We start from the raw sequence: 144179 nt of genomic DNA on the forward strand, positions 1-144179 counted from the left end.
TTAGTGAGTGGCCACGTGTCTTATTGTATTCCCTTTCTCTGAATAGTTTGTTCCTTATGCTAGGGCCGCCAGTACAGTATTTGTACATTGATATCATATCCCCCCTTAATCGTCTCTTCTCCAGAGAGAATAAGTTCAGTGCTTGTAGTCTTTCCTCATAGCTGATGTCCTCCATTCCCCTAATTATTTTTCTTGCCCTTCTCTGGACTCTTTCCAGTTCCAACACATTCTTCCTGAGGACCGGTGCAAGAGAACTGGACAGCATACTCCAGATGTGGCCGGACCAGAATCTTGTAGAGAGGTAGAATAATCTCTTTTTAGCTACATACAATTGGGAAGTAACCTGAAGACCAACCTCCCAGTAGGTCTTTAGGGGGAAAAAAAGGGGAGGGGGAGGGGAACGGGAAATACATTTGTGGGACTTTACTGGTAAAGTATTTAGTCAGTAGTCAGGAATATATAAAATATAAAATTTCTTTATTACATATCAAATATTAAAACCAATCCAAACACATAAAGAACAGAACATACAATAAGCTATAGGCTACACAAGGCTGTGTTGGAGCCGATATACAATAGGTGAGCATACGACTACTTGGCGATCCAGAGAGGATGGATTTCCAAAACTCGAGGTATATCTACCTCAACATGTTTCGTGGCGAACCACTTCGTCAGGAGGATTTACTGTATGCAAGTAATGCTCATTCTAGTAATGACAAAACATTTGGTTAATATATCTATGTCAAAATCTTATACAGTCCATAGTCAATATACAAACAAACAAAATTGTACATATCAGTGTGGGAGGATTATTTTTACCTTATTGGCTAGGCTCACAGGGGTCACAGATCATGGCGTGCAACCATCAAATCCTCTCGCCGGCGAACATGGGCGACACTGGATTTAAAGGTTAGAATTGGCTCAAATTCAAATTTGAAGATTTGAAACATGGATAATTAAAGTGTGGGGGAATCAAGGTAGTGCATACCACACCCAGCTGAGTAAAATGGAGCAGGTAGGATAATACCTCCGAGAGTGCGGACATATGGGGCTCCCCAGGGCCGAAAGTAAGAAAAAGGTAGAAGGGGCCAAGGGGAGAAAGAGGACAAAGTAAAAAGGAGTAGGAGTTAAACCACCACAGAGAGTGAGGCAAATAGGAAAAAGAACTAAGTGCAGGGGGTTAAAGCCCAAGATGCCATGCAAAGCCGGAGGTGTGTTGTTTACCAGGTCCCGTTATTACATTCCTCATAGAGAAGTGGTAAGACACAAATATGTAAGGGTATCAGCCTTACCAAGGATTTATTGGTGGTTACTCGTAATGTGAAACTGATCCAGAAGGTGCCCCACCGGGAGATGTATCGTTGCTGGAAAACCAGCTTATCAGGGCCAGGAATAGTTGGAAACAGGGACAGGTTACATAGGAGCTCCTGGTTCGGAGAGGAGTCCCTACATATTGTTCCACAGACGGCTGAGTCGTGCGGTAGCAAACTAAAAAATGCAAGGGTAAATAAGAGGTAGAAAGTAATTAGGATCGTTTCCATGCTGGATATAATCCACATGAATGGAGAAAAAGAGGTGGAAACAGCTTACCGGCCGCTGGTGAGTGACACAGAGCCCGAATGGGGGGATCAGGATCAGATAGCGTTCGCCGCCATGACTGGCAGCGAACGCTATTTACGTGTCCGTCGAGCGGCGTGCGCCGTGACGCCACCCTCGGTGGGCGCGGCTGCACGCCGCCCAGACCCATCTTGACCGGCGGACATGTGACCTCTATGTTGTGGCAACGTCTGATGACGTTGTCAGGCTCTCCAGTAGTGGCTAAAGTCATCAGACGTTGCCACAACATAGAGGTCAAATGTCCGCCGGTCAAGATGGGTCGCACTTCCAGAGGAGTGACCGATATGAGCCCAGCCAAGGAAAAACAATAATAACAAAGCACAATATAGCGATTACAATAATAATAGAAAGCCCAATATATATATATATAGACAAAAGCAACAATATAGACATATCAAAAGTTTTTGAAAGTACTATAATCACAATATGAGGCAAAATTTAAACATTGTACAAAATGATTTAAACCATACTAGCTATCATATGATTACAGTTATACAAAACTACTAATGGGGAATTTTCTAGAATGGATATATTGAACAAGGGAAATAAGGGGGGGGGAAAGGGGGGAGAAAAAAAGTTGGAGAAAAAGAGAGAGAGAAAGGAGAAAAAAAGGGGGAGAACAAAAAGGAAGGGGAAGGGAAGAAAATGAAGAGGGAGGTAAAATTCACATGACATACCAATAGGTCATGGACACTGCACAGGAGATTGAATAAATCAAAAAAAAAATGAAAATATGAATGAAGACAGATACCGTCAAGCTTAGGTTATAGGAAGGGCTTATAGCTGTTCATTTCGTTAATACCCGGAGGGATGACTGCGTCTAATTTCTCAATCCAGAGGGTTTCGCGCTGTAAGAGGTCCCTATCCCAATTTCCACCCCTGGGGTTGGGGGGAACAACATCCAGGGCGAAAAACTTTACTACATCAGATTTGTATTTTTGGTATAGGCCAATATGTCTGCCTACCGCTGTAAGTTTGCCCGTATTGGAGCAATAAAGATGTTCCCCTATCCTTTGTCTTAACTCACGTCTGGTTTTGCCCACATAGCAGGCCTTGCATTCACATGTCATCAAATAAATGACTCCTTTGGTTTCACAAGTGGTATGTGTCCATGGTGAGAATGAATTCCCATTAGGGAGATGATATGTGGATCCTGCCAAAATCCAGGGACATCTAGGGCACCCCCCACATGGGAAAGTCCCCCTAATCCCTCTGCGGTGACGTTCATCGATCTCATAATGACTGTGTATCAAACTATCAAGTAGGGAAGTAGCCCTGCGAAATACCAATTCAGGGTCTTCTCGGACATATTTTTTTAGGATATGGTGTTCAGTTAGTGAATGCCAGTGGCGAGAGACAATGGTTCGTAGTGTGTGATGATGAACGGAAAATTTTGTAATTAATTTGACAGTATTTTGTACAGAGGGCTTAGGTGTGGGATGTAACGAGTGCCGATCCCTGGCTTTGGCTTTATTGAATGCCTTTTTAAGTGTTGTACGAGTATATCCTCTCTCCAAGAGGCGTTTCCGTAAGCCATCAGCCTGTGCAAGAAAATCTTCCTCACAGGAACAATTACGTCTTAAACGCAAAAATTGGGCATACGGGATGCTTCTCACTAAGGATGTGGGGTGTGAGCTTGTGGCGTGGAGAAGAGTATTGCCAGCCGATGGCTTACGGTAAAGATCCGTATACAGGAAGCCCTCTGGGGATTTTCTGATCATTAAATCCAGAAATGAGATCTGGAGATCACTGTATGTGTAGGTAAATCTCAGATTCCACTCATTTTTGTTGAGTTTGTCCAAAAACTCGCTAAGAAGTTGTTCAGTGCCTGTCCAGGCAAGGAACAAGTCATCTATAAATCTGTGCCAAAAAGGCACATACTGTAAATATGATGTGTACTCACCATTGGAGAAAATCATCCTCTCCCACCCCCCAGGTATAAGTTGGCATATGATGGTGCACATGTGGTCCCCATGGCCACGCCCTGTACCTGTAAATACATATCATTCAAAAAGGTAAAATGATTTCTGGTAAGGCTGAATTGTAAAAGTTTTAGAATGAATAGATTTACTGACCATGAAGAGCATCCTTGCTCCATCAAGAAGGTCCTTACCACCCCGATGCCCAGCTTGTGGGGGATGCTGGAATATAAAGCTTCCACATCTATAGCCACGAGCAGGGCACCGGGGGGGAGACGGACATCCTCGATGTGTGTCAAAAGGTCTGTAGTGTCTTTGATGTATGAAGGCAGGGCGTGGACATGGGGAGCAAGATGTGCATCAACAAATCGACTGGCATTATCGGTAAGGGATCCAATCCCAGAAACGATTGGTCTACCTGGGGGGGAGGAGAGGTTCTTATGGGTCTTGGGTAGGGTATAGAATGTAGGAATACGTGGGAATTTGGTATGTAGGAATTCGTATGTGTCCTTATCAATGACGCCTTGCCACCATGCTTCAGCGATTAATCGGTAAAACTCACATGTATATTGTTGTACGGTGGAAGCAGGTATTGCACGGTACCAGGCATCATTGCATAGGACATCATAGCACATCCTTTGGTATTGTTCATGAGTCATTACAACTGTGTTACCCCCCTTGTCAGAGGGTTTGATTATCACATCTTTGTTGGTGCGAAGTCTTTTGAAAGCTAATTTTTAGGACGGAGTTAAATTGGAACTGGTTTCATTCCATATTTGTTTTTTGAGGTCCCTCACTGTATTCTGTAGGAAAGAACAAATAATAGGACAAGTCATTAGGTCAGGGAAATTAGTGGAATGAGGTTTAAAGGTCTTTACTGATCGGGAGCTCAACAAGGTTTGGGCCTCAGATCCAGCATTAGATGGTGTCGATAGGTCCGCGCCTTCTTGCTGTGATTGATCCCCAATGGACCCCTCTTCATAGAGAAGCATCAGATCCTTTAGGGCCCTATATTCGGCAGTGGAAAAGTGCTTGGTGCATTCCACCAGCTCTTTTTCCAGTGGCAGATCTCTTTGACTTTTGTCAAATATGAACTTGAAGGTTAAATTGCTGGCAAAAAGGTATAAATCTTTTATTGTGTCGTGACGTCGATAGTGTCAGATGGGCAGAAACCCAAACCAAGCTGTAGGATTGAGATCTCATCAGGAGAAAGTGTATAAGGAGTGAGATTGATGATGTTCAATTTGGAGGAGGTGTTGGTGTTAGTGATGGAAGTAGATTGGGAGCTTTGAAAACGAAGGTGTCCAGATTGCTCTGGAGTCTTTTGTGGGCTGGTGGAGGTAGCCATAAAAAACCGCTTTGATTGGGCGGTAAAGTGGCATTAGGTGCTGTATTGATAGTGTTTAATACTTTAGGGATAACATCGTGTAAGGTGGCTGATGTTGTGTTGGGAGTGATTTGAGAAGTGTGGGGTTGGGTAATGGGGTGAGAAGTGGACGGTTTGTGAGGTCGTGGTGGTTTAGGTGTTTTGAAGTTCTTCTTACCTTTCTTATTTTCAATGGATGGGGTACTGCCTGCAAGGCGAGACCTCTTGCAAAGAGACCTCCTATTTATTGTTGCGCCAGGTTCAAAGTTGGCCTGTTGGGAAGAACTTGGAAATAGAGAAGGATTATTGTCATTCGTTGTAGGTTCAGTATATAAATCCTGGGTTCTGGGGCGTAGAGGTCCCTTTGTTCCCAAGGATGTTCCTGTAGGCAAACCCATCAGAGAACACCATTTTGTCTCTGATGAGCTTGCCTTGCTTGTTGGAAATAATTTCTTTGCTAAGTGTCTCTAAGCGATCCCGCATTTCTTTCCACTTTGTTGGAAAGCCAGGGAGTTCAGTCAGATGTTTATATTGGTCGCTAACTTTGTCAATGTCCCTTTCTAGGGCAATTAGATCTTCAATGTACTGGCCAATTAAAAGATTCATTAAATCCAAACTGCAGTCTGTCAGGCATTTCTCCCATGCCTGTTTGAAGCTGGCTGTGGGTTCTTTTACAGTGGGGAAGATTTGCACCCTCAGGCCTATGGGGCAAACCTCCTCCACCACATATTGTTTGAAATACTCAAGGTGCCAATGTAAATGTGACTTTCTTTTTAAGAGGCCATACATTTTATCAAAAAAACGTTTTAGGTCATCATCAGTCTGGCGATCCGCCAAACATGTATTTTGTATGTTGGACATGAAACCAGCCCATGCTGGGCCCAATACATCCATTTTGAGGTAAGTCAAATTTCAGGAGATCAAAAACAGCAAAAGGTAATAAAAGGTAATAAACACTTGCAGTGGTCCAAGAGAAAAGACTAAGCACCAACAAAGACGAAAAGAAGGGGGGAAAAAACAAATAGGAAGAGTAGGCAGGTGACAAGGAGAAAAGAAAAGGGGGTTGGCAAAGGGGTAGATAGGGCAAAGACAATTCTAGAATATAAATTCCCAATACTGTATAAAGGGGATAGAAGGCACTGGGTTGTGAGCCCACACCTATTAACAGTAATTATCAATTTTTAGAAACTTTTTTGCCAGGCTGGGAGATAAAGGGATGGGGCTAGTCTCCGTTGGGGTGTGTCACATCGAGACAAAATGTGCCGAAGTGGCAACTGCCCCAACCCAGAGGGGTGTGTTATCCACCCAATGAACAAATATAGATGGATGCATGGATAGATTTGTACTGGGTTACGGGGTACCTACATCCCTAAAGTTGTGTATACAATTGGGAAGTAACCTGAAGACCAACCTCCCAGTAGGTCTTTAGGGGGAAAAAAAAGGGGAGGGGGAGGGGAACTGGAAATAAATTTGTGGGACTTTACTGGTACAGTATTTAGTCAGTAGTCAGGAATATATAAAATATAAAATTTCTTTATTACATATCAAATATTAAAACCAATCCAAACACATAAAGAACAGAACATACAATAAGCTATAGGCTACACAAGGCTGAGTTGGAGCCGATATACAATAGGTGAGCATACGACTACTTGGCGATCCAGAGAGGATGGATTTCCAAAACTCGAGGTATATCTACCTCAACCTCAACATGTTTCGTGGCAAACCACTTCGTCAGGAGGATTTACTGTATGCAAGTAATGCTCATTCTAGTAATGACAAAACATTTGGTTAATATATCTATGTCAAAATCTTATACAGTCCATAGTCAATATACAAACAAACAAAATTGTACATATCAGTGTGGGAGGATTATTTTTACCTTATTGGCTAGGCTCACAGGGGTCACAGATCATGGCGTGCAACCATCAAATCCTCTCGCCGGCGAACATGGGCGACACTGGATTTAAAGGTTAGAATTGGCTCAAATTCAAATTTGAAGATTTGAAACATGGATAATTAAAGTGTGGGGGAATTAAGGTAGTGCATACCACACCCAGCTGAGTAAAATGGAGCAGGTAGGATAATACCTCCATGAGTGCGGACATATGGGGCTCCCCAGGGCCGAAAGAAAGAAAAAGGTAGAAGGGGCCAAGGGGAGAAAGAGGACAAAGTAAAAAGGAGTAGGAGTTGAAACCACCACAGAGAGTGAGGCAAATAGGAAAAAGAACTAAGTGCAGGGGGTTAAAGCCCAAGATGCCATGCAAAGCCGGAGGTGTGTTGTTTCCCAGGTCCCTATATTACATTCCTCATAGAGAAGGGGTAAGACACAAATATGTAAGGGTATCAGCCTTACCAAGGATTTATTGGTGGTTACTCGTAATGTGAAACTGATCCAGAAGGTGCCCCACCGGGAGATGTATCGTTGCTGGAAAACCAGCTTATCAGGGCCAGGAATAGTTGGAAACAGGGACAGGTTACATAGGAGCTCCTGGTCCGGAGAGGAGTCCCTACATATTGTTCCACAGACGGCTGAGTCGTGTGGTAGCAAACTAAAAAATGCAAGGGTAAATAAGAGGTAGAAAGTAATTAGGATTGTTTCCATGCTGGATATAATCCACATGAATTGAGAAAAAGAGGTGGAAACAGCTTACCGGCCGCTGGTGAGTGATAGAGCCCGGATGGGGGGATCAGGATCAGATAGCGTTCGCCGCCATGACTGGCAGCGAACGCTATTTACGTGTCCGCCGAGCGGCGTGCGCCGTGACGCCACTCTCGGTGGGCACGGCTGCACGCCGCCCAGACCTCAATGCCGCGCAGGCGCGAGTATTCGCGCATGCGCGAGTATTCGCGCATGCGCGACTGGAGTGCAAAGGTCAGGCACTCCAGTAGTGGCTAACATCATCAGACGTTTCCACAACATAGAGGTCACATGTCCGCCAGTCAAGATGGGTCGCACTTCCAGAGGAGTGACCAATATGAGCCCAGCCAAGGAAACTGGCAGGGACTGGCAGCGAACGCTATTTACGTGTCCGCCGAGCGGCGTGCGCCGTGACGCCACCCTCGGTGGGCGCGGCTGCACGCCGCCCAGACCTCAATGTTCCCCCTAACCCCAGGGGTAGAAATTGGGATAGGGACCTCTTACAGCGCAAAACCCTCTGGATTGAGAAATTAGACGCAGTCATCCCTCCGGGTATTAACGAAATGAACAGCTATAAGCCCTTCCTATAACCTAAGCTTGAATGGGACGGTATCTGTCTTCATTCATATTTTCATTTTTTTTTTTATTTATTCAATCTCCTGTGCAGTGTCCATGACCTATTGGTATGTCATGTGAATTTTACCTCCCTCTTCATTTTCTTCCCTTCCCCTTCCTTTTTGTTCTCCCCCTTTTTTTCTCCTTTCTCTCTCTCTTTTTCTCCAACTTTTTTTCTCCCCCCTCCCCCCCCCCTTGTTTCCCTTGTTCAATATATCCATTCTAGAAAATTCCCATTAGTAGTTTTGTATAACTGTAATCATATGATAGCTCGTATGGTTTAAATCATTTTGTACAATGTTTAAATTTTGCCTCATATTGTGATTATAGTACTTTCAAAAACTTTTGATATGTCTATATTGTTGCTTTTGTCTATATATATTGGGCTTTCTAATATTATCATAATCGCTATATTGTGCTTTGTTATTATTGTTTTTCCTTGGCTGGGCTCATATCGGTCACTCCTCTGGAAGTGCGACCCATCTTGACTGGCGGACATGTGACCTCTATGTTGTGGCAACGTCTGATGATGTTAGCCACTACTGGAGTGCCTGACCTTTGCACTCCAGTCGCGCATGCGCGAATACTCGCGCCTGCACGGCATTGAGGTCTGGGCGGCGTGCAGCCGTGCCCACCGAGGGTGGCGTCACGGCGCACGCCGCTCGGCGGACACGTAAATAGCGTTCGCTGCCAGTCATGGCGGCGAACGCTATCTGATCCTGATCCCCCCATCCGGGCTCTGTGTCACTCACCAACGGCTGGTAAGCTGTTTCCACCTCTTTTTCTCAATTCATGTGGATTATATCCAGCATGGAAACAATCCTAATTACTTTCTACCTCTTATTTACCCTTGCATTTTTTAGTTTGCTACCACACGACTCAGCCGTCTGTGGAACAATATGTAGGGACTCCTCTCCGGACCAGGAGCTCCTATGTAACCTGTCCCTGTTTCCAACTATTCCTGGCCCTGATAAGCTGGTTTTCAAGCAACGATACATCTCCCGGTGGGGCACCTTCTGGATCAGTTTCACATTACGAGTAACCACCAATAAATCCTTGGTAAGGCTGATACCCTTACATATTTGTGTCTTACCACTTCTCTATGAGGAATGCAATATAGGGACCTGGGAAACAACACACCTCCGGCTTTGCATGGCATCTTGGGCTTTAACCCCCTGCACTTAGTTCTTTTTCCTATTTGCCTCACTCTCTGTGGTGGTTTCAACTCCTACTCCTTTTTACTTTGTCCTCTTTCTCCCCTTGGCCCCTTCTACCTTTTTCTTACTTTCGGCCCTGGGGAGCCCCATATGTCCACACTCTCTGAGGTATTATCCTACCTGCTCCATTTTACTCAGCTGGGTGTGGTATGCACTACCTTGATCCCCCCACACTTTAATTATCCATGTTTCAAATCTTCAAATTTGAATTTGAGCCAATTCTAACCTTTAAATCCAGTGTCGCCCATGTTCGCCGGCGAGAGGATTTGATGGTTGCATGCCATGATCTGTGACCCCTGTGAGCCTAGCCAATAAGGTAAAAATAATCCTCCCACACTGATATGTACAATTTTGTTTGTTTGTATATTGACTATGGACTGTATAAGATTTTGAGATAGATATATTAACCAAATGTTTTGTCATTACTAGAATGAGCATTACTTGCAGTAAATCCTCCTGACGAAGTGGTTCGCCACGAAACATGTTGAGGTTGAGGTAGATATACCTCGAGTTTTGGAAATCCATCCTCTCTGGATCGCCAAGTAGTCGTATGCTCACCTATTGTATATCGGCTCCAACACAGCCTTGTGTAGCCTATAGCTTATTGTATGTTACATAGTTACATAGTAGGTGAGGTTGAATAAAGACAATAGTCCATCCAGTTCAACCTGTGTAGGTGTGTGACTGTAATCATCTAACATAGCCCTTAATCTCCTGATCCTTGAGATGTAAGTCTAAGAGTCTTTTGAAAGTCACCATACTTCCTGCAGAAACCACCTCTTGTAGCCCTAACAGTAAAGAACCCTCCTCGTTGCCTGAGGTTAAAACGCTTCTCCTCTAATCGCATTGTATGTCCTTGAGTCCTCATGCAATTCCATCGAATGAACAGCTTTTTTTCTAAGCTGAGATCCCCATTAAGATATTTATAAATTGCTATCATGTCCCCTCTCAGACGTCTCTTCTCCAGGGAAAATAAATCGAGCGATTGCAGCCGCTCTTCATAGTTAAGGTCCTCCAACCCCCTAATCAGTTTAGTTGCCCTTCTCTGGACCTTCTCCAGCTACAACACATCCCTCCTGAGGAATGGCGACCAGAACTGGACAGAATACTCCAGATGCGGTCGGACCAGAGTTTTATAAAGTGGAAGGATTATAGTCTTATCTCTGGAATACATCCCTTTCTTTATGCATGCTAATATTCTGTTGGCTTTGGAAGCCGCCGCTTGACATTGCATGCTGTTGCCTAATCTATCATCAACCAAGACTCCCAGATCTTTCTCCATTTTTGATTCCCCCAAGGGTTCCCCCCCTAACGTGTATTGTGTTTTTATGTTTTTAGTCCCCAAGTGCAGAACCTTAATGTGTTTGGATTGGTTTTAATATTTGATATGTAATAAAGAAATTTTATATTTTATATATTCCTGACTACTGACTAAATACTGTACCAGTAAAGTCCCGCAAATGTATTTCCCGTTCCCCTCCCCCTCCCCTTTTTTTCCCCCTAAAGACCTACTGGGTGGTTGGTCTTCAGGTTACTTCCCAATTGTATACACAACTTTAGGGATGTAGGTACCCCGTACCCCAGTACAAATCTATCCAGGCATCCATCTATATTTAGCTACATGTCTTTGACAAAAAAAATTCAATGAGCGTATTTTTATTGGTTTGCGCAAAAGTTATAGCGTCTACAAACTATGGTGTAAATACTGAAATTTACGCAGCTTTAATTTCTGACTGCCTATCTCATTTCATGAAGTGCTAAAATGGCAGGGCAGTACAAAACCCCCCCAAACTACCACTTTTTGGAAAGTAGACATCCTAAGGAATGTTCTGAGAGGCATGTTGAGCTCATTGAATATTTCATTTTTTTGTCACAGGTGTTTGAAAAATGACTAAAAAAAAAATGTTTTTCTTTTTGCACAAAGTTGTCATTGAAATTATATATTGCTCACACATGCCATGGGTACATGTGTAATTACACCCCAAAATATATTCTGCTGCTTCTCCTGAGTACAGGGATACCACATATGTGAGACTTTTTGGGAGCCTAGCAGTGTACGGGAGCCCGAAAACAAATCACCACCATCAGAATTTCAAAGGGCGTACATTTTTCATTGCATTTTCTCACTACCTATACCGGTTTAGGAGGCCCTGAAATGTCAAGATACCACAAAACCCCCCCAAATGACCCCATTTTGGAAAGTAGACACCCCAAGCTGTTTGCTGCGAGGCATGGTGAGTCCATTGAATATTTTATATTTTGCCACAAGTTTTGGGAAAATTACAATTTATTTTTTTACACAACGTTGTCACTAAAAGATAAATTTCTCACACATGACATGGGTATATGTGGAATTACACCCCAAAATACATTCTGCTGCTTCTCCTGAGTATGGGGATACCCCATGTGTGAGACTTTTTGGGAGCCTAGCTGTGTACGGGACCCCGAAAATCAATCACCATCTTCAGGTTTTCTAATGGCGTACATTTTTGATTTTACTCCTCACTACCCATCACAGTTTCGGAGGCCCTGAAATTTCAAGATAGCAAAAAACCCCCGCCAAATGACCCCATTTTGGAAAGTAGACACCCCAAGCTATTTGCTGAGAGGCATGGTGAGTCCATGGAATATTTTATATTTTGCTACAAATTTCGGGAAATTTACATTTTTATTTTATTTATTATTTTTATCACAAAGTTGTCACTAAATGATAAATTGCTCACACATGCCATGAGTATATGTGGAATGACACCCCAAAATACATTCTACTGCTTCCCTTGAGTACAGGGATACCCCATGTGTGAGACTTTTTGGGAGCCTAGCTGTGTACAGGACCGCGAAACCCAAACAACACTCTCAGGTTTTCTAATAGTGTAAATTGTGCATGTCACCTCTGCACTACCTGTCACAGTTTCGGAGGCCCTAAAATTTCAAAATAGCACAAAACTCCCCCAAATGACCCCATTTTGGAAAGTAGACACCCCAAGCTATTTTCTAAGAGGCATGGTGAGTCCATGAAATATTTTATATTTTGCCACAAGTTCCGCGAAATATATATTTTCTTTTTTACACAAAGTTGTCAGTAAATGATATATTGCTCACACATGCCAAGGGTATATGTGAAATGACACCCCAAAATACATTCTGCTGCTTCTCCTGAGTACAGGGATACCCCACATGTGAGACTTTTTTGCAATCTAGCCGAGTACAGGACCCTGAAAACCAATCCCCACTTTCAGGCTTTCCAAGGGCGTAAATTGTTGATTTCACTCCTGACTACCTATCACAGTTTCGGAGGCCATGAAATGCCAAGACAGCACAACCCCCCTGCCCCAAAATGACCCCTTTTTGAAAAGAAGACACCCTAAGCTATTTGCAGAGAGGCATGTTGAGTGTTTTGCAGATATCACTTTTTGTCACAATGTTTTGGAAATTGAAAAAAGAAGAAAAAAAATGCATTTTCCTGTTTTTTCTTAATTTTCCAAAAAAAATTAGAGCTGCAAAATACTCACCATGCCTCTCAGCAAATAGATTGGAGTTTCTACTTTGCAAAATGGGGCCATTTGGGGGGGGGGGGGGGGGTTTGTGCCATCTTGGCATTTCATGGACTTCAAAAGTGTGATAGGTAGTAAGGAGTGAGATCAACAATTTACGCCCTTAGAAAGCCAGAAGGTGAGGATTGGTTTCGGGGTCCTGTACGCGGCTAGACTGCCAAAAAGTCTCACAGATGGGGTATCCCTGTACTCAGAAGAAGTAGCAGAATGTATTTTGGGGTGTCATTTCACATATACCCATGGCATGCGTGAGCAATATATCATTTAGTGACAACTTTCTCTTAAAAAAAAAAAACAAAAAAAAAACAAATTGTCATCTTCTCGAAACTTAGGGCAAAATATAAAATACTCCATGGACTCAATATGCCTATCAGCAAATAGCTTTGGGGTTCTACTTTTCAAATAGGGGTCATTTGGGGGGTGTTTGAACTGTCCCGGCATTTTATGCTCAACACATCACCCACTCTTCTAACCACTTGAAAACCAAGCCTTTTCTGTGACTTTTTGTTTACATGAAAAAATATATTTTTTTTTTACTAGAAAATTACTTTGAACCCCCAAACATTATATATTTCTTTAAAGCAGAGGCCCTATAGAATAAAATGGTGGATGTTGCAAATTTTTTTGTCACACGGTATTTGCGCACAGATTTTCCAAACGCAATTTCTGCGAAAAAAAATATATTTTTTTTAATTTATTGCAGAAATACACTATATAATTCCAAGATGATCTTATGCCGAGTACATAGATACCAAACATGACATGCTTTAAAAATTGCGCACGCCTGTGCAGCGGCAACAAACTACGTACATTTTTAAAAGCCTTTAAAAGTCTTTACAGGTTACCACTTTAGACTTACAGAGGAGGTCTACTGCAAGAATTACTGGTTCGCGGCGATACCTCACATGCATGCTGCAATTGCCGTTTACATATGACACTAGACCAACACTTGCGTGCGCCATTGTGCGCAAGCACGGGGGGACAGGGGGGCTTGATTTTTTTATTTTTTTATTTTGCTTTTTTATGATATTTTGACACCTTTCCTTTCATTGTTTTTTTTTTTTAATCATTTTTATTGTTATCACAGTGAATTTAAATATCCCCTATGATAGCAATCTGTAGTGACAGGTACTCTTTTTAAAAAAAATTGGGGTCTTTTAGACTCTAGATCTCTCCTCTGACCTTAACGCATCTGACCACACCGAAATTGGTGTGATAAAATACTTTCCCAATTTCGCAATGGCCCTGTTTATTACTGGCGAAACAGAAGTCATGAAATGCTCGTAGCTTCCTGTATCTTAGGCCATAGAGATGATTGGAGCCTTTCTCATCTACAATTAGCTCTATGGTTAGATAATCGAACCACCGGCTGCACTCTCGGGTTAACCGGTGGGACAGGAGAGCCCGAGAAAAACCACGGAAGGCGGCGGTGGGGGTCGGGGTAGTCCCCTCCCACTGCATGTAAAAGCAGTCTAGCTGCCAATTACCTGCTAGGATTGCTTTTACATGTAAGCCGACCGCTGGCTGTAAAAAACGATTCCAAGATGATGCCTAAATCTGCAGGCATCATCCTGGTACAACCACTCAAAGTCCAGCAATGTACCAGTACATTGCTGGTCCTTGTTTGGCATATAGTGTAGTTTTTTTTTTTTTTTTCATGCAGCCTGTGGGCTGAACGAAAAAAAAGAGAACCTATCAGAAATCAGCACAGGAATAATGTGTAGTATTACCTATCATTAACCGCCCAAACATCCACCTACTTAATTTAATGATGGGTATACACGACACTATTCCACGTATACCAAAATAGGATTTTAACTGCAGTGCTGAAATCAGAAAATCGCCACAGCTGCTGCCAGCAAAGGTATCCATATATGTTGAGCGCAAACGCTGTTTGTGTCAGAATATATAAAATCAATGTGGCAGCCGATGAGTACCTGCAAGAGAAACAGGTCACAAAAGAATGAAAAACAAACAAAGTACAGTAAAAGTACAGTAGGAAGAGTAGAAGAACATATAAAATGACTGACACAACAACTGTTTTTGGATTCTTTTATTTTTCTAACTGTTGTTTCTCGATTTGCGACTGCGATTTTCCAGCTTGGGTCTCTCAAAATGTCGATAGCCATCCAACATCTTTCGAGACCATGTGTTTGTGTGCCCTACACTGTGTCGTGCTGTACCCTACACTAAAACTCCACTAGTGTATGGTAGCGCTCGAAACATTCCCCGATGCAGAGACCAGGTTGGTCAGGACATTTGGGACAATAATAGCGGGTGTCACGCCTAAATCCGCGCCTACTACAGAAACGACATCTTCTTTGGGGGTATCTTTGGGTAGGGGTACTCGGGAGGACATGTGAAAAATGCCTCTCATGCAGCCGGCTCACTGCATCTGGAAGGGGAAGTTGGGCAGGCATGCCTCCTGGGTACAGGTAGGCAAGGATGATCTCTTCGTGGAATTCCCGGAAGGATCCAGTTCGTCCTGACGCCCTGTATAGGACAAAGGCGTTCAGCATAGCCAATTGGAATAAATAAACAGACACTTTTTTGTACCAGCGTCTGGCTTTACGGGCAACTAAATACGGCACCAAAAGCTGGTTGTTAAGGTCCACCCCTCCCATATTAAGGTTATATTCGTGGACACAGAGGGGTTTCTCCATAACGCCAGTTGCTGTAGGAATTTGGATCGTCGTGTCTGGGTGAAGGGAGGACAGAACTAAAACATCCCGTGTATCCCTTCACTTCACCGCAAGCAATTTGTCCGTTTTCAAGCAGGCTCTCGCCCCCCGACTAAGACGGGATGTTACAGGCCGTTGGGGGAAGCCCCGGCGATTAGGTCGTACCGTGCCACATGCGCCAATTTGTAATTCGAGCAGGTGACTAAATAGTCGCACGCTTGTGTAAAAGTTGTCCACGCACAAATGGTACCCCTTTCCGGATAAGGGTGACACCAAGTCCCAAACAATCTTGCCGCTGCTCCCTATGTAGTCTGGGCAGTTGGGGGGCTCCACACAGCTATCTTTTCCCTCATAGACCCGGAAACGAACTGTATAGCCTGTGGCCCTGTCACACAGTTTATACAGCTTGACTCCGTACTTGGCACGCTTGCTGGGGAGGTACTGTTTCATAGCAAGGCGGTCAGTAAATTTAATTAGGGACTCGTCAACGCAGACAACTTGCTTGGGGGTGAACAAGGCTGCAAACTGCTGATTGAAGTGGTCTATGAGGGGCCGAATTTTGTGGAGCCGATCATATGCAGGGTCTCCCCGAGGACGACAGATTTCATTGTCGCTGAAATGCATAAATCGCAGAATTTGCTCATATCTCGCCCTGGACATGGAGGCAGAGTACATGCCCATATGGTGAAGTGGGCTAGTGGACCAATATAGCTGCAATTCACTCTGTTTGGTTATGCCCATGTTGAGGGAAAGGCCCAGAAAGATTTTAAATTCGGAAACCGTTATTGATTTCCAGCCGAATGGTCTGGCAAGGGGCGAATTTGGGTTTGCGGCGATAAATTGTTGTGCATATAAATTTGATTTATCCACAATAGATCTGAAAAGATCTTCTGTGAAGAACAGCTCAAAAAAGTTCAGGGGCGTAAAGCCAGCTGACTCCACATGGATTCCAGGTTGGGAGGGCACTATGGGCTCTACAGGCCTGTCTTTGAATACGCGGTGTCTGCGGGCCACTACTCGTACTAGCCACCGCACCAGCTTCAACTGCACTTATGGGACTCGCCACGTCACCAAGTGTTACTGCAGTGCTGGTTGTACTAGGTCCAGGGTGTACTAGGCCGCTGGCGCTTGCCATGTCACTAGAAGGATGAGCGGCACTAGTAACCACACTCTGCTCCATACGAGCACCCTGCGATTCCTGCATCTCAACAACTCCAGAATGGGGTCGGGAACGCCTGGGTCTAACAGGGACCCATCCGTCGTCGGGGCTATCTGTCAGGTAGCCTCTGCCGTCATCTGGTTCGTATACTGACCCTGATTCTGCCAGTGTAGCTTCCCCATCGCTATGATCTGACATGGCCAGTATACTATATACCTCTTCACCACTGTACCAACGTTTGGTCATTTTGGTAACTAAATTTACCAGTACAGTAGTGCAACTCACAGGTAATAAAAGCACCTAGTTGTCAAGGAATATTTCAAGCGCAACCAAAAAAAAATGCTAATGCTAGCAGGGATCAGGCCTGACTCTTCTAACCCAGAGGTTTTGTGTGTTGTGTTTTTTTGTAAGTGACAGTAATCTATTGATTACTACACTTGCTTGGGTGAAAGGGTTAAACACAGGTGCTGGCTGGAATCAGTGCTGATCGTGCAAACACTGCGTTTTGGGAACCCTAAACTATGGGGACGCTAGTATAGTTCTGATCAGATCAGATATTGATCTGTTCAAAGACTATACTAGTAATGGAAGTGTATGTGCGTGTGTGGTAATCAAGGGGTTATTTCTAACCATGCGCCGGGGATCTGCGCTTTTTTAGACTGACACTAACACTAGCTAATGTCACCTGTGTCACTAATAATAGTGATCAGAAAAAAACTGTACACTATAAAAGTGACACTGTGACAGGGCACGGAAGGGGTTAACTGGGGATGATCAGGGGGGGATCAGGGGGTTAAATCTTTATTGTGGGGGGTAGGCGGGGACCCTAAACCTCCTTTGGGATAGAAAATAACTTGCTAGCGCAAACTCAAGTCACAATCACACTAAAACAAAATACAGTAAAAACAGTATATTACTGTAATGTTCCGGTACCTTTGGTACCCTAAATTACTCTTTTCACAAGTGTATGCGCCCCACCATTCTCTTTTGGAAAGGTGCGCATACACCTTTAAGACTGAAGCTGTCATCACTCAGCGCCGGACTAGATGGCTATTTAAAGCGCCGGTTCTCACTCACATGTGTTCGTTCAAACACCCTTACCTGGATGCTAACTTGGCTTGAAGCTTTCGTGCTTGCAAGCATACCTCGCTGACGGAACCTCGCTGCGCTGATCCCTGCATCCCGCTTCCGGATCATCCGCTCCTCCTGAACCAACCTTCGGCTGTATTGCTATTAGTGCTAAGTACCCCGCAGGGGAACCCTCTATAAACTTATACTAAGCTTACACTATCTAGCTCTGCATAGTAAAGACTATTTATCACATCTGCATATCTAGATTGCTAGCTCTTAAGACTACTGCTACTTATTCCTGCACTGGGTTGATCACTCTTGTATGTCCACCTGCTACTCTGTCATCTGCTACCATACATGATTGCTAAACCTACCTGCATCCATCTGCTACTGTCTTACCTTCAAGTGTCTGTCACCTACCACCTCCACTCAACCTGTCTCTTAAATCTTCATCACTGTGTTACTACATACATAAAGTCACTCTAGGAACCAGCTTGTTGAGTGTGTGTATTTACTAGCTGAATTAAGACCTTCCACACATGATGAGTCATTGAGGTTGGGAATGGTATCTCAGCATCTCTCTTACATGACTACTGAAGTGGAATATTTCTGCAGCTGAAAATCCACACCATACATGAAACGCAGGAGCGTTACAGATTGAACGAACCTACAAATGGATTCAGCAGAAATAACCACTCAGGTGACACAATTAAAACAGCAAGTAACTGCGTTAATACACGCACTTGCTGAATTAAAAGAAGACAATCAGGCTCTGTCGCAGCAGGTAATTAGACTGACACAACTTACCTCTGCTCAGTCCCCTGAACCCAAGATAAATCCCCCTTTGGTATTTACAGGCGATCGCAAAAAATTTCGCGAATTTAAAAACGCATGTGAGTTACTTTTTTTGCTAAAACCTCGTACCTACCTTACTGATCACATTAAGGTTTGTACTATTATTTCTTACCTAACAGGCGATCCTCGAGCCTGGGCAGACTCTCTTTTTGAGAAAAACGACCAGCTTCTCAACTCCTATGCCTTGTTCCTAGCAGAACTCACTAGCCTATATGATGACCCCAATAGGCAGAGTACTGCTGATCTTCAATTAAGATCCTTGAAACAAGGAAGGAGGCCTGTAGAAGACTTTGTCGCGGAATTCAAGAGATGGACCCTTGATTCAGAATGGAATGATGCATCTCTGAAAACCCAATTTAGGCTTTGCCTATCAGAAGCCGTTAAGGACGAGCTCGCCCGAGCGGATCTACCAAAAACCCTGGATGCATTAATACAACTCAGTATTACCATAGATAGAAGACTACGAGAAAGAAAGGCTGAGAAAATGGAAATTCCATTATCCGTTTCCTCTCGGATTCCGGCCGTTAACCCCGTTCCTATGGAGGTAGGAACCATACGCCCACCGCTATCAACTATGGAAAAAGCCAAAAGACGATATGAAAATCTCTGCTTGTACTGTGCATCCCCGGATCACAAGATAAATGTCTGTCCCCTAGTCAAGAAAAAGAAGGGTGAGTGTTCACATGTCCTCCTAGGGGGATTGACAACTTCATTCACTAACCCTTACATTTTTGTTTGTTTGACATTACAGTGGGACCAGAACAGGATTACTACTAAGGCCATGATTGACACAGGATCTTGTGGAAATTATATTGATATATGTTTTGCTGCTTCAAATAAAATTCCTATTATTTCTAAACTTAAACCTGTCTCAGTAAGTCTTATTACCGGTGTTCCATTATCCTCTGGTCCAATCACCGATCAGACACAAGCACTTCTAGTCACTATTAACGAGTCTCATAGGGAGACTACTACCTTCGATTTAATACCTTCACCCCACTTTCCCATTGTGTTGGGACTTCCCTGGTTACACACACACCAACCAACCATAGATTGGAAGGAACGGTCCTTGGCCTTTCTCTCTTGCTATTGCGAGGATACGTGTAACCTCCCGTCTTCCGGGAAGATTCTGTCTATGGTGACAGATGAGATTGCACCACTATGTTATCAGGATCTTTCTGAGGTTTTTCTTGAGAAAAATGCTCAAGCATTACCTCCTCATCGAGACTATGATTGTAGCATTGATCTACTCCCAAATAGCAAATTGCCGTTCGGTCATGTTTATCCTCTTTCACAGGATGAACTTTCCCATCTCAAAACCTATTTGGATGAGAATTTGGAAAAAGGTTTTATTAGACCTTCCACTTCTTCCACAGCAGCAGGACTCTTTTTTGTTCGCAATAAGGACTCAAGTCTCAGACCTATCATCGACTACAGGAAATTGAATGCTATCACAATAAAAGATCGCTATCCTCTACCGCTTATCCCTGAGCTCATTGAGCAGGTGCGTGGAGCTACCTATTTTTCAAAATTGGACCTGAAAGGAGCAAACAATCTCATTCGAATCCGTGATGGAGACGAGTGGAAGACTGCATTCAGAACCAGATACGGATTGTTCGAATATCTTGTGATGCCATTCGGGCTATGCAACGCCCCTGCAGTTTTCCAACGATTTATAAACGATATTTTTAAAGACTTACTAGATGTCTGTGTTGTGGTATATCTGGACGATATACTTATATATTCACGATCCCTGTCTGAACACATAAGACATGTAAGACTTGTACTATCGAGATTGCTTGCACATAACCTTTATGTGAAACTGAAGAAATGCTTGTTTCATAAAGACGAGGTACTCTTTCTAGGCTACATCATATCCAAAACAGGAATCGAGATGGACATGAGTAAAATATCCTGCATTCAGGATTGGCCTACACCAACCACACGCAAGGCGCTACAGCGATTCCTGGGATTTTCAAATTTCTACAGGAAGTTCATTAAAAACTTTTCTGCTATTGTGAGACCCCTCACACAGCTCACTAGCATAAAAAAACCATTCAAATGGTCAGAAGAAGCCAGTAAAGCTTTTCACTTGTTAAAGACAAGGTTTACTTCCGCTCCCATATTACGCCATCCAGACCCATCCCTCCAATACATTCTGGAGGTAGATGCGTCAAACATGGCAGTAGGAGCAATACTCTCCCAACGACCAACCCACACTTCACCACTTCATCCAGTCGCCTTTTTTTCTAAATCCCTAAGCAGTCCCGAGATAAATTACCCCGTGGGTGAAAAGGAACTGCTTGCTATAAAATTGGCTCTGGAGAATTGGCGACATTTACTCAAAGGCACCCAATTACCAATAATTATATACACGGACCATAAAAACCTCCAATATCTTCAGACAAGCAAAACTCTCTCGCACCGACAGGTACGATGGTCACTATTCTTTCTAAGGTTTAACTTCCTAGTGACTTACACACCTGCAGATAAAAACAAAAAGGCGGATGCACTATCACGACTAACTGAAGAAAACTACTTTGAAATCCCTTCCGTTCCTATAATACCTCACAAACGCATTATTGGAGTTGTCCGTTTCTTGAAGGAAGAGGTTTTGCATGGTATAAGTTTGGATTCACCCCCACCACAACTAAATACTGATGCAGAAGGCTTCCTCTACTACAACGACAAACTTTACATACCACCTACCCTACGCACCAAGATCTTGGAATTATCTCATGATGTGCCTATGGCAGGACATATGGGTATGACAAAGACTCTTAATTTGATTTCCCGGCAATTCTGGTGGCCTGACATGAAAACATCTATACAAAAATTTGTCTCTTCATGCAATGTCTGTGCCAGGTCCAAAATTGACACTACGAGACCATCCGGTCTACTATGCAGTCTACCAATACCCCAAACTCCATGGGAAGTTTTGTCCTTGGACTTCATCGTAGAATTGCCTCTTTCCAAAGGATTTAATACCATCTTGGTGTCAGTGGACCATCTGACAAAGATGGCACATTTCATTGCTATTCGCAGACTACCTTCGTCCAAACAAACGGCAGAACTCCTGATGAAACATGTCTTTAGATTACATGGTATACCAAAAACTCTTCTGTCTGACCGTGGATCCCAATTTATTTCTAAGTTCTGGCAAGAACTATGTCACATACTACGGATCGAGCAGAAGCTCACTTCTCCTTACCATCCGCAGACCAACGGACAGACTGAAAGAGTCAACCAATGCATCGAGCAGTATTTACGTTGTTACACTTCTTACCAACAGGATGATTGGGTGGATCTTCTCCCTCTGGCAGAATTTGCCTACAACAACGCAACCCACAGTACAACCAAGCAGAGTCCGTTCTACTTGAACTATGGGTTTCATCCCTCTATTCTTCCACCACGCATCCTTCCTTCAAACAACCCAGTAGCCTCAGACTATCTTACCCAAATAAAGGATTCTCTGGGTTTATTAAATACTACCATTGCACACGCTCACAGTCAACAAAAGAAGTACTATGATCTTCGCAGAAGACCTTCTCCACAGTACACTATCGGGGACCTCGTTTGGCTCTCAACAAAAAATTTAAGACTGAAGATCCCTAGCAAAAAGCTTGGACCTCTGTTCTTGGGACCTTTCCCAATCAAAAAACTTATTGGAAAAGCTGCAGTACAGCTTACATTGCCAATAGACCTAAAAATCCATCCCATTTTCCATGTGTCGCTACTGAAGCCCCATGTTCCGGACCACGGAATAAGGCCTAATATTCCACCTCCGCCTCCTGTACAAGTTGAAGGTGGAGAAGAATACGAGATAAAAGAGATTCTGGATTCTCGTATCTACAGAAGAAGACTTCAGTACTTGGTTAGATGGAAGAACTATGGGCCCCAAGACGACACCTGGCTAAACACCTCTGAAATACATGCCCCTAGATTAATCCGCAATTTTCATGCGAGATACCCAGACAAACCAGCTCCAGAGGCCTTCAGGAGCCGGCCTTAAGGGGGGGGGGGTGTTGTAATGTTCCGGTACCTTTGGTACCCTAAATTACTCTTTTCACAAGTGTATGCGCCCCACCATTCTCTTTTGGAAAGGTGCGCATACACCTTTAAGACTGAAGCTGTCATCACTCAGCGCCGGACTAGATGGCTATTTAAAGCGCCTGTTCTCACTCACATGTGTTCGTTCAAACACCCTTACCTGGATGCTAACTTGGCTTGAAGCTTTCGTGCTTGCAAGCATACCTCACTGACGGAACCTCGCTGCGCTGATCCCTGCATCCCGCTTTCGGATCATCCGCTCCTCCTGAACCAACCTTCGGCTGTATTGCTATTAGTGCTAAGTACCCCGCAGGGGAACCCTCTATAAACTTATACTAAGCTTACACTATCTAGCTCTGCATAGTAAAGACTATTTATCACATCTGCATATCTAGATTGCTAGCTCTTAAGACTACTGCTACTTATTCCTGCACTGGGTTGATCACTCTTGTATGTCCACCTGCTACTCTGTCATCTGCTACCATACATGATTGCTAAACCTACCTGCATCCATCTGCTACTGTCTTACCTTCAAGTGTCTGTCACCTACCACCTCCACTCAACCTGTCTCTTAAATCTTCATCACTGTGTTACTACATACATAAAGTCACTCTAGGAACCAGCTTGTTGAGTGTGTGTATTTACTAGCTGAATTAAGACCTTCCACACATGATGAGTCATTGAGGTTGGGAATGGTATCTCAGCATCTCTCTTACATGACTACTGAAGTGGAATATTTCTGCAGCTGAAAATCCACACCATACATGAAACACAGGAGCGTTACAATTACATGTGTATTAGTGTGCAATGTGACAGGGGGGAAGGGGTTAACTGGATGTGATCAGGGGGGGGGGTCAGGGGGTTAAATCTTTATTGGGAGGGGGTGGCGGGTATCCTGAGGATAAAAGGAACAGTGGCAAGCACTAAACCTGGTCACAAGTCACACTTATACGGGTATATAGAAAATGCTATATACTGTATACAGTGTGTGTTGTGAAAGGGGGTGTAGGGGTGATCAGGGGGGGATCAGGGGGTTAAATCTTTATTGGAGCGGTGTCGGGGACCCTAAACCTCCTTTGGAACAGAAACTACCTCTATAGCGCTAATTCAGGTCACAAACACACTAATACAAAATACAGAAAAACAGTATATTACCTTTGTATTAGTGTGCAATGTGACAGGGGGGAAGGGGTTAACTGTGGGTGATCAGGGGGGGATCAGGGGGTTAAATCTTTATTGGGGGGGGTGATGGGTATTTTAATTGAAAAAGGGAGGGCCGCAAGCACTACACCTGGTCACAAATTACACTTATATGGGTATTTAGGAAAATGCTATATACTGTATACAGTGTGTGTTGTGACAGAGGGTGTAGGGGTGATCGGGGGGGGGATCAGGGGGTTAAATCTTTATTGGGGGGATGGCGGGGACCCTAAACCTCCTTTGGGACAGAAACAAAGTCGCTAGCGCTAATTCAGGTCACAAACACACCAATACAAAATACAAAAACACAATATATTACCTTTGTATTAGTGTGCAATGTGACAGGGGGGGAAGGGGTTAACTGGGGGTGATCAGGGGGGGGATCTGGAGGGATCAGGGGGTTAAATCTTTATTGGGGGGGTGGCGGGTATTTTAAGTGAAAAAGGGGGGGGGGGTCACAAGCGCTACACCTGGTCACAAATCACACTTATACAGGTATATAGGAAAATGCTATATGCTGTATACAGTGTGTGTTGTGACAGGGGGTCTAGGGGTTAACTTGGGGGCGATCGGGGGTTAAATGTGCCTATCTAAGTGTACAAGTGTGTGCTTGTGCAGTTACTCACAGTTAGATGTGCTCTCCTCTCACGCTGGATCCAAAAAGGATCATGGGAGGGGAGGACACATCTTTTCTGAGCTTGGGTTTACATTTCACAGGCTCAGTATGTAATCTGATTGGGCAGAACCAATCTACAGGTCCAGGCCGAAAATGATTGGCCTGGACCTGATGACTGATTGGTTCTGAACCCAATCAAGCCATCGGTGGTGGCGGGGGGGGGGGGGGGCGCGGGAGTGCGCACAGGACCGGCGGGAAGTGCCGTCGTAGACCTACGTTACTTTGCCTGGCCGGGGCTGACTGCCGACGTAGATTGTCGTGCGGCGGTCGGCAAGTGGTTAAAATGATCATCCTTCCAAAACTTCTATACCCTCACTTTAAGAATACCGGAAACCTTTTTTAAAACCCTAAATGAAGTTGAGCTTGCATGTGTGGCATGGCCGCAAACCAAGGTGCACTTATGAAACCATCACAAAACACAAAAATGTAGGAGGTATGAGCTTCCCTGACACAAAAGATTACTATATGGCAGTAATATTGGATCAAATCAGACACTGGGTCACACCTATATTTAACAAACAAAGGCAATCCATTGAGCAACTATTCCTACCAGAAGGGAACTTAAGCTCATTCCTACTAGCCCAATCAATCCTCACACAGTCGAGAAAACTAGAACACCCTAAAATCTCAGCTGTGGCAGAAGCTTGGAAATTCTTTTGATGCAATACATCTTTAGCGGATAACAACCAATGTATAACCACACTGTCAGAACTATTATGAAGAAATAGACATATTTTCATAAATTGCATATGGAGATTTAAGACTAAATAAGCCCCAAAACAGGTTTAAACCCAGGTCATTCACAAAGGTCTTAAGACAGAACATCCTCTGTTTTTGTCACCATCTTGAAGGGTTGTAAACTGGCTATGTGCTGAAATGAAAGATAAAAGCCAAGGACAGGTATATTCTATGGTCAAAAATAGATTGTAATTGAAGAGCCTTTAATGCAGGGGCGGATCCAGGGGGGGGGGGACAGGGAAATTGCCCCCCCACTGACATCCAAAAGAGCTGCCCTGTTTGCTCCACGCTGTCTGCAAATGGGGGCCCCGATAATGGCACCGCAGAGTCCACTAGGGACACACTGTATTAGCCAGAAGCCAGCAGCAGAGGGGGGCGGGGCAGGGCCCGAAGCTACACTGACAATCTGACCCCGCCCCTTGCAGCCTGTGCACTCAGTAAGGAGCTGTTGGAGTAGGAGCCGAGAGCCCCACCCGGACTTCTGCATTCCCCAGCCAGCAAAGAGGGGGCAGGGCCAGGAGCTCCAGTGATGCTCTGACCCCGCCCCATGCAGCCTGTGTACTCTGGATGGAGTAGAAGGAGAGGAGATTTGAGTGGATGCCCCGCCCCCGGACCTCTAAAGTTGCTTGATAGCCAGGCATTTCTTTCCCTCCATAGACAACATGACTACTATCCTGAAACCCTGAACTGTTCAAGTGCAAATCTGTGCATTTCTGAAAGGTCTTTGACTGTCTCCTGTACTGTGTCCGAAGTCCCTGACCATATCCTGTACAGTGTCCGCCATCTCTGGCCATCTCCTGTACTGTGTCCACTATCTCTTACTGTCTCCTGTACTGTGTCCGCCATCTCTGACCGTCTCCTGTACCATGTCTGCAGCCTCTGACCATCTCCTGAACTGTGTCCGCCATCTCTGACTGTCTCCTGTACTGTGTTCGCCTTCTCTGACCATCTCCTGTACTGTGTCCGCCGTCTCTAAGCATCTCCTGTACCGTGTCTGCAGCCTCTGACCATCTCCTGTACTGTGTCAGCTGTCTGACCATCTCCTGTACCATGTCTGCAGCCTCTGACCATCTCCTGTACTGCATCCGCCGTCTCTGACCGTCTCCTGTATTGCGTCTGCAGTCTCTGACCATCTCCTGTACTGTGTCCGCCGTCACTGACCATCTCCTGTACCGTGTCCGCTGTCTCTGACCGTCTCCTGTACTGTGTCCACCGTCTCTAAGAGTCTCTTGTACCATGTCTGGAGCCTCTGACAATCTCCTGTACTGTGTCCGCCATCCCAGATCGTCTCCTGTACTGTGTCCGCCGTCTCTGACCATGACCTGTACTAAGTCTGCAGTCTCTGACCATCTCCTGTACCATGTCTGCAGTCTCTGACCATCTCCTGTACTATGTGTGCTGTCTCTGACCGTCTCCTGTACTGTGTGCGCTGTCTCTGACCGTCTCCTGTACCGTGTCTGCAGTCTCTGACCATCTCCTGTACTATGTGTGCTCTCTGACTGTCTCCTGTACTGTGTCCACCGTCTCTGACCGTCTCCTGTACCATGTCCGCCGTCTCTGTCCGTCTCCTGTAGTGTGTCCGCCGTCTCTGACTGTCTCCTGTAATGTGTCCGCCGTCTCTGACCGTCTCCTGTACTACTGTATGTCCGCAGTCTCTGACCATCTCCTGTACCATTTCTGCAGTCTCTGACCGTCTCCTGTACTGTGTCCGCCATCTGACCGCCTCCTGTACAATGTCTGCAGCCTCTGACCATCTTGTGCACCGTGTCTGCCGTCTCTGACTGTCTCCTGTACTGTGTCTGCCTTCTCTGATCATCTCCTATACCATGTCTGCAGCCTCTGACCATCTCCTGTACTGTGTCTGCCATAAATGACCATCTCCTGTACTGTGTCTGCAGTCTCTGACCTTCTCCTGTACTGTGTTTGCTGTCTCTAACTATCTCCTGTACCATGTCTGCAGCCTCTGACCGTCTCCTGTACTGTGTCCACTGTCTCTGACTTTCTCCTGTACTATGTCTGCAGTCTCTGACCATCTCCTGTACTATGTCTGCAGTCACTGACGGTCTCCTGTACTTTGTCCGTCATCTGGCTGCCTCCTGTACCACGTCTGCAGCCTCTGACCGTCTCCTGTACCATGTCCGCAGTCACTGACCATCTCCTGTACTGTGTCCGCCGTCTCTGACCATCACCTTTACTAAGTCTGCAGTCTCTGATCATCTCCTTTACTATGTCTGCAGTCTCTGACCATCTCCTGTACTATGTGTGCCATCTCTGACTGTCTCCTTTACTGTGTCCGTAGCCTCTGACAGTCTCCTGTAGTGTGTCTGCAGCCTCTGACAGTGTCCTGTAGCGTGTCCGCAACTTCTGACAGTCTCCTGTAGTATGTCAACCATGTCAACCGTCTCTGACTGTCTCCTGTACTGTGTCTGCCGTCTCTGACCGCCCCCTGTACTGTGTCCGCAGTCTCTGACTATCTAATGTACTGTGTCCGCAGTCTCTGACCACCTCCTGTACTGTGTTCGCAGTCTCTGACCATCTAATGTACTGTGTCCGCAGTCTCTGACCATCTAATGTACTGTGTCCGCAGTCTCTGACCATCTCCTGTACTGTGTCCGCAGTCTCTGACCTCCTTTACAGTGTCCACTGTCTCTGACCGTCTCCTGTACTGTGTCTGCTGTCTCTTACGGTCTCCTGTACTGTGTCTGCCGTCTCTTACGGTCTCCTGTAGTGTGTCCGCTGTCTCTGACTTTCACCTGTACTACTGTATGTCCGCAGTCTCTGACCATCTCCTGTACCATTTCTGCAGTCTCTGACCGTCTCCTGTACTGTGTCCACCATCTCTGACCGTCTCCTGTACTGTGTCCACAGTCTCTGACCTTCTCATGTACTGTGTCTGCTGTCTCTGACCATCTCCTGTACCATTTCTGCAGTCTCTGACCGTCTCCTGTACTGTGTCCGCCATCTGACCACCTTCTGTACCATGTCGGCAGCCTCTTATCTCCTGCACCGTGTCCGCCGTCTCTGACCGTCTCCTGTACTGTGTCTGTTGTCTCTGACCATCTCCTGTATCATGTCTGCAGCCTCTGACCATCTCCTGTACTGTGTTCGCCATCTCTGACCGTCTCCTGTACTGTGCCCACAGTCTCTGACCTTCTCCTGTACTGTGTCCGCAGTCTCTGACCTTCTCCTATACTGTGTCCGCCGTTCTGACCATCTCCTGTACTGTGTCTGCCGTGTCTGACTGTCTCCTGTACCGTGTCCGCCGTCTCTAACCATCACCTGTACTATGTCTGCAGTCTCTGACCATCTCCTGTACTATGTCTGCAGTCTCTGACCATCTCCTGTACTATGTGTGCTGTCTCTGACTGTCTCCTGTACTGTGTCCGCCATCTCTGACCGTCTCCTGTAGTGTGTCTGCCGTCTCTGACTGTCTCCTGTAATGTGTCCGCAGTCTCTGACCATATCCTGTACCATTTCTGCAGTCTCTGACCGTCTCCTGTACTGTGTCCGCCATCTGACCGCCTCCTGTACCATGTCTGCAGCCTCTGACCATCTCCTGCACCATGTCTGCCGTCTCTGACTGTCTCCTGTACTGTGTCTGCCTTCTCTGATCATCTCCTATACCATGTCCGCAGCCTCTGACCATCTCCTGCACCGTGTCTGCCGTCTCTGACTGTCTCCTGTACTGTGTCTGCCTTCTCTGATCATCTCCTATACCATGTCCGCAGCCTCTGACCATCTCCTGTACTGTGTCCACCATATATGACCGTCTCCTTTACCATGTCTGCAGCCTCTGACCATCTCCTGTACCGTGTCTGCCGTCTCTGACTGTCTCCTGTACTGTGTCTGCCTTCTCTGATCATCTCCTATACCATGTCTGCTGTTATACCTGAAGGGTTTCACATGTACTGTCACTTTAAGGCTGGCTCCACCCAGGAGTGATGACAGGGGTCAAGGGGCAGAGTGGCCATCTTGGAGACATGTAGGAGATGTGTGGTTATGCAGAGCTGTCCTGTGATCCATGTTGTAGTGTACAGAGAGTCCTGAATAAACAACCGTTGTTCCAGACCAGAGTCCTGTGTCTCTCACAACACGGAGAATATAACAGTGGCGACGAGGATGGGATTTACAAGGTTACTATCCGTGTGAGAAAAGGAAAGGAGGAAAAAAAACCTGGTTTGTCAGCTGGATACAAACACCCACAGAGCTCAGCAGGAAAATGTCATTGATCGGGACATTAAGTGAATTTGATGGAGAACAGACATCGTGGAGTTCCTGGATTGAGAGACTAGAACAGTATTTTTATGCAAATGCCATCCCAGGCGACTGGCAAGTAGCAGTATTTCTGACACTGGTTGGTGCTAGGACATATGACACTCTTAGGGATCTCCTTTTCCCTGAAAAACCAGCAACTAAGACTTTGGCAGAGCTCCTGACACTGTTAGGGAATCACTTCCAGCCTAAACCACTAGAGATTGCAGAGAGATTCAGGTTCTATCAGCGGCAGCAGCAGCCGGGTGAAGATATTAAGGCTTATGTGCTCGCCCTTCGCAGACTAGCCTCATCCTGTTCTTTTGGGGAGTATTTACCGACTGAACTGAGGGATAAGTTTGTCATGGGACTAAATAGTGAGTCTCGCCAAAAGAGACTGTTAACAGAGGAAGACCTTACCCTTACAAAGGCAATTGAGATAGCTTCAGTGATGGAAATGGCTGTGAAAGATACAGAGGCATTGAACCCCCAGAGCAGAAGGGAAGAGGTTAAAGAGGAAGTTTTCAGAACAGCAGTCAAGCCAACTGCAGCTAACTGTAAATATAGACCCTCACCAACCCGGGATTTAGCTTGCTACCGTTGTGGGAATACAGACCATGATCACAAAGTCTGCCGGTTTAAGGATCAGCTCTGTCATAATTGTGTTAAGGTAGGCCATCTGAAACGAGTCTGCCGTAGTAAGAAGGTGCGAAATAAAAAACCTCTGAACACCAGGACAAAGGCATATATGGTGGGAAGATATACATCGTCATCGGAATCAGAGGATGAGGAAGTGCTCCACAGATTGGACATACATCATATGCATTCAGCACCCTCAGCAATGACTGTAGAGGTAACCGTGGAAGGAAAGAAACTCAGGATGGATGTAGACACAGGAGCAGCAGTTTCAGTTATCACCCAGAAACAATGGAGAAAACTTCTGATCCGAACAACTGTCCCTCCAACACCAATCAAACTGCAGACATACTCAAAGCAGATACTCCACCCACTGGGTTATGTGAAAGTACAGGTATCCTACAAGGGTCAGACAAAGAGAATGCCATTGCATATCCTAGAACATGGGGGACCCCCTCTCTTTGGGAGAGACTGGATTGCTCACTTTGGCATGCCAGACATTGCCATAAACCCCTGCAACACCGTGACCATCCCATCAAGAGATAACGAGGGATGGCTGGAATCCCTGAAACAGCGATTCCCACAAGTCTTTGATCACCATTTGGGAAAAATAAAGCATGACTGTGTGAGACTCAGGCTGAAACCCAATGCCCAGCCTAGGTTCTTCAAAGCTCGGACGGTACCTTTTGCACTCCGAGCAGGTGTGGAAGCTGAACTAAGCCGGCTGGAGGAACAAGGTGTCATCTCAAAGGTAGAGCATAGCGAGTGGGCATCACCAGTTGTACCAGTAAAGAAAGCGAATGGGGACTTACGCATTTGTTGCGATTTCCGCATTGGCACTAAATTCTCAACTGGAGATAGACCAGTATCCCCTACCCTGAGTAGATGAAATTTTTGCCTCTCTTGCAGGAGGTCAAGAGTTCACCAAGCTTGACCTCAGGCAAGCTTATTTACAGTTTGAGGTCCACCCTTCGTCCCGCAAGTTTCTAACCATCAACACTCACAAGGGACTGTATGAATACAATCGGAAGGTGTTTGGGGTAGCCTCCGCCCCAGCCATTTGGCAACGCAAAATGGATGAGATTTTGGCGGACATTCCTTTCACACAGTGCCTGTTAGATGACATGCTCATCACGGGCCTGACGGACAGGGAACACAAGCATAACGTGGAGCTTGTGTTGGCGAGACTCCAAGAGCAGGGTCTAAAAGTGAACTTAGCGAAATGCCAATTCATGGTACCTAAATTGGAGTTTTGTGGCCACCTTGTGGATGCAGAGGGTATACACACCACAGAAGCCAAAGTTGATGCTTTAGTAAAAGCTCCAGCCCCAACCAACGTCCAACAGCTGTGATCATACCTGGGCTTGTTGAACTATTACCACAAATTCCTGCCGGATCTAGCACACACTTTGTTTCCATTAAACAAGCTTTTGGAGAATGAAGAACAGCTCAAAAAAGTTCAGGGGCGTAAAGCCAGCTGACTCCACATGGATTCCAGGTTGGGCAGTGAATGGGGGAAGTACTGGCGCTGTAGAATCAGTGGGTTGCCAATTGGGATATGCCAGCGCATCAGGGAGGGCACTATGGGCTCTACAGGCCTGTCTTTGAATACGCGGTGTCTGCGGGCCACTACTCGTACTAGCCACCGCACCAGCTTCAACTGCAGTGCTGGTTGTACTAGGTCCAGGGTGTACTAGGCCGCTGGCGCTTGCCATGTCACTAGAAGGATGAGCGGCACTAGTAACCACACTCTGCTCCATACGAGCACCCTGCGATTCCTGCATCTCAACAACTCCAGAATGGGGTCGGGTACGCCTGGGTCTAACAGGGACCCATCCGTCATCAGGGCTATCTGTCAGGTAGCCTCTGCCGTCATCTGGTTCATATACTGACCCTGATTCTGCCAGTGTAGCTTCCCCATCGCTATGATCTGACATGGCCAGTATACTATATACCTCTTCACCACTGTACCAACGTTTGGTCATTTTGGTAACTAAATTTACCAGTACAGTAGTGCGACTCACAGGTAATAAAAGCACCTGGTTGTCAAGGAAAATTTCAAGCGCTACCAAAAAAAAATGCTAATGCTAGCAGGGATCAGGCCTGACTCTTCTAACCCAGCGGTTTTGTGTGTTGTGTTTTTTTGTAAGTGACAGTAATCTATTGATTACTACACTTGCTTGGGTGAAAGGGTTAAACGCAGGTGCTGGCTGGAATCAGTGCTGATCGTGCAAACACTGCGTTTTGGGAACCCTAAACTATGGGGACGCTAGTATAGTTCTGATCAGATCAGATATTGATCTGTTCAAAGACTATACTAGTAATGGAAGTGTATGTGCGTGTGTGGTAATCAAGGGGTTATTTCTAACTATGCGCCGGGGATCTGCGCTTTTTTAGACTGACACTAACACTAGCTAATGTCACCTGTGTCACTAATAATAGTGATCAGAAAAAAAACTGTACACTATAAAAGTGACACTGTGACAGGGCACGGAAGGGGTTAACTGGGGGTGATCAGGGGGGGATCAGGGGGTTAAATCTTTATTGTGGGGGGTAGGCGGGGACCCTAAACCTCCTTTGGGATAGAAACTAACTTGCTAGCGCAAACTCAAGTCACAATCACACTAAAACAAAATACAGTAAAAACAGTATATTACATGTGTATTAGTGTGCAATGTGACAGGGGGGAAGGGGTTAACTGGATGTGATCAGGGGGGGGGGGTCAGGGGGTTAAATCTTTATTGGGAGGGGGTGGCGGGTATCCTAAGGATAAAAGGAACAGTGGCAAGCGCTAAACCTGGTCACAAGTCACACTTATACGGGTATATAGAAAATGCTATATACTGTATACAGTGTGTGTTGTGAAAGGGGGTGTAGGGGTGATCAGGGGGGGATCAGGGGGTTAAATATTTATTGGAGCGGTGTCGGGGACCCTTAACCTCCTTTGGGACAGAAACTACCTCTATAGCGCTAATTCAGGTCACAAACACACTAATACAAAATACAGAAAAACAGTATATTACCTTTGTATTAGTTTGCAATGTGACAGGGGGGAACGGGTTAACTGTGGGTGATCAGGGTGGGATCAGGGGGTTAAATCTTTATTGGGGGGGGGGTGATGGGTATTTTAAGTGAAAAAGGGAGGGCCGCAAGCACTACACCTGGTCACAAATTACACTTATACGGGTATATAGGAAAATGCTATATACTGTATACAGTGTGTGTTGTGACAGAGGGTGTAGGGGTGATCGGGGGGGGGGATCAGGGGGTTAAATCTTTATTGGGGGGGTGGCGGGGACCCTAAACCTCCTTTGGGACAGAAACAAAGTCGCTAGCGCTAATTCAGGTCACAAACACACCAATACAAAATACAAAAACACAATATATTACCTTTGTATTAGTGTGCAATGTGACAGGGGGGAAGGGGTTAACTGGGGGTCATCAGGGGGGGGATCAGGAGGGATCAGGGGGTTAAATCTTTATTGGGGGGTGGCGGGTATTTTAAGTGAAAAAGGGGGGGGTCGCAAGCGCTACACCTGCCACAAATCACACTTATACAGGTATATAGGAAAATGCTATATGCTGTATACAGTGTGTGTTGTGACAGGGGGTCTAGGGGTTAACTTGGGGGGCGATCGGGGGTTAAATGTGCCTATCTAAGTGTACAAGTGTGTGCTTGTGCAGTTACTCACAGTTAGATGTGCTCTCCTCTCACGCTGGATCCAAAAAGGATCATGGGAGGGGAGGACACATCTTTTCTGAGCTTGGGTTTACATTTCACAGGCTCAGCATGTAATCTGATTGGGCAGAACCAATCTACAGGTCCAGGCCGAAAATGATTGGCCTGGACCTGATGACTGATTGGTTCTGAACCCAATCAAGCCATCGGCGGTGGCGGGGGGGGGGGGGGGGCGCGGGAGTGCGCACAGGACCGGCGGGAAGTGCCGTCGTAGACCTACGTTACTTTGCCTGGCCGGGGCTGACTGCCGACGTAGATTGTCGTGCGGCGGTCGGCAAGTGGTTAAAATGATCATCCTTCCAAAACTTCTATACCCTCACTTTAAGAATACCGGAAACCTTTTTTAAAACCCTAAATGAAGTTGAGCTTGCATGTGTGGCATGGCCGCAAACCAAGGTGCACTTATGAAACCATCACAAAACACAAAAATGTAGGAGGTATGAGCTTCCCTGACACAAAAGATTACTATATGGCAGTAATATTGGATCAAATCAGACACTGGGTCACACCTATATTTAACAAACAAAGGCAATCCATTGAGCAACTATTCCTACCAGAAGGGAACTTAAGCTCATTCCTACTAGCCCAATCAATCCTCACACAGTCGAGAAAACTAGAACACCCTACAATCTCAGCTGTGGCGGAAGCTTGGAAATTCTTTTGATGCAATACATCTTTAGCGGATAACAACCAATGTATAACCACACTGTCAGAACTATTATGAAGAAATAGACATATTTTCATAAATTGCATATGGAGATTTAAGACTAAATAAGCCCCAAAACAGGTTTAAACCCAGGTCATTCACAAAGGTCTTAAGACAGAACATCCTCTGTTTTTGTCACCATCTTGAAGGGTTGTAAACTGGCTATGTGCTGAAATGAAAGATAAAAGCCAAGGACAGGTATATTCTATGGTCAAAAATAGATTGTAATTGAAGAGCCTTTAATGCAGGGGCGGATCCAGGGGGGGGGGGACAGGGAAATTGCCCCCCCACTGACATCCAAAAGAGCTGCCCTGTTTGCTCCACGCTGTCTGCAAATGGGGGCCCCGATAATGGCACCGCAGAGTCCACTAGGGACACACTGTATTAGCCAGAAGCCAGCAGCAGAGGTGGGCGGGGCAGGGCCCGAAGCTACACTGACAATCTGACCCCGCCCCTTGCAGCCTGTGCACTCAGTAAGGAGCTGTTGGAGTAGGAGCCGAGAGCCCCACCCGGACTTCTGCATTCCCCAGCCAGCAAAGAGGGGGCAGGGCCAGGAGCTCCAGTGATGCTCTGACCCCGCCCCATGCAGCCTGTGTACTCTGGATGGAGTAGAAGGAGAGGAGATTTGAGTGGATGCCCCGCCCCCGAACCTCTAAAGTTGCCTGATGGCCAGGCATTTCTTTCCCTCCATAGACAACATGACTACTATCCTGAAACCCTGAGCTGTTCAAGTGCAAATCTGTGCATTTCTGAAAGGTCTTTGACTGTCTCCTGTACTGTGTCCGAAGTCCCTGACCATATCCTGTACAGTGTCTGCCATCTCTGGCCATCTCCTGTACTGTGTCCACTATCTCTTACTGTCTCCTGTACTGTGTCCGCCATCTCTGACCGTCTCCTGTACCATGTCTGCAGCCTCTGACCATCTCCTGAACTGTGCCCGCCATCTCTGACTGTCTCCTGTACTGTGTTCGCCTTCTCTGACCATCTCCTGTACTGTGTCCGCCGTCTCTAAGCATCTCCTGTACCGTGTCTGCAGCCTCTGACCATCTCCTGTACTGTGTCAGCTGTCTGACCATCTCCTGTACCATGTCTGCAGCCTCTGACCATCTCCTGTACTGCATCCGCCGTCTCTGACCGTCTCCTGTATTGCGTCTGCAGTCTCTGACCATCTCCTGTACTGTGTCCGCCGTCACTGACCATCTCCTGTACCGTGTCCGCTGTCTCTGACCATCTCCTGTACTGTGTCCACCATCTCTAAGAGTCTCTTGTACCATGTCTGGAGCCTCTGACAATCTCCTGTACTGTGTCCGCCATCCCAGATCGTCTCCTGTACTGTGTCCGCCGTCTCTGACCATGACCTGTACTAAGTCTGCAGTCTCTGACCATCTCCTGTACTATGTCTGCAGTCTCTGACCATCTCCTGTACTATGTGTGCTTTCTCTGACCGTCTCCTGTACTGTGTGCGCTGTCTCTGACTGTCTCCTGTAATGTGTCCGCCGTCTCTGACCGTCTCCTGTAGTGTGTCCGCCGTCTCTGACTGTCTCCTGTACTGTGTCCGCCATCTGACCGCCTCCTGTACCATGTCTGCAGCCTCTGACCATCTTGTGCACCGTGTCTGCCGTCTCTGACTGTCTCCTGTACTGTGTCTGCCTTCTCTGATCATCTCCTATACCATGTCTGCAGCCTCTGACCATCTCCTGTACTGTGTCTGCCATAAATGACCATCTCCTGTACTGTGTCTGCAGTCTCTGACCTTCTCCTGTACTGTGTTTGCTGTCTCTGACCATCTCCTGTACCATGTCTGCAGCCTCTGACCGTCTCCTGTACTGTGTCCACTGTCTCTGACTTTCTCCTGTACTAGGTCTGCAGTCTCTGACGGTCTCCTGTACTTTGTCCGTCGTCTGGCTGCCTCCTGTACCACATCTGCAGCCTCTGACCGTCTCCTGTACCTTGTCCGCCATCTCTGACCGTCTCCTGTACTGTGTCCGCCATCTCTGACTTTCTCCTGTACCATGTCCGCAGTCACTGACCATCTCCTGTACTGTGTCCTCCGTCTCTGACCATCACCTTTACTAAGTCTGCAGTCTCTGATCATCTCCTTTACTATGTCTTCAGTCTCTGACCATCTCCTGTACTATGTGTGCCGTCTCTGACTGTCTCCTTTACTGTGTCCGTAGCCTCTGACAGTCTCCTGTAGTGTGTCTGCAGCCTCTGACAGTGTCCTGTAGCGTGTCCTCAACTTCTGACAGTCTCCTGTAGTATGTCAACCATGTCAACCGTCTCTGACTGTCTCCTGTACTGTGTCTGCCGTCTCTGACCGCCCCCTGTACTGTGTCCGCAGTCTCTGACCATCTAATGTACTGTGTCCGCAGTCTCTGACCACCTCCTGTACTGTGTTCGCAGTCTCTGACCATCTAATGTACTGTGTCCGCAGTCTCTGACCATCTCCTGTACTGTGTCCGCAGTCTCTGACCATCTCCTGTACTGTGTCCGCAGTCTCTGACCTCCTTTACAGTGTCCACTGTCTCTGACCGTCTCCTGTACTGTGTCTGCCGTCTCTTACGGTCTCCTGTAGTGTGTCCGCTGTCTCTGATCATCTCCTGTACTGTGTCCACCGTCTCTGACTTTCACCTGTACTACTGTATGTCCGCAGTCTCTGACCATCTCCTGTAGCATTTCTGCAGTCTCTGACCGTCTCCTGTACGGTGTCCGCCATCTCTGACCGTCTCCTGTACTGTGCCCACAGTCTCTGACCTTCTCATGTACTGTGTCTGCTGTCTCTTACCATCTCCTGTACCATTTCTGCAGTCTCTGACCGTCTCCTGTACTGTGTCCGCCATCTGACCACCTTCTGTACCATGTCGGCAGCCTCTTATCTCCTGCACCGTGTCCGCCGTCTCTGACCGTCTCCTGTACTGTGTCTGTTGTCTCTGACCATCTCCTGTATCATGTCTGCAGCCTCTGACCATCTCCTGTACTGTGTTTGCCATCTCTGACCGTCTCCTGTACTGTGCCCACAGTCTCTGACCTTCTCCTGTACTGTGTCCGCAGTCTCTGACCTTCTCCTGTACTGTGTCCGCCGTTCTGACCATCTCCTGTACTGTGTCTGCCGTGTCTGACTGTCTCCTGTACCGTGTCCGCCGTCTCTAACCATCACCTGTACTAAGTCTGCAGTCTCTGACCATCTCCTGTACTATGTCTGCAGTCTCTGACCATCTCCTGTACTATGTGTGCTGTCTCTGACTGTCTCCTGTACTGTGTCCGCCATCTCTGACCGTCTCCTGTAGTGTGTCTGCCGTCTCTGACTGTCTCCTGTAATGTGTCCGCAGTCTCTGACCATATCCTGTACCATTTCTGCAGTCTCTGACCGTCTCCTGTACTGTGTCCGCCATCTGACCGCCTCCTGTACCATGTCTGCAGCCTCTGACCATCTCCTGCACCGTGTCTGCCGTCTCTGACTGTCTCCTGTACTGTGTCTGCCTTCTCTGATCATCTACTATACCATGTCCGCAGCCTCTGACCATCTCCTGTACTGTGTCCGCCATATATGACCGTCTCCTTTACCATGTCTGCAGCCTCTGACCATCTCCTGTACCGTGTCTGCCGTCTCTGACTGTCTCCTGTACTGTGTCTGCCTTCTCTGATCATCTCCTATACCATGTCTGCTGTTATACCTGAAGGGTTTCACATGTACTGTCACTTTAAGGCTGGCTCCACCCAGGAGTGATGACAGGGGTCAAGGGGCAGAGTGGCCATCTTGGAGACATGTAGGAGATGTGTGGTTATGCAGAGCTGTCCTGTGATCCATGTTGTAGTGTACAGAGAGTCCTGAATAAACAACCGTTGTTCCAGACCAGAGTCCTGTGTCTCTCACAACACGGAGAATATAACAGTGGCGACGAGGATGGGATTTACAAGGTTACTATCCGTGTGAGAAAAGGAAAGGAGGAAAAACACCCTGGATTGTCAGCTGGATACAAACACCCACAGAGCTCAGCAGGAAAATGTCATTGATCGGGACATTAAGTGAATTTGATGGAGAACAGACATCGTGGAGTTCCTGGATTGAGAGACTAGAACAGTATTTTTATGCAAATGCCATCCCAGGCGACAGGCAAGTAGCAGTATTTCTGACACTGGTTGGTGCTAGGACATATGACACTCTTAGGGATCTCCTTTTCCCTGAAAAACCAGCAACTAAGACTTTGGCAGAGCTCCTGACACTGTTAGGGAATCACTTCCAGCCTAAACCACTAGAGATTGCAGAGAGATTCAGGTTCTATCAGCGGCAGCAGCAGCCGGGTGAAGATATTAAGGCTTATGTGCTCGCCCTTTGCAGACTAGCCTCATCCTGTTCTTTTGGGGAGTATTTACCGACTGAACTGAGGGATAAGTTTGTCATGGGACTAAATAGTGAGTCTCGCCAAAAGAGACTGTTAACAGAGGAAGACCTTACCCTTACAAAGGCAATTGAGATAGCTTCAGTGATGGAAATGGCTGTGAAAGATACAGAGGCATTGAACCCCCAGAGCAGAAGGGAAGAGGTTAAAGAGGAAGTTTTCAGAACAGCAGTCAAGCCAACTGCAGCTAACTGTAAATATAGACCCTCACCAACCCGGGAGTCAGCTTGCTACCGTTGTGGGAATACAGACCATGATCACAAAGTCTGCCGGTTTAAGGATCAGCTCTGTCATAATTGTGGTAAGGCAGGCCATCTGAAACGAGTCTGCCGTAGTAAGAAGGTGCGAAATAAAAAACCTCTGAACACCAGGACAAAGGCATATATGGTGGGAAGATATACATCGTCATCGGAATCAGAGGATGAGGAAGTGCTCCACAGATTGGACATACATCATATGCATTCAGCACCCTCAGCAATGAAAGAAACTCAGGATGGATGTAGACACAGGAGCAGCAGTTTCAGTTATCACCCAGAAACAATGGAGAAAACTTCTGATCCGAACAACTGTCCGTCCAACACCAATCAAACTGCAGACATACTCAAAGCAGATACTCCACCCACTGGGTTATGTGAAAGTACAGGTATCCTACAAGGGTCAGACAAAGAGAATGCCATTGCATATCCTAGAACATGGGGGACCCCCTCTCTTTGGGAGAGACTGGATTTCTCACTTTGGCTTGCCAGACATCGCCATAAACCCCTGCAACACCGTGACCATCCCATCAAGAGATAACGAGGGATGGCTGGAATCCCTGAAACAGCGATTCCCACAAGTCTTTGATCACCATTTGGGAAAAATAAAGCATGACTGTGTGAGACTCAGGCTGAAACCCAATGCCCAGCCTAGGTTCTTCAAAGCTTGTACGGTACCTTTTGCACTCCGAGCAGGTGTGGAAGCTGAACTAAGCCGGCTGGAGGAACAAGGTGTCATCTCAAAGGTAGAGCATAGCGAGTGGGCATCACCAGTTGTACCAGTAAAGAAAGCGAATGGGGACTTACGCATTTGTTGCGATTTCCGCATTGGCACTAAATTCTCAACTGGAGATAGACCAGTATCCCCTACCCTGAGATGAAATTTTTGCCTCTCTTGCAGGAGGTCAAGAGTTCACCAAGCTTGACCTCAGGCAAGCTTATTTACAGTTTGAGGTCCACCCTTCGTCCCGCAAGTTTCTAACCATCAACACTCACAAGGGACTGTATGAATACAATCGGAAGGTGTTTGGAGTAGCCTCCGCCCCAGCCATTTGGCAACGCAAAATGGATGAGATTTTGGTGGACATTCCTTTCACACAGTGCCTGTTAGATGACATGCTCATCACGGGCCTGACGGACAAGAAACACAAGCATAACGTGGAGCTTGTGTTGGCGAGACTCCAAGAGCAGGGTCTAAAAGTGAACTTAGCGAAATGCCAATTCATGGTACCTAAATTGGAGTTTTGTGGCCACCTTGTGGATGCAGAGGGTATACACACCACAGAAGCCAAAGTTGATGCTTTAGTAAAAGCTCCAGCCCCAACCAACGTCCAACAGCTGCGATCATACCTGGGCTTGTTGAACTATTATCACAAATTCCTGCCGGATCTAGCACACACTTTGTTTCCATTAAACAAGCTTTTGGAGAATCACTCCAGATGGAACTGGTCGGCTGCATGCCAACGTGCTTTGAAGTTTCTAAGCGAAAGCTATTGGCGTCACGCATGCTCGTGCACTATGACATCCAAAGACCACTCACCTTGGCTTGTGATGCCTCACCCTATGGTCTAGGGGCTGTACTATCTCACGTTTTACTAGATGGGTCAGAGAAACCTGTGGCATTCGCCTCCAGGTCCTTGACAAAAGCAGAAAGCAATTACTCTCACATTGACAAAGAGGCTCTGGCGCTCATATGGGCAATTAAGAAGTTTCATCTTTACCTGTATGGTAGGGAATTCACCATACTGACTGATCATAAACCACTCCTTCAGATCTTTAGCCCTGACAAAGGCATCTCCCAGATGACTGCGGCCCATCTTCAATGCTATGCCCTATTCTTGGGAACATATAGCTACAAAATCCAGTATCGCAGCCATGATGCCAATGCTAATGCGGACGCCATGTCCCGTCTGACAAGGACATTAACAGACTCTTCTCCACCTGTCAAGAGTTGTCATTACACCAGCCTGTCCTTTCTGTCTTCTGGGGAGGTAGCAGCCCATACAGCCAAGGATACCTTCCTTAAGACAATACTCTCCTGGGTACGGTACAGTTGACCTGCAACTGTCACACAGGATTATGAACCTTACTTCCGTAGGCGTCTGGGATTAACTGTGGCTGGCAACTGTGTTTTATGGGGAGACCGAATGATCGTTCCACAGACCCTCCGGAGACACATTCTGGACTTGCTACATACTGGTCATCCCGGGGGCACACGTATAACACAAAAGGCCCGAGGCTATGTGTGGTGGCCGAACCTCGACTCCGATATCACGACATATGTGAATGCGTGTGCTGGATGTGCACAAACTGCAAGAGACCCTCCTCGAGGGTGCTCCAGCCCTGGACTTGGCCCACGGTTCCCTGGTTTCTCCTACACTTGGACTTTGCAGGCCCGATCAGAGGACACACCTTTTTGATCATTATTGATGCCCATTCAAAGTGGCCTGAGGTCATTCCGGCTACCCAGCCAACGACTAAGGCAACGATTTCCATACTGTTACATCTCGCTGCTACGTTTGGATACCCCAGAGAAATTGTCACAGACAATGGTGCACAATTCACAAGCCAGGAGTTTCAGAGTTTCATGACTGCCCACAACATCAAACACAAGTTGACCGCACCTTACCACCCGGCTACAAATGGTCAAGCAGAAAGGTTTGTACAGACCTTCAAACGCTATTTCAAAGTTACTATGGCTACAAGTAAACAACAGTTCCTGTCACCCCAGCAGCTGGACTCCTTCCTTTCTGCTTACAGAAACACACCACATGCAACCACTGGGAAAACTCCAGCTGAACTTCTTTTGGGTCGGCAGCCATGGACTGTTTTGGATGTGCTCCGCCCTCAAACGGTCCAGGAACATGGACGGCAGTCCCAAGACAAGAGGGTCGAACACGACGAGATTCCCCGGTTTACAGCCCAGCAAAAGGTATGGGCCCGATCTTATGGCGCTTCCAACACTCGTTGGCTTCCTGCTATCGTCGCAGAGACTTTGGGACCCAAAATGTATAGGGTCTGCCTGGAAGATGGTTCCATTTGCAGACGGCATGCTGACCAATTGCATCCTCGTTCTCAGCTGCCCGAATCCCTGACATCGGCTGCACCTCCAGTGTCTCAAGGAACTGCTCCTACCGGATCAGGAGGCATTGAGACTGATGCTTGGGAGGACTCTGAACTTTTGAACTCAGCTCCAACAGAGCCCTACAGCCCTGGTCCAGAGGTCTGTTCACCCTCTGAGCTAGGGGATCCCCTCTTGTCCCCGCCGGTGTCCATTCCGGCCAGCCCAGCTTCCTCCGCCCGAGTCGCTGGGTGCCCGTCCTCAACGACACTGTCGCCCTCCTGACCGGTTTCAAATGCAAGACCAGTTATGAGACTTTGGGCGGGCCTGCCGAAAGTGATCCACTGCAATGTTCTCCCTGTAGTGTCCCTGGAAGTTGTTCTCACATCCGGACGCGGAAGAAGCCATGTAAATCTCCTGAGTTGGATGACTGTATTGGACAATTATTAGTTACTGTTTTATGCCTGTTCTTGTTTTGTTGTGTTGTTTTTTTTTTAGTTTTTTTTTGTTGTTTTTTTTTAGGGATGGATGGAAGGTCTTATACCTGAAGGGTTTCACATGTACTGTCACTTTAAGGCTGGCTCCACCCAAGAATGATGACAAGGGTCAAGGGGCAGAGTGGCCATCTTAGAGACATGCAAGAGATGCATTGATATACAGAGCTGTCCTGTAATGCATGTTGGAGTGTACAGTGATTTCTGAATAAACATCCGTTGTTCCAGACCAGAGTCCTGTGTCTCTCACAGCACAGAGAATATAACACATCTTCTGTACCATGTCTTCAGCATCTGACCATCTCCTGTACCGCCATCTCTGACCGTCTCCTGTACTGCATCTGCAGTCTCTGACCATCTCCTGTACTGTGTCCGCCATCTTTGACCATCTCCTGTACCGTGTCTGCCGTCTCTGACCGTCTCCTGTACTGTGTCTGCCATCCCAGATCGTCTCCTGTACTGTGTCCGCCGTCTCTGACCATCACCTGTACTAAGTCGGCAGTCTCTGACCATCTCCTTTACTATGTCTGCAGTCTCTGACCATCTCCTGTACTATGTGTGCCATCTCTGACTGTCTCCTTTACTGTGTCCGTAGCCTCTGACAGTCTCCTGTAGTGTGTCCACAGCCTATGACAGTCTCCTGTAGTGTGCCTGCAGCCTCTGACCATCTCCTGTACTATGTCTGCAGTCTCTGACAGTCTCCTGAAGTGTGTCCGCAGCCTCTGATCAACTCCTGTACTAACTCGGCAGTCTCTGACAGTCTTCTGTAGTGTGTCTGCAGCCTCTGATCGTCTCCTGTACTGTGTCCGCAGTCTCTGACCATCTAATGTACTGTGTCCGCAGTCTCTGACCTTCTCCTGTACAGTGTCCACCATCTCTGACCATCTGCTGTACTGTTTCCGCCGTGTCTGACTGTCTCCTGTGCTGTGTCCGCTGTCTCTGACTTTCTCCTGTACTATGTCCGCAGTCTCTGACCGTCTCCTGTACTTTGACTGCTGTCTGACCACCTCCTGTACCATGTCTGCAGCCTCTGACCATCTCCTTCACTGTGTCCACTGTCTCTGACCGTCTCCTGTACTGTGTCTGCCGTCTCTGACCATCTCCTGTACTGTGTCCGCGATTTCTGACCATCTCCTGTACTGTGTTTGCAGTCTCTGACCTTCTACTGTACTGTGTCTGCCGTCTCTGACCATCACCTGTACGATGTCTGCATTCTCTGACCATCTCCTGTACTGTCTGCAGTCTCTGACCATCTCCTGTTCTATGTGTGCCGTCTCTGACTGTCTCCTTTAATGTGTCCGTAGCCTCTGACAGTCTCATGTGGCATGTCCACAGCCTCTTACAGTCTCCTGTAGCGTGTCCGCAGCTTCTGACAGTCTCCTGTAGTATGTTCGCAGCCTCTGACCATCTCCTATGCAGTGTCCGCTATCTCTGACCGTCCCCTGTACTGTGTCCGCAGTATCTGACCATCTCCTGTACTGTGTCCGCAGTCTTGAACCATCTCCTGTACTGTGTCTGCAGTCTCTGACCTTCTCCTGTACTGTGCCCACTGTCTCTGACTGTCTCCTGTACTGTGTACGCCGTCTCTGACTGTCTCCTGTACTGTGTCCGCCGTCTCTGACCATTTCCTGTACTGTGTCCTCCGTCTCTGACCATCTCCTGTACTGTGTCCGCCCTCTCTGACCGTCTCCTGTACAGTGTCCGCTGGCTCTGACCATCTCCTGTACTGTGTCTGCAGTCTCGAACCATCTCCTGTACTGTGTCTGCAGTCTCTGACCTTCTCCTGTACTGTGCCCACTGTCTCTGACTGTCTCCTGTACTGTGTACGCCATCTCTGACTGTCTCCTGTACTGTGTGCGCCGTCTCTGACCATCTCCTGTACTGTGTCCTCCGTCTCTGACCATCTCCTGTACTGTGTCCGCCCTCTCTGACCGTCTCCTGTACAGTGTCCGCTGGCTCTGACCCTCTCCTGTGCTGTGTCCGCAGTCTCTGACCTTCTCCTGTACTGTGTCCACTGTCTCTGACTGTCTCCTGTACTGTGTCCACCATCTCTGACCATTTCCTGTACTGTGCCTGCTGTCTCTGACTGTCTCCTGTACTGTGTCCACCATCTCTGACCGTTTCCTGTACTGAGCTTGCTGTCTCTGACCGTCTCCTATACAGTGTCCGCTGTCTCTGACCGACTCCCGTACTGTAAAAAAAACAAAAACAAAAAGGAGAAGCGCTCTAAGTGTAGACAGTTTAATAATACATAAGAAGCAATGTGTGTGGTAACTCACAAGACATAAGTGAAAGTCAGGCTGTGTAACATCATCAGATCTTTAAAACATCCTCTGGGGGGAGGGAGGTGGTGATGTCCAATCCAAAGCGCCGTCCGTGGCTGAGTAGATGTTTAATGGGAGGAAAAAAAGCCGGCAGCCTCCCGCCTCAGTGTACGATGAGCGGTCAGATGGAAGTGACCGACGGCTGCAAGGTTCCGTGGATGGATGGACGCTCTCCCGTCACCAGGGGTGGTGAGTTCAAACAGCAAAGGAACGGCAGGCACGACGCGTTTCTGAGCATGCGCGGGGTCGATGTACCCGGCGCGCTCTTTCTTCAGGTGCTGGAAAGCCGTGGACTCTACAAGGTTTATATCTAGCTCAGTTAATTAGTGATTCACCGCAGCTGGAACAAAAGGGGAATGCCTCGGGATAAAAAGGATTTGGAACCAGAGCTGAAAGCAACCAGTTCATGGAAGGACAACAACTTTAAAATCAATTATACTTGAATGTACAGCATTAAAAACATAAACAATTAAAAGCATATGTTAAAGGTGGATTGTACTCGATTGGCTGGCCACAAATTCACATGTATGGGGCTGAAACAATAATTTCTCATAAGAATCAGATATATACCAAAAATGGATGATAGGAGATAATCAGTGATAATATTCAAAGTTAGACAAAAGAGCATGAACTGATCATGACTCCTAAACATGATAATAAAGATAAAATTACAAATATATATGTACATGAAAAATCATGACTATAATGAAATTATGAATGTTTTAGAGGTGAAATACACTCTAAACCTATGGACACTAGGTATGTGGAAGGGGAAAAGGGGGACAAAAAAATTGTGATATTAATGTATTTATGACTAATAATCCAAGAAGACATCATGTAACATAATAAATTATTATGACATGATGGAACATGCATCAAGCAGCACAATACACAAAAAGTATCGTAAAGGATCTATATAAATCTATAACAACCTATAAATGTAAGGTATTAAAAAAAATATAAATATATAAAAATATATAAAAATATATATATATATAAAAATGTGAATACATACATCTATGAGAAAACTATCTGGTTGAAAGGGTATAAACGGCTCAAATTAAAAGATCCAAGTGTGTAGATGGATAAATGGAAAAAGAAAACTAATAAAGGCGACATATCATACAAGGGACCCAAGTCTGTATGTGATTGTTGACAAATAGATATGTCAAAATGGAAGATGTATATATATATAAGGTTATCAAAAAAAGGGGGGGGGGGAAAGAGAATAACCTATTGTGCTATTTGGGAAAAAAGAGGAAGAGGAGGAAGAAAGGAACCTCAATTATAGAATAGTGTGTATATCTAGTTCCTCGTTCAATCCTCGAGGGGCGAGAACGTCTAGCGTGTATATCCAAAAGGTTTCACGCATACATAATTTGGAAAAACGTTCTCCTTCTGGCAAATCTTTCGAAATGGATTCAATGACCCAAATTTCAAGTCCCTCAGTCGATTTTCATTGGACTTCTGAGAAGTGTCACGGGACACTATGAAGGTCACTCCCACCTTCAATGAGACGGCGGTGTTTTCCAAACCGCTGTCTTACCGGTCTGATGGTGCGACCCACATAAAGAAACTGACACGGGCATATTAAACAATAGACAACATACTCAGTAGAGCAGTTGTAGAAGTTATCCAAGACATAGGTTTTTCCATTATGTGTGAAGTCTTTTTGGCCATGTCTCACAAAGGTGCACATTTTGCATAGTTTTTTCTTGCATGCGTACATGCCTTTCAGAGGGATCATCCAGGGCAGGTGATTGGTAGCCTTGATGTTTTTCAATTTGCTTGGCGCAATCTTGTTTTTTAGAGTAGTGGCCCTCCTGTATGTCACTTTTGGTTTCTCTAAGATGACAGAATTGAGATGAGGGTCCTGTTTTAAAATGCCCCAATGTTTAGATAGAATTTTTTCCATTTTTTTTGTAATGGCAATGGAACCTAGTGATAAAACGAACCGGATGTTGCTCATCTCTGGCTTTGAAGCTGGGGGGTTTCCCTGGAAGATAAGCTTCATAAGCTGAATTAACCAAGTTGTCGGGGTAGCCTTTTTCAGAAATTTTTTTCTTTAGATGTTCGCTTTGGGCTACATAATCCAGGTCCCTAGTGCAGTTCTGTCTCAATCGACAGAACTGACCTTTGGGTATATTATTTGTCCATTGAGGGTGATGGCAACTATTGTAATGAAGATAGGAGTTTCCGCTGGTGGGTTTATTGTAGTTTTTGGCATATATATGATGTGACTCATGTCCAAGTTCCAAATCTAGAAACGGCATGGAGTCTGGATGCGAAACGGAGGTGAAGGAAAGGCCTTGGGTGTTATTGTTGCAGTGGGAGACAAAATCGTCAATTTGGGAGGCGGAGCCATCCCAAATGACGATAATATCGTCTATGTACCGCCCAAAGAAAACAATGTGCTGGGCAAAAGGGTTATTCCGCCAGATGTATCTTAACTCCCAGAGACCCATGGTCAGATTTGCATAAGACGGAGCAAAATTAGCTCCCATAGCTGTCCCGTTTATCTGTAAATAAAAAGTGTCCTCAAACTGAAAATAATTATGTGTTAAACAAAATTGTGTTGCTTCCAAAATAAAAGACACTTGATCATGATGTAAGGAGGAGTCTTGGAGAAGAAAATGTTGTATGGCTTGTAAGCCTATATTGTGGGGAATGGAGGTATATAATGAACTAACGTCCAACGATAGCCAGGTATAACTATTTTCCCATCTATACGGAATGATTTGTTCTAATAAGTGACCTGAATCACGTATATAAGATTGTAAATTTTGGGCCAAAGGTTGCAGGAAGACGTCAATGAACTGTGAGAGGCCGCTGGTCACACTGTCCATTGCTGCTACAATGGGTCTACCTGGGGGATGTAGAGGGTCTTTGTGGACCTTTGGTAAGTGATAAAAGTAAGGGGTGTTGTAATGGTCCTTTTTTAAGAAAGCTGCCTCATTTTTATTTATCACTTTATTCAGTAGCGCCGATTGTACCAATTGTTCAACCTCAATTTTGAACGCTGGTAATGGATCTTTATGGAGTCTCATGTATGTTTTGTTGTCATTTAGTAATCGACAGGCTTCGTTGATGTAATCGGTCTTGTTTAATAAAACAATACCACCTCCTTTGTCCGCGGATCTTATAATAAGATTGGGGTTGTCAGATAAACGCTTAAGGGCCTGAGATTCACCATGATTCAGATTAGAATGGGAGTATTTGATATGTTTGGACGTGTCTGCACACATGGTTTGAAGATCAGCAAAAACCGTCCTGTAAAAATACTCTAGATATGGGCCTTTTGAGCGGGTAGGGTAAAAAACAGATTTAGGACGTAGGTCAGTATGAACAAAGCGTGGCGACTCTGGGATATGCTGTGTGAATAGCAACATATCCGAATCAGAATCTTCACTCTCACCGGGGTCATAAGTGCTAAAGGGACTTCCAGGGATGGCTTCCTCTATGAAAGTGGATACATTATTTTCCACATTATCCATGAGGGGGGTATTGTCCACTTGTTTGGATTTGATATTAAAGTAGCGTTTTAATGTGAGGTTCCTTATGAATTTGTTCAGGTCTCAAAATAATTGAAAAGAATTGGGAAAGGAGGTAGGAGCAAAACTTAAGCCTTTACGTAGGAGAGATAGGTCATCTGGATTTAATGGGACAGAAGACAAATTAAAAATCTTTATAGTCTCCGCTGTTTGGTGTTTATGTTTGGTAATTCGCTTACCTCCTCTACATCCTCGTCTGATAGTTTTCTTTTTTTCTTTCTGATTTTGGTCAGTAGACTTGAGCCGTTTATACCTTTTCAACCCTTTCAACCAGATAGTTTTCTCATAGATGTATGTATTCACATTTTTATATATATATATATTTTTATATATTTTTATATATTTATATTTTTTTAATACCTTACATTTATAGGTTGTTATAGATTTATATAGATCCTTTACGATACTTTTTGTGTATTGTGCTGCTTGATGCATGTTCCATCATGTCATAATAATTTATTATGTTACATGATGTCTTCTTGGACTATTAGTCATAAATACATTAATATCACAATTTTTTTGTCCCCCTTTTCCCCTTCCACATACCTAGTGTCCATAGGTTTAGAGTGTATTTCACCTCTAAAACATTCATAATTTCATTATAGTCATGATTTTTCATGTACATATATATTTGTAATTTTATCTTTATTATCATGTTTAGGAGTCATGATCAGTTCATGCTCTTTTGTCTAACTTTGAATATTATCACTGATTATCTCCTATCATCCATTTTTGGTATATATCTGATTCTTATGAGAAATTATTGTTTCAGCCCCATACATGTGAATTTGTGGCCAGCCAATCGAGTACAATCCACCTTTAACATATGCTTTTAATTGTTTATGTTTTTAATGCTGTACATTCAAGTATAATTGATTTTAAAGTTGTTGTCCTTCCATGAACTGGTTGCTTTCAGCTCTGGTTCCAAATCCTTTTTATCCCGAGGCATTCCCCTTTTGTTCCAGCTGCGGTGAATCACTAATTAACTGAGCTAGATATAAACCTTGTAGAGTCCACGGCTTTCCAGCACCTGAAGAAAGAGCGCGCCGGGTACATCGACCCCGCGCATGCTCAGAAACGCGTCGTGCCTGCCGTTCCTTCGCTGTTTGAACTCACCACCCCTGGTGACGGGAGAGCGTCCATCCATCCACGGAACCTTGCAGCCGTCGGTCACTTCCATCTGACCGCTCATCGTACACTGAGGCGGGAGGCTGCCGGCTTTTTTTCCTCCCATTAAACATCTACTCAGCCACGGACGGCGCTTTGGATTGGACATCACCACCTCCCTCCCCCCAGAGGATGTTTTAAAGATCTGATGATGTTACACAGCCTGACTTTCACTTATGTCTTGTGAGTTACCACACACATTGCTTCTTATGTATTATTAAACTGTCTACACTTAGAGCGCTTCTCCTTTTTGTTTTTTTGCTCTAACAGAATCTCCTCTTGGTCTGTGGAAGAGCGGCTCAGTGTTTATGGACTACTCCTTTCTGACTACACGTCGATCCCATACAATACAGTAAATTTATTCCATCAGCTTTATTTAGTGTTTTGCTTTTGTCCCTTTCCCTCCCCCTCCCCCCCCCCTCCCTCCCCCTTCTCCTTGCTTTTTTAATTGACTCATCATACCCATCCCCTGTGTTGGAGGTTTTTAGCGCTCTGGTTTCACATATGTTACTTGACTCCCGTACTGTGTCCGCCGTCTCTGAGTGTCTCCTGTACCATGTCTGCAGCCTCTGACCATCTCCTGTACTGTGACCGCCATCTCAGATCGTCTCCTGTATGGTGTCCGCTGTCTCTGACCATCTTCTGTACCATGTCTGCAGTCTCTTACAGTCTCCTGTACTGTGTCCACCGTCCCTGACTGTTGTGGACATTTAATTGTGGACATTTTCTTTAGTTAAATAGTCATAATGTCTCCCAGTGTCGGTTTTTACCGATAATCGCTATTCACAGTGATTATTGCTTTGACTGTCATTGCAGGAAAGACTTGTTAGTGAAAACCTTCTATTGGATGAGATGGCACAATATTAGTAGCAAAGAGAGTCCATCGCACAGATCTATATCCGCAATTCGGGGCCCCGTACTGCTGAGTTATGTTTGTGATATGGAAATTCTTATCATTTTACCAAGATTAATAGATGGCATCTTTTAGTCCCATTCGATCCGTGTGACTAAAACTGCTACTATTGTCTTATGCAGATAAAGCCTCATCGACTGGAACAGTTAGAACGGTCACTATCAAATTTGGTTTATATATCAATCATGTTTGATGAGGTCCACTAACAGGTATGAGTCTATGTTTATGCATTGACATGGATGAACGATGGAAAGCCATGTGCTACAGTTGGGATTCCCTTTGTTCGGCCGTGTCCATTCATGGGCATCCACTCTACAGTTTCTATTGTACTTTTTGAATGTATACATGTTCTGTGATTGGTGGTTTTGGAGCCACTCCCTGTAACACCCTTTTGGTAAATAAACCTGCTGTGGCTTTGAGGGCTCAGTCACTCAGAGGAAACCCTCCAGATAGCATCGAATTGACTACAGCAAGCTTGTCTGTTCATTTTCTCTGCTGCCGAGCACTCGGATAACCTTATACAAAAGAGCTGTACATTTTAATTTTCAGTACAAGAGTTTAATGGTGTTTGGTGCATATTAATTTTGAGCGCACTGAGCGGGTTTCTATGCTCCAAGCCCTATTAATTTCCACGACAGTAATGGCGAGTCAGGCAGCTCTAACACATCGTTGCTAGCTTCACAGCGGAAAAAAGGAGGGAAGTGAGTCGAGTTTGCTGTAACAAAGGCCGGCCTTGTGGTAAGACACTTCATTTCAGTTTTTGAAAATTTGTTGCTTTAAACCAAGGCTTATTTTCTTTGTCCGCTGTGGAAGTTAGAAACACAGCTTAGCAAAAGAACCTTTTCATTTGCAGCGTTCGCTCTTTTGTGTAACGATGGGGTGTTTAGTAATAATATTTGTGGCTGGGGATCAGGTCTATTAATTGGGGGAAAAATCTGCATACAATTTTCCCAGTTAATACATCCTGGGGTTGTGATATATGTGTTAAATATTGCCTTGTAACATCTCTGTTGCAATATCAGTTTAGTTTGATGAGATAACAATATATTATCGATCAATGTTGGTTTGTGCTTGGATGGTGGCCATTTTGTAACATGTGGTTGTGATGCCATTTCCTTTGTGTGGCAGCCATTCCTTTTTGGACTCCCACATTACCATTTTGTTAAATGGTGTTAAAACCCATGTGGCTGAAATGCTATTTTGAGCTTTAACAAACATTTTTCCCTTTTTTGGTAGTTTTAAAGGGCAACTTTGTGATGTTATTTTTGTACTGTATTTCAGTTTAGAGTGATGTTTCTTCATTTTAATTGAAATTCAACATCTACGTTACAGGATCATTGCAGTTGTTTTTTCTAGCTAGCTTTGTTCATCTTTTTGTTCATATTTAGCATATACATATTAAACCCATCAGTTTTTGTTTTTTTGTGTTTTTATGTCTGTTTTCAGGGGTAACTATTATTGTTTTGTAAGTTTTTTGTTTAAGCGGTTTTTGTGGTGTATTTTGTCTCATTTTTGTTGTAACTACGTTTTTTTTCCAATGATAAGAGTACATTGTGGAGTGACTGATCCATTTTTTTTATTGGATTCAGTTTTCAGGTTTGTTTTGTGCTGAGTAGCGGTTGTTTCTCACAGAGGTAGTTTTCGGTACTGCAGGTTGGATTTTAGGTAGAGAGGTTATACCTTCCAGTGTGCAATCAGTAACCGGCATCTCAATTTAATTTTTAATGCAACATCAAGGAATAGACTGAAGCCAAAGTTTGTATAGGGAGGACTTTCATTGTGCTTTCGGGATTGTTTTGCTGCACGGGTTAGGTCGAAACGAACGTGTGTACTTTGGGCCGTCTACGTGAAATGGGTGATTGCGACACGCTCGTTTCAGCCTTCAACGTGTGAGGAGTAGATACCGAAACCCACCCCACATTTGGTCGTGTAAAATAATCAGAGCTTGGGGAGCGTGTGGGGGTTGATGAGCTGTATAGCCGTACGAAGCTACCGGGTTGAGGTCTTCTAGCTCAGTGTTTCTCAACTCCGGTCCTCAGGGCCCACTAACAGGCCAGATTTAAGTATTACCTTGGGGAGATGCAGACTAGAGTACTGCAATCACTGAGCAGCAAATTATATCACCTGGGATGTATTTCAGTTATCTTGAAAACCTGGCCTGTTAGTGGGCCCTGTAGGCCAGGGTTGAGGACCACTGTTCTAGCTGACCGGCGCAGGGCCATGTAAAATAATCGGGAGTCCGGAAACAGGCCAACACTGTCAAGTTGGCACCTGGCAGTGTTGCTCCTAACCAGGTGCAAGGAGCGATTCGAATCGTCATGGGTAATGGTTCATCCATGCAAGGGGGGAAACGCAGGCCCCTAAATTAGCCAAACAACTTTTGCGGCACATGAAGTCTGAGTTTGGGGTTTGGGCCATGAGACCCCTCAGGAAGGGGAATAACCAAGGGTAACAGTTGGTGCATCCCTTTGGAAGGTGTTTTTGATGTCTGGGGATGGGAGGAGTTCATTATTGAATTTAGAACTAGGCTCCAGGCAACAAAGATACTAAGTGTAGTGCAATTGTGGCTTCAGAGATCTATTATGGTCAATAAGCAAGGCGTGCATGAGGCGGTTTCAGTCCGGAAGAACCGCATTATGTACACTTGGCCTGATGAGATAGCCGAGCCCAGCAATCTGATGAGAGAAGTGGAGGAAGCTCTTCCTGGGCTAACTTTACCGAGATGAGCCAGATCCGCTGACACTGAACCTTTCACTGTCTCTCCTGATTCACAGCTTGTTATCGACTCTACTGTCTCTGATTTTAAATCTCCGTTTTCTTCAGCTCACAGTGCAGACCTCGATACTTGTAACACCCTCCCACCTCACAGTGTCTCTATCTCTCAACAGCCTGTCATAACAACTGAACCCTCTCCTTCTAACTCTGTGGCAAACTAGAAGTTCTTTTAACAGGTCTGCTATGGATGTGGAAAGTCAGGGTACATCAGGAATAATTGTCCGACTAACCCGGCTGGTCCGTGGGGTAAGTGGCAATTTATTCCGGAGGATCCGGAAATTTCAAAGGTAGGTATGGTCAGAAACGACTATGACTTATCATAGGGCGTTGGTAAACTGGTGTCAGCTCACATCCTAGAGGAATTAAAATAGCCCCTCCCTTGCCTCACTGACACAGATGCAGCCAAAACGGTTTTAAGATCTCAAGACCCTAGAGTCAAGGTTCCCCTTCCAGGGGAGAAAACTCCCACTGTAGGTCTCACGGGCCAGACAGTGTCAGTGACTGAACCTCTCTATTGCAGGCTAGGCCAGTTTTGAGACCCTGATGCTAGCTATCCCTTCTGATATGTTAAGAAACTGCAGTCCCAAGCGGAAGTGCAGGAAAAGTGGAGATGGATGGTTTTGGGGGCTACACAGGGTCCAGATGACATCTGGGGTCTTGATGGTAAATGGTGTTTACCCAGATCCCTTTTTCCAATGATGGCCCACTCGGCTCATTACCCTGGTCACCAGTCGAAGATGGTTATGTGTGCATAGGTGGAGGAGCATTGGATTGGCCCTGGCTTTACTACCGCAGCTGAAAACGGTAACGGTACCGAGAAGGCACTCACCCAAACAGGAATATCACTTTTAGCGCATTCAGATAGACTATATCACTTTGCCAGGGAACGAGCGTGTCTTGGTCTGTCCGGATATGTTTTCTGGGTGGCCAGAGGCTTGGCCCGTTCACAATGCCATTGCCACTGCTACCACGGAAAAGATCCTGTCTGAGATAGTTTGTCGCAAGGAGGCTGCCTGGAACAATCGAGTCAGATCGCGGATCACACTTCACTGGTTAGATCTTTGCAGAGGTATGTACGGCGCTTCAGGGATTAGCGGTAAGGTTGAACGGCTGAATAGAAAGAGCCACGGCTCAAATGTTTTTTTTATTGCTCTTTACCCCAACAGGAATGCCCCATGGGTTATCACCCTACAAGGTTTTGTTTGGGAGTCAACCAGAGCCTGGATTGTGCTTTCCTCAGCAGCTGTCATTTTTACATTCTCAGCTGACGGGGTGGGTGCAGTCCTGGCAAAGGGAGCTCCAAAAGGTCTATCATAGGGTTCGGGAGTCTCTGCCGGACCCTGACACGATAACCGGTGTACATTCTGTCCAACCAGGTGACTGAGTCGTTGTGAGGAAACGTCAAGGGACGGGATTGGAGCGGAGGTATTCTGAGGTATTACCAGGTTCAGCTGACAACGCCGACTTCCTTGAAGCTCTGGATCCATGCCAGCCACTGCAAAAAGCTGCTCAACTCTATCCAAGAATGATAATGAGGAGTATCGTTTTTATTTACATATTTAGCTTGGTGTATTTTAGAAAGTGTGTTTTAGCAAGGGTAATGCATTTTCAGCTGGCCAAGACAGCAAACGGGTCTAATGGCTGGGTGTGCTCCAAACTCCCACCTAGCTATTACACCCCAGCAATGGCAGACGTTCGTATCATCATGAAGACAACCAAGAGACACTTGTCCACAGAATTTAATGACACATTCCTAGAGGGTAACCTCAATTTTAGTTTTAATGTTAGCTCTGGCTCCTGTTCTTTTCTGGTCAATACAATTTGGGTATAAGGACAATCAGGTAGTCCACAGATGGGCTTTAACTTTAGCTTTGCCACTGGAACTAGATTCGTAGGATCTACAACCTGTGGGACAGGTATAGCAGTCATCTCACCAATGAAACTCTGGGTGTTTTTACTGTAGTATAAAATGGTACTAGATTTTCTTTTAGCTTCCAAGGGGGGTTTCTGTGAAAACATAGGGGAAGACTGCTGTACCTGGATAGCAGAAACCAGTGATAAGGTTCAGGCCCATATGGATAAGGTAACTTCATTGCAAGGCAGAACCAGAGCTATAGCTAGCGAGGGTTGGAATCCTTTTAAGGCTTTGGGAGGTTTCGGGGATTTTTTGTTCTCCATTGGATCTTGGTTGAAGGAAATAGCAGTATATATACTTATTTTTTTTTTCTATTCCTCTTACATGCCGTGGTAAAATTATCCTGTTGTCTGGTCGACCGAGTCACCAAAGCCCAAGCAGATGACCTCGTCCTGATTGCTGAGACAAGACACCCCAAAAACCTGCCCCTGCATCCAAAGCCAAGGACCCCAGCCCAACCGCTGATCAACACATCCCATCATCTCATGCACTCCGTCTGAAGTCATCTCCCGAAGAACGGAACCCAAGTGTCGTTTCCTCTTGATGGATTGTTTTTACTCGTTATCTTTTTTTCTTTTTATAAACCTTTTAAAATGGATTGTTTTTATCGCGAGAAGAACTGTTCTGTTTATTTGGAAGAAGAAGAAGATTCCTCAAGGGACAAATGGGAGCATATGACAAAGAGGAGGGGCTGTTGCGGAAATTTAATTGTGGACATTTTCTTTAGTTAAATAGTCATAATGTCTTCCAGTGTCAGTTTTTATCGCTATTCACAGTGATTATTGCTTTAACTGTCATTGCAGGAAAGACTTGTTAGTGAAAACCTTCCATTGGATGAGGTGGCACAATACTAGTAGCAAAGAGAGTCCATCTCACAGATCTACTGTATATCCGCAATTCGAGGCCCCGTACTGCTGAGTTATGTTTGTGATATGAAAATTCTTATCATTTTACCAAGATTAATAGATGGCATCTTTTAGTCCCATTCGATCCATGTGACTAAAACTGCTACTATTGTCTAATGCAGATAAAGCCTCATCGACTGGAACAGTTAGAATGGTCACTATCAAATTTGGTTTATATATCAATCATGTTTGATGAGGTCCACTAACAGGTATGAGTCTATGTTTATGGCTTGACATGGATGAACGGTGGGAAGCCATGTGCTACAGTTGGGATTCCCTTTGTTTGGCCGTGTCCATTCATGGGCATCCACTCTACAGTTTCTATTGTACTTTTTGAATGTATACATGTTCTGTGATTGGTGGTTTTGGAGCCACTCCCTGTAACACCCTTTTGGTAAATAAACCTGCTGTGGCTTTGAGGGCTCAGTCACTCGGAGGAAACCCTCCAGATAGCATCGAATTGACTACAGCAAGCTTGTCTGTTCATTTTCTTTGCTGCCGAGCGCTCGGATAACCTTATACAAAAAAGCTGTACATTGTACTTTTCAGTACAAGGGTTTAATGGTGTTTGGTGCGTATTAATTTTGAGCGCATTGATCGGGTTTCTATGTTCCAAGCCCTATTAATTTCCACGACACTGACCATCTCCTGTACTGTGTCCGCCAACTCTTACCTTCTCCTGTACTGTGTCCGTAGCCTCTGACAGTCTCCTGTAGTATGTACGCAGCCTCTGACTGTCTCCTGCAGTGTGTCCGCAGCCTCTGACCATCTCCTGTACTGTGTCCACAGCCTCTGACAGTCTCCTGTAGTGTGTCTGCAGCCTCTGACCATCTCCTGTACTGTGTCCACAGCCTCTGACAGTCTCCTGAAGTGTGTCTGCAGCCTCTGATCGTCTCTTGTACTGTTTCTGCAGTCCCTGACAGTCTCCTGTAGTATGTCTGCAGCCTCTGACAGTCTCCTGTAGTATGTCCGCAGCCTCTGACAGTCTCCTGTAGTATGTCCAAAGCCTCCGACAATCTCTTGTAGTATGTCCACAGCCTCTGACAGTCTCCTGTAGTATGTTCGCAGCCTCTGACAATCTCCTGTAGTGTGTCTGCAGTCTCTTACCATCTCCAGTAGTGTGTCCACAGCCTCTGACTGTCTCCTGTACTGTTTCTGCAGTCTCTGACAATCTGCTATAGTATGTCTGCAGTTTCTGACAGTCTCCTGTAGTGTGTCTGCAGCCTCTGACCATCTCCTGTACCGTGTCTGAAGCCTCTGACCGTCTCCTGTACTGTTTCCACAGCCTCTGACAGTCTCCTGTAGTGTGCCTGCAGCCTCTGACCATCTCCTGTACTATGTCTGCAGTATCTGACAGTCTTCTGTAGTATTTCTGCAGCCTCTGGCAGTCTTCTGTAGTAGGTCTTCAGCCTCTGACAGTCTCCTGTAGTATGTCCACAGCCTCTGACAGTCTCCTGTAGTATGTCCGCAGCCTCTGACAATCTCCTGTAGTGTGTCCACAGTCTCTTACCATCTCCTGTAGTGTGCCCTAAGCCTCTGACTGTCTCCTGTACTATGTCTGCAGTCTCTGACAATCTCCTGTAGTATATCTGCAGTCTCGGACAGTCTCTTGCAGTATGTCTGCAGCCTCTGACAGTCTCCTGTAGTATGTCCGCAGCCTCTGACCGTCTCCTGTACGGTGTCCCTAGCCCCTGACAGTCTCCTCTAGTATTTCTTCAGCCTCTGACAGTCTCCTGTAGTATGTCCACAGCCTCTGACAGTCTCTTGTAGTATGTCCGCAGCCTCTGACAGTCTCCTGTAGTATGTCCGCAGCCCCTGACAGTCTCCTCTAGTATTTCTTCAGCCTCTGACAGTCTTCTGTAGTAGGTCTTCAGCCTCTGACAGTCTCCTGTAGTATGTCCACAGCCTCTGACAATCTCCTGTAGTGTGTCCACAGTCTCTTACCATCTCCTGTAGTGTGTCCTAAGCCTCTGACTGTCTCCTGTACTATGTCTGCAGTCTCTGACAATCTCCTGTAGTATGTCTGCAGTCTCAGACAGTCTCTTGTAGTATGTCTGCAGCCTCTGACAGTCTCCTGTAGTATGTCCACAGCCTCTGACTGTCTCCTGTAGTATGTCCGCAGCCTCTGACAATCTCCTGTAGTGTGTCCACAGTCTCTTACCATCTCCTGTAGTGTGTCCTAAGCCTCTGACTGTCTCCTGTACTATGTCTGCAGTCTCTGACAATCTCCTGTAGTATGTCTGCAGTCTCGGACAGTCTCTTGTAGTATGTCTGCAGCCTCTGACAGTCTCCTGTAGTATGTCTGCAGCCTCTGACAGTCTCCTGTGGTATGTCTGCAGCCTCTTACAGTCTCCTGTAGTATGTCCACAGCCTCTGACCGTCTCCTGTACTGTGTCCCCAGCCCCTGACAGTCTCCTCTAGTATTTCTTCAGCCTCTGACAGTCTCCTGTAGTATGTCCGCAGCCTCTGACGATCTCCTGTAGTGTGTCCGCAGTTTTTTACCATCTCCAATAGTGTGTCCACTGCCTCTGTCTCCTGTACTGTTTCTTCAGTCTCTGACAATCTCCTATAGTATGTCTGCAGTTTCTGACAGTCTCCTGTAGTGTGTCCGTAGCCTCTGACCATCTCCTGTAGTGTGTCCACGACAAGAGGGAAGAAGCGCAGTGCCTTCTAAGTGCAGCAAGACATTTATTGAATAAGTATAGCAGTATCACACTCACATTTTTCAGGTGAATGAGAGGCAGTTTCAGCAAGATATATAGGTCATCTGGGGCATCACTGGAGTCCTGGTGGTGGAGGCAGTGGGTCCCGATGAGAGCGGCAGGGGGGTTCCTCCGTATGCGCAGGGGCGGCCTCGGTGGTGTCTTCCCTCTTGTCTCCCCCCAGAGATCTCTTCTGCTGGCAGCCGCTACAGTGGACAGCTACCCCCTGAACTTGGGACCCCCCGTTTCCCCCCCCCCCCCGGGTCCCCAGGACTAGCCCACACTGAGACCTCTTCTTGCGCCAATTTACCACTGAACAATTGTAGTGTGTCCACAGCCTCTTACAATCTCCTGTACTATGTCCGCAGCCTCTGACTGTCTCCTTTACTCTGTCTGCAGTCTCTGATCATCTCCTGTAGTATGTATATTAATGTGTCGCTTTACTTGCTCAATTATTTGGGATTGCTCAGTGAGCAGTAATGATGTGCTGTAACCGCTAGCAACCAATCAGTGAGCAGTAATGATGTGCTGTAACCTCTAGTAACCAATCAGTAAGCACTAATGATGTGCTGTAACCTCTAGCAACCAACCGGCAAGCAGAAATTATGTGTTGTAACCTTTAGCAGCCAGTGAGTGAGCGGTAATGGCAGGCTGTGACCTTTGACAACCAATTGCAATTACTGTTTGATCTGCTGCAGTAAACTAATTTTAAATCTACCTGCTATTTATTTTGTATGCCTCAAAATGGGGTGGGGGGGCCCTAAAAAAATGTGTGGCCACAGCCTCTGACCATCTCCTGTACTGTGTCCACAGCCTCGGACAGTCTCCTGTAGTGTGTCTGCAGCCTCTGACCATCTCCTGTACTATGTCTGCAGTCTCTGACAGTCTCCTGTAGTGTGTCTGCAGCCTCTAATAATCTTTTGTACTGTTTCTGCAGTTCCTGACAGTCTCCTGTAGTATGTCTGCAGCCTCTAACAGTCTCCTGTAGTATGTCCGCAGCCTCTGACAGTCTCCTGTAGTATGTCCACAGCCTCTGACAGTCTCCTGTAGTATGTCCACAGCCTCTGACAGTCTCCTGTAGTATGTCCACAGCCTCTGACAGTCTCTTGTAGTATGTCCACAGCCTCTGACAGTCTCCTGTAGTGTGACTACAGCCTCTGACCATCTCCTGTACTATGTCTGCAGTCTCTGACTGTCTCCTGTAGTATTTCTGCAGCCTCTGACAGTCTTCTGTAGTAGGTCTTCAGCCTCTGACAGTCTCCCGTTTTATGTCCACAGCCTCTGACAGTCTCTTGTAGTATGTACACAGCCTCTGACAGTCTCCTGTAGTATGTCCGCAGCCTCTGACAATCTCCTTTATTATGTATATTAATGTGCCGCTTTACTTGCTCAATTATTTGGGCTTGCTCAGTGAGCAGTAATAATGTGCTGTAGCCTCTAGTAACCAATCAGTAAGCGCTAATGATGTGCCGTAACCTCTAGCAACCAATCAGCATGCAGAAATTATGTGTTGTAACCTTTAGCAACCAGTGAGTGAGCGGTAATGGCAGGCTGTGACCTTTGACAACCAATTGCAATTACTGTTTGATCTGCTGCAGTAAACTGATTTTAAATCTACCTGCTATTTATTTTGTATGCCTCAAAATGGGGGGGGGCACAAAAAATTTTTTGCCCATGGTCCAATCACTATTATGGATGGCCCTGCCTCCGCCACCTCACCGCGGCGAAACCTAAGAAGGAAGGCTGTAGGGGCATGAGTCCTGGATGGTATAGCGGACACCCCGATGGAAAGAGGGGTTTCGCCGCTACAGATGTTCTCTTCCCCCTTAGTGTGAGGGATGCTGTAGTGTAGAGCAGGAACCGCTCTTACCAGAGCTAGTGATGGAGCAATCCAAGCAGAAGAGGGATAGAGCTGGTATAGCCTTCTCCCACAAACATGAGATGAAACTCTATGCTGTGAGTAAGCAAGAAGTGTTTATTAAATTCCAAGACATACAGTTTTACACACAGTTACGGGACACTCCCCTTAGCCTTGCCAAAGGGGGGAAGGGGACAAGGAACAACCAATGGAAACTGAACATTTGTACATTGAAACAGACTACAGATAACCTAATGAGCTTATGGTAGACAGGCAGTCTCTCAATACACACCCCCTGCGGAGAGATGTCTCCAGTCCAGACCATTGTCTATGTGTCATGAGTCCACACAATTAGACACAGAAACAGGAAGGGGGGGGATGGGGGGAGAAGGGCTGTAGCATTACATTACATTAACTCAATGCCATGAGTCATGCCATCTTCAGTTGTTCAGAACATGAATAAAGGGAACATAAAATGCAATAAAAGGCAATGTCACAAACTCATAGCAAAATGACACGAAGGGGTTTACAATCCAGGGACAGGGTGATCCGTCACACATAGTGACGGTTAGTACCGTCACAGATGAAGATGTGCGTTGCAGCTGTTCTACAGCAACACAGTTCTACATTCAGTTCTGTAAGCAACACCTTATTTTCTAGCAGTGCCCCTTCCGAGACTAGACTCTGGATCCGCCCCTGATTGAATTATAAAACTTTGGAAACACAGCCAACTCATATGCTTAGCCCAGGTGAGAGAACCTTGGGGGAAGGTTTACCTACAAGGTCGTTTTCTAACAGACTTCAAGGCGACAATATTAGTTATCCAATTACCAGACCATTGCCTCAACTCTGGGAAAATTAAACACAGAGCAAAAGAGTCCTCAATAGAAAGACCTATTTTTTTTCCATTTTCTTGTCAGAAATTCACACTAATTAGACATTATTTTAAAATATTTGGGAATATATGTACAACTTCCATGGTCCATAATATACCAAGAGAGGATATGGAAATTATGTTTATATGCTCAGGATAATGTTCTAGAATTGAGAATTACATACATATTTTTTATCTATCTAAAAGTGTATGATGATCAGAATATATTGCATATTTTATATCCAATACCAAGTGATAATTGCATTGTTTCCTGGCATAATAGTAGTAGGTAATATTTTGATTGGAAAAAAATGGAAAAGAATCTGCGCTCGGACAGCAAAAAATTATAATATTAATGAGGATCACTGAAGATATATGTGAAGGCAGCCAACTAAATGATAGATTACAAATCACATAATCATAGATAAAAAAGTGTAGTAGCGCCAAACACTAAACTGATAAAACTAGATTTGTCAATGTGGAGTGTCCACAGAAAGTCCCAACAGTCCAAGAAAGATGAAAGTAGTGGAGACCAATTCCCAGTTTCAGAGCCGTGAGGATGAAAAGAAACCAACACCCAAGCGTGGAGATATGCCAACTGCTTAACAGATGTTAGGTGGATATAGGCGATGAACTAAACTCAAATTGGGCCATCAATCACAGACAGTGCCAACGGATCAATATCATCAATTCCCAATGCCTCAGCAGATCATGGTAACAGGGCAATGAAGGCTCAAAACGTACCACCAGACTGAATATATGGTCCCAGCAATAATCAATTCACCTCAAAAGAAAGGGGCAGGACATAGTGTAGACTGTACAGACTCTAGTTTTAATGGATGTATAAAAACATACTCACACAACGGTGATGATGTCACTTCCTTGACGACACGCGTCAGGTGATCCGGATCGAGCAGCACGCCACCAATACAGCGGTTTTACTGTATTATGCTTGTATACATCCACCGTTGTGTGAGTATGTTTTTATACATCCATTAAAACTAGAGTCTGTACAGTCTACACTATGTCCTGCCCCTTTCTTTTGAGGTGAATTGATTATTGCTGGGACCATATATTCAGTCTGGTGGTACGTTTTTAGCCTTCATTGCCCTGTTACCATGATCTGCTGAGGCATTGGGAATTGATGATATTGATCCGTTGGCACTGTCTGTGATTGATGGCCCAATTTGAGTTTAGTTCATCGCCTATATCCACCTAACATCTGGTAAGCAGTTGGCATATCTCCACGCTTGGGTGTTGGCTTCTTTTCATCCACACGGCTCTGAAACTGGGAATTGGTCTCCACTACTTTCATCTTTCTTGGACTGTTGGGACTTTCTGTGGACACTCCACATTGAAAAATCTAGTTTTATCAGTTTAGTGTTTGGCGCTACTACACTTTTTTATCAATATTTTGATTGGAAATATCCCACATGTAGAAATGGATAACATATCTGCTTCTATTAAATGTGTAATTAATCAGAATATACAGTATATATGTAAATCATTTATTCCTGATCGATATAAATGCTTTATTAATAAGGTATACTCATTAGACGGCGTTACCAGATCTGAATCCTACAGAGATATATAATAGAAATATCAGATGGCCTCTCCTGTACCATGAGAAAATGGACATTTTTTACCACAAATGAATTAAAATAATTCAGACCACATATTTTTGCTCTAGGATACACATGGTGGTTAAAAGAGGTAAATGCCTGATCACACAAAAAGGTTATCTGCCTTAACCAATGGAAAGAAGTTCCACCTTCTGATCTAGGCTTATTATAATTTTTATGGCCTTTTTGTCCTAAAATGGTATATAGGTGAACCCAGACAAGACATATGGAGACAGAGACACACACACACACACACACACACACACACACAGGAACCCACATTTCTTCACCACATACACTTCATCCATCATACTTCATACATACTTCAAACCCTCATCATGATGCATCATACTCTGATACTGTAAGGACTAGAGTTGAGCGAACACCTGGATGTCCAGGTTTGGCGGGTCCGGCTGAACTTGAAAAAAAAAAGTCCGGGTTCGTTAACCCGAACTTTACCCCGATCCCGAACCCCATTGAAGTCAATGGAGACCCGAACTTTTGAGCACTAAAATGTCTCTAAAACAAAGATGGAAAGGGCTAGAGGGCTGCAAATGGCAGCAAAATCATCTTAAGAGCATGACAAGTGCTCTGCAACCAAATGTATATAGGGAAATAACTTAAAATAACATAAGAAACTGAAAAATAAAAATAATCATCTTGAATGATGTAGGAGGAGGACGAGGCCCATATGGAGTAGGAGGTGGAGGTGGCAGAGGATATGGCGGTGTAGGTGGAAGCAGCGGCGGCGGTGGAGGAGGAGGACGAGGCCCATATGGAGTAGGAGGTTGAGGTGGCGGTGGATGTGGCGGTGTAGGTAGAAGCGGCGGTGGAGGAGGACGAGGTAGCCAACACTGGTTTTTGTTTTTAATTTTATTTCTTTTTAAATTAGGGTACACCCCAAAAGAGTGAGAAAGATCAAAAATACAACAATGGCTGGGTAAGGCCAGTATACATGTCTATTCTGCACAAGGTACGGACATGTCCTGTGGGATCCATGCCTGGTTCATTTTAATGAACGTGAGCTTGTCCACATTGGCTCTGGACAGGCGGCTGCGCTTGTCTGTGATAACGCCCCAAAGCCGTGCTAAATACACATTCAGGTAATACAATGGCTGCAGGGGAGGCCAGCACCTCCAAGGCATAAAGGGCAAGCTCAGGCCATGTGCCCAATTTGGAGACCCAGAAGTTGAAGGGGGCAGACCCATCATTCAGTACGTGTATAGTACTTAAGGAACGGTAAGGCACTGTATATGGTATATGGTAAGGAACGGCTTTTTTCCCCCTTCTGGGTTGAGTCTGGCCTTGGAAAAGGTATGTGAAATCCCTGGTTGTGGGCCGGGCTCTCCTAAAGCTGTCAAAGTTCTGAGGCCTTCTGGTAGGGATGGGGCTGCACTGGTCTTGCCAGGCCCCTGGAGTGGCAGTCCAGGGGTGCCATAATTCACGGTGGATGGCAACACTGAATATGGCACTAAGGACACTGCACTTCATACACATGTTTTTCACACCTGCCTCTAGGGCTGGGCCTTTTGGTCAGGAGTCAGGACCAGAGGAGTTTTTTATTCCTGTCCGAAGGGTCTGCCATAGTATTGCAACGTGGCACTAACCTTGCACTTCTCCACTATCCCTTTCCCCACTTTTATGTGTTGTGTGTCTCACATTTTGTGTTTTTTACTGTGGTGGTACACTTTATTTTGCACAGCGTAATTAGTAGGGTGTAGGTCCTTGGGCCTGTCCCTGAAAGTCTTGGGAGGGGGTGGATATGGCCTTCTGGCTTAGTTCGCCCTCTCTCATGGGTTCTCTCTTCGGGAGAGCCCCACCTAGTACTTGGGGTGGTTTGTTTCAGCAGACCTCCTAAGGAACGGGGCTGCCTGGTTTTGGCCAGGTAAGCCAGTGTAATTACCCCAGTCCCTGTCAGGAGCCTTGCACCCCGGGGGATTAGGGACCATGTGTACTGTGTACACCCTGTGCACTTTTTGTGTTTCACTTTTTTGGTGTGCACCTTTTTATGCACCCACCGGGTGATAGTCTGAGGGTGTTCACACACCACGGGAATAAAAAAAAAAAAAAAACAGCTAGTGATCCTGGTTGTTGTGGCGTGCCGACAAAGCTTTTCCACATTTCATACATGCTAACCCTGCCTTATGAGGTGCTGGCGGTGCCCTGAATGCGTTGGCGACCTCCTCCTCCTCCTCTGCCTTCACCTTGTGCTTCCACTGTGCCCCCCCCCCCGCTGTCAGGTGGGAATTCCACCAGCATTGCTTCTCGACCTTTTGGCTAAGATCAAGTGTAGTATCTGTTATCAGTTATCTGGTGTGAACATGGTTCCTCCTCCTCCATCTCCTCCTCATCCTCCACCTCGTCATCTTCCAGAACTGTGCCCTTGCTGGACAATTGTGTACCTGGCGTTTGTGGGTGCAGGAACCCACCCTCGGAGACACTTGTGAATGACTGCCCTGAAAGCCTTGGAAATGATCACTACTCCGGATGCGGAGGCGGTAGAGGATGAGGAAACGGAGTAGGAGGAGTTAGCAACAGGAGACAAACTGAAACGCCCTGCAATCTTCGGTGGTGGAAGGAGATGCGCCAAACAAATTTAAAGGGTGTATCTCACAGTAACATAATCAGCAAACGCTGCAAAATTATTAATTTTACCCTAAATGGCTGTTTATTGAATAGCAGAATAGAACAACAGTATCCAAAGGGTGTATCTCACGTGTACAGATACACAATAAGCCGCAATTTAATATCTTCCTGCCCCTAAAATGGGTGTTTATTGAATAGCAGAATAGAACAACAGTATCCAAAGGGTGTATCTCACAGTAACAAATGCAGACTAGGCCGCAATTTAATATTTTTTCCCTATATGGGTGTTTATTGAATAGCGGAATAGAACAACAGTATACAAAGGGTGTATCTCACACGTACAGAGACAGACTAAGCTGCAATTTAATATCTTTCTTTCCCCTACATGGGTGTTTATTGAATAGCAGAATAGAACAACAGTATCTAAAAGGGTGTATCTCACACGTACAGATACAGACTAGGCCGCAATCTAATATTTTCCCCCTAAATGGGTGTTTATTAAATAGCGGAATTGAACAACAATATACAACGGGTGTATCTCACTCGTACAGATACAGACTAGGCCGCAATTTAATATTGTTTCCCTAAATGGGTGTTTATTGAATAGCGGAATAGAACAACAGTATACAATGGGTGAATCTCACACGTACAGATACAGACTAGGCCGCAATTTAATATTTTTTCCCTAAATGGGCGTTTATTGAATAGCGGAATAGAACAACAGTATCCAACGTGTGTATCTCACAGTAACATATGCAGACTAGGCCGCAATTTACTTTTTATCCCCTAAATGTGTTTTTATTGCAAAGCGGAATACAACAGTATGCAATGGGTGTATCTCACTATACCATATGCAGACTAGGCCGCAATTAACTTTTTTTTCCCCCTAAATGGGTTTTTATTGCAATGCGGAATTCAACAGCAGTATGCAATGGGTGTATCGGTCTGTAACGCATGAATGAAAATCTGAAAAATAATTGTCCCCTTAATTGGTGCTTGTTAAATAGCAGATTTGAAATGCAGTGTCTAAACACTAAAAGTCACAGTAAAATATGAAGGAAAAACGTTTTTTTCTTTTTTAAATGCAGATTAAGCAGACACATATGCATTCAGCTTGCATGAAATGGCCGCTACACACCGCACGCCTAACAAGTTGGATACTGTTGTTGTTCTATTCCACTATTGAATAAAAAAAAAAACTATTTGAATGAAAAACTGAAAAATAATTATTTTCCCCTAAATAATGAAAAATAATTATTTTCCCCTTACATTGGTGCTTTTTGAAGAGCAGGTTAGAAAAGCAGTGTCGGTCTAAACAATGTATGTCAAAGTAAAATATGAAGAAAAAAAAGTTTTTTTCTTTTTTAAATGCAGATTCAGCAGACACATATGCACTGAGCTTGCATTAAATGTGCAGCACCGCACGCCGCCCACCTAACAAACTGATAAAAGTTTTTTCTTTCTCCTTTCTCCTCCTCACTGGGCTCAGGTCAGGGCATAAAGATTGTGCACTGCACCCCCACACAATCAAATCAATGTAGATCGCTGTCTGATTAAAGAAGATTCTTTCTATTCTTTCCCTCAAAGCAATCTCCAGCCTGACCCTACAATAATCTCCCTATCTCTCCCTCAGCAGCATCAGGAACCTCTCCCTAGTATAGTTTGAGCAGAGTGACGCGTGGCACTATGTGACTCCAGCTTATATAGACTCTGGGTCACATGCTGCACTGGCCAATCACAGCCATGCCATTAGTAGGCATGGCTGTGATGGCTTCTAAGGGCACACTAGTTAAAGAGGAAGTAAACCCTCCTCTGCAACTTTTACTTTTCCGGATGCCGCGATCCCGGAAGACGGGCGACATGTTCATACAGGTAAGTGGGTGGCACGGCGGGGGCTCGTTCTAAGGTAAGTATTTCATAATGAGCTAGTATGTGATGCATATTAGCTCATTATGTGTTTCTCTTTCAGGTTGGAAAAAAAAATGTTTAATGAGTTTACAACCTCTTTAAACGCTTGCTGATTGGCTGCCTTGCACCTGTTGAAACCGCGCCATTAAAACCGCTCCAAAACATCAAATAACATTACCGAACAACAGACAGAACCCGAACATACAGTGAAATGTTCGGGTCCGTGTCCGGGTATCGAATACCCAAAAGTCCGGTACGATCCTGAACAATACAGTCCGGTTTTGCTCAACCCTAGTAAGAACGCAAGACGCAAGCTCCTCCTTAACCAGCCACCATTTTGGGAAAGGCAGCCATACCTGGAGTAGCGGAGTGCCCCTACAGGATCCTTATCCTTAGGACCTTAGGAGAACCCCACCCATAGGACCCCAGGAGTGAGAACCCCCTTCCAGAGAACAGACCGTACCAGGAGCCAGGAGAGGGACCCATCCCTGGAACCCTGCAGCTATTACCCACTTATAAGGCTATACACAAGAAAGTGACAGGTGAGAGGCCAACCACACAGTTAGGGGGTCCTCCACTGTCCATCACCTGCACTTTTGTTTGGAGACACCTGGTAACGCCCATTTGCATGCGTATCTTGTTTTGATGACCACCACCAGCACCCATCTTTTGGTTTAAACACAATTTATTATTATCATAAAGATCACATGTGAAGAAACTTGTGTTTTTTCCCCTTTCCCCAAGATCCCTGCACCATGCACTTCATCTAAACAAGTGGACTTACCGTCACTGCGTTTTTGGTATCAAGGCATATGTGACACGTTTTTTTTGGGACCATGTGCATTTAATATTATTTATTTATTTTACTATTCATTTTTTTAAGCCTAATAATATTTTGCAAGTACCATCACTTTGCACACGTACTTACCAGCACCATAATTTCAGTTTTATATATTATACCTTCCACCATGTATTACATTTTTCATCCCTCTGCACCAGGCACTTTTGGCCATTATAGCACTAGACACATTCTAGAGATTTTCCCTATCTGATTTTGCACTACTTTCAAGCACTTTACTTTAGCACTGGCTTATGTATTTTGGTTTTTATCTATTAACTATCCATATACTTTGTATATCTTGTATGAAATGGTTTACATTTGATTTGTCCATACTACGTATTTCTGACCTATATAAGTATATGTTTTGTGTTTTTTTCTGATTTGCTATACCAGCTTTCACACAAGAGGTAGCGCAGCATTACCCCACACCCTCTAATAACTAGTGTTGCAATTAAAGTTTGTATTTTATGTAAGATTTTGTTTTTATGTCACCCATATCTAAATATTTATTGTGAATACATGTCTTGTGAATAAAAATATATTCCCTATTTAGTCTGTATTTATATCGATTGGTGTATGCTGTTCAAAACAAAATGATTGACAAACAGAACTCGTTATAATTAGGGTTTAGCGAACCCGGACTGTATTGTTCGGGATCGTACTGGACTTTTGGGTATTCAGTACCTGGACACGGACCCAAACATTTCACTGTATGTTCGGTATACAGTCCGTTGTTCGGTAATGTTATTTCAGCTTTTGGCGCGGTTTTAATGTTTTGGCGCGGTTTTAATGCCGCAGTTTCAACAGCTGCAAGGCAGCCAATCAGCAAGCGTTTAACTAGTGTGCCCTTAGAAGCCATCACAGCCATGCCTACTAATGGCATGGCTGTGATTGGCCAGTGCACGTCACTCTGCTCTAACTACTGTAGGGAGAGGTTCCTGATGCTGCTGAGGGAGAGATAGGAGATTATTGTAGGGGCAGGTTGGAGATTGCTTTCAGGGAAAGAATAGGAAGAATCTTCTTTAATCAGACAGCGATCTACATTGATTTTATTGTGTGGGGGTGCAGTGCATGATCTGTTTGCCCTGACCTGAGCCCAGTGAGGAGGAGGGAGAAAAAGAAATGTTTATCAGTCTGTTAGATGGGCTGCGTGTAGCGTGCAGCGGCCTTGTAATGCAAGCTCAGTGCATATGTGTCTGCTTAATCTGGATTTAAATAAGAAAAAAACTTTTTTCCTTCATATTTTACTTTGACATACAGTGTTTAGACACTGCTTTTCTAATCTGCTCTTCAAAAAGCACCAATTTAAGGGGAAAATCATTTTTTTTTCAGTTTTTAGGGAAAAAAAATATTTTTTAGTTTTTCATTCAAATGTTTTTTTTTTTATTCAATAGCGGAATAGAACAACAGCAGTATCCAACCTGTTAGGCGTGCAGCGGCCATGTAATGCAAGCTCAGTGCATATGTGCCTGCTTAATCTGGATTTAAAAAAAAAAAAAAAAAAAAACTTTTTTCCTTCATATTTTACTGTGACTTACAGCGTTTAGACACTGCAGTTCTAATCTGCTATTCAACAAGCACCAATTAAGGGGACAGTTTTTTTTCAGTTTTTCATTCATACTTTACTGTGACACTGTTATACAGCGTTTAGACACTGCTGTTCAAATCTGCTCTTCAAAAATCACCAATTAAAAGGGAAAAATACAAATTTTTCATTCATACGTTACAGTGAGATACACCCATTGGATACTGGAAAGATATATTAATCCTCAGTCTCCCGCCCAAACTGTGTGATTAACTCTGCGCTCTAGGATGCACCAGCACCCAACTGGTCAAAAATAATAATATTAAAGCTGCTACTTAAAACAAATATGGAAATATTTGATAACAATGTAGAGAAATGGTAGTAGCGCTGGAACAATCTAAAAAGGTCCCTAAGACTATGAATGTCCGCCACACTGTTAGTGTGGTTAATAACAGTCCTCACAGTCTTTAATCAAATAGTCCCATAGGTCTAATGGTGGATAAAATTACACATCAATCTCCTTTTCCCCAATCTTCAGTCACCATGAAGTACTCATATATGGATAACGACAGTTCTTAGGTATATGATAGGGATACACCAAAACTTCGTGTTATCTGATAGGGTCACCACAGGTCCACCACCAAGTGCAAGGGGAAGTAAGAAGTGGCCACTCACCGGATGCACATGCTCACTTATTCTCATAAATGAGCTCACTTCGCATGTTAATAACAAATCCCAATGTAGCCATAGGACAGGTCAGAAGTAAGCAAACGGTCTTTACACTCCAATGCAGTGGCACTCTTTTCACTGTTTCTCCCAAGTGTTATGGAAAACAAAAGAGATAACTTCCCTAGTGCAATATGTCTGATAACCTTTATTAAACAAAATGCTCATACATTGCACTCACTTGTGGTGTAGTAAAAACACGCTCATCACATAGTATAAAGCAGTATCAGGGCCTCCATTCCCACTTCAACATGACTCCACGTCAAATCAGGTAGTCCCGGAAGTCCTTCAACTGTTGTAATCCACAATAGGGTTCGTCGTCTGGCCAGAGAGACAGAGATCCAGAGAATGATCGCAAACAGTGGAGTTTCCTTTCAGACTATTCCAATGACTACAAGAAGGTAGAGGGTATCTTCAAACAGCACTGGCCGATTCTGCTGATGGACAAAACCCTTGGCCCAGCCTTACCCAATAATCCATCATTTATCTATCGTAGAGCCCCTAACTTTGGGGATCGGGTGGTTAAAAAAGTGATTGACCCACCTAAAATCACCTTTTTCCCTGACCTGAAAGGGTCCTTTACATGTGGGAGGTGTAGGGCTTGTTCTTTAGCCCCGTCCAACTTGAGAAGACGTGATTCGTTTTATGTCCCTGCCATTGAGAAGACATTTAAGATCAAATCCCTTATCACGTGTGACACTACTCACGTTGTATATGGCCTTATGTGCCCATGTAAATTAGTTTACATAGGGAGAACCAAACGAACCTTGAAGATCCGTGTTGGGGAGCACATTACCAATATTATCAATGGTAAACGGGAACACAATGTGTCAGCCCACTTTAGACAACACCACCAGAGAGATCCAAGCGAACTAATGTTCTGGGGTATCGAACGAGTCACTCCATCTTGGCGAGGGGCTAATTGGGTCAGAGAGCTCTCAAAATGCGAGACGAAATGGATCTTTCTGACCCAATCCCTTGCGCCTGTGGGTTTAAACATTGAATTAGACATCAACTGTTTCATCAGTGACACCTAGTTTTAACCATCTACCCTGCGTTGAGACTATTTTTATCCCTATTTCTGGCTTCAGTTATTTGCAGTATTAGCTGCTATTTTAAGTTTGTGGTATACATATCTATTTTTATATTTTAATTTTATAGTACATATACCTAGATATTTTTAAATTTGTGGTTTGAATATATAATATTTTTGACCATATTTTTAACCATGTGAGTATATGATTTTAAATGTATTTTACATTTTAATATGTCATATTTTAATATGTTTCATTTTATGTGGTTCATGTTATTGTGCCGGCTTGCACAGGTGTACTTTGCACATTGATGTGTTACCGGAGAGATTTGCTCTGCTGATGTATGGCAGAGTGCAGATCGAGTCACCAATCAGTATCAGGAGGGCTCGGTCTAGCATAGGCGATAAGTCAGTGTGTAGATGTATGTAACACTGCTTATCGAGCCAATGACTTGTAGTAACTAGCATCAGCAGAGTTCGTTCGTGCACGGCTAACGGGTCACCCGCTCAGACTACATGTTTGGATGGGATAAGTCTGTTTGCTGCGATTAACGGGAGGAGCTCCCTCACGATTGGGTGTCAGCAGAGGTGGTGGGAGACCAGCTTCCGGGTGAACTCGCCAAACTATGTTTACCTTCCGGCGGAAGTCGACATAAGGTCCTTCCGGTTGACCCGTTTGCTGTGCTATTGGCTCCGACGCTGTCAATGCGGAGCATAAAGAGGAAGGGTTCGCTGTTCTGGCCGCGCCCCCAGTTGAAGTCAGGAAGTGACGAAACGCGTCGGGGCGTGGCCAGACGACGAACCCTATTGTGGATTACAACAGTTGAAGGACTTCCGGGACTACCTGATTTGACGTGGAGTCATGTTGAAGTGGGAATGGAGGCCCTGATACTGCTTTATACTATGTGATGAGCGTGTTTTTACTACACCACAAGTGAGTGCAATGTATGAGCATTTTGTTTAATAAAGGTTATCAGACATATTGCACTAGGGAAGTTATCTCTTTTGTTTTCCATAACACTTGGGAGAAACAGTGAAAAGAGTGCCACTGCATTGGAGTGTAAAGACCGTTTGCTTACTTCTGACCTGTCCTATGGCTACATTGGGATTTGTTATTAACATGCGAAGTGAGCTCATTTATGAGAATAAGTGAGCATGTGCATCCGGTGAGTGGCCACTTCTTACTTCCCCTTGCACTTGGTGGTGGACCTGTGGTGACCCTATCAGATAACACGAAGTTTTGGTGTATCCCTATCATATACCTAAGAACTGTCGTTATCCATATATGAGTACTTCATGGTGACTGAAGATTGGGGAAAAGGAGATTGATGTGTAATTTTATCCACCATTAGACCTATGGGACTATTTGATTAAAGACTGTGAGGACTGTTATTAACCACACTAACAGTGTGGCGGACATTCATAGTCTTAGGGACCTTTTTAGATTGTTCCAGCGCTACTACCATCACCCATTGGATACTGTTGTTCTATTCCGCTTAATAAAAACCCATTTAGGGGGAAAAAAAAAAATGGCGGCCTAGTCTGCATATGTTACAGCGAGATACACCCATTGGATACTCTTGTTGTATTCCGCTTATCAATAAAAACTAATTTAGGGGAAAAAAATAAATTGCTGGCTAGTCTGCATAGGTTACAGTGAGATACACCCATTGGATACTGTTGTTCTTTTCCGCTTATCAATAAATAAGTCAATCAATAAGTCAATCAATAAGTCTGGCCAGCATGTGCAAGGTGGAGTTCCACCTTGCGGGCACGTCACATATAAGGCGGTGAGCGGGAAGGCCGAAGTTGCGCTGTCGCGCTGACAGGCGAGCAGCAGCAGGGTGAGAACTCTGAAAGTGCGCACAGACGGCCCGCACTTTCTGCAGCAGCTCTGACATATCGGGGTAATTTTTAAGGAAGCTCTGTACCAACAAATTCAGCCAATGCACCAGGCAAGGGATGTGCGTCAAACCGGCTAGGCCCAGAGCTTCTACGAGATTTCGCCCATTATGGCACACCACCAGGCCGGGCTTGAGGCTCACTGGCACCAACCACTCATCGGTCTGCTGTTCCATGCTCCTCCACAACTCCTGCGCGGTGTGGGGTTTTTCCCCCAAACAGGCAAGTTTTAAAACTGCCTGCTGTTGTTTACCCCTGGCTGTGCTGAAGTTGGTGGTGAAGGTGTTACGCTGACTGGATGAGGAGGCGGTAGAGGATAAGGAATCGGTGGTGGAAGGACATGCACCAAACTGCTATCTGCCTCAGGCCCAGCCACCACTGCGTTTACCCAGTGTGCTGTTAGGGAGATACAACATCCCTGACCATGCTTACTGGTCCACGTATCCGTACTTAGGTGGACCTTGCCACAGATGGCATTGCGCAGTGCACACCTGATTTTGTCACCCACTTAGTTGTGCAGGGAAGGGATGGCTTGCCTGGAAAAGTAGTGGCAGCTGGGCACGACGTACTGTGGGACAGCCACTGCCATAAGGCTTTTAAAACTCTGCGTCTCCACCAGACGGAATGACAGCATTTCAAAGGTCAGGAATTTTAAAATGCTGGCATTCAGGGCCAGGGATGCAGCAGCAGAAGAGGAAGCAGGAGGAGCCAGAGACCTTTCTTGGTTTTTGAGGTGTCTACTCCACTGCAGCTCGTGCTTTGCACTTAGATGCCTGGTCATGCAGGTTGTGCTCAGGTTGAGAAGGTTTATGCCTCGCTTCAGGCTCTGATTGCACAGCGTGCAAATCACTCGTGTCCTGTCATCATCACATTGTCTGAAGAACTGCCATGCTAGGGAACTCCTTTGAGCTGGCTTTGGTGTGCTTGGTCCCTTGCTGCGTTGGGCAGTAGCAGGCGTAGTGTCTAGTGCACAGCCGCTCTGCTTTTGCACCCTGCTCCCTCTTCTGCTGTGCTGGTGGCTCTGTGCGACCACCGCCTCTTCCTCCAAACTACTCCGGTCACCTGCATGACGTTCATTCCATGTGGGGTCGAGGACCTCATCGTCCTCCACATCATCTTCCACCCAGTCTTCACCCCTGCCCTCCTTATCAGTCTCCACAATTCGAAGTTGGCACCTGTGTTTCGTCATCATCCGAGACGTGCTGCGATGGTCCTTCCATGTACTCATCTTGAGACATAAGTGGTTGGGCATCGGTGCACTCAATCTCTTCCACTTCTGGGGCAGGGTTAGGTGGATGGCCCTGGGAAACCATGCTAACAGAGTCATCAAAAAGGAGACTACTGCATGACTTGGGGCTCAGACTGCTTGGCTGATTTGCAAGGGGGTGAGGTGAAAGATTGATGGACATCGGCTGCAGGTGCCAACTCTGACCTTTCAGCAGAAGACTGGGTGGGAGACAATGTGAAGGAACTGGAGGCACTGTCAGCAACCCAATCTACTATCGCCTGTACTTGTTCTGGCCTCAACATTTGTAGAGGCGCATTAGGCCCTGCCAAATACTGCTGCTGGTTCTGTCGCCTACTCGCAGCTGAGAAAGGTGTTTCACTTGTGAGTGTAGCTGCCACAGATCGACCACGTCCTCTCCTTGCAACAGGAGCTCCACCAGCAGCACCACGACCCAGCACTAACATGGTGGAGCAGTATGTATGCACACGCTTAGACGTACTGCCCCCTTCAGATTCTGGATCTCCAAGTTGGGCACATGGCCTGAGCTTGCCCTTTACGCCTTGGAGGTGCTGGCCTGCCCTGCAGCCAGTGTATTATCTGAACGGGTATTTAGCACGGCTGGGGGCATTATCACAGACAAGCGCAGCCACCTGTCCAGAGCCAATGTGGACAAGCTCATGTTCATTAAAATGAACCAGGCATGGATCCCACATGACTTGTCTGTACCTTGTGCAGAATAGACATGTATACCCGCCTTACCCAGCCATTGTTGTATTTGATCTTTCTTACTCTTTTGGGGTGTACCCCAATTAAAAAAAAAAATGAATTAAAAACCAAAACCATTGTTGGCTACCTCATCCTCCTGCACCACCGCCACTTCCACTTACACCGCCACCTCAACCTCCTACTCCATATGGGCCGCGTCGTCCTCCTACATCATTCAAGTTTATCATTTTTTATTTTTATGTATTTTATGTTATTTTAAGCTATTTCCCTATCCACATTTGTTTGCAGAGCACTTGCCATGCTCTTAAGAAGATTTTGCTGCCATTTGCAGCCCTCTAGCCCTTTCCATGTTTGTTTTAGAGCCATTTTAGTGCTCAAAAGTTCGGGTCACCATTGAGTTCAATGGGGTTCGGGATCGGGGTCAAGTTCGGATTAAGTCCGGGTCACAAACCCAGACTTTTTTTTAAGTTGGTCCGGACCCGCCGAACCCGGACATCCAGGTGTTCGCTCAACTCTAGTTATAATTATTGTTCGGGAAATCATTCTCTACGTATAATGCACAACAACACCGGTAGAAATATTCAAATTGTTACTCCCTGGACTGTCTTTCAAATACTGGGCTCATATCAGGAACCTCCCAGGGACCGATTTGATCCAAAACGGACCACTAATATCTTTTACAAACATGCAATTCAAACACAATATATCTCCAAAAGGCGAATATACTTACAGATGTATAGCTTCCTACCTACAAGAAAACCCTGTCCCCACAGTTAAAATACCTACTAAAGCATGGTACTTCTGAATCCCCCAAAGTGAAAGGAATAACTTTTATGTACAATCTCCTACACAACAATGTTTGTCAAACTATCTACATACAGGAGGAGGGGAAGAGATCTACAAAATACATATTTTGATTCTCAATGGCGCAAAGCCATACAATACAATTATAAAACTTCCAAATGCATTACTTACTGGGAGTTATCACAAAAGATCCACCACAGATGGTACCTCACCCCAGAGCAAATGTGCAAGTTTGCAAACATAGATGACAATCTATCTTGGAGGGGTTGCTCTCACAAAGGCTCCCTAATTTATATTCTACCCTTTCTGGGAAAAAAGTATTCTACTTAATTTCAGAGATCACTGGAATTCTAATGGACCCCTGTCCAGCCTTAGCCATCCTGAGTTTAGGTATAGATTCCTTTCCACACAAGCTCAGGACATTGGTAATGTACATGCTTTTTGCAGCTAGATTGCTTATATTGCGCAAATGGAAGAGTTCCTTGATACCAAACATTTCTGATATTAAATACCAACTCAACCTTGTTAAAGAATATGAACTCAATGACCCCTTGCAAAACAACACTCTTACAAAATTCACAAAAGCCTGAAATCCTTGTCTTAGTATCCAAGGATTACTTATTTCATTCTCCACTGGTATGTTCTGATGGGCATATTGGACTGTATCCCATTGTTCATTAACCACTTTTGGACCGGAAAGGATGTGCCCCCTTATTGACCAGGCCATTTTTGCAATTTGGCACTGCGTGACTTTAACTGACAATTGCACGGTCATGCAATGCTGTACCCAAACAAAATTTACGTCCTTTTTCTTTCTCACAAGCAGAGGTTTCATTTGGTGGTATTTGATCACCTCTGCGCTTTTTATTTTATGCAATATAAACAAAAAAAGAGCAAACATTTTCTACTTTTTCTTATAAAAAATATCTAATAACCCCAAATGTTGCCATACATTTAGGCCAAAATGTATTTAGCTACATGTCTTTGACAAAAAAAATCTCAATAAGCGTATTTATATCGGTTTGTCCAAAAGTTATAGCGTCTACAAACTATGGTGTATATACTGAAATTAATGCAGCTTTTACTTTCTGACTGCCTATCTCATTTCTTGAAGTGCTAAAATGGCAGGGCTGTACAAACCCCCCCTTAATTACCCCTTTTTGGACAGCAGACATCCCAAGGAATTTTCTTGAGAGGCATGTTGAGCCCATTGACTATTTATTTATTTTTTGTCACAGGGGTTTGAAAAATGACTAGAAAGAATTTTTTTTTTTTTTTTTTACACAAAGTTGTCCTTAAAATGATATATTGCTCACCCATGCCATGGTATATACGTGTAATTACACCCCAAAATATATTCTACTGCTTCTCCTGAGTATGGAGATACCACATGTGTGAGACTTTTTGGGAGCCTAGCTGTGTACAGGACCCCGAAAACAAATCACTACCTTCAGGCTTTCTAAGGGTGTAAATTCTTGATATCACTCCTCACTACCTATCACACTGTCGGAGGCCATGAAATGGCAAGATAGCACAACCCCCCCCCCCTTCAAATGACCCTATTTTGCAAAGTAGACACTTCAAGCTATTTGCTGAGAGGCATCGTGAGTCCATGGAATATTTTTTTATATTTTGCCACAAGTTTTGGGAAAATTAATTTTTTTTTTTTTTTTTACAAAGTTGTCACTAAATTATATATTATATTTATATATACAGTATCTCAAAAATTGAGTACACCCCTCACATTTTTGTAAATATTTTATTATATCTTTTCATGTGACAACACTGAAGAAATGACACAATGTAAAGTAGTGAGCGTACAGCTTGTATAACAGTGTAAATTTGCTGTCCCCTCAAAATAACTCAAACACACAGCCATTAAGGTCTAAACCGCTGGCAACAAAAGTGATTACACCCCTGTCAATATTTTGTGTGGCCACCATTATTTTCCAGCACTGCCTTAACTCTCTTGGGCATGGAGTTCACTAGAGCTTCACAGGTTGCCACTGGAGTCCTCTTCCACTCCTCCCTGACGACACCACAGAGCTGGTGGATGTTAGAGCTCCTCCACCTTCCATTTGAAGATGCCCCATAGATGCTCAACAGGATTTAGACCTGCAGACATGCTTGGCCAGTCCATCACCTTTACCCTCAGCTTCTTTAGCAAGGCAGTGGTCGTCTTGGAGTTGTGTTTGGGGTCCTTATCATGTTGGAATACCCAGTCTCTGAAGGGAGGGGATCATGCTCTGCTTCAGTATCTTACAGTACATGTTGGCATTCATGGTTCCCTCAATGAACTGTAGCTTCCAAGTGCTGGCAGCACTCATGCAGCCCCAGACCATGATTCTTGACTGTAGGCAAGACACACTTGTCTTTGTACTCCTCACCTGATTGCCGCTGCATACGCTTGACAACATCTGAACCAAATAAGTCTCATCAGACCACAGGACATGGTTCCAGTAATCCATGTTTGCGGGCTTTCTTGTGCATCATCTTTAGAAGAGGCTTCCTTCTGGGACGACAGCCTTGCAGACCAATTTGATACAGTGTCTGGGCACTGACAGGCTGACCCCCCCACCCCTTCAACCTTTGCACTATGCTGACAGCACTCATATGTCTATTTCCCAAAGACAACCTCTGGATATGATGCTAAGCACTTGCACCACTCAGCTTCTTTGGTAGACCATGGTGAGGTCTGTTCTGAGTGGAACCTGCCCTGTTAAACCACTGTACCGTCTTGGCCACCATGCTGCAGCTCAGTTTCAGGGTCTTGGCGATCTTCTTATAGTCTAGGCCATATTTATGTAGAGCAACAATTCTTTTTTTCAGATCCTCAGAGAGTTCTTTGCCATGAGGTGCCATGTTGAACTTCCAGTGACCAGTATGAGAGAGTGAGAGCGATAGCACCAAGTTCAAAACACCTGCTCCCCATTCAAACCTGAGACCTTTTAACACTAATGAGTCACATGTCACCAGGGAGGGAAAATGGCTAATTGGGCCCAATTTGGACATTTTGACTTAGGGGTGTACTCACTTTTGTTGCCAGCGGTTTAGACATTAATGGCTGTGTGTTGAGTTATTTTGAGGGGACAACAAATTTACACTGTTATACAAGCTGTACACTCACACTACTTTACATTGTAGCAAAGTGTCATTTCTTCCGTGTTGTCACATGAAAAGATAATAAAATATTTAAAAAATGTGAGGGGTGTACTCACTTCTGTGAGATACTGTATACTGTATATAAATCCGTGTCTCCTACAGACATGACATCTTCTTTGGGGTGTTCTTTGGGCAGGGGTACTCGGGAGGACATCCGGAAAATGCCTCTCATGCAGCTCACTGCATCTGGACTGTGAATTTGGGCCACAGCACCTCCTGGATACAGAAGGGCTGTGATGATCTCTTCCTGGAATTTTAGGAAGGATCCACTTCGTCCTGACGCTTTGTATAGCACATAAGCGTTCAGCAGAGCCAATTGAAATAAATAAACAGACACTTCTTTGTACCAGCGTCTGGCCTTACAGGCAATTAAGTACGACACCATCATCTGGTCATTGAAGTCCACACCTCCCATGTTAAGGTTGCATTTGTGGACACAGAGGGGCTTCTCAACAACACCAGTCGCCAATGCAATTTGGACTGTCGTGTCTGTGTGAATGAAGGACAGAACAAAAACATTCCATGTATCCCTCCACTTCACTGCAAGCAACCTGTAAGACCTCAAGCAGGCTCTCTCCCCCGTCTAAGTCGGGTATCTACAGGTCTTTGGGGGAAACCCCAGCGATTAGATCGCACGGTGCCACATGCGCCGATTGCAAATTCAGAAAGGTGACTGTAAAGTGGCACGCTTGTGTAGAAGTTGTCCACGTATAAATGGTACCCCTTTCCGGATAAGGGTGACACCAAGTCCAAAAACTATCTTGCTGCTGCTCCCCTATGTAGTCTGGGCAGTTGGGGGGGGGGGGGGGGGCTCCACAGTGCTATGTTTGCCCTTGTAAACATGGAAACTACATGTATAGCCTGTATATGTATAGCCCTTTCACAGAGCCTATACATCTTGACCCCGGACCTGGCACGCTTGCTGGGGAGAAACTGTTTGAAAGCAAGGAGGCCAGAAAACTTAATCAGGGACTCATCAATGCAGACAGCTTGTTGGGGCGTATACAAGGCTGCAAACTTCTGGTTGAAGTGGTTTACATGGGGCTGAATTTTGTGGAGCCGGTCATATCCAGGGTTACCCTGAGGGCGATTTCATTGTCACTGAACCGCAGGATTTGCTCGTATCTCGTCCTGGCCATGGCAGCAGAGAACACGGACATATGGTGAATTGGGTCAGTGGACCAATATGACCACAACTCACTCTTTTTAGTAATGCCCATAAGGAGGGGTAGACCCAGAAAAATTTAAAATTCGGAAACCGTGATACGTTTCCATGCAAATTCTCTGGCAAGGGTCAAACTTGGATGTGCGGCGATGAATTGATCAGCAAATAAATTGCTTTGGTCCACAATAGATCTGTACAGATTTTCCACCTAAATTCCGGGTTGGCCAGTGAATGGGGGAAGTATGGGCGCTGCAGAAGTGGTGGGCTCCCAAATAGGATTTGCCAGCGCATCAGGAAGCACACCATGGGCCTGTCTTTGAATTCTTGGTGGCTGCGGGACACTACTTGTGTTAGCCACTGCACCAGCTTGAACTGCAATTATGGAACTCGCCACATCACCAAGTGATACTGCAGTGCTGGTTTGACTATGACTAGGATGTACTAGGCTACTGGTGCTTGCCAGTTCACCAGAAGGTGGAACGGCACTAATACCGACACTCTGCTGCATACAAGAACCCTGCGATTGTTGCACCTCAGCAACAGAAGAACGGGGTTGGGTTCACCTGACCTTAGCAGGGACCACTCTGTTGTCACAGCTATCTGTCAGGGTGCCGTGGCTCTCTACAGGTTCGTATACTGAGCCTGATTCTGACCGTGAGGCTTCCCGATCGCTCTCATCGGTCATGCTCAGTATCCTGTAGGCCTCTTCACTAGATTCCCTTTGACGTGACATTTTGGTCAATAAATTTACAGGTACCTAGTGTTACTCACAGGTAAAAAAAGCACTTGGTTGTCGAGGACTGTTTGAATCGCTACGAAAAAAAAACTACTATTGCTAGCAGAGATTAGGCCTGACTCTGCTAACCCTGCGGTTTTGTGTGTTGTGTTTTGGAACTGACATTAATCTATTGATTACTGCACTTGCTTTGGTTGAGTGGACTGGGCAAAGGGGCTAAATGCAGGTGCTGGCATGGGTGTCCGCAGAACTCTTTTCAGGGGGCATCATTTTAAGGTCCGTCCCTTTTCAACAATGTCATGAAGGGGAGGGGCTTAGTCATTATACTTACTTTGAGTATTTATTTTTAAAGAGCAAACAGCAGAATTTATTTTTAAAGCAATTGTTAACCTAAAAAAAAAATTGATCCTGTTCCCTTAAAGCATGTTATACAGCACAGTGCTTTGCTGTGTAATTTGGCCCCTTCTATCACCTAAAATACCTGGCTGATCCTGCCTGGTTATGTCCTCCCCTCTTTAAACTGACCACGGTATACCATGGCTGCTGAGCCCTGACACTGTGTTCAGTTAACGTGCCTCTATCATCCTCATTCCTCCTGTCCTCCTCGGTCTTCTCTTTCCCCTCTCTCCCTGCCTGTCTGCTCCTGTGTCAGCTCCTGCCCCCCCCTCCCCTCCTGCTGCTGTAGTTTCATTTAAAGTTTCATATCCTGTATACAGTCTGTTTCATAATCCTGTGTGCCCCTGTGTATGTGTTTTATAAAAATAAGCTATTCTTTACAAGTTTTCATAGCACCACTCGCAGCTAACGTGACCCGCCGCCTCTCTCCTCCTCTCCCCCTCTCCCCCTCTCCCCCTCCCTTCCTCCTCCCCTCCCCTCCCGACTGACATCAGTGAGGAATCCTCGGCCCCGCCTGCTGCAGGCAGCTTGCAGACGGGGAGAGGAGAGAGCCGACGGGTCACGTGAGCGGCGCTCGGCCCTCTGAAAGCTGGCAAAGAACGGCTTTTTAAAAAAAAAAAACACATACACAGACATACAGGCACACAGGATTATTAAACAGACCAGACAGGATGGCATAAAGTGGCTTAACAACCACTTGAAAGGGGAAGCTGAGATTCCGGGGGGGGGGGGGTTTGCCCATGGGTGCTGGCAGGTGTTGTAGCAGATCCTGCTAACGTTGCCCTTCAGGCTTTCTAAGGGCGTAAATTGTTGATTTCACTCCTTTCTACCTATCACAGTTTTGGAGGCCATGAAATGCCAAGACAGCACAAACCCCCCCAAATGACCCCTTTTCGGAAAGTAGAAACCCTAAGCTATTTGCAGAGAGGCATGTTCAGTGTTTTGCAGATCTCACAATTTGGAAATTGAAAAAAGAGGAAAAAAATGCATTTTCCTTTTTTTTCTTCATTTTTCAAAATAAATGAGAGCTGCAAAATACTCACCATGCCTCTCAGCAAATAGCTTGGAGTCATTTGGGGGGGTTTTGTGCTATCTTGGCATTTCATGGCCTTCAAAACTGTGATAGGAAATAAGGAGTGAAATCAACAAATTACGCCCTTAGAAAGCCTGAAGGTGGTGATTGGTTTTCATGGTCCTGTACGCGAATCTAGACTGCCAAAAAGTCTCACACATGGGGTATCCCTGTACTCAGGAGAAGCAGCAGAATGTATTTTGGGGTGTCATTTCACATATACACTTGGCATGTGTGAGCACTATATATTATTTAGTGACAACTTTGTGTAAAAAAACAAAAAAACAAAAAAAAAATAATAATTTTCCCGAAAACCTGTGGCAAAATATAAAATATTTCATGGACTTACCATGCCTCTCAGCAAATAGCTAGGAGTGTCTACTTTGCAAAATGGGGTAATTTGGTGGGGTTTTGTGCTATTTTGAAATTTCAGAGCCTCTGAAACTGTGACAGGTAGAAGTAAAATGCACAATTTAGGCCATTAGAAAAACTGAAGGTTGTGATTGGTTTTCGTGGTCCCGCACACAGCTACACTCCCAAAAAGTGTCACACATGTGGTATCCCTGTACTCAGGAGAAGCAGCAGAATGTATTTTGGGGTGTCATTTCACATATACCCATGGCATGCGTGAGCATAAAATCATTTAGTGACAACTTTGTGTAAAAAAAAAAAAATTGTCACCTTCCCGAAACTTAGGGCAAAAATATAAAATACTCCATGGCCTCAATATGCCTCTCAGCAAATAGCTTTGGGTGTCTACTTTTCAAAAAGGGGTCATTTGGGGGTTGTTTGAACTGTCCTGGCATTTTATGCTCAATCTTAGCCACACATCACCCACTCTTCTAACCACTTGAAAACCAAGCCTTTTCTGTGATTTTTCGTTTACATGAAAAAATATATATTTTTTTTTACTAGAAAATTACTTTGAACCCCCAAACATTATATATTTCTTTAAAGCAGAGGCCCTACAGAACAAAATTGTGGATGTTTTAAATTTTTTGGTCACACGGTATTTGCGCACAGATTTTCCTAACTCAATTTCTGCGAAAAAAATATTTTTTTTTTTAGATTTAATGCACAAATACACTATATAATTCCAAATTGTTTGGTAAAATTTAAAATATGATCTTATGCCCAGTACATAGATACCAAACATGACATGCTTTAAAAATTGTGCACGCCTGTGCAGCGGCAACAAACTACCTACATTTTTAAAAGCCTTTAAAAGTCTTTACAGGTTACTACTTTAGACTTACAGAGGAGGTCTACTGCAAGAATTACTGCCCTCGACCTGAGGTTTGCAGCGATAACTCACATGCATGCTGCAATTGCAGTTTACATATGGCAGTAGACCAGCGCTTGCGTGCGCCTTTGCGCGCAAGCATGGGGGGAGAGGGGGGCTTGATTTTTTTTTATTTATTTTGCTTTTTTATGTTATTTTGACACCTTTCCTTTCATTTTTTTTTTTTTTAATCATTTGTATTTTTATCACAGTGAATTTAAATATCCCCTATGATAGAAATCTGTAGTGACAGGTACTCTTTTTTAAAAATTGGGGTCTTTGAGACTCTAGATCTCTCCTTAACGCATCTGACCACACCAAAATTGGTGTTATAAAATGCTTTCCCAATTTCCCAATGGCGCTGTTTATTTCTGGCGAAACAGAAGTGAAATGCTCTTAGCTTCCGGTATCTTAGGCCATAGAGATGATTGGAGCCATTCTTGTCTCCAATCAGCTCTATGGTTAGATAATTGAACCACCGGCTGCACTCTTGGGTTAACCGGTGGGACAGGAGAGCTCGAAAAAAAAAACGCGGAAGGCGGCGTGAGGGGGGGGGGTAGTCCCCTCCCATTGCTTGTAAAAGCAGTCTGGCGGCCAATTATCTGCTAGGATTGCTTTTAAAATGTAAGCTGACCGCTGGCTGTAAAAAACGATACCAAGATGATGCCTAAATCTGCAGGCATCATCCTGGTATAACCACTCAAAGTCCAACAATGTACCAGTACATTGCTGGTCCTTGTTTGGCATATAGTGTAGGTTTTTTATTTTCATGCAGCCTGTGGGCTGAACGAAAAAAAGAGAACCTAACAGAAATCTCAGCAAGAAAATTGTGTAGTATACCCACCATTAACCGCCCAAACATCCAAACCCACTTCTTAATGGCGGGTATACATGACAAAATTCCATGTATACCTAATGGTATTTTAACTGCAGTGGTGAAATCACCTACCACAGTGCTGCCATCACAGGTATCCATGTATGCTGAGCGCAAACGCTGTTTGTGTCAGAATATATAAAATCAGTGTGGCAGCTGATGAGTGTAACTGCAAAACAAAGTACAGTAAAAGTACAGTAGGAAGAGTAGAAGAACAGAAAATAACTCAAACGACAACTGTTTTTGGCTTTTTTATTTATTTATTTTTGGTAATTTTTTTTGTAACTTTTTTTCTACACTTTTTTTTTGTGAACTGCAACTTTCCAGGTTAGGGTCTCTCAAAATGTCGATAGCCATCGAACATTTTTCGAGACCCTGTGTTAGTGTGCCCTACACTGTGTTGTGCTGTATCCTACACTAAAACTCCACTAGTGTGTGGTAGTGTTCGAAACATTCCCCGATGCAGAGACCAGGTTGGTCAGGACAGGTGGGATAATAATAGCGAGTGTCGCACCTAAATCCGCGCCTGCTACAGACACAACATCTTCTTTGGGGGTATCTTTGGGTAGGGGTACTTCGGAGGACATGTTAAAAATGCCTCTCATGCAGCCTGCTCACTGCACCTGGAAGGGGAAGTTGGGCAGGAGCACCTCCTGGATACAGGTAGGCATTGATGATCTCTTCCTGGAATTCTCGGAAGGATCCAGTTCATCCTGAAGCTCTGTATAGTACAAAGGCGTTCAGCATAGCCAATTGAAATAAATAAACAGACACTTATGTACTAGCGTCTGGCTTTAGGGGCAACTAAGTATGGCACCAAAAGCTGGATCGTTAAGGTCCACCCCTCCCATATTAAGGTTATAGTCGTGGACACAGAGGGGTTTCTCCATAACACCAGTTGCCATAGTAATTTGGCCCGTCGTGTCTGCGTGGAGGGAGGACAGAACGAAAACATTCCGTGTATCCCTGCATTTAACTGCATGCAATTTGTCCATTTTCAAGCAGGCTCTCTTCCCCCGACTAAGACGGGAATTTACAAGCCGTTGGTGCCACATGCGCCAATTTGAAATTCAAGCAGGTGACTAAAATGTGGCACGCTTGAATAAAAATTGTCCACGTACAAATGGTACCCCTTCCCGAATAAGGGTGACACCAAGTCCCATACTATCTTGCCGCTGCTCCCTATGTAGTCTGGGCAGTTGGGGGGCTCGTAAACCAAGAAACTAACTGTATAGCCTGTGGCCCTGTCACAGAGCTTATACAGCTTGACCCCGTACCTGGCACGCTTGCTGGGGAGATACGGTTTCATAGCAAGGCGGCCAGTAAACTTAATCAGGGACTCATCAACGCAGACAACTTGTCGGGGTGTAAACAAGGCTGCAAACCGCTGATTGAAGTGGTTTAGGAGGGGCCAAATTTTGTGGAGCCAGTCATATTCAGGGTCTCCCCGCCAGATCACCAGAAGGCTGAGCGGCACTAGTACCGACACTCTGCTCCATACGAGCACCCTGCGATTCCTGCAACTCAGCAACTCCAGAATGGGGTCGGGTATGCCTGGTTCTAACAGGGACCCATCCGTCGTCAGAGCTGTCTGTCAGGGAGCCACTGCTCTCTTCAGGTTCGTATACTGACCCTGATTCTGCCAGTGAGGCTTCCCCATCTCTCTCATCTGACATGGTCAGTATATTGTAGGCCTCTGCACTACTGTACCACTGTTTGGTCATTTTAGCAACTGAATTTACAGGTACAGTAGTGTGACTCACAGGTAAAAAAGCACCTGGTTGTCAAGGACTATTTCAACCGCTAACAAAAAAAACTGCTAGTGCTAGCAGGGATCAGGCCAGACTCTGCTAACACAGCGGTTTTGTGTGATTTGTGTTTTCTGGAAGTGACAGTAATCTATTGATTACTACACTTGCCTGGGTGGGGTGGGGTGGGCTGATTGCAGGGGCTAAACGCAGGTGCTGGCAGGAATCAGTGCTGAGCGTGCAAACACCGTGTTTTGGGACCCCTAAACTATTGGGGATGCTAGTATCGTTCTGATCAGATCAGATATTGATCTGTTCAAACACTATTCTAGCAATGGAGGTGTATGTGTGTGTAAGTGGTAATCAAGGGGTTAACTAATATTTCTAACTACGCGCTGGGGATCTGTGCTATCCTAGACTGACGCTAACACTAACTAATGTCACCTGTGACACTAATAATAGTGTTAAAAAAAATATGTACACTACAAAAGCGTGACAGGGCAATGAAGGGGTTAACTTTGGGTGATCAGGGGGGATCAGGGGGTTTATCTTTATTGGGGGGGGGGGGTGGAGGGGACCCTAAACCTACTTGGGACAGAAATTTACTCGCTAGCGCTAACTGAAGTCACAATCACACTGTTACGACACCCCAAAGTATGAAAGGGGTTACAGTCGTCTAGGATAATCCACTCCCGAACACCCGGACAGCTATCGACCACTCCAATGCGCCATACATGAAGCACATCAATAATTCCCCCCCCAAGTACGAGACAAGGCTCTGTAGTGAGGTTTGATCGAGAGTAACTCTCTTCTCTTTTATTGCAAGAAACACACACTTATATATACTTTGAGAATACCACATGAACAATGACTGTGTAATTACAGCCAGGTGAGCTCATTAACATGCTTATCAATAGTTTCAGACTCTATTAACATACTGTCCTATTTTAGACAAAAGCACTGAGTTAATCAGTAGACATTCTTTAGGAGGGGGCTGCTGGAAACAATCCCCCCCCTCCATCTGCAGCTAATACACATTGAATTTGCAGACATAGTGACAACCTCTTTAAAGGAATTTGGAGCGTAGCAGCTAAAACATAGGGGAACAAAGTCTTTTAAAGTCTGGTCCATAGTCCAAAGGCAGCAGGCGGGCAACCAGGCTCCTCCAATGCAATGGGGCAAGATTGGTCTCGTCACATCTCTCCCCCTTTCCAAAAAGACTAACAGGGTACCTGACCTCCTGCCGGTCAGTGCCCTCGTTAGTCCAGCAGCCCACCCACAAAGCAGAAAACACAGTACAGCCCACCCACAATAAATGGTCACTACACCTGGGTAGAGGAGAATTTTGTCCATGTCCAGGTGCCTCACCTTGGCTGTGTGGGAGACTGGCAGACTGCCTGGGTGGGTTGCTGAGTGGGCAGAGACCAGCGGTACTCTGCCCTGGTGCCAGCGCTACCACAGAAGTAGCCTGGTTGGAGACGGGTTGTTGGAGGGGGAGACCGACTGTCTCCCCTTTAGATACACCACCATGCTGCTGTGGCGGAAGACCGACTGTCTTCCCTTTGGCTAAACAGCCCTGTTGCTGGGGGTCAGGACCGACTGTCCCTACCCCCTGTGCTGTGAGTGCAGAGACCACGGTCCCATCTGCACTGTTGGGGGGCTTACTGTCTCCCCCTGGTATGTTAAGCTGCTGCTGTGGGATGGAGGCTGGGCTCCCAATTCCCAATAGCTCAATCTGCCGCTGGGGGACAGGACCAACCGTGTCTGCCCCCTGTAAGTCAATCGGCCGCTGAGGGATGGAGACTGCGCTCCCAATTCCCTGGATATCACTCTGCCAATGGGGAGAGGGGGTAACAAGCTCCTCTCCCAAATATACTTCCAGCCCCCGGGGAGGGAGACCGACTGTCTCTGCTCCCAATACAGTGTCCTGTTGCTGAGGAAAGGAGACTGGGCTCTCTGTTTCCTGCAGGACACTCTGCTGCTGTGGGATGGAGACTGAGCTCCCAATTCCCAACAAATCAATCTGCTGCTGGGCGACAGGACTGACTGTCTCTGCCCCCTGTAACTCAGCCTGCCGCTGGAGAATGGAGACTGGGCTCCCAATTCCCAATAAATCAGGCTGCCGCTGGGGAATGGAGACTGGGTTCTCCTCTTCCCTTAACTGTACCTGCCGCTGGAGTTCCTCCCAACGTGCCAGCTGGCCCTCTCTCTCTGCCCTGTCTAGCAGAGTCCCGAACACTAAGTTCTTCGCGAACCGCTTGGATCTCTCCAGTGGATTGGGTCCGAAGAAGCTCATCCGTAACCACATCATACAGTCATATTCTTTCAGAGAATATCTGTACTCCACTGCTGGTTCCATGCTGGTGCTGTCAGGGTTGCTGTACTGGGACATGCGTTGCCCCCAACTTGTAAATCCACGGAATGGTGTCTCCTGTAGCTGTCCTTCTGGCTGTGGGAACGATCACGCCGCTTGCCACCAATTGTTACGACACCCCAAAGTATGAAAGGGGTTACAGTCGTCTAGGATAATCCACTCCCAAACACCCGGACAGCTATCGACCACTCCAATCCGCCATACATGAAGCACATCAATAATTCCCCCCCCAAGTACGAGACAAGGCTCTGTAGTGAGGTTTGATCAAGAGTAACTCTCTTCTCTTTTATTGCAAGAAACACACACTTATATATACTTTGAGAATACCACATGAACAATGACTGTGTAATTACAGCCAGGTGAGCTCATTAACATGCTTATCAATAGTTTCAGACTCTATTAACATACTGTCCTATTTTAGACAAAAGCACTGAGTTAATCAGTAGACATTCTTTAGGAGGGGGCTGCTGGAAACAATCCCCCCCCTCCATCTGCAGCTAATACACATTGAATTTGCAGACATAGTGACAACCTCTTTAAAGGAATTTGGAGCGTAGCAGCTAAAACATAGGGGAACAAAGTCTTTTAAAGTCTGGTCCATAGTCCAAAGGCAGCAGGCGGGCAACCAGGCTCCTCCAATGCAATGGGGCAAGATTGGTCTCGTCACACACACTATCACAGATATATAGAAAAACACTATATTAACTGTGTAAAGTGTGCAATGTGACAGGGTGGAAGGGGTTAACTGGGGGTGATCAGGGGGTTAAATCTTTATTGGGGGGGTTGCGGCTATCCTAACCCTAAAAGGAACGGCCGCAAGCGCTAAACCTGGTCACAAGTCACACTAATACAGTTATATAGGAAACTGCTATATACTGTATACAGTGTGTAAAAAACGAACTCGCTAGCGCTAACTCAAGTCACAATCACACTAATACAAAATACAGTAAACCACTATATTACCTGTATTAGTGTGCAATGTGACAGGGGGAAGGGTTTAACTGGGGGTGATCAGGTGGCGATCAGGGGGTTAAATCTTTATTGGGGGGGTGGCGGGTATCCTAAGCCTAAAAGGAACGGCCGCAAGCGCTAAACTTGGTCACAAGTCACACTTATACAGGTATATAGGAAAATGCTATATACTGTATACAGTGTGTGTTGTGACAGGGGGTGTAGGGGTTAACTGGGGGGGTGATCGGGGTTAAATGTGCCTAGGCTAGGTGTGTGTGGGTGTGCTTGGTGCAGTACTCACAGTTCAGATCCGCTCTCTCCTCTCGATGAATCCAAAAAGGATTTAGGGAGGAGAGAGCGGGTCTTTTCTGTGCCTGTGTTTACATTTCACAGGCACAGACAGTATCTGATTGGGCAGGACCGATCAACACCGATGACTGATCGGTTCTGAACCCAATCAGATCATCAGGGGGGCAGGGGCTCGCGGGAGCGCGCCCCAGAGAGGCGAGGCGAGTGCCTGAGGGGGCGTTGCTTTGCCTGCAGAGGCAAAGCGTTGCTTTGCCTGCGGGGGGCGAGTGCCGCAGTAAATCAACGTTAAGCGGTCGGCAAGTGGTTAATATGTAACATACAACACAGCATACAGAATATAGGGGTTCTGCGTATGTAATATACAAGGTGTTACAAAAACCACACCTTGGTTTTCCACCCCCCCCCAGCTGTCCTCTCTGCTAAAATACCCCCCTCCCCTCTCTGAAAACCCCCCCCACTTTCCCAGCTCACCGCTCTGCACAAAACCTCCCACTCTCCCAGGTCTCCGTTCTGCACAAATCCCCCACTTTCCCAGCCCTCCTCGTCATGCAAATTTCCCCACTTTCAGAGCTCCCCTCTCTGCCTAAATCCCCCCACTTTCCCAGCTCCCCTCTCTGCCTAAATCCCGCTCACTCTACCTGCCATCCTCTCTGCACAAATACCCCCATTTTTCCAACCCTCCCATTCACACAAATCCCCCCTTTTCCAGCTCTCCTCTCCACCTAAATCCCCCTTAATCTCCCTGCCCTCCTTTCCACCAAAATCCCCCTCACTCTCCCAGCTCTGCACAAATCTCCCCACTTTCCCAGCCCTCTTCTCCGCACAAATCCCCCCCACCTTCCCAGTCCTCCTCTCTGCACAAATCCCCCCCACCTTCCCAGTCCTCCTCTCTGCACAAATACCCCCTACCTTCCAAGTCCTCCTCTCTGCACAAATACCCCCCACCTTCCCAGTCCTCCTCTCCGCACAAATATCCCCCACCTTACCAGTCCTTCTCTCTGCACAAATCCCCCCACTTTCCCAGTCCTCCTCTCTCCACAAATCCCCCCACCTTCCCAGCAGCCCTCCTCTTTGCACAAATCCCCTCACCTTCCCAGCTCTCCTCTATGCATAACCCCCCCCCCCCCCAACACATATACACTTTCCCAGTTCTCCTCTCTCTACAAACTTCCCCCAGCACTCCTCTGTGCTCTATTCCACACACAGACGTTCACAGTACTCTCTGCACAATCCCCCCCCACTTCTTTTACAGTTCTCCTGTCTCCACAAACTCAGTCTCTGGATCCTCCCCTCCCCCCCCCCCATTTTTTCATTACAGCTTCCTTCACAGCTCCCACAACTCTTCCACAACCCCCCACCCCATTTCTCCTTCACAGCTCTGTGACCTCTTTCATTACCCCCCCCCCCCGTTTTCCCTTCACAGCTCCCTCACCTCTGCCACAGACCCCCTCATTTTTCCTTCACAACTTTCTCACCTCTACAACTGCTGGTGCTCCAGTCCATATGGTATGCGTAGGCTTTTTTTTGTGGCTGATAGAGACATCAGAACTGTAACTGGGGTGGAGTTTCAGGGCTCCTCTGCTCTGTGCTTCAGTGTGAGTAGAGGCAGGGACAGAAGCTGCTTCCTGAATAGCACAGGCAGCTGTACGTTGCTGTGCTGGTACCTGAAAATCTTGAGGGCAGCAGCTGACACAGATTGGATAGGAGAGGGCTGCCACAGGTGGCGGAACTCCATTCCGATGCGTTCCGGCTGAAAAAAATCCCTGAATGTAGGGGTTTAGTGTGTGTATATATGTGTGGCACTAGCAATCAAAGGATTAAATTAGATTACTAAATATGCAGGGGGTTTCTGACGCTGTCCTAGATTGACGCTAACTAGTGTTAACGCTAACTGATGTCACCTGTGACACCAATGTAGTGATCAGAAAAAAGATCTGTACACTATAAAAGTGACACTGACAGGGCAATGAAGGGGTTAACTGGGGGTGATCAGTGGGTTAAATCTTTATGGGGGGGGGGGGTGGCGGGTACCCTCAACCTATTTGGGACAGAAACGAACGGTCTGTAAAGCTAAATGAAGTCACTAGGCATGCTATTACATTAATCAGTAAAAAAGCTATATACTGTATATAGTGTGCACTGTGACAAGGAGTGAAAGGATTAACTGGGGGGGGGGGGGTTGATCAGGGGGTTAAATAGACAAAAAGACCTTAGATCTTACATCTACACTTAAAAAAAAATAGGTCGTTGGGAGGAACCAACGTATGACTTCGCTCCGGTCCTCCAAGGCCATAGAGTCGAGTGGAGGCCATCTTGCCCTCACTCAACTTCTTGCTTAGGACTAAAAAAGGACCCGTTCCTTTTCACCGTTACCAGCGGCCCCGGGAAGTGGTGGGGGGGAGGCACCTCTCCCGCCGCCCATAAAAGTGATCCCGGGGTAAATCCGCTGCTGGGACCACTTTATGTGAAAGAGGACTGCTCGTCCTGTAATAAAATACTAAGCTATCTGCTGCCATAACACCCGTATTTAACGTCAAATTAGCAACATAAAATTGTGGCGGGGGGACCGGAAGTTGTTAAAATAAAACTTAAAATAAAGGAAACCAAGAAGCCTTTAAAATTGCAAAGTCCCATTGTTTCCTGCCTGGAATTTAACTGTAGTTACTTTTTTTTTTTAAATTGGATCTTATATTCAATGATGTTACTTTTTTATTTGTAGTGATTACACCAAATCTACTTGTTTATACTGAACACAATTTATCTGAAACCTACGTGATGTCAGATCATCTGTAGTCAATGCTTGTATGCAAACTATTCATACTAGTAAATCCACATCTCTATAGAGAAAATAGCAAGACATCTATTCAGAAAGCAAGCAGAACATACACAATGGAATTACAAATGCTGGTAGCATGAATGAGCAAAACTGAACAATTTTTTTCCCACATCATAAAATGCTGCAATCTTAAGAGCCATGCCCTTTGACCTTCTGTGGGAGGATGGTAGGTAGGAACAAAATGTACTGCAGTGTGCTGTGTGCTGATGACCTTGACAAGCGTGGAAGAATACAGTCCCACATCCACTACGCTTGAAATACCCTTGAAGTGATATACAGTAACCTGGAAGCAGGCAATGAAAAACAAGCTGTATTTTTTGTACTAGAACCCTAACAATGACTAAATAAATAAAGTAATAGATTACCTGTAATGTAGATGAAGAATATAGCTGACTTTACCTATTACACAGTAGATAAACATGCTTGAACACATAAATCACATATGTACCTTGAATTATCCACTTGTTAATTGCAGTTGGTAAGTACTTTGGTTGATGCAAGTATGGAGTGGAGACTCTCATAAATTTAGAAGGGTTATGACTGCATGTAATACAGGGTGCCATGAATGGGCCTCGCAGCTTACACATGCATTTGCAAATGTGTGCTAACTAAACCCCTGTTTTTAACGCATACTGTTGGACAGGTTAATTTGGTTGGTAAGCAGACTGCTTGGTGAGTTGAGCTGGGAATTTTCTCTGGTTTCGTCTTTCATGCTTTTGCCCTTCCATGTGCTCCTCGCTGTGAAGTCCAGTTATAGATAGAGGCAGGGGCCATTTCTTTGTTGCAAGTATGTCCCCCCCTACTGCACCGTCCCTCCAGGTTCAGCCTCTCCTGGAGTTGGAAGACCCTGATTGTTGGAGGTACACTCTCCTGAAACTGGGTGCCCTGTGTGGACTGCAAGCAATGTTGGTTATACAGCACAAATATTCTACAGGTGTGGTTTTACTAAGCTCTGCAATGTCGCCATTAGCCACTACCTTTTTTTCTGTCCTATATAGGCAGTGTGCCGCGCCATTCTCCTGGCTTTGTTTTCAGTCTGAGAGCGGCGGTGATTGATGTTATAGAGGACGGGGAGATGGGGCAGCGAGGGGTAGTGACCTCCAGTCACCAAGCAGCAACTTAAACAGTCTTAGAGCCAGCAGAGGAACTGGTTTCTCTCCCTCTTTCTGCAGTCCTGCCAGTTTTCTCTTGTGAGGTAAAGACTTGTGTCTGTTTGCTCCCCTGCTGTGCTGTGTGTTCCTGGGGGTTAGACAGTCTGGCTGGTTTTGTCTCTTTGTTCTTTGTTTCCTGTCTGCCTCTGGAAGGGCTGCCTGGGCTCACCTGCTAATGCTTCTGAAGTAGATGGATGAAAGCAGATGGGTTTAAAAGGACAGTGTACCTTTAATTTTCCAAGGGTGAGGGCTGCTCTCCAGGATTTAGACTAAGAGGGAATATTGGCATCGATGAGCACAGAACAGAAAAGGGAATTTTCCAAAAAGACTTTATGCAAACTCACTGAAAAGTATATTCCCATGGGTAATAAGTTTAAAAGGCTAAAAATAAAACCTATGTGGCTCACGGCAAAAGTTAAAAAAGCTATAGATAAAAAGAAAAGAGCTTTTAAAAAATATAAAAATGAGGGAACACTATCATTGTTTAATTGTTACAAATAATATAACAGAATATGTACAAAGGAAATCAGGGACGCAAAAATTCAAAATGAACGACAGATTGCAAAAGATAGTAGGACAAACCCCCAAAAATTCTTCAAATATATTAACAGTAAAAAGGTTAGGTCTGAGTATGTAGGCCCTTTACAAAATAATCAGGAGTGGGTGACTGGGGACAAAGAGAAGGCAAATTTATTAAATACTTTCTTCAGCTCTGTACATACAAAGGAGCATGGGGGAGCTCATGACCATAATGATGACGGTATTGACACAGCCCCAAATGATCCACAATGGCTCAAAAGTGACATGGTCCAGAAATATTAATAAGGGTGGATAAAGTGCCTGGACCAGATGGCATCCACCCACGCATCCTAAAAGAATTGAGCGCTGCAATTTCTAAGCCTTTGTTTCAAATTTTTAGGGACTCGTTAAGGACTGGAATAGTACCACTGGATTGGCGTAGGGCCAATGTGGTGCCTATATTTAAAAAGGATCAAAGTCTTTGCCAAGTAACTATAGACATGTTAGTTAAACTTCTATAGTCGGGAAGATATTTGAGAGTTTAATAAAAACCCACATGGATGAGTTCTTGCTGGAAATATTATTTTAAGCAACAGACAGCATGGATTCATGAAAGGCAGAAGTTGTCAAACAAACCAGATTTCTTTTTATGAGGAGGTAAGTAAAACCTTGGACAGAGGGGTGGCTGTGGACGTAGTATACTTGGATTTTGCAAAAGCGTTTGACACAGTTCCCCACACATGGCTAATGTATAAGGTAAAAAGTCTACTGGCTTGGAAAGATCGATTTGTAATTGGATAGAAAATTGGCTAAAAGATAGAATTCAGAGAGTAGTGGTTAATGATTCTTACTCTGAATGGTCTAAAGTTATCAGTGGTGTACCCCAAGGTTCAGTGTTGGGACCCTTACTTTTTAATATCTTTATAAATGATATAGGGTCTGGGATTAAAAGTAGCATTTCAGTCTTTGCAGATGACACCAAGCTTTGCAGTGGAATAACTTCTTTACAGGATGTCTCCAACTTACAAGCTGACCTCAATGCACTGTTTCATTGGGCAGCTATGTGGCAAATGAGGTTTAATGTTGATAAATATAAAGCTATGCACTTGGGGGCTAAGAATATGCATGCATCATACATACTAGGTGGAGTAGAACTGGGGGAATCCATAGCGGAGAAGGATCTGGGTGTTCTGGTAGATCATAAGCTTAATAATAGCATGTAATGCCAAGCTGCTGTTTCCAAAGCAATTAAAGCCCTTTCTTGTATTAACAGAGGCATGGACTCCAGAGAGAGAGATATCATTTTACCCCTGTACAGATCATTAGTAAGACCTCATCTGGAATATGCAGTTCAGTTTTGGGCACCAATTCTTAAAAAGGGATATCTGGGAACTGGAGAAAGTGCAGAGAAGGGCAACCAAACTGATAAGAGGCATGGAGGACCTCAGCTATGAGAAAAGATTAGAGGAACTGAATTCATTCTCTCTTAAGAGGAGATTAAGGGGGATATGATCAACATGTATAAATACATAAGGGGTCCATATAGTGAACGTGGTATTGAGTTGTTCACTTAAAGGTCAACACAGAGGACAAGGGGGCACTCTTTACGTCTAGAGGAAAACAGATTTAGTCTCCATATACGGAAATGTTTCTTCACTGTAAGAGCTGTGAAAATGTGGAATAGACTCCCTCCAGAGGTGGTTCTGGCTAGCTCACTAGATTGTGTAAACTCAGTATTGCAGCGCTGCTTCAACCATCCGTGTAGTGAATATAACTAGGTATAATATGCAAATTTCACAATATCACATATAAATAATAAAAAGTGATGCATCAGAATTCATAAAAAATTCATAAAAAATACATAAAAATAAAGTCCATATTCAAGTCCATGAAAAAAATTTTTTTTTTAGGTAAAGTTGATCAAGGGAATATACGATTGCCTCTCGGCGGATCAGGGAGGAATTTTTTTCCCCTGCTGTAGCAAATTGGATCATGCTTTGCTGGGTTTTTTTTACCTTCCTCTGGATCAACTGTGGGTATAGGATTGTGTATATGGGATTGTATGGTTGGGTTTTTAATACTGTTTTTTTTTTGGTTGAACCAGATGGACTTTTGTCTTTTTTCAACCTGACTAACTATGTAACTATGTAACCTGTTATTCTTGGTGAGAAAATTATTATTTTTTCCATGTTTTCTTGCAGATATGAGTTCACCACACCTGTCAGTGGCATAGGACACTAAAGGTACGAGGGGGCAATGTAGGACATGTTTTTAAACAAGTGCTCAAGGAATGCTCAAGGAATGCAAAGTATAGTGTTTTGTATTATTTTAGGAGCAGAAGCCCTAAACGCAAACGCTCCAGAAAACATAAGGCCAGCCACTGGTCATCTCCTGACCAGGATAATCTGCATTCCTTGGATTCCTGCACCGGGTGGCCTTCATGCTCCCCAAGCAGCTCATGTGGCAATGGCTCACATATGTTTGAATCAGCGCAATAGGAAATGCCTTGCCCAGCCCTGGGTGCATGTTGGACCTGCATGCAATCTGCAGTGATGGGAAATTCATTTGCATGGATTGCCTCAAATGACAATGGAAGGAAGCAAATGCACAAATTTCAAAGCCTAGAGGCTGTAGTGGAAAGTATGCAGCAAATATCTGTGCCACAGGCAAGACACAGGCACCACCAACTGAAAAATCATGCAGATATTTCCAAATGTGAAAAAGAAAGGACCTTCTTTTCCCATAATGACAGAGAGTTCAAAGCTCATGGATGAAGAATGAGAGAGATCTAATAAGAAGACCAATTTATAGTAAAATGTCTCCAAGCTTTATCCAATGAAGCTGGCTGATGCATGTTTAAGCAACGCACTTCCAGGAATGGATGGGTCCCGTCAGTGTCTGGTGCTTAGATGTCTTTGCCTTTCAATATCTTTATATATCCTAGGGATTGAAAGGTGGACATAAGGCTGGTTCTAAAAAATCAAAAATGCAGGAACATTGTTTACCATGGATTCCAATGGCCTACCTCACACCACTGCAGTGTGTTCCAGTACAGTCAACTAAAGTAGAACATGTTGCATTTTTTTTCTATATGGAACGCATCTGTAACATGGCAAAACACATTGAAAAAGCCTGAACACTTTAAAATGCACATGAAGAAAAACCTCTTCAACTCAGAAATTGTGGTGAACTTGCCCTCAGACTTGTAGAGGATCTATACTGTGTCAGGTTTTTGCCTATTGACTAACAACAGCGTTAACTGTGATGTTTAAAGCATTAAGAAATGGAATTCAAGTGGAACCTGCAGGAGTGGGCATGGTTCTGGATGACTTGAACCTGGCTGCTAACTTTGGTGGAGGCTTCAATAGACCTAGTTCTAGGGCTGGCACCAGTGGCGGTTCTACATTAAATTGCTCCCCGGGCGAGACTCCCTCCCGGCACCCCCCCCCCCCAAAAAAAAAAACCAACATGACAAAACTTCACATCTTGTACACACCACACATTTTATTGTAGTAATACTATGTCATTCCATAACAGTCCAATTTTTCATGTCACAGTGCCCCTTTAAAAATTACAGTATCCCTTATCACATCACAGCACCCCATTACATTGCAGCCATTTTCTGGTCATAGTGCCCCTTTACACATTGAATTACCCCTTATCAAATCACAACACCCCATTACATTGCAGCCATTTTCTGGTCATAGTGCCCCTTTACACATTGAATTACCCCTTATCAAATCACAACACCCCATTACATTGCAGCCATTTTTACGTCATAGTGCCCCTTTACACATCGCAGTACCCCTTATAACATCCCAACACTCCATTACATTGCAGCCATTTTCACATCAATGTGTATACTAGTGCGGTATGACTTAAACATGCAGGGGGACCAGTTTTTTTATTTGTAAATTACTTTACTACTGCTTTAGGCCTGATTTACATATATGCGGGTTGTCGGCCCACATTTTAGAAGGGCACAGCATCCTATTCATTTGAATAGGATTTCCCGTAGAAAAAAGGTGCATGCAGCATTTTAAAATTTCAGGGGCCTTGAAATCCATCCTGCTTTTGCACCATGCGACTTACTTGCAGTTCCTGCACTGGCAAGCTTTCTGCGTTTTTAGGTATGTGGGCCATGCATTTAAAAACACAGTGCGTTTGCATGACACAGTTAACGCAAATGCACTTTTTTTTTAAAAGCATGGCCCACATACCTAAAAATACAGAAAACTTGCCAGTGAAGGAACTGCAGGTAAGTCGCATGGTGCATGTTGCCACTGAAATTTTAAAATGCTGCATGCACCTTTTTTTCTGTGGGAAAGCAGCTCATTCAAATGAATAGGATGCTGTGCCTTTGAAAATGTGGGCCCCCAACCTGCATACATGTGAATCAGGCCTAAAGTAGGCCCATCAAGCAGTGTCTGGTCTGGTGGTGGCCCAGAGTCATGCAGCATGCTCTCTAATAAATAAATCCTTCTGGACACAGCCTGGTAGTGGCGGCTGGTGCTCAAAATTTTTTTTGGGGGGGGGGGGGCACAAACAGAAAAATGTAATTGGCATTGCTTTGCGGCAAAAAACTCTGTAAGTGTGAAAGTGTGAAAGGGGCCTTCAGTAATTAAGGTATACAGTGACCAGCGTACCCCCTTTCAATGCAAAGACCAGCGTGCCCCTTTTCAATGCAGAGACCAGCGTACCCCCTTTCAATGCAAAGACCAGCGTGCCCCTTTTCAATGCAGAGACCAGCGTACCCCCTTTCAATGCAAAGACCAGCGTACCCCCTTTCAATGCAGAGACCAGCGTGCCCCTTTTCAATGTAGTGACCAGCGTGCCCCCTTTCAATGCAGAGGCCAGCGTACCCCCTTTCAATGCAGAGGCCAGCATACCCCCCTTCAATGCAGAGGCCAGCGTGCCCCCTTTCAATGCAGTGACCAGCGTACCCCCTTTCAATGCAAAGACCAGCGTGCCCCTTTTCAATGCAGAGACCAGCGTACCCCTTTCAATGCAAAGACCAGCGTGCCCCTTTTCAATGCAGTGACCAGCGTGCCCCTTTTCAATGCAGTGACCAGCGTACCCCCTTTCAATGAAAAGACCAGCGTGCCCCTTTTCAATGCAGTGACCAGCGTGCCCCTTTTCAATGCAGAGACCAGCGTACCCCCTTCCAATGCAAAGACCAGCGTGCCCCTTTTCAATGCAGTGACCAGCGTACCCCCTTTCAATGCAAAGACCAGCGTGCCCCTTTTCAATGCAGTGACCAGCGTACCCCCTTTCAATGCAAAGACCAGCGTACCCCCTTCCAATGCAAAGACCAGCGTGCCCCTTTTCAATGCAAAGACCAGCGTGCCCCTTTTCAATGCAGAGACCAGCGTACCCCCTTCCAATGCAAAGACCAGCATGCCCCTTTTCAATGCAGTGACCAGCGTACCCCCTTTCAATGCAAAGACCAGCGTGCCCCTTTTCAATGCAGTGACCAGCGTACCCCCTTCCAATGCAAAGACCAGCGTGCCCCTTCCAGGCTGCTGTCATGTGCATTACCCCCCCCCCACTCCATTCCCAGGTGCGAACATAGAGGAGAGCGAGAGCAACTTACCTGCAAGTGTGTGTAGTGTAGTGACTACAGTAGTGTACACTACCCTTCTTGGCTCCTCCTCCTCACCTCCCCCGCTAGTTCTGAGCGCGCCGCGACCGCTGCTTAACCTGGCTGTGTGTGTGTAGTGTACTCTCCCCGGCTACTCCTCCTCCGCGCCTCCCCCCCCCTGAGCGCGCCGCATAACCTGGCTGTGTGTGTAGTGTACTCTCCTCGGCTCCTCCTCCTCCTCGCCTCCCCCCCCGGCTAGTTCTGAGCGAGGCTGCATCCCCCCTCCAGGCGAACTTTACCGATCCACAGACAGCTAGGCGATCCATCCATCAGCTCCTTCAGCAGCAGGGGCGGCAGCGGCGCCGCAGCAAAGATGATTTTCTTTTTCTCCACGAGTCGTTCGTGTGCCGAGTGCCGCCCCCCCACGTGATGCCGCCCCGGGCGTCTGCCCCGTTCGCCCGTGCCCGAAACCGCCACTGTGCACGTGCCTTATTACATTCTGGAGGCTAGCCCAAAGCCTTAGCAATTTGAAGGGTGCAGTAAAGACCAGATGACCTACATTGTAAAAATTTACCAAGAAAAGTTTACAAAAAAAGGCTTTCAAGTGTATCTGACATGGTCCAGAGGGCTGGCCTGGACCCTAGAGCCACTGAGAGTCAAATATGACCAAATGGATATATCCCTTTAAATGTAAATCAATTATTTCCAAGTAGTTCCTTGTGCTTCCAAATATTTATTCAGGTCCTTTTTATGTATAAATTCCACAGTGCCATGAAAAATTCAACAGCATTAAATAGCAGAAGGATCCTGCAGCCTGAGAGTCAGTGTAGTACAGCGGGAGGTGTGTGATGGAGGAGGTATCACACCCCCTGTAACAGTAGACTCCCCGAGAGGCTCACCCAGAGTAACACACAAGGTCACATCCCAGAGGCCGCACTGTCTTCAGTAACCCGCCTGACAGGAGACTGAACTGGGAAAAATAATATATATAGATTAATGTCCATTACCTCATGCTACATGAAGGAACCTTATCAATGAAAAGCATGCAAAGACAGTAAGTCACCAGAAAGTACAATCCTTCCAGGCACTGGAAAGTGGCACCAACTACCTCATTTCTTTTAGGAGAGCAACTTACCTGCAACTGCAAGTATAGTGAATAGTGACGACTACTACAGACAGTACAGTCAGTCAGTGTGTACACTGCCCTCCTCGCCTTTCGCGCCGCCGCTGCTGTGCCTGTGTGTGTAGTGTGTACAGTACGAGTCCTCGGCTCCTCCTCCAACCTGGCCTTCCACCCGCCGCCGCTGCTGTGCTGTGTGTGTCACACTCTGTGTAGTGTTGTACTCTTGGCTGAGTCGGCTCCTCCGCTCCTCCTCCCCCCCCCGTGCCGCTAGTTCTGAGCACGGCTGCTGTTGCAATACGATTGATGCTGCACAATCCCCGCTCCACTGGAGCGGCTCCAGGCAAACTCCAGCCGCCGGCCCGGCTCCTTCAGCAGCAGGGGCGGCAGCGGCGCCGGCGCCCGCAGCAAAGATCAGATGATTTTCTTTTTCTCCACCACCGCGAGGGCCGCCCCCCCCCCCCACGTGATGCCGCCCTGGGCGGCTGCCCCGTTCGCCCGTGCCCGAAACCGCCACTGGCTGGCACAATCAGTCACAGCCATGAGAGCTTTGTGGTTGCGTTACTGATGGGTGGGAGAAGCTTTCACACAAGCCCTTTGTAGCATTCTCTATATTGTGAGGTTGTTGTTTGGCAAAAGGCTGGATGTAGCGAGTCATAGAAGAAATGTCCAGACTGTGGCCACAGTCTAATAAGAGGAAGCATTCGTCTTTTTGCTCAAGTCAGTCGATCTTCAGAAAGGTTCAGGAGGCCATATTTTATAGGCCAGGCTGAAATTTACTAGATCACAGTGAAGGGGGCTCAAACTTTTTTTGCATGAAATCAAATCCAGAGCAGGCTGCTAGACATATGGAAAGTCTTTTTAACCACTTCTGGACTGGAAGGATTTACCCCTTAATGACCAGGCCATTTTTTGCGATACAGCATTGCATTATTTTAACTGACAATTGCGCAGGCGTGTGCAGCTGTGCCCTAATAAAATTTAAGTCCTTTTTTCCCCACAAATAGAGGTTTTTTTGTTGGTATTTGATCACCTGTGCGAGGTGATCTTTGCTTTAACAATAAACTATTCAGACTGAGAGCATTAGATCCCTCTTTCTTTATATATATTTTTTTGCTGAGTTCCTATCGCATTTGGAGTACCAGCAAAAGGTGAAGTGGAAGGAGTGGAATGAACAGGCTGTCCATTATAATTATCCTAATGCTTGTAAGACTCTTTGTAGTCTAACCTTGAGGTGAGCTGCTAATCTTGCACTAATCACTGAGAGCACTTGATTGAAGTGTGGAGCGCGATTGCACCTGTACCACATTGGATCACGGATGGAGTTATTTTGAACATTTTTTTTTATTAAGATTGAGTTTGGGACTCTTTCTTTCTGATCACTTTATTATAGCACTTGGACTTTTTATGTTGCACTGTATTTGCACTTTGGCATTTATATTGGAGTATTTCAGCATGTATGGATTTAGTTCATACACAGATGTATGGATTTTATATGTTTAGTTATACACCCTGATTGATTTTGATCACTTGGCGCAGCAATATTGATTGATTTGTATTCACCGGTGGTTTGTGTTAGCACTGATTGATGCTGCCTTGTATATATTGTGACAGGAAGTCAGGTAAATCTGGGGATGTAGTCACAGAGAGGAGACACATTCCCACCTGGTTTAGAAAGTTCACTAATTACTATAGGGTGTCAGCTGCCAAAGGCAGCAGGAAGGTGTAAAGAAGGTGAACAGACTTCAGCTGTTCAGAATGAGGAAATGAAGGCCTCTATAATTTGTCCAAAGGAAGTCCTATTGATTGCTGCCTCCTGTCGCCGTGTGGGCTGGGAGAGGAGGACAGACAGATGAGTGCCTCCCGACAAGCTGGTGAGCATGGGAGAAGACCCCCTGAAGTGATGTGCGCTAAGGAGGGTAAACAAGTTGTGAAGACGTCTCAAAGGTGAGGACATGGACTGTTTTTCTATGTGGAAAAGAAAACAAAGGGACATGTTCCATATGAAGAGGAAAAGGGACATGTTAAATGAACTGTTTGCTGGGTGAAGAGATTATAAATTAACTATTGATGGTCTGCTGTAGGATCAGCAAAGTCTGCCCAACAGTAGGTTGGGGACAGACTTCATTAGATAGGTTCCAGTGTGTGAGAAAGTAGCCGCCCACAGTGGCAAGGATTTATTTTGTCTTTTATTTTATTTTGCTGTTTTTGACGCTTGCAGTCTGGTGAAGAAAATGCATTAATAAACCAAACTGTTGTTTGCAAGCACTTATCGGCTATCTTCTTGAGAAAACGCACCCCCCAAGGGATCATCCAACGCCTACCACCGAGATAATCCCTCACAATATATATATTTTTATTGAACAATTTATGGATTTAATTTTATGTGGTTGGTGCTGATTACTTCACGTTTTTGATTCTTGTGTATCTAACAGTGTACATGCAAAAGTTAAAAGATGTGAGGAAAGTGGACAATCTTTTCATTTTTGCCGTCAGGTTCACGAGTCATCTTCTATTGGTTTACCAGAGGGGTTAGATTGGCATGCAGGAAGTAGTCCATTCAGCCCAAGAACAGGTGCAAGCTCCTTTGACCTGAGGGTGGCAGATTTCAGTAGAAAATACGGTATATGTGAGACAGCTAGTCCTTCTTTCAACTTTACAAGCTAGGTGTGGAGTCAACAACTTCTGCAAAGTTTAGGACAAGACATATAAATTATTTTTGTCTTTGGCATATTTTCTTTGATTGTCAATGTTTCTTTTTATGTGTTCTCTCCCACCCATTTATTCAGCTAGTTATACCCCATTGTGTGCTGACTTGAAGTAGGGCCAGGAAAACAGAAAATTGTTATCAAATAAATATTTACTGTAATTTTACTTTCCTGGCCTATCCTCACATCAACACAGGAACCCCTCCCTAGTGGCCTGTCGCAGGCTAGGTTATTGAACATTTCAGTGGGGGAGGGGCTGTCTTTTATTTAGCTAGGAAGAAGTGGTCCTGTGGGTTTCACAGGAGGCGTTAACTCACCGTGTGCTGACATGAGGATAGGCCAGGAATGGAAAATTACGGTAAGTAATAATTTTTGGGGATCTATCTCTCTTAACTACTTGCTGACTGCCCTATAACACTTTTACTGCTACAGGGCTGCAGCTCTGGACAGGATTACGTATATGTAACAGAACTTCGACCCACACTGTGCTTGTGGGCTTCCAACAGTATATGGCTTCCTCCAGTCTGGACGTACATAAATATTCCAGCCGCCACTACATACAACACTAGCCTGAACTTAGCTTGTATGTGTCTGAAAGCAACTAACTCCTTTTTGAAACACAGGTACAAACAGATATACACTGTGGGATAACCCCCCTCCCCCTTAGCAGCCAATCCACATATACATCCCATAATAAGTTGATCTTAAGGCAGACAGACAGAACAACAACAGAACAAAGGAATGCAGGTACTTAATAACAAACCCCACCCCGCCTCACTAGCAAGGGTCTATGAAAAACTCCTGCAATAATCTGAAAAGTCAATCATTTATCTTCACATATTTACTGAGCAATACTGTTCAGAAATATTATTGTCTCAAGTGAAAAAGCCCCTCACTCTTTCAACACAAACCACACATATAGAACCCAGGATAACCAGGGTAACACGAAAGGCTGAGTCCAGTGTGGTTGTACAGCGAGTCTGATTAGTGCAGACCAGACTGGGGCTCTTGGTCACCCTGTGCCCCTAATAGACACCGGGTGACTTACACATAAGAGGGGCCGGAGAAGCTGGACAAGGCGTTTCCTGACCTCTCTAAAGTAATCTGGGTTCCACAAGCCCCCCAACCAAAGTGACTCCCATCATAGTATATATATATATATATATATATATATATATATATATACACACACACACACACACACACACATATATATATATATATATATATATATATATATATATATATATATATATATATATAGCAGGATTCCCAGCCGTTTTGCTGGATATGAAAACAAAAAGCAGAGCGCCTCTAAGTGTTATCAGTTTAATTAAAAGGGTAAGGCAGGTACAGGAAAACTGCTCACATTTAAAAGAGTATAAAATAGCTCATCTGTTAGGTGGTCTGCAGGAACACAGGGGTCCACGGCTGGATGTTTGTGGCTCCAAGAGGTGGTGCAGGGGATGGTGAAGGAGGGAGATGCCTGGAGGGCCAAGAGACCAGATAGTAGGATGGCCAGCGGCTTCAGGAAGGTGTTCTGTTCCTCAGGGAGACACCTAGTGAGCCGAGAAACCGTTAGGTAGAATGTCTGGCGGCTTCAGAAGGGAGCCCTGCTCCTCAGTACATCCGGCACCGACAGATAGGGGAGCCCAGCGTGACAAATCCAGCAGCCAATCGCACAACGCGTTTCCCAGCGTGTGCAGTAGCCTCACAGGGCGTGCGCGCTCCTTTCTTTCTAAAGTGCAGTGGCATGCACTATATTCACTGACACATGAATATAAAGTAAAGAATGTCGGCGATTGAAAATTTAAAAAAGAACCAGTGTTTTGGTGCCCCCCAAAATTCATACCAGACCCTTATTTGAGCATGCAGCCTCATGCCCTCAACATGGGGGGGTGTATGCTTTGGGGCAGGAGGGGATTTTCCTAACAACCCTGGGTTGTAGTTGTAAGGGTCTGTGGGTGGGGCTTATTAGAATCTGGAAGCCCCCTTTAACAAGGGGGCCCCCCAGATCCCACCCCCCCCATGTAAATGGATATTGTGTACATTTTATTTTAATAAAGGACTTGTCAGAAACCGTTTGCCCCCCATGTTGAGGGCATGTGACCTGGAATGATTCAGGAGATGGGGGCACTCGCCATTTTTTTTTTTCATTTGGCATAGGACCCTGCGCCTATTTCTTTTCCATTTTTTTTTTTTATTTCTGGGCAATTGCCGGCATTTTTTACTTTACATTCATCTGACAGTAGGGAAGCCCGCTGACAGATTACATTTCATGGTTGTTAAGGACGTGGACGTCCAGTTTTCTGGCACGCTGCTTAACAACCAGCTATATCCTCACACAGAATTCAAATCGGTCGATCGTTTTTCGACCGATCCAAATTCTAATCTTTCTGAAAAGTTGGAATTGGTTAGAAAACGAATAAATTAAACTAATTTAATGGATTTCAGTTAAATTCATTGCTATTCGTTACTATTTTATTCAGACATTCAGATACATCTGAATATTCATTACTAATTAATTCAGAGATTCAGATACATACGCCGTTTTTTTTTTTAAACTTTTGGCTTGTGGCTCCCCCTAAAATACAGATACATCCGAATTTTTAGCCCTCTAGTTCCTCCTGTATTGAATAGTATTGTAACTGTATTGTCTTCCCTCACATTGTAAAGCGCTGCACAAACTGTTGGCGCTATATTAATCCTGAATAATAATAATAATAAATAATTTTTGAATAACAAAAAAAGGATCAAAATTTACTTTTGGACTGAAACGAATTGCACATGTCTACTGACTGGCAGTATTGCAGATGTTAGGTGTATCACCTAGGTTTCTCACATTAAGAAGGAGGGAGGCTCCAGAAGTTGTGTCTGTAGTGGAGAAAACAGACTTTATGTTTTCTACAATCTTGGTAAGTTCTAGCTTGGATCCTGGAGTCCAGAGGCTATGTAGAAATTCAGGGGGAATACAATCTCCCTTCCTAGCTCTACATTTTAGTTGATAGCCAGTCCTGACTGATTTTGCAGCTGTACACAGGTCCTTTAATATGTAAGCTAAATTCAGGAAATTCTGGAGACCATGGTGTTACTAGGGAGCATCAAGTATGTACACAGACTAGAGGTATTTGTGGGTCTGTGTACTGACCAGGTCAACACCTGTAAGTTTGCATTGGCTAGGAAACAAATAGAGGGTCTCTGCATTCACTAAATCTGGTCTCCCACAATACACAGAACATGGAAATGCAATAGTTTTAGTAAATATAAACTGCTAAATACCTTCTCTCATCAGCAGTTTTGTGACTTCTATCAGTGTCTAGTTAAAGGTTCTAGGAGGAGTTTTCATTCTCCCATGATTGTCCTATGAGGATCCAGGACCCCTGACCCCTGACCCTCTTTCTGAATAGTGCTGATTGGCCCTATGCCGATCACATGCACTCTCCCAAGAAAAGAAAAAACTCTCTAGCAATACACACCAAACTGAGCATGTGCAGCTTGTCCCATAGCCTCTGTACTATCCAGAGATCGTTTGGGGACTCTGGAAGAAGGGGAGGATCAGAGAAGATAGAATCAAACAGCCTTTTTACACAATGCAGAGGATTAACCTCTTAGGTTCCACAATGAGTATAACAAGCATGCTTTACTGCATATACAGACTGATTTTACTGTTGTGGGTTTAGTAACACTTAAACCCCTTAGTGCCAATGGAACGCAAACATGCAGCCTCAGCTTCAGGGGGGATTGTATCGGGGTGATTCCTGCAGCTAGAGGCATCACCCCAGTACCATTATTTAGAGCAGATGGTCGGGTTTCTTGTAATGACAACCGATGCAGCTGAGCAGCTGCTCGGCTGTCATTACAAGAAGCTAGACGGGACATCCCCCCTGCCGCCACCTTCCGCGGCTTGCCCAGGTCTCCTGTCCCACCAGGAGACCCGGGCAACCAGCAAGCACATCCGCCGGCTGGCCGAAGACCCGAACAAAGCCGGATTTGACTCTGATCGGGTCTCCGATGTAAAAACCTTGAAGCAATATCATGACAGCATTCAAAACAGCCAAGCTTAGCGTTTTGAATGCTTTAAAATGCAGAGGAGGGATTTGGGATCTTTTAGACCCCAGATCCCTCCATAAAGAGCACCTGTCACTGCCTATTACTGTCACAAGTTGATGTTTACATTCCTCGAGATAGCAATAAAAGTGATCAAAATTTTTTTTTCTTAATGGATAGTGTTAAAAAAAAAATAGAATAATTTAAAATAAAAAAAATTAAAAAAGGGCCCGTCCCTCTGTGCTAGCGTGCAGAAGCGAAAGCATACGCAAGTCGCGTCTGCATATGTAAACGATGTTCAAACCACACAAGTGAGGTATTGCTGCGATCATTAGAGTGGGAACAATAATTCTAGCACAAGACATCCTCTGTAACTCTAAACAGGGAACCGTTAACATTCTTTAAAGTATCGCCTATGGAGAATTTTAAATACCGAAGTTTGTTGACATTCTACGAGTGTGCTCAATTTTAAAGCATGACATGTTAGGTATCTATTTACTCAGTGTACCATCATCTTTCACATTATACAAAAAAAATTGGACTAAGTTTACTATTTTGCTTTTTTTAATTCACGAAATGGTATTTCTTCCTAAAAAATTGCATTTGAAAGACCGCTGCGCAAATACCGTATGACATAAAATATTGCAATGACCAACAATTTATTCTCTAGGGTTTCTGCTAAAAAGATATATATAATGTTTGGGGGTTATAAGTAATTTTCTAGCACAAAATACTGATTTTACTTTTAAATAACATATGTCAGAAAAAGGCTTAGGCTCCAAGGGGTTAAGTTCACTTTTAAACACGTAAGGACCAAGACTTTTTCTGACACATGTTGTTTAACCACTTCCATACAGAGCAGTTACACCCCCTTCCTGCCCAGACCAATTTTCAGCTTTCAACGCTCTCACACTTTGAATGATTATTAGTCATGCAACGCTGTACCCAATCAAATTTTTTATCATTTTTTTCACACAAATAGAGCTTTCTTTTGGTAGTATTTAATCACCACAGTTTTTTTTATTTTTTGCGCTATAAGTGAAAAAAGAGCGAAAATTTTGAAAAAGAAAACATTTTGTTTTAGTTTCTATTATAAAATTTTGCAAATAAAGACATTTTTCAGAAATTTGGGCCAAAATTTATGCTACTACATATCTTTGGTAAAATTAACCTAAATTAGTGGTTATTATTTAGTCTGTGTGAAAGTTATAGAGTCTACAAGCTATGGTGCCAATCATTGAAAATTAAACACACCTAATCACACCTGATGTACCGATGGCCTATCTCATTTCTTGAGGCCCTGAAATGTCAGGACAGGACAAATACCCCCCAAATGACCCCTTTTGGAAAGTAGACAGTCCAGGGTTTTTAGTAAGAGGCATGGTGTGTTTTGTGAAGTTGTAATTTTTTCCCACAATTCTTATGAAAATGAAGAAATATATATATATTTTTTTTTTACACAAAATTGTCATAATAACAAGTCATTTTTCACACACAGTATATGCATACTTGCAATTACACCCCAAAATACATTCTGCTACTCCTCCTGAGTATGGCAATACCACATGTGTGAGACTTTTACACAGCCTGGCCACATACAGAGGCCCAACATGCAAGGAGCACCGTCAGGTGTTCTAGGAGCATAAATTACACACATAATTTCCTAACGACCTATCACACTTTTGAAGGCCTTGGAACACTGGGACAAGGGAATTACCCACAAAATGACCCCATTTTGGAAAGAAAACACCCCAACGTATATTCTATGAGGCATAATGAGTCTTTTGAACATGTAATTTTTTTCCACAAGTTTTTGGGAAATGTGGAAAGAAAATGAAAACATTTTTTTTACACAAAGTTGTCAATTTATAAGATATTTCTAACACATAGCATGTGCATAGCAAAACTTACACCCCAAAATACATTCTGCTACTTCTCCCGAGTATGGCGATACCACATATGTGAGACTTTGTCACAGCATAGCCACATACAGAGGCCCAACATGCAAGGAGCACCGTCAGGTGTTCTAGGAGCATAGATTACACATATAATTTCATTACACCCAATCACACTTTTGAAGGCCCTGGAGCACCAGGACAATGGAAACCCCCACAAAATGACCCCATTTTGGAAAGCAAACACCCCAACACATACTCTAGGAGGCATGGGCTGCAGATAGGTACTCAGGTACTCTGATGAGCTGCAGATAGGTACTCAGGTACTCTGATGAGCTGCAGACAGGTCCTCAGGTACACTGATTGGCTTCAGAAAGGTACTCGGGTACTCTGATGGGCTTCAGAGAGGTATTCAGGTATTCTGATGGGCTAGAGACAGGTACTTGGGTAATCTGATGGGCTAGAGACTGGTACTCGGGTACTCTGGACTGGAGACAGGTACTCGGGTACTCTGGACTGGAGACAGGTACTCGGGTACTCTGATGGGCTATAGAGAGGTATTCGGGTACTCTGATGGGCTGGAGACAGGTACCCGGATACTTTGATGGGCAGGAGACAGGTATGCAGGTACTCTATTGGGCTGCAGATAGGTACTCAGGTTCCCTGATGGGCTGGAGGCAGGTATTCTGAAGGGTTGGAGACAGGTACTCGGGTACTCTTAACAGGTGCTTGGGTGCTCTGATGGGCTGGTGACAGGTACTTGGGTACGCTGATGACATGTTCTCAGGTACTCTGATGGGCTGCAGAGAGGTAACTGGGTTCCCTGATGGGGTGAAGACAGGTACTCGGGTACTCTGGGCTGGAGACAGGGACTCGGGTACTCTGATGGGGTACAGAGAGGTACTCGAGTACACTGATCCTGGTGACAGGTACTTGAGTACTCCAATGACAGGGACTCGGGTACTCTGATGACAGGTACTCAGAGTACCCAAGTACCTGTCATCAGAGTACCCGGGTACCTGTCATCAGAGTACCCGAGTACCTCTCACCAGCCCATCAGAGTACCTGTCATCAGAGTACCCGGGTACCTGTCATCAGAGTACCCGAGTACCTCTCACCAGCCCATCAGAGTACCTGTCATCAGAGTACCCGAGTACTTGTCATCAAAGTACCCAAGTACCTGTCACCAGCCCATCAGAGTACCCGAGTACCTGTCATCAGAGTACCTGATGGGCTGGTGACAGGTACTTGGGTACTCTGATGGGCTGGTGACAGGTACTTTGATGGGTTTGTGACAGGTACTCTTTATTGGGGGGCAATCAGTGTGTTTTTGGGTGCACTGTAATTGGTAACTAGCTGTTACCGCAATCTCCTCCTCACACAGGATCAGTGTGAGGGAAAGGGTAAACTGGGACCAAACCCTGGGATCACTGACCACGGAGGAAAAATGGGAATGCTTTAGGAACATATTAAACAAAGGCATCTTGCAGTGCATTCCTATGGGAAATAAATTTAGAAGAGACAAGGTCAAACCTGGCTGGCTAAACCGTAATGTTAAAAAATTTATTAGGGGAAAAAAGATGGCCATTAAGAAATATAAATCAGAGGTCACAGTATCGGCTTTCGAGCAATACAAGTAGGCAAATAAGAAAAGTAAATACGAAATCAAAATGTAGAATAATATAGATAGCTACCAGGTAATTGGTTACCATAATCCCGTCATAAATTGAAAAAGAAACCCCCTTAGGTTTGTGGGACTTTAAGGGTAACAGTAAAGGCTCTCATAAGAGAAGTTTTAACGTGTAATAATTATAAAATTTTATTTGGTAAAGTTGTGGTTGTAACAGACAATCATCATAAACTGTACATGTTTAAGTCATAGACTCGAAAAAAAGCATGAATGATACAATACAGTTGTAGGTACATAGCAGAGTCCAACGCGTTTCAAACTGTTTGTTTTAGTACATAAATCTTCCTCAGGGAGTCTGCATATGTTCCTGAAATACATAGTTAAATATAAATTCCAAGAAACAGAATATATATAAGCATTTTACAATGAAAAGTTTTTTGTACATGAAAAAAGTATTATTTGCATCTGCGACCACATGTTGCCCTAAAAAAGTCCTGGAAAGCCTCTTGCTAATCCAGGATACTCCTAGAGAGGAAACCTACTCCCAAAGATTGAAAGGGAAAAAAGAAAAAGGGGGAAAGGGGAGAAGAGGAAAGGGGAGGGGAAAAGGAAGAAAAGGGAAGGAAGGGGGGGGGAAAAAGAAAGGGGGGAGGATGAAGAGACCCCTTGTGTTAAAAAGACATACCTGCAAAACAGTAGAGCCCAAAAGAAGGTTCCCCTTCGGGGGGGGTAAAAATACGAAATCAAAATGGCTAAAATCAACTTGAGAGACAAATAGCGGGGGATAGTAAAAAGAACCCAAAGAAATTCTTTAAATATATCAACAGCAAAAAAGCTAGCGAGTAGAGCATATTGCACACATAATTTACGATGATGGGAGGATGGTTACAGAGGACACTGAAAAAGCAACAGTGCTGAACACTTTTTTCTCGTCAGTCTTTACACAGGAAAAGGAGGGGTACACTGACCATGACTGTATGGTTAGTAGTAATACACAGGACTTGCTGCTATTATTATTATTATTATTATTATTATTATACAGGATTTATATAGCGCCAACAGTTTGCGCAGCGCTTTACAAAATGAGGGAAGACAATACAGTTACAATACAGTTCAAAACAGGAGGAACTAGAGGGCCCTGCTCGTTAGAGCTTACAATCTAGAAGGGAGGGTCAAGTGAAACAAAAGGCAATAACTGTGGGGGATAGGTTGATGGAGAAAAAGGAGGTACATTTGTTAGGGGTTGGTAGGATAGGCTTCTCTGAAGAGGAGGGTTTTCAGAGATTGCCTAAAAGCTAATAGAGTAGGGCTAACAGAGGGTGAAATCAGGGAAAGGCTTGATAAAATTAACACAAATAAATCACCAGGCCTGGATGGCGTACATCCGAGAGTACTCAAAGAACTCAGTAAGACTATATCTAGACCACTGTTCCTGATCTTTGCTGACAGTATTATGACAGGAAATGTACCAGGGGATTGGAGGAAAGCTAACGTGATACCGATATTCAAAAAAGGGTAGAGGCATGTCCCGGGTAATTATAGGCCTGTCAGTCTGACATAGATAGTATGTAAACTTCTGGAGGGGATGATAAGGGACTATATCGTAAAGTTTGCTAAAGACAACAGCATCATCAGCAGCAGTAATCAGCACGGGTTTACAAATGGGCGTTCTTGTCAAACCAATCTCTTAACATTCTACGAGGAGGTGAGCTGTGAGCTAGATAGGGGGAGACCAGTGGATGTGGTGTACCTGGATTTCGCTAAGGCGTTTGATACAGTTCCCCACAAGCGCTTAATTTATAAAATAAGGTCTGCAGGTATCGACCGCAGGGTTTGCTCTTGGATACGGAACTGGCTAAAAGGGCGTGTCCAAAGGGTGGTAATAAACAGCGCATACTCAGACTGGTCTGAGGTGGTAAGCGGGGTCCCCCAAGGCTCCGTCCTGGCACCAACCTTGTTCAATTTATTCATAAACAGCATTGAGGACGGGATCAGCAGTTCTATATCAGTTTTTGCAGATGACACAAAATTGGGCAGGGCAATAACTGCACAGCATGAAGCAGATATCCTACAGAATCACCTGGACAAAATAACAGAGTGGGCAACGACATGGCAAATGAGGTTTAAATGGGGAGAAGTGTAAGGTTTTGCACTTGGGGACTGAAAACATAAAAGCACAATACACGTTAGGGGGGGGGGAACCCTTGGGGGAATCAAAAATGGAGAAAGATCTGGGAGTCTTGGTAGATGATAGACTAGGCAATAGCATGCAATGTCAAGCGGCAGCTGCCAAAGCCAGCAGAATATTAGCATGCATAAAGAAAGGAATGTATTCCAGAGATAAGACTATAATCCTTCCACTTATAAAACTCTGGTCCGACCACATCTGGAGTATTCTGTCCAGTTCTGGTCGCCAGTCCTCAGGAGGGATGTGTTGGAGCTGGAGAGAGTCCAGAGAAGGGCAACCAAACTAATTAGGGGATTGGAGGACCTTAATTATGAAGAGCGTCTGCAATCGCTTGATTTATTCTCCCTGGAGAAAAGACGCCTGAGAGTGGACATCTCAGGGATCAGAACATTCAGGGGTATGTGAGATGATTACGGCCACACACACCTACACGGTTGAACTGGATGGACTATTGTCTTTATTCAACCTCACCTACTATGTAACTATATGTAACTATGTAACTATGATGTATAAGCATACTTAAAATAAATTATTATTATTCTTTGTTTTTGTAATAATAGCTGTAATCTAGCATTTATTGACTACTGCTATGATTTGATTTCTGTACCACAATTTTTCACCTCAATAAAAAAAAGTTTGTATACAGAGGAGGTGAGAATAGTCTCCTCAGAGCTAGAATGTCATATGTCAGTCTCTTAGGTGGGGGAATAATTATTTTCTTTCTCTGTTCTGTAGGTTCGGAGATTGTGGGCTCACTAACCTCTTCTTCCTCTACTTCAGCTTCAACTTCCTCATCAATGAAAGGTTTAGAGTCCTTAGGATCTGCTGTTGGTAGAGGAGGTTGAGAGTCTTCCAGATCCCCCGATGGCTGATTCTAAGGCACAAATTCAGGGGTTTCAGGCCTAAGAATCCTAGTGTTTGTCACTTTGGGAGGAGAAAAGGGAGGGGGACAGTCTCCGGTGTTTGAGACTGCCACAGCCAATCCACTCCCATCTCTTCATCTGAGCTATCCTCATTTTCTGTATCAACAGGTGCAGGCTGGGATCTGGTCACTGGATGAGATCTTCATGAAGCGGTAAGTGTAGGCTGTGGATCTGGCTGTGGTGTCCCTCGGACTGCTTCTGACAAGGGCAACAGATGGTTACGATGCCAGATCTTCAGCTGGCCCGTATTTCCTTCAGGTTTGATCTGACAGTCCTGGTAACTGCTTACATGTTACATATGGTTGCTACTTCCAGTGATCAGCTAACTGGTGTTTTCCAGGTACACCTAGGTTTCTCATCAACACTCTAACCTCAGGGTGCGAGTACAAGTTCTGCAACCGGGAGACAACGTTTTTCTTGTTTCTCTGTCCCCGTGCATCTGAGGCAGCTTGGGATCTCTCATAGGCGGTCTTTAGACTTTTCCTCAGACGATCCACATATCCTCTGTGAGAAGTTACTGAGGTATAATCTAGGGATGTGCCGAAAGCCAAGTCGACTGGCAGGCAAGCCTCCCATCCAAACATCAGTCGAAAAGGAGAATAGCCCGTAGCCTGTTCTGAAGTCAGAACCCCAAGCATATCCAGGAGAGTCCGATTTAATCTTTCTTGCTTAGGATCCCCCTGGGGATGGTACGGGGTGGTCTGTGACTTCTTGATGCCCAGTAAATCTAAAAATCTCTTGATGAGGCGACCCTCAAAGTCTCTCCCTTGATCGGAGTGGATGCGTTGAGGGAGACCATAGTGTACGAAGAACTTTTCTACCAAGATCTTGGCTACTGTGGAAGCTTGTTGATCCTTTGTGGGAAAAGCCTGGGCGTATCTAGTGAAATGATCAGTCACTACCAGGATATTTCCCTGTCAACTCAGGTCAGGCTTCAAACACAGGAAGTCAATGCACACTTGCTCCATGGGTCCTTGGCTCTGAATATGACCCATTGGGGCAGTTTAATAAGGCAAAGTCTTCCATTGTATGCATCTGATGCATGAGTGGCAGTAGCCCTCAACTTCAACCCACATACAGGGCCAGTAGAACCAGTCTCCTATCAGGTTAAAGGTCTGTCAGGCCCTAGGTGGCCATGGTTGTCATGTAGAGCAGTCAACATAGCCTCTCTATGCTTCTAGAAATAACTGCTATTTTTCTTCAGAATCGTCGGAGAGGCCCCTTTGGTAGACCACTCCGCTGCACAGTTGCAACCGATCCCACTCTCTATGCAGCAGACGATCTTCTGTTGGGGTGTCAGTCAGAAGCAAATCAGGATGTTGGCTCTCCACAGCCTTTGTCAACAGACTACAAAGAGGGTCTTCCATCTAGTCTTTTCTCAAGTCTTTCTTAGATAGCTGGGCAGACCTTCATCCCCAACCTGGGTGATGTTGCAATAACCCCTGGGAACTCCGGCTGCTGAAACCCCAAATTTATTCTGTTCTAGATCCACCTCTAGCTTGATACTCTGCACCCTGACAAAGAGCTCGTACACATTCAGGTGCCAGCTACAGTCCATACTTCGGAACTGGATGGTTCTCAGGGGCGTACCGTGGGGTTGGCCAGAACGGCGCCCGCCAGGGGTGCAGGCCGAGGGGGGCGCAAAAACATTGACAGTGAAGCAGTGAATTACTGCTCCTCCGTGCAGCCTGCGCCCCCCCCCCCCCCCGGCGGCCAGCGCCCCCCCTTTTTTTCACCTCGCCTTCTGTTCCGTCCATAATATACAGCTTTAATGACTGTGATCCAGCAGCGGCCCCGCCCCCTGCTGTGTTTGTACTGGATAGTGTCTGTCCCCGCCCACCCGGCTGCTCGTGGACAAGTGCTGCCCTTGAGATGAGCGGGAGATGCTGCTGATCCGAGGTGAGGGGGAGCGCGCCCGGTGACAAGTTCACTGGGGGGGGGGGGTAGTGTGTGTCTGCAGGGAGCCAGTCTGTGATGCTGTGTGAGGTACAATGGAGAGAGAGTGTGCGGATCGGTATATGTGATCTCTGGGGAGGAGGTCCTCTGGCTCTGCCCATTGTGTGTCTGGGAGAACTCCATACGGTGCACTGCACACAATGTCACCCCCCCCCACTCCTTGTCACCTGCCCTCTCTCTCTCTGTCACCCCCCCACTCCTTGTCACCTGCCCTCTCTCTCTCTGTCACCCCCCCCACTCCTTGTCACCTGCCCTCTCTCTCTCTGTCACCCCCCCACTCCTTGTCACCTGCCCTCTCTCTCTCTCTCTCTCTGTCACCCCCCCTCTCTCTCTGTCACCCCCCATTCCTTGTCACCTGCCCTCTCTCTCTCTGTCACCTGCCCTCTCTCTCTCTGTCACCTGCCCTCTCTCTCTCTCTGTCACCTACCCTCTCTCTCTCTCTGTCACCTTTCCCCTCTCTCTCTTTCACCTGCCCCCTCTCTCTCTGTCACCTGCCCCCTCTCTCTCTGTCACCTTCCCCCTCTCTCTCTGTCACCTTCCCCCTCTCTCTCTCTCTGTCACCTGCCCTCTCTCTCTCTCTCTGTCACCTTCCCCCTCTCTCTCTCTCACCTTCCCCCTCTCTCTCTCTCACCTGCCCTCTCTCTCTCTCTCTGTCACCTGCCCTCTCTCTCTCTGTCACCTGCCCTCTCTCTCTCTGTCACCTGCCCTCTCTCTCTCTGTCACCTGCCCTCTCTCTCTCTCTGTCACCTGCCCTACCTCTCTCCCTGTCACCTGCCCTCTCTCTGTCACCTGCCCTCTCTCTCTCTCTTTCTCTCTGTCATCCCTTCTCTCTGTTACCCCCTCTCTCAGTAATCTGTAAACCCCCCCGTCTCTCTCTGTCAAACTCTCTCTCCTTTGGGGGGGCGCCGATACAGTTCCTCGCCAAGGGCGCTGGAGACCCTAGGTACGCCTCTGATGGTACTTCAGGCTGAAAGTAAATTCTGACAAGGCAGCCAACCATCTGTGACCAGTGGCGTCCAACTTGACGGTAGTGAGGATATATGTGAGAGAATTATTGTCTGTCTTGATCACAAAGTCTGCTCCATAAAGGTAATCCCGCAGCTTATCCACCACTGCCCATTACAAAGCCAGAAACTCAAGTTTATGCGTGGGGTAGTTCTACTCGGTGGGTGCCAGACTCAGACTCACATAAGCAACTGGCCGCAGGCAGCTGTTATCTTCTTGATACAGCACCCCACCTAGCCTTCTTGACTGGCATCAACGTGTAGCTCGTATGGTTTGGTTGGATCTGCATAGGCTAGGACTGGAGCTGTTGTCAAACTCCACTTCAGCTGCCTAAAAGCCTCCTCACACTGAGCAGTCCACTGTTCCTGAATGGACTCTCGCAGTCTTCTGGGCCCTCCAGCTGGCCTGACAGGTTTAGTTAGATCTGGGTTACCATCTTCTTCTTTAGTTTTTAACAGCTCATTGAGTGGGCGAGCTATCTTAGCGAATCCCTCAACTAATCTTCTGTAATAGGAGCAGAATCCCAGAAATTACCTTAGCTCAGTCATATCGGTGGGCCTCGGCCAAGAGGTAACAGCTTCCAGCTCTTGAGGGTTGCTGGCCACTCCTTTGGCAGACACAATATAGCCAAGGTAGTTGACCGAGGGTTGACAGAAATAGCATTTTTCCAATGAAAGTTTCAACCCCTTGTCAGGAAGTCTCTTCAAAACCTTCTCCAAACGCTCTTCATGTCCCTCCAAAGTCTTACCGAAGACGATAATGTCATCCAGATACACCAACACTTCAATCAAGTTCATATCGCCCATCATCTTCTCCATTCGTTTTTTTTTTAAAGGTGGCTGGAGCGCCAGACAGACCCTATGGCATCTGGTTAAATTCAAAGAATCCCACTGGGATGATGAAAGCTGTCTTCTCCCGATCTTTAGGGTGCATAGGGATTTGGTAGCACCCACTCTTCAAGTCCTGAACCATCTTGCCCCTGATAGGCTCTGCAGGGCATCTTCTATCCTCGGGGTGGTATATTGATCAGGGATGGTCCTAAGGTTCAATCTCCGATAGTCGATGCACAGCCTCAGGGACCCATTCTTCTTTCGTACCACCACTATCGGGGAAATGTACGGACTCAGAGACTCCCAAGTAATACCTATCTTTTCAGTTCTGCCAGCTGCTGCCGCAGGTCTTCGAAATCTCCCAAGGGGATTCGTCGCACTCATTCCCGGAATGGCTTATCCTCCTGGAGGCGTATCTGGTGGTGGGCACTCTTTGCACATCCCACGTCAAACTCACTCTTGGAGAATGCTATCTGCCATCTTAGTAGCCAATTATTGACCTTTTCCTTCCATTCGGGTGGTAAAGGAGTGTTCTTTGGGTAGAACTCCTCCACAGGAATTCCACTCTTAACTCCCCCCACCAAATCAGACGGTGAGACTGGGGTGGCTGCATTCACTTGGCCTAGCAACATCCAAGCAGGCATCTTCACTGGATATGCCATTATGTTCGGACACTGACTGAGACCTTCCCTCGGCTTCTATGCAGCGCCTTAGTTGAAACTACTTTTGGAATTATTTCCAGCCCTGTGTCTTCTCCTTGGCCATCTGCCTCAAGGACAATGAAAGGACCTGGGTTCTTCCAACTCAGCTTGACAGTGGCTGGCAGACAAATCACTTCACCAGGCTGTAATACCTTCTCACAATGATCCAGGTGCCATATGTTCCCTACTCCCTCATCTGGGGCCTTCTGCACCTGTACCAGCTGCTGGTAGCCTTGTCGCAGCATAAGATGTAAATCGGTAGTTGAAGTACTAGGCTTCAGAACCAGAGGTGTCAACAGCCTTCGAACAAGATCAGTATTGGTCCCTATGATCAGGGAATTCTTGCTGGCCCCAGGCGGGTGAGGGCAAACTACTGCCAGTGTGTCAAACGTCTGTCTTTCCAGCTTTGGATGGGTCAAAGGTCAGTTTAACTGGTAAAAAAACCATTGTAAGGGAAATTTTGAGTCCCAATGCCCCATATCTCCAACTCTTCCAACTTCTGCAATGGTAGGTGATTGAGATGCCTCTCATAGAAGTCTATGTAAAGGAGGGTCAATTGAGCTCCGGTATCCAGAAGGGCCCTAGTATAGACTCCCTCTACTTGGATAGAAACAAAAGGGGAAGGTCCCACTAGCTCCGCAGGGAACTTCTAGGAAGTTTTTGCTTTAGCCTGTTCTGTGGCTTGTATCCGCACCCCCTTCTTGCGAACAAAGTGCACCGACTCCTGGCCGCCGGATAGGCCGCATTGAAGGGAGTGGGACACTGGGTCCCCCAGACACAACAACCGGGGCCCTTTGCAAGGGTTTGGACACCCAATGCTGTCTCCTCACATTGTTAGTTTTGGAGCTAGCTACTGTAGCTGGGCACCCGGTTTGCTCCTTCACCGGGGTCCTAAGAAGTTTTCTTAGTGGGGGACAGCTTCTTCAACACTCTCACCAGGCTTGGGCACACCCATTGGTAATGTCCCACTCTTCCACAGTTGAAGCAGATTTCTTGATTTGCTGGTTTCCCCATCTGGGTCACCGGAGTGATAGAGGACTTATTGGACTCCGGAACTTTTTAATTGGGTGTAATAGTGGGTCTGGTAATTAGCAAAGCCATCATCTCCATCAGTTGCGATACTTGAGTCTTAAGAAGCTCAACCTCAGGGTCACTACCTGCGGCACTGGCTACTCTGATCAAGACAATAGATTCTGCCCTCGGTCTCTTCCTTTTGTTTTCCAACATGGCCACTTCCTCCCAGACAATCCGGATTACATCTGGGTATTTCAGGATGCCACCATCTTGACAGGTTCTAAGTAGTAGGGTGATGGGATCCAAGGGTTGGGCACCTCTCAAGACTTGCTGGGCCTGAACCTTATCCACCTTCCTGGGGTCTATGCCCTCCTTCAGCAAGATCTGGTGTATAATCTTGTCTAAACACCTCATGTAATCAGACAGTTTCTCCCCTTCATTTTAGGTAAGTGTGTTCCAACTGATACATGACATCAGAAACCTTCCCTGTATGGCCCAAACGCGTCCTGCAGAATGCTCAGGTAGTCCTGGGCAACACAATCTTGCCTGCTGAGTTTCAAGTTGCGGATGGCTTCTGAGGCAGGTCCCATTAACCATTTCTGGACCGGAGGATTTTCCCCCTTAATGACCAGGCCATATTTTGCGATTCGGCACTGCGTTACTTTAACGGACAAGTGCGTGGTGGTGCGACGCTGTACCCAAATAAAATTGATGTCCTTTTTTTTTACCACTAACAGAGCTTTTTTTTGGTGGTATTTGATCACCTCTGCAATTTTAAATTTTTGCGCTATAAACAAAAAAAAGCTACAATTCTGAAAAAAAATATATATTTTTCATTTTCTGCTATATAACATTCCCAAAAAAAAAAATTAAAAATCTATTTAACATTTTAGGCCAATTTGTTTTCTGCTACATAGTTTTGGTAAAAAGCAACAATAATTTTGACTGGTTTGCATGTTACGCTTCTTCAGGGGCGAGCATAGAAGTATACAGTTGATATTACAGACATATAGCTATATGTAAAGAAAGAAACATAATAAGTGTCACAGTTAAATACATACAAAACACTCCCGGGACCCTCTCCCGATTTGGATGCACATGGAGGCGGCCCACTTGGGGGTTCCGTTCCATCACGCGTTGTGGTTAAGAGCTAGGGACAGACCGGGAGTGCTCTGTCCTGCCCTCTCCCTGGGGGTTTGGGATAGGCTGTCGGGCAGGCACTCCTTTAAGTCCCTCCATGCTCCGCTAGCACCCCTACTGGGCAACCCTTTGTTTCCGCCGGGTCTAACCCCGGCAATATTTGACTGGTGGACGAACAAGGGGCTTCTCAGGTTGGCAAATTTATGCGACCACCGGGGACTATTTACCAGGTCCGAACTGCAGGAGAAGTATTCCCTCCCTGAGGGGGGAGTACTTTCGTTACGCCCAGATCTCCCATTTTGCAGCCTCCCTTAGGCGTAAGAGCGATATCACTACCTCCACACCAATGGAGTATCTTTGCCGCACACTAGATAAACAAAAAAGCTACATATCTACGATTTATAATATACTCCACGGTGATGACAGTAAACTACCATACATGTTACACTGGGAGGAGGATCTGGGAGAGTCTCTGGACAGGACGGAATGGAATACTTTAGCACAGTTTAACTCTAGATCCATACTTAATACTTCCTTGATAGAAGCAAACTTTAAGGTGTTTTTGCGTTGGTACATGGTACCGGTCAGGTTGGCAGTGGCGGTGGGCACTGCATCCCCCAATTGTTTTCGGGGATGTGGCCAGGTGGGCACGGTGCTCCACACGTGGTGGACTTGCCCGAAGGTCCGCCGCTTTTGGATCCGAGTCTACAATTTTGTTTACTCCTTGACTCAAGTCAACTTGACGAAGGACCCCCAAAATGCCCTTTTGGGTAAACCAGTGGAGGGGGCATCTAAACCCGCTAAGCGCCTCATTGCCTTTGTGTTCACAGCCGCTAAAATAGCCATAGCCCGCTCGTGGCGAACCCCCGTGGTACCATTTGAGCTCTTGAAAGCCAAACTGACCTGGATCATGTTAAACGAACGGATGGTGGCAATTTTGAATGATAGGATGCGAATGTTTGATAAAACTTGGGACCCCTGGATAAGGTACCTGGCGGGCCCCTCATAGGGGTGGTCGGGCGCCTTGGTAGTCTTGGACGAGTTGTTGTTGGGGGAATTTCCCCCGGTGGGGCGGACGGGGCCTGGGTGTCGACTCTCGACCCTCTACTTTTTCAATAGCCGCTGATGTTTCTTCCCTTTCTCTCACTCTTTTTCTCTTTTCTCTTTTTTCTTATTTCCTGGTATTTTCTGACAGTGCACGGACGACAGGCTGTGCCCCCCACTAGTGTAGGGCTTGGTATTGGGGTCGGGGTTGGGGGTCGTCCCCTCCAGAAGGGCGCAGTAAGTTCCCATAGGGGCGCCATTGGGGGGTCGGACCCGGACCGTCGGTCCTGTAGGGTGTAATGGCGGGGGCGCTGTCTGTCCATGTGTCGCTATGCTTCCACACTGATGTTTGGATGCCTAACTTCAGTTTACATTTTAGGTTACAGTCTTATTGACTACTCATTTTTGATTTTGTGTTTTTTTGCATTGGCACCATTGTATTTCCTCTTTTCTGAGATATTTACTGTATACACAAGAAGTAATTGGGCCATGTTGGCTCCTTGTGCACTGTTAAAACTTTCTTTCCAAAACTTCAATAAAAACATTGAAACATAAATACATACAAAAAACATCATATCCATTGTTATGGCTTTAAGGCATGTCTGATACCCCCACACAATCCATATCCAGCAACTAATGTAAATCCACCTCATCCGAGGGCGGCCAGCAGGCCTAGCAATGTGGAGGCGGCCAGGTGTGAAGTCTCCCCCGGGGGGAGCACGGAGCCATAACAATGGATATGATGTTTTTTGTATGTATTTAACTGTGACACTTATTATGTGTCTCTTTACATATAGCTATATGTCTGTAATATCAACTGTATACGTTTATGCACGCCCCTGAAGAAGCGTAACACGCGAAACATGTCAGGCAAATGAACACCCCAACTACTCTACAAGTCTGGTCGATAGCGGTTAGTCAAGGGCATTTTCAACACTTGCCCCATCTACTGTAGTTAATGTACCAATCATACTGTTATTGCTGATATTAATCGACCCAGTGTGTATTTGTTTGCCCATATTATTTATCTATATGGACAATTTTACAATATTGTGTTTTTGTATGGTTAGTCTAATAAACTTTTGATATTTTAACACATTTTTGTGTTTACCTACACTATTTTTCTAGGACGGTACCGTCATCCATCATGCCCCTCCTTCTCCTTTCTCCCTATACATCTCCTGAGTATCTTGGAGGGTCTTTCTGACACTTTGACACAAAGTCTCCCAGGGCAATGAATAAAACTCTCACCTAATCGTGGCCAGGGATGTCGTGGGAGGGACTTCTTTGTGGTCCCAGATCTACTAGAACTTGCTGGACACATGTCTGGCATGCTTGGCTGAATTAGATGAGACTCAGTCTTGTCAGCCAGCTGCACACTGGCTCCTCGGAAACTGTCAGGGTTCCTTAGCTTCCACTCTAGTGGTGCACAGAAGCGAGAGGTCTCTTGGTCTGGTCTAACATAAATTACCCATGCCTTCCTGTCTGGGACTAAGGTCTTCACCACCTGGCTGATCTGCTCTTCAGTTCAGGCCTCCCCAGGGAGCTCGATCACCACGCTTGACTCTGGGCGGGCGCCTTTCTCACCACACCACTGGGCCGCAGTGATAGGGTCCATCTCGGTGTCTTTAGGGGTGCTGTCTTGAGAAGTTGATTGCAGAGTAGCAGAATAGATCCTGGACGAGCCTCCGCATGTAGCGATACCCCCCCCCCCCCCCCCGCAGGAGCCGCTTGAATATTGCTGATGCCTCACTCTGCCTTTTTAACCCAAAGAACAGACATAACCCCACTGGCACACCTGGCTAACTGTGAGTGTAACAACAGAAGAAAATGGACACAGGTTGTGGTAAACACAAAAATTACTTTTACTAGAACTCCCTTAAAAGGGGAGGAAAGGAGGTATAATGATGAGAATATATAGTAACAACACAATATGTAAAAGTTGTTTTAAAAGAAAAATCAAGGTTATACAAGAATCAACTTTGTCTGCTTCTAGAGGACTCCTTTAAGTGAACAATCCCAAAGTAGAGGCGGGCTCACATAAGCAAACAATTCCTATGGGGAATATCAGCTCACCTAGGTTGGGCTATATGAGTCCAGGCAGGAGGAGGGCAGAGAAATGACCTTATTCTTAAGTCAACACTCTCCCTACTTCACCCCAGCATCACAGCCACAAACAACCAACCTGAACACAGCTAACCCACACATACTGTATAATACATAGAGTCCCAGATATAGACAAGGCCCTATCGATGTTACGTGTCTTTAAGGTGGTGCACTTGCTGATCTTCTCTGATTAAAGAACAGAGTACATCCAGGAAAGACTTGATGAATAGAAGAACTTGAATATTGTGGGAGATCTTCAAATAAATCAGGCAAACACTATAGTGATTGAATAGAATGTGTCAGCATCACAGATTCTCCTGATAGAGCGATGTAGAGATAACAGCAACAATTCAGTGCTCTGTCTTAAAAAGGATCTGGGCAGGTGCCCTCTCACCAATCCTGAATTGAAACCCCAAGCAGCAGTCTGAAATGGACAGTCTCGTCAGGTGACCTGACTGATCACCTCACCCTGGAGTGCTTCACGCAGCCGATTCAGGTTTGCCTGGACATGCACCCAGGATCCTCCTTTACCCAGGCTGGACGTCTGGAGTATAGTAGTGGGTCGATTGGGAGATGGCAGCTCTCTCTCTCTCTCTTGCATCCAGTCTCTCTCCTGCCTCGTGGTGCACTGATCTCCTTCCAGCTAAGATGGATGCCTCTTCTGCCGCCTTCTTCTGAACTCTAGGAAATGTAGTTCTGACATAACATAGGTTTATGGAGGCATAGCAGGCAGGGGCAGACTGGTAACTTTCAGCCCAGGGGGAAAGTACAAACCAGAGGCCCATGGTGCAGTGACTCAGCCCCCCTCCCACTCTCCCTCTTCCTGTCCTCCTCCTGACCCCCATTCCAGGCTGAAGCCCTGCTCCAGGTACTCTCTACTCACCGGCTGAATGAGGATTCCCAGGGGGCGGTTGGGGGGAGCTGGGACAGCACAGCTGGGGCTGGCCGGGGGAAGGAGAGTCTCAAGTGGGGCATGGAACTGGCCTCTGCTCAGACACAGTTTACACCATCCATGCTGGGGAGGGAAGCCTGCGCTCTGTCCTTGTCTTCATCCCGCACACGGTAGTCAGTGGCAGAGACTTTTTTTGTGGCAGAAGCGGTGCAGCCCTTTTACAGGACATCAGAGCGGCCCAGGGGGGCAACTGCCCCCCTGCCTCCTGGCCCAGTCCTCCCCTGATAGCAGGAGAGGACTACATGCCCCTGAATGCTTTGTACACTGCAGCTGTGTGGTTCCCTTCTTCCTGCCAATGAGAATGCAGTGGAAGGGAGCAGAACAATATTGAGTCACTGTCTCATGACGAGATTCTGACAGACTCTTTCTTCCCAAGTTAGAGTTTCAGTAAGCTTGGCATGGCATGGGAGATACAAGACACCCGCTACATAAGCATAATAGAATCCACTCTGTCTAAAATGAGAGAAAATGGAACTGCTGTAGCTTTCCATTGGAGCACAGACTGTGTGGATAAGGAGCTCATCTTGGCGTGAGACCCGGAAGGATTTTTTATCTTAATGCATAGAATGCATTAAGTTAAAAAAAAACTTCTGCCTTTACAACCACTTTAAATCAGCACAATGCACTTCTTCCAGTGGCAGTAGCTATTACATTTCTAAACAAGAGTGCCTTTTTCTTATGCGTGGTCAGCTGAAATGCAAATCACTGGAAATCCTCTTCCTTGCTGACATGCATGCCATCTGTTTACTTAAACACCACACAGGAAAAGAACTCCTTACAGAACATTAACAAACAGCAGGAGAGATAGATAAGGTAACCTGAACTTTTCTTTATAGAAGGGGAATTTGGAATGTGGGACTTTAACGGTACTCTGGACAAAATTTGTTTAACCACTTTACCACCGGAGGATTTTCCTGCTGTACGTCCAGGCCACTTTTTGCGATTCAGCACTGTGCGACTTTAACTGACAATTGCGCGGTCATGCAACGCCGTACCCAAACAAACTTTATGTCCTTTTTTTCCCCACAAACAGAGCTTTCTTTTGGTGGTATTTGATCACCTCTGCGCTTTTCATTTTCTGCGATATTAATAAAAAAATGCGACAATTTTGAAAAAATAATATTTTTCTACTTTGACAGTTAAAAAATATCCAATATATTCAATTTTTGTCATATATTTAGGCCAAAATGTATTTAGATACATGTCTTTGACAAAAAAATTCTCAATGAACGTATTTTTAACCGCTTCAAGACCGGAAGATTTTACCCCATTCCTGACTAGGCCATATTTTGCGATTCGGCACTGCATTATTTAACGGACAATTGCGCAGTCGTGCAATGCTGTACCCAAATTAAATTTATGTCCTTTTTTCCCCCCACAAATAGAGCTTTCTTTTGGTGGTATGTGATCACCTGTGCGATTTTTACTTTTTGCGCTATATACAAAAAAAAAAAAATAGCGAAATTTTGAAAAAATAACTATTTTTCACATTTTTTTTATATGAAATTCCCCCCCCCCCCCCCAAAAAAATGTAAAAATCAAAATTTTTTAACATTTTAGGCCAATTTGTTTTCGGCTACATATTTTTGGTAAAAAAAATTGCAATAAGCGTATTTTGATTGGTTTGCGCAAAAGTTTTTCGCAGCTACTAACTATGGGAAATTTATGTCATTTTTATTGTTTTTTTTTTTAACTAGCAGTGGTGACGATCTGTGATTTTTTTTTGCGGGACTGTGACATTGCGGCGGACAGATCAGACCCTTGACTGACATTTTTGACACTTTGGGGGTACCAGTGACATTACTACAGTAATCAGTGCTATAAATATGCACTGTTACTGTAAAAATGACACTGGCAGGGAAGGGGTTAACTTTTATTGGTGATCAAGGGGTTAATGTGTGCCTGGTGCTTACTAACGTGTGTGGGGGGAGGGGACTGTGTGACACAGGCACAGATCACAGGTTCAGCTATGCTGAATCCTGCAATCTGTCACTGTTTGTCACTTAGGAGATCCGCCCGCTTTGTTTACACAAGCGGGCGGATCTCCACACTCGATTCCCGACAATCGTGGAAGAGCGGCGGTGATCACCCCCGCTCCTCCCCGTGGCCCGACTCCCGCTGTGACTGAATACAGAGGGAGCAAGCCTCCGGCGGCGTGCGCGCCGCCCGCAAGGGGAGGAGTCCAGCGACGTAGTTCTACGTCGCTGGACGATATCGAGCCACTTTGCCGCAGTACCACCAGCTCAGTGAGCGGTCGGCAAGTGGTTAAGAAAAAAGATAAAATTTTGTAAAATGTATCAACTTTATTTTTATACAATTTAATAAAAACACATTCACATTGATCAAGATTAGCATGCTCATGTAAACAAATGAATATATATGTTATTATACATCAATTTCCGACCAGTTTCGCCAAACTAGCTTCTTCAGGGAAATGAAGATATATATTGCATGGTTTACTGAAGAAACAAAACATACACATAATAATTACATGTTCATTACATATTGATATGTCATTAGAATAACCAAAAAGTAATAATAAATCAATGCAAAGGAATTAAGAAGCTAGGGGGGCCCATACCTAAAGCATGGAGTCTCCTAATATTGTGAAGAAGTAAAATGAATTGCGGGCTTAATTCCACAGGCTCAGCGTAATCAAGCGACAAACTGGCCCCACCTGCTGGGTCTTCCGCAGAGGGGGTATTCGGCCCAAAACAATTGGACAGTTGAAGGCTGCCAGAAGCACCTAGAAGATATATAATAATGGGCGTCCATTAGTTATTGACAACCTATATAGTGTCAATATTAAATGGAATTGTTTCTTTATATATATATATATATATATATATTATTTACAAAAAGCCATTATACTTACATACAGAGCCAAATTGTCTCATATACCTAACGCGCCATGGATGTCTCAACTATCAAGGACTTGTAAATTTGAAAATACAAAATCCAGAATCCAATGTGCCAATAGACGTTAAAAAAGGGCAAAAATCCAAAGTGAACAAATAGATATGTGGCTGATGAAAAAAGCAAACCACAATGTTCAAAATGCCGGACAGTTATTGGCCTATGGAGACAAATATAACAGCACTCTTTTAGTCAGGTATTCATATAACCCACAGTGATACACATGGAGCTCCATAGGACCTTCAGACAAAAGTTTTATCTTTAGCAATCAAGAGACAGACACCGGCGCGTAGGGAGTGTGTGGAGACACTGAGGATAGGCTTACTTGGGCTCCAATAAATACCCCCTCCACTCCGCCCATGTACATACGTCAGAGTGGGATGCGGACTTAAACTTGAGGTCCGCAAATGCGCACCAAGGTAACTCACTGACGGCCGCTACGATATTAAGATCCCCGCCCAGCTGATGCAACGCCTACTCAGGGAGGGGAAGACAGTCTACAGACGCCATCGCAACTGATGCCGGAAGAGATGGAATGTAAACTGTGGGATAAGGCAAGGGAATCCAGATGGGCAGATGCGGGTCACACAAGGGGAGGCGACATCCAATGTTGGTCCCGTCCCAATAAGGATGGACAAGCCACCAAATTTGGGGGGGGGGGGGGGGTGGGAAAGGGAATTGGAGTGCCTCAGGCGTCCATACGGGGACCCCATAGGAATTGGCGGGTGTCACAGATAATGTCACAATCAAGGCCAAGCACAGGATTAAAGCCCAATTTTTATGGATGAGTGTATGATAATCACTCATTATGGGGAGTAAAAGATTGAACTTTGCATTGAAATAGTACCAGTAGATACAATTGACAAACAAACCAAACAGTTTATAAAGACCTAATGAAAATACATAGTAATTTTAAAGAGAAATAGAATATATTAAATAATATAATTAGGCAATATAGATATGTCATATCATAAGGATACAATAATGACAGTCATCTTACATAAAGTAAAAAAAAGTAAACACACAAATTTACAGTTTACACTTTACAACCTAATGTTCAAGTAAATGACTAACCTAAAAAGGGTAGAGGGGAAAAAAGAAAAGAAAAAAGAAAAAAGAGATAGGCCAAAGAGGAAAGGAAAGGGAATAATAAGGATCAGAGGTAGGGAGATGGGAAATTATGTTAAACCAAGAGGCCAATGAAAATAAGACTGACAAAAAAAAAGGGGGGGGGGGGAAGGTTGGGGCATATAGGGCACTCATTTTACAAAAAGGGTTTGTAACTAATGCCCTCATTTAGGCCAGGGTACCTTGTAGCTTGAAGGGAATAAATCCATTCAGTCTCAATCAGAAGGAGTTTTTGATCAATGTCCCCACCTCTTTCATGCATTGGAACATGAGCCAAGGCAAAGAATCCCATACAGTTGAGGTCAAATTGATGGTAGAGACCCATGTGTCTGCTAATGGGCGTCTCCACCTTTTTTCCTCTAACCAAAGCAACATGATCTCTAATTCTGTGGAAGAAGGGTCTTTTTGTTTTTTTCCGACGTAAAATGCATTACACTTGCATTTCATAATATAAGCAACTCCAATCGTTTGACAAGTAATTTTGAATTCAGGACTCCACATCAAATTGTTTGGTAGCAGGGGGCGTGGCCTGGCTATGGAGGAGTGAGGAAGCACGGTGCTTGAGCTCTGCACCTGCCGCCTCTAACATACAGCTTCCCGAGACTTCCCGGCCATTAGCACTCACCCAACGATGTCCCAGCGCCGCCGGACAGCCTCGCAGCCACAGCGGCCCAACAGATCCAAACAGGTATGCCTTCCCTCCTTCTTCCTGGAGACCCGCAGCAGGGAGGCCCGGACTTCCAAGATGGCACCGGCCGCACCTGCCTCTCCACACCATGAGGCAAGCTCTTCATGGAGCACTGACCGAGGACTCTCCCCACAGCAGTCTGTTAGTATTCTGATCCCCCCGCATCCCCCCCCTCCCCAGAGTCTCAGGAGGGGGGCTCTGATGTCGCTGACATTTTGGGAGATGGGGATTTAAGGAAGCACATCTGGGCCCTGCCTACTAAGGCTGATTTGGACAGATTTATTACAAGGGTGGAATCAGCATTTAAGGAGGACATTGCACAGCTCAAAATTGAAACCTCCCACTTGGGGTCCCTCATGGAAAACCCTGGAACAGAGATTGGATGAGACTATCCCTGCTATCTCTCAGCTCCAGGCCTGGTGTGTAGACCAGGACAGGAGGATTGAGGCCCTGTTATGCCAGCTTGATGACTATGTAAATCGCAGCAGGCGAGGTAATATACGCATCTGAGGCCTGCCGGAGGCCACAGCACAGAGGGACATCATCCCACTCTGGTTGATGTATTCCGGGCGATCCTGGAACTCCCTGCTACAGCCCCGATTGAAATTGACATGGCTCATAGGGCCCTGCAGCCTCCATCACAGGATGCAGATAACCCATGTGATGTCATTTGCAAGCTCCACAAATTCACTCTCAAGGACAGCATAATGCAGAAAATGCGCAAATAACCTTTCTTTGATTTGGATGGTGCCCGCCTATACTTCTATCAAGACCTATCACGCCATACGCTGATGCAGCGCAGGGCCCTGCGTCCCCTCCTACAATCCCCCCATGCTGCAGATCTCACCTACCGCTGGGGTTTCCCCTTCTATCTCCAAGCCTCTAGGAATGGGGTCTCCGCTACTCTTCGCACCTAAGATGATCTCCCTGAGTTCCTGTATACTCTGGACCCTGTGGACTTTCCCGACTGGAGAAACATCTCAGACCTTCCTGCGGTGTCTCTTTCCCAGCCCTGACAGTTCGTCTCTCGCAAACACCGCAAGCGGAATCGCCCACGCTCCTCGGGTGTCCCGACCCCTGCGGCCCCGGCTGAGGATCTCTAACCACCTGAACTGTTAGCCCTCTGCACTTTCCCCTCTGCCCCACAGTTGTGGTCGAGGCTCCCTGTCTCCGCTGGTCCCCCCTTAGCCCCCCCCTGTTATGTCCCCTAAGCCTGGTGCCTTGGACTGTTGCTGGGAGGGACTGGTTGGGACGTTTTTCTAGTTGGCCTGGGCTCCCTATGGCTCCCGGGTTTGGCTGCACTTTATCCATGGGCTAGGCTGGCGGGTGCGGGGTGGGTGTCCCTCCTTGTTCCCCTCCTTTATTTTTGGGAACCATGACTCCCCCCCCCCCTTGGTGGCTAGCCCCCGATACCCCCCAATAGGCCCTACCTCTACGGGTTGTTTTGGTCCCCTTTGTTGGACGATGGCTCCGACCCAGGGTGTGTCCCCCCCTGGGGGTGCACCCTTGGCTGGAACCTTAGATGTGTTTTCACCTAATGGTGAGCAGTGTTTGCCACCTATTGTGGCTTATGTAAGTTTTCTCTGTTATGTATATTTGTTTCCATGTATTAACCTCCTATTACTTTTTCTTTTTCCTTTTCTGACTCCTGTTGTGCCTGCCGGTCTGGATGTGCCCGTCTATCAGCCCTCTATGTCAAGCTTGCTGCCTCCTGAGGATCCTCCCTCCCCACCTACCTGCTGATGGCTTTGTTTAAGGTAATATCTTACAATGTCTGTGGCTTATGCTCTCCTCACAAGCGTAATCGCCTGTGGTGGGAGCTGAAAAAGCTTAAGGCACAGGTGGTCCTCCTGCAGGAGACCCATTTCACCCCCCAGTCTCTCCCGAAGCTCCCCACTCACCTTTTTACTTAGTGGTTCCACAGCCCCTCCCTGATCAGCAAATCTCGGGGCACAGCCATTGCTATCCATAGAGCATGTTCCTTCCAGCCTACGGATCACCTGGTAGACCTGCATGGTCGCTATATGTTTCTGAAAGGCACGATCATGGGTAAGATGTATACGTTCGCTTCTGTTTATGCCCCACACTCGGGTCAGCTCACTTTTTTAGACGCAACACTTGAGCGCCTGGCTTCGTTCAGGGAAGGATCCCCGATTGTTGGAGGCAACTTCAATGTCTGCTCTGATCCCCTCATAGATACCTCCCATGGTCGATCCTCCCACTCGTTCTCCTTCCTTAAGCACTACAGTAAAACTCTCCAGTCCCATCTCCTTGTAGATTCTTGGCAGATCTTACACCCCCAAGAGAAGGACTTTAGTTACTTTTCCTCCCTGCATGAGGTGTACACGAGGATAGATGTCATCTACGTTGACCACCCTACCCTGGTGTTCCTGCTGCAGTTGTCCATTGGTAATGACCATGCTCGGATTGTGTTGGAGCTTGCCTTGCCTCCTGGCTCCTCCAGGTCATGGACCTGGCGGCTGAATGAAAATTTGTTGGATGACTCGCAGGTGATCTCCAGGGTATCGGAGGTCCTGCAGTGCTATTGCAATGCGTCGGAGGATCTGAGTGGGGGACTGATCTGGGAAGTGCATAAAGCGGTCGTGCGGGGGGGAACTCCTCTCCCTGGGGGCTAAGCTTAAACGTGAGCGACAGGCTGACTGCCATCGAGTGCGGACTTCACTACAGCAGGCTGAACTTTCCCACAAGCAGACTGGCAACCCCGACGCATTGACACGGCTAACCGACCTGCCCCTCCTTTTTTCTCGCCTCTTAGACAGACATACCCGAGCTCGCTTGCGCCACGTGTCTCATAAGTTTTATGAACAGGGCAATAAATGTGGCCGCAAGCTTGCCCGGGCCCTACGACAAAAGCGTGCCCAGATGTGTGTGCACAAGTTACGCTCCCCCTCGGGCGGTCCGGAGATCGCTGACCTGTTTTTCGCACCTATTACGCTGACCTTTACAAGTTGTCGGGTTCTGCTACGACGGGCTGCCAGACTGCTAAACTGACTGCAATCTGAGACTATCTTTTTGAACATGTCTTTCCCTTCCTGTCCACGGACAAACGCTCTGATTTAGATTATCCAATCATGTCGGCCGAACTGGAACGCACGATACTTTCTCTGCCTAATGGCAGAGCCCTGGCCCCGACGGCTACACAAAAGCCTATTACAAGACATTCCTCCCTCTTCTAAAGCAGCCCATGTGTGACTATTTTAATTAGTTGGCCACAGATGGGGAGATGCCCTCAGAGGCCTTGTTGGCCCATATTACGGTGATTCCGAAGGCCAATAAAGACCCGACGGTACCGCAAAGTTACCGCCCCATCTCTCTGCTTAACACGGATATAAAAATCCTGGCTAAGATCCTTGCAAATCGCCTGAAACACCTTATGCCCCAGGTTATCCACCTCGATCAGACCGGCTTTCTTACCGGCAGAGAGGCTCGGGATAATGCCATTCGGGCGATACAGCGAATCCATTGTGCCACCTCCCATCCTGACTCGCCGCCTTACCTGATCTGCTCGACCGATGCCGAAAAGGCGTTCGATCGGGTGGACTGGACCTATCTACGGGCTGTTTTGGAGTTGCTGGGACTGGGTCCACATATGCTAACTTGGATCATGGCGTTATAAAGGGATCCCAGCGCCAGAGTTCACATTAATGGATGCCTCTCCGCCAAGTTCTGGAACAGCCCCAGACAGGGATGCCCTCTTTTGCCTCTCCTCTTCGCCCTGGTCTTGGAGCCCTTTTTGCTCTCGGCTTATGCCGATGACATATTGTTCCACCTTGCCGACCCCCTGCTTTCTCTGCCGGTTCTGATGCGAGAGCTTGAGCACTATGTGTCAGAGAACTGCCAACATTGTGGCCAATCAGCGGAATCGCGCATTAGCACGAATGCGCATGCGCGCCCAATTCCGGGCAAACACAGTTTGGAAAGTGCGGGCGCCAGTGCGCATGCGCGTACGCGACAGCGTGCGCCATGCGTAATGGCTCTTGGTGCCAAATGGCCTATTTAAAGCCAGCAGCTACAGTCACTAGCTGCTGGATGATCGTCAGCCTCCTGTGTTCCCTGTGCCATTGTTTTGCTTGCTGATCTTGACTTCCTGTTGCCGACCCGGATTGCCTTGACCTTGATTCTCTTGAACCCCTGGCTCCTGACCTCTTGGCGTGTTCCCGGACTCTCTTCTGCCTTCTCCAGTGTAGGACCCGGCTTGGCTCCCGACTTCGCTTTACCAGTCTTCCAGTGTATGACCTGGCTTGTTCCTGTCCCCGCCTCGTGTCTGCCCAGCTTGCCAAGTGTTCCAGATCTGCCTTGGACTTCACACCCAGCTTGTTCCTTTTACCATCTGGCCATCCCAGCCAGCAACCCATGCTACTTCGGGCACAGCACTCCCTGTCCCACTTCCAGGGGTGCTCTGCACCTAGCCGCAAGGGGAGCCCTCTCTACACTCCGGCTTCGGATCAGGTACGTGTTATATTCTACGTGTTGTGAGAGACACAGGACTCTGGTCTGGAACAACGGTTGTTTATTCAGGACTCTCTGTACACTACAACATGCATTACAGGACAGCTCTGTATATCCACACATCTCCTACCCTCCAGGTATAACACCTTCCATCCATCCCTAAAAAACAACAACAAAAAACAAAACAAAAAAAAAAAAAAAAACACCACAAAACGAGAACAGGCATAAAACAGTAACTCATAATTGTCCAATACAGTCCTCCAACTCAGGAGATTTACATGGCTTCTTCCGCGTCCGGATGTGAGAACAACTTCCAGGGACGCTACGGGGAGAACATGGCAGCGGATCACTTTCGGCGGGCCCATGGAAAGTCTCGTAACCGCTCTTGCATTTGAAACCGGTCAGGAGGGCGACAGCGTCGTTGAGGACGGGCACCCAGCGACTCGGGGCCGGAGGAAGCAGGGCTGGCCAGAATGGTCACCAGCGGGGCCAAGAGGGGATCCCCTAGGTCAGAGGGTGAACAGACCTCTGGACCAGGGCTGGAGGGCTCTGTTGGAGCTGAGTTCAAAAGTTCAGAGTCCCCCCAAGCATCAGTCTCAATGCCTCCTGATCCGGTAGGAGCAGATCCTTGAGACACTGGAGGTGCAGCCGATGTCAGGGATTCAGGCAGCTGAGAACGAGGACGCAATTGGTCCGCATGCCGTCTGCAAATGGACGATAGCAGGAAGCCAACGAGTGTTGGAAGCGCCATAAGATCGGGCCCATACCTTTTGCTGGACTGTAAACCGGGGAATCTCGTCGTGTTCGACCCTCTTGTCTTGGGACTGCTGTACATGTTCCTGGACCGTTTGAGGGCGGAGCATGTCCAAAACAGTCCATGGCTGCCGACCCAAAAGAAGTTCCGCTGGAGTTTTCCCAGTGGTTGCATGTGGTGTGGTTCTGTAAGCAGAAAGGAAGGAGTCCAGCTGCTGGGGTGACAGGGACTGTTTACTTGTAGCCACAGTAGCTTTGAAATAGCGTTTGAAGGTCTGCACAAACCTTTCTGCTTGACCATTTGTAGCCGGGTGGTAAGGTGCGGTCAACTTGTGTTTGATTCTGTGTGGGCAGTCAGGAAACTCAAACTCCTGGCTTGTGAATTGTGCACCGTTGTCTGTGACAATTTCTCTGGGGTATCCAAATGTAGCAGCGAGATGTAACAGTATGGAAATCGTTGCCCTAGTCGTCGGCTGGGTAACAGGAATGACCTCAGGCCACTTTGAATGGGCATCAATAATGATCAAAAAGGTGTGTCCTCTGATTGGGCCTGCAAAGTCCAAGTGTAGGCGAAACCAGGGAACCGTGGGCCAAGTCCAGGGCTGGACGCACCCTCGAGGAGGGTCTCTTGCAGTTTGTGCACATCCATCACACGCATTCACATATGTCGTGATATCGGAGTCGAGGTTCGGCCACCACACATAGCCTCGGGCCTTTTGTTTCATACGTGTGCCCCCGAGATGACCAGTATGTAGCAAGTCCAGAATGTGTCTCCGGAGGGTCTGTGGAACGATCACTCGGTCTCCCCATAAAACACAGTTGCCAGCCACAGTTAATTCCAGACGCCTACGGAAGTAAGGTTCATAATCCTGTGTGACAGTTGCAGGCCAACCGTACCGTACCCAGGAGAGTATTGTCTTAAGGAAGGTATCCTTGGCTGTATGGGCTGCTACCTCCCCAGAAGACAGAAAGGACAGGCTGGTGTAATGACAACTCTTGACAGGTGGAGAAGAGTCTGTTAATGTCCTTGTCAGACGGGACATGGCGTCCGCATTAGCATTGGCATCATGGCTGCGATACTGGATTTTGTAGCTATATGCTCCCAAGAATATTGCATAGCGTTGAAGACGGGCCGTAGTCATCTGGGAGATGCCTTTGTCAGGGCTAAAGATCTGAAGGAGTGGTTTATGATCAGTCAGTATGGTGAATTCCCTACCATACAGCTAAAGATGAAACTTCTTAATTGCCCATATGAGCGCCAGAGCCTCTTTGTCAATGTGAGAGTAATTGCTTTCTGCTTTTGTCCAAGAACCTGGAGGCGAATGCCACAGGTTTCTCTGACCCATCTGGTAAAACGTGAGATAGTACAGCCCCTAGACCATAGGGTGAGGCATCACAAGCCAAAGTGAGAGTCCTTTGGAGGTCATAGTGCATGAGCATGCGTGACGCCAACAGCTTTCGCTTAGAAACTTCAAAAGCACGTTGGCATGCAGCCGACCAGTTCCATCTGGAGTGTTTCTCCAAAAGCTTGTTTAATGGAAGCAAAGTGTGTGCTAGATCCGGCAGGAATTTGTGGTAATAGTTCAGCAAGCCCAGGTATGATCGCAGCTGTTGGACGTTGGTTGGGGCTGGAGCTTTTACTAAAGCATCAACTTTGGCTTCCGTGGTGTGTATACCCTCTGCATCCACAAGGTGGCCACAAAACTCCAATTTAGGTACCATGAATTGGCATTTCGCCAAGTTCACTTTTAGACCCTGATCTTGGAGTTTCGCCAACACAAGCTCCACGTTATGCTTGTGTTCCTGGTCTGTAAGGCCCGTGATGAGCATGTCATCTAACAGGCACTGTGTGAAAGGAATGTCCGCCAAAATCTCATCCATTTTGCGTTGCCAAATGGCTGGGGCGGAGGCTACCCCAAACACCATCCGATTGTATTCATACAGTCCCTTGTGAGTGTTGATGGTTAGAAACATGTGGGACGAAGGGTGGACCTCAAACTGTAAATAAGCTTGCCTGAGATCAAGCTTGGTGAACTTTTGACCTCCTGCAAGAGAGGCAAAAATGTAATCTACTCTGGGTAGGGGATACTGGTCCATCTCCAGTTGAGAATTTAGTGCCATGTGGAAATCGCCACAAATACTAAGTCCCCATTCGCTTTCTTTACTGGTACAACTGGTGATGCCCACTCGCTGTGCTCTACCTTTGAGATGACACCTTGTTCCTCCAGCCGGCTTAGTTCAGCTTCCACGCCTGCTCGGAGTGCGAAAGGTACCGTCCGAGCTTTGAAGAACCTAGGCTGGGCATTGGGTTTCAGCCTGAGTCTCACACAGTCATGCTTTATTTTTCCCAAATGGTGATCAAAGACTTGTGGGAATCGCTGTTTCAGGGATTCCACCTCCCTCGTCATCTCTTGATGGGATGGTCACAGTGTTGCAGGGGTTTATGGCGATGTCTGGCATGCCAAAGTGAGCAATCCAGTCTCTCCCAAAGAGAGGGGGTCCCCCATGTTCTAGGATATACAATGGCATTCTCTTTGTCTGACCTTTGTAGGATACCTGTACTTTCACGTAACCCAGTTGGTGGAGTATCTGCTTTGAGTATGTCTGCAGTTTGATTGGTGTTGGACGGACAGTTGTTCGGATCAGAAGTTTTCTCCATTGTTTCTGGGTGCTCCTGTGTCTACATCCATCTTGAGTTTGAGTGCAGTCGGTAAGTACTCCCCAAAAGAACAGGTTGAGGATAGTCTGCGAAGGGCGAGCACATAAGCCTTAATATCTTCAACCAGCTGCTGCTGCCGCTGATAGAACCGGAATCTTTCTGCAATCTCTAGTGGTTTAGGCTGGAAGTGATTCCCTAACAGTGTCAGGAGCTCTGCCAAAGTCTTAGTTGCTGGTTTTTCAGGGAAAAGGAGATCCCTAAGAGTGTCATATGTCCTAGCACCAACCACTGTCAGAAATACTGCTACTTGCCTGTCACCTGGGATGGCATTTGCATAAAAATACTATTCTAGTCTCTCAATCCAGGAACTCCACGATGTCTGTTCTCCATCAAATTCACTTAATGTCCCGATCAATGACATTTTCCTGCTGAGCTCTGTGGGCGTTTGTATCCAGCTGACAATCCAGAGGTTTTTATCCTTCTTTTCTCACACAGATAGTAACCTTGTAAATCCCATCCTCGTCGCCACTTTTATATTCTCCGTGTTGTGAGAGACACAGGACTCTGGTCTGGAACAACGGTTGTTTATTCAGGACTCTCTGTACACTACAACATGCATTACAGGACAGCTCTGTATATCCACACATCTCCTACATGTCTCCAAGATGGCTACTCTGCCCCTTGACCCCTGTCATCACTCCTGGGTGGAGCCAGCCTTAAAGTGACAGTACATGTGAAACCCTTCAGGTATAACACCTTGTGACAGTATCATACAGCCATATGTCAGAAGCCGAGAGAGGTGCTTCCCCACTGGAGGCTTTGTGCCAGCAAGTCGCAGCATTAACCCAGGCTGTGAAGAGTCTCCAAGATGGTCATTTCCAGCTGGAAGGTCGCTTACAGAACCTGACAACACCATCTCTGACAGCAACTCCCAATCCATCCGCTGCAGCCTCTACCTCCGCTCCCTCAGTTCCCGGAACATTCGGCTCCAGCTCCTACTGTGATGGTTCCTCCTCCTGAACCGAGAGTACCTACTCCAGAACGCTTCTCTGGTGATCGTAGGAAGTTCAGATCATTCAAGAACGCCTGCCTACTATACCTGGCCTTGCAACCCAGAACCTTTTCCTCAGAGACAATTAAGGTGGGGTTTGTTATCTCTTTGTTATCTGATGAACCCCAGTCCTGGGCCCATCATTTACTGGAACAGAAAAATCCTGCTCTTAGCTCCATTGATGTATTCTTCAAAGCTATGGCCCAACTGTACGATGACCTACAACGTATGGCCACTGCCGAGGCGACTCTCCATAAGATACAACAGGGCCGACGTCCTGTTTAGGGCTACACTGTGGACTTTCGTAGGTGGGCTGCAGACACGGGTTGGAACGAGACCTCCCCTAAAATACCAGTATCGGTTAGGCCTGTCCTAAACCCTCAAAGATGAACTGGCATGAGTAGAGACCCCCACCACATTAGAGGGGCTCATTCAGCTTGCCATCCAGCTGGACAGACGCTTGCGGGAGCGTCGGTCTGAACGTGCAGGGTCCTTTTAGCCTACCTGGATGTTACCCAAGGTCCCACCATCTCCTTCATCTCTGCCCACTTCTACCAGCCCGATTTATTCTGAAGAACCTATGCAGATCGGAGTGGTTAGTACAGCTTTAACCCCTGCTGAAAGACTTTTTCGCTGGCAATCGAACTTGTGCCTCTATTGTGGGGGAAATGGACACTTTCTCCGCAACTGAGAACAAGTAAGCCTTCTGCCCACAGCTGCATGCACCTCCAGATTCCTGGACCTTCCATAACTCACCTAGTCCTCCTTGTTTCGTTACAGGTGGTGGAAGGGGAGATCAAGCTGCCAGCAATCATTGATTGAGGAGCCTGCAGCTGTTTTCTGGATATCTCTCTGGCAAGGGACCTTCAGATTTCCGCTCCAGACCAAAGGCGATAAATTGGAAATCCATCTCGCAGATGGCACCGGTCCCAAATCCGGGCCCATCACTCAGGAAACCCTACCTATACTCACCACAACCGGTTCAGGCCATCAGGAACTTCTCCACTTTGACGTTCTTCCCTCACCCATGTTTTCTGTAATTCTGGGAATCCCTTGGCTACGGGCACACAACCCACAGATAGACTGGTTCAAAAGCGGAAGTCTCCTTCAAATCAGCATACTGTCTCCAACACTGTGTTGTGTCCAGGACCCCGCCTTCTACCAGCTGTCTCTCTATTCAGCCTGTCTCCAATGCCAGCCAAGATGTCCCTTCTATCACAACTTTCTGGACGTTTTTGATAAAAAGAAGGCGGACTTACTACCACCTCATCGTCCCTATGATTGCCCGATAGAACTGTTACCTGGTGCAGAGATCCCCTTTGGCCGTATTTTTCCGCTTTCAGAAACTGAACTTGAAGTCTTACGGCAATGTATCGATGAAAACCTCAATAAGGGGTTCATTCGTCCTTCAGCAGGAGCTGGAATCTTTTTCGTGGAGAAAAAAGACCACACCCTCAGGCCAGGTGTGGATTACAGAGAACTGAATAAGATCACCATCAAGAACCGGTATCCTCTTCCTCTCGTTCCTGAGCTTATTCAGAGGTTCCGTACAGCCGAGTCTTCACCAAGCTAGACTTGCAAGGTGCTTACAACCTGGTGCGGATCCGTGAGGGTGACAAATGGAAGACTGCTTTTCGAACCCGCTTCGGGCACTTCGAATACTTGGTCATGCCTTTCGGATTGTGCAATGCTCCAGCCACCTTCCAGCACTTAGTAAACGATATATTCAGAGAGTTCCTGGACAATTTCCTTATCGTTTACTTGGACGATATTTTTATTTTTTCTGCCACCCTGGAGCTGCACAGAATACATGTAAAAAAAGTACTAGCCACCCTCAGAAAATACGAACTTTACGCAAAAGCTGAAAAATGCGAATTTGAAAAGTCATCTATACAATTCCTGGGCCTGATAATTTCCACAGACAGAGTGGCAATGGATCCTCAAAAGGTGTCTGCAATCCTAGAGTGGCCTGCTCCCACTGACAAAAAAGACATCCAAAAGGTTTGTGGGATTCGCAAACTTTTAGCGGAGATTCATTAAAGACTTTTCCCGGATCATTGCCCCAATTACTCAACTGACCCGGCAACACACCCGTTTCCAATGGTCTCCAGAAGCCCAAATGGCATTTGACAGGCTCAAGGCCTTGTTCACCTGCGCCCCCGTGTTGCAACATCCAGACCCGGCCTTGCCTTACGTCTTGGAGGTCGATGCATCGGAAGTGGCCACAGGAGCAGTTCTATCCCAACGTTAAGGACCCAAGGCGTTGCTTCATCTAGTAGCTTTTTTTCCCGAAAGCTCAGTCAGCCTGAGAAAAACTATGATGTAGGGGATTGAGAACTGCTGGCCATCAAGGTTGCTCTTGAAGAATGGCGATATCAGCCCACCCGATAATGATATTCACTTACTATAAGAACCTTGAGCATCTCAGATCAGCCAGACGTTTAAAACCTCGACAAGACAGATGGGCATTATTTTTCTCGAGGTTCAACTTCCACCTCACGTACCGTCTGGGGTCCAAGAACGGGAAGGCAGATGCCCTCTCGCGAATGTTCCCTGAAACTCCTGAGGATGTCACCCCCAGCACGATCCTGTCCCCTCAAAATTTTCTTTTGGTTCAACCTGATCTTAGGACCACTCGTGAACTAGCCTCTGCCCAATGTTCTGATCCTGAGATTTCTGCATTTAAGAAACAGGGAAGACTTTTTTTTGCATAAGAACAAGATCTTTGTACCTCAGGAAGCCAGACTCACGGTCCTCAAAACTTTCCATGACCATCAACTAGCTGGCCTTTTCGGGGTCCGCAAGACTCTGGAACTCATCCAACGATCCTATTGGTGGTCAAACTTAAGACAGGACTAAGAACTATAGTAGCGCTGAAACACTATATAAGAGTTCCTGAAATAGACAGTGGATGTCCACCAAATAAACAGTGTGGTAAAAACTTAGTCCTCACAGTCTTTAATTGACTAATACCATAAGTCTATTAACGGGTGAATATAAACATCAATCCTCCTTCCAGATCTTCAATAAACATGAAAGTCCAATGTTATTGACGGTAGTTGTTGGGTAAGTATTGCAAACCTCCGTGTAATCTGGTCGGGTCACCACAAATCCACACCAAGTGCAGGGGGACAATAAGAAATGGCCACTCACCGGATAGATATGCTCACCTACTCTCATAAGTGAGCACCACTCGCATAATGATCACAAATCCACATGTCACCATAGGATAGGTTGAATCAAGCAAGAGATGGTTCCCAATCCAGTATAGTGTCCCTTTTTCTGCCAATGTCTCCCAAATATGTGGAAAATAAACAGATATCTCCACTAGTGCAATACGTCTCATAAAGCTTTATTCCAAAGTAAAACAACACATAATGCACTCACTTGTAGTTGGATAAATTACAGCATCTCTCATAAAGGCAGTATCGGGACCCCTTCTCCTCATCCGATATGGCTCCACGCCAGATCGGGTAGTTCCGGATGTCCTTTGCTGCCGTAAACTTCGATTGGGTGCGTCGTCTGGCCACGCCCCGACGCGTTTCGTCACTTCCTGACTTCAACTGGGGGCGCGGCCAGAACGACGCATCCATCCTCTTTATGCTCCGCAATCACAGCGTCGCAACCAATGATAGAGCAAACAGGTCAACCGGAAAGACATCATGCCGACTTCGGCCGGAAGGTAAACAAACCATGGACAGTTCCCCCGTCTATTATTGATTACCCACCACCTCTGCGGACACCTGGCAATATGGAAACTACGCCCATAGATCTAAATACCCAGACCAATTCCTACAAGGATTCTAGTCTGATCGGGTGACCTGTTACTCATAAACGAACGGGTACTGCCGATAATTGTTACATTACCAGACAAATAGCCCGATCTAAATATGTCATATACCCACAGTGCAAATAGCTGCGATATTAAGCACAACACAATAAAATCATGAATATGCATATACCTGTGTATATCAATACAATATATAGTAACATAAGACATATTTAAAATATATAAAAATATATAAAAGGAGAGTATACTAAAGCTCAGGTTAAAATCAAATGTTTAAAACTATTTAAACAAATTTTAAAATCACATATAGGAGCCTAAACTATATCATGAAATGGAATGTCATAAGATTGGCAGATATGACTGCTAGTAACTGAAGCCATAAATAGGGATATCCATGTAGGGATAAAATATATAGACACAAGATAAACTTAATAGACACTAGATAAAATTAGATAAAATTAAGAGTCACTGATAAAACAGTTAATGTCTAGTTCGATGTTTAACCCCACCGGGGCAAGGGATTG

The sequence above is a fragment of the Pelophylax lessonae genome (assembly GCF_965119305.1).
Source record: "Pelophylax lessonae genome assembly, chromosome: 6".
Classification (NCBI taxonomy): Eukaryota; Metazoa; Chordata; class Amphibia; order Anura; family Ranidae; genus Pelophylax; species Pelophylax lessonae.